At 40.0% G+C, this 144179-nt stretch overlaps 4 protein-coding genes across 7 annotated transcripts; 2 read left to right on the top strand and 2 right to left on the bottom strand.

Annotated features, from left to right (window-relative positions):
* Positions 1-42343: 42343 nt before the first annotated feature.
* On the bottom strand, positions 42344-62899 carry znfx1 (zinc finger, NFX1-type containing 1). 2 transcript variants are annotated; one of them, XM_058055110.2, is made up of 19 exons: positions 62828-62899; positions 58981-59067; positions 58266-58906; positions 56595-56823; positions 56176-56516; positions 55911-56090; positions 55070-55176; positions 54602-54840; positions 53384-53515; positions 53164-53312; positions 52953-53096; positions 52780-52885; positions 51656-51891; positions 51223-51362; positions 50210-50342; positions 49208-49375; positions 47599-47709; positions 46641-46736; positions 42344-45930 (listed from the first exon to the last, which is right to left on the bottom strand). In XM_058055110.2, the coding sequence occupies exons 2-19, from the start codon at positions 59006-59008 to the stop codon at positions 43483-43485; spliced, it is 5628 nt and encodes a 1875-aa protein (XP_057911093.2). In that variant the 5' UTR covers positions 59009-59067; positions 62828-62899; the 3' UTR covers positions 42344-43482. The 2 variants fall into 2 exon arrangements, with proteins under 2 accessions (XP_057911093.2, XP_057911094.2); XM_058055111.2 differs by lacking the exon at positions 62828-62899 and adding an exon at positions 59219-59346.
* Positions 62900-64541: 1642 nt separating this feature from the next.
* Positions 64542-70069, top strand: tbc1d20 (TBC1 domain family, member 20). Of its 2 annotated transcripts, none has more exons than XM_058055122.2 (8): positions 64542-64958; positions 67004-67189; positions 67433-67513; positions 67585-67771; positions 67877-67978; positions 68662-68803; positions 69129-69307; positions 69386-70069. In XM_058055122.2, the coding sequence occupies exons 1-8, from the start codon at positions 64907-64909 to the stop codon at positions 69642-69644; spliced, it is 1188 nt and encodes a 395-aa protein (XP_057911105.2). In that variant the 5' UTR covers positions 64542-64906; the 3' UTR covers positions 69645-70069. The 2 variants fall into 2 exon arrangements, with proteins under 2 accessions (XP_057911105.2, XP_057911104.2); XM_058055121.2 differs by having other exon boundaries at positions 64542-64964.
* A 1228-nt stretch (positions 70070-71297) lies between these two features.
* On the top strand, positions 71298-91263 carry necab3 (N-terminal EF-hand calcium binding protein 3). The gene is made up of 13 exons (XM_078798450.1): positions 71298-71628; positions 74230-74254; positions 79118-79226; positions 79957-79982; positions 80542-80639; positions 82887-83023; positions 84278-84363; positions 85517-85578; positions 85700-85753; positions 87535-87647; positions 88492-88569; positions 88646-88737; positions 90149-91263. The coding sequence occupies exons 1-13, from the start codon at positions 71515-71517 to the stop codon at positions 90175-90177; spliced, it is 1023 nt and encodes a 340-aa protein (XP_078654576.1). The 5' UTR covers positions 71298-71514; the 3' UTR covers positions 90178-91263.
* A 2325-nt stretch (positions 91264-93588) lies between these two features.
* Positions 93589-130723, bottom strand: cbfa2t2 (CBFA2/RUNX1 partner transcriptional co-repressor 2). 2 transcript variants are annotated; one of them, XM_058055112.2, is made up of 11 exons: positions 130551-130723; positions 105279-105434; positions 103684-103925; positions 103513-103602; positions 100688-100872; positions 100358-100611; positions 98074-98159; positions 97452-97638; positions 95930-95998; positions 95656-95846; positions 93589-95399 (listed from the first exon to the last, which is right to left on the bottom strand). In XM_058055112.2, the coding sequence occupies exons 1-11, from the start codon at positions 130618-130620 to the stop codon at positions 95082-95084; spliced, it is 1848 nt and encodes a 615-aa protein (XP_057911095.2). In that variant the 5' UTR covers positions 130621-130723; the 3' UTR covers positions 93589-95081. The 2 variants fall into 2 exon arrangements, with proteins under 2 accessions (XP_057911095.2, XP_057911097.1); XM_058055114.2 differs by lacking the exon at positions 130551-130723 and adding an exon at positions 117667-118003.
* Between the last annotated feature and the right edge of the window lie 13456 nt (positions 130724-144179).

Here is a 144179-nt window from a genome sequence, read left to right as displayed (position 1 = left end):
CTAATGGAAACGGGTTCTTAATTTATGTTAACCATACACCCTGGACTGGTCGCCAGCCAATCACAGGGCACATATAGACAAACAACCATTCACACTCACATTCATACCGATGGACAATTTGGAGTCGCCAATTAACCTAGCATGTTTTTTTGAAGAAAGTATTAATTTTTTATATTACTATTTCAAAAAGTTGTAGCTTGAAAATGGTAATAGATAAAGGATAGAAAAAATAGAATAAAAAAAAAGATAAATGAGAAAAATTATCAGTATGACTCAAAGTTTAACGGGAGTAAATTCACTCATCTACTTTGCTTTGTGACATCACCAGGCTCAGAAATTGATCCTTGTCTCCACCATACCCAACAACCTCATCAAAATGTCTGATCCACTTGTAGGCATCACCCCCCCCCCCCTCACCATAGTGGTGTTTTAACCACCTGTGCTACACGCAATGCAAGTCGTGAATCCTCCGAAGTGTCTTTTCCTGCGACCCACAACAAAATGTGCTGCTTTGTTGACTGTCACAATGTGCAGATGATCACTCAAATATTATGAACATCCGGCAGCAACACGTACCTACTTTTTTTTTTAATGAAAAATATATTCAACTAAGTCAGTGATCTACCTCAAATTAGGCTCAATTGCAATCTAGTTTATCATGGCTGACACCATGAACTACAAATGTAATGTTTGTGACTTTACCTTTTGTTTTCAAAACTACAAACAATGTGGAATTACAATTAATATTTAATACATTTAAGCAAAGTAAACAAATCATGTCAGGGACCGTTCAATGCAAGCACAGGCTGTTTTTTTTTTGTTTGTTTTTTAAATAAGGCACACACAGCATCTTTAGGCATGGTGAGGCTGCAAGTGCAAACAAATGTGCTTCCAAAGTCCTCCATCCCTCCTCTTTCTAGTTGTTGTTTGCCAAAGTCGTTGTTTGTGGTATTGTTTTTCGAATATAAAACTGTGCATGTTAAAACTCACGAATAGACATCTCTGCAAAGATTTTTTTGTGCCACAGGAGTGCAGTAACAGTTAAAAAAGTGATTTGCATTGTTTTCTTCATGTAAAACTATAATTGCTGTCTGGAAAATGTGCTTTCTGTTACAATCTTTGAGTGGAATAATTGGAATTACTTTATTTTCTGCCTTGGTTGGACTCAATTTTGTTTGCAGTCAGACCTGGAATGAATTAATAACCACGGCACCACAGTATGTATTTCGACTTCCTTCATGTGAAGGTACTGCTGTTTTTTAACTTGTTACTGTTTTCTAGTTTAATTGTAGTTTTAGTTGGTTGAATTAGTCAATTAAAAATAGCTGTGGGTCGCACTTAGAGAAGTGGATGCGGTGCACAGTAGCACTTCTATGAGATACACACTTGTCAACAAACACAGCTCATTTGCATTAAAGCTACACGCACACACAGGATGCCGTGTTCCCAGTCTGGCATACTAGAAGCATTTTTTAACTGCCTAAACACCAGCATCAAGGTTTGATTTTTTGGACAGCACATTTCCATACATAAGTGTGCGACTTCCGAGGCTTATGTAAAAGTGGTGAAAAATACTATAAAATGGATCTTAACCTTAAAAAAAAACTTCTAGCATCCTTTCTCTGAGGAATCCAACCATCATAAGTCAGCATTATTGCACAAACTGCTGAACCCCAGCCTGTAATTCCAATTGATTTCACAGTAAGTGTAATCCCCTTTTTTCCAGGTGACATTCCAGAGCTTGGTCCCAACAGTGTGAGAGCGACAGAGGTTGTAATCCAACACATACTGTGATTGGAACCTCCACAATCACAAGGGGGTCTTGCATCCTGTTCTAGGGCAATCCCTGTCTATCAGAGCCCACAAGGGGTTGCACAGAGACGGCCAAAAGGTCAAACCATGACATTGGAATCTCCTCTTATCACACGAAAAAAGGAAAGTGGTATCATTATGTAATTGCCATTTGTCATGCTTGGCTTTTAAGTCAGGATGAGCGAGTACACCACGATCTGCATCTGCATCAGTTCGCCCATCTAAATTAAGTGTATCCCTATCTGTATTCAAAATGGGCGTGGTATGAACCGGAAGTGGGCGTGGTGATCCAGGGCTTAAGTCTGAAATTAACATGGCATGAAGTACCTATATTTATTATTAAATTCTTGTATTATTATTCAGCAATATGTGTACTGTGTAGTAAGTGATATGTCAGACTTAATGTCTTCATGTTCTTTTTGTTCAGCATCGGTTGTGGTCTTGTGGTTTTTGCCCAGTGTCTTTCTCTTGGTGGTTCTTTCGATGTTGTTTTGAGATGTTTTGTGACCTCCTAGATAAGTCGTTGTTGCACTCTTCGGGTAATTTTGGTTGGCCAGTCACTCCTGGGAAGGTTCACCATTGTTCTGTGTTTTTGCCATTTGTAAATAATGGCTCTCACTGTGGTTCACTGGAGTCCCAAAGGTTTAAAAATGGTCATGGTAATGGTTTTATTTCATTTGAACATGCATCAGATTACAATTGAATGCATCACATAATCAGTTCACAGTTCCACATGTCCAAAAGGAGTAGGAAGAAGCAAAGCTTATTAAATCCTACCCCTCCATCTGGTACTTTTACAATCACTAACTGTTACATTTGTTCACTTCCTGCTTTCCATAATACAGTGTACTTTTACAATCAGTAACTGTTTCATTTGTTCACTTCCTGCTTTCCATAATACAGTTTACTTTTACAATCAGTAACTGTTTCATTTGTTCACTTCCTGCTTTCCATAATACAGTTTAAGGTTTTTGTTTTTTGTTTTTGTTGGGTTTTTTTTAATAATGTACCTCGTACAGAGGACAATCACTTTTCCACACACCCCCAGATGGTCCCTAGCCCACACTTTGGGCACCCTTTCTTCTTCACCCTTTGTCCTTGTGGCTCTTCATCGGTACTTCGTCCGTGTGCAAACCACATCTCTAGATGGCTTGATGGCTTAGTGTTTCGGGTGAGCGATGGTGGTTGAGAGAAGGGGAGTGTTGTTACGGCTGGAGCTGGTCAATGTAGTGCAACAGTCAGCCTTCACGATCCGCAAGGCCGCGGCTTGAAGATATTTTTGGAAATGCATGTCACGCTCCGCTTGTTGTTTGTGGGGTGAGGCATGCCGGTGTGGCAGCCGCTACAACTTCTGGCCCGGGATGTGGAGACTGAGCACAGGTTTGGAGCTGGCAGACCAGGTCTGTTGAGCAGCGAGGCGTATGGGGCGTGTTCACTGGTCAAAATGCGTGGCTATTTCCTCTGGGAAGGGAAAGCACTCATGTGAAAATGCATTTGTCTTTCCTAATATTTTGGCCATCAACTGGCAAAGTCCCAAAGATCAACCAGTTACCAATAACCTGTTTACAAGGCTAAATTGGATCCAGACTGTGATAAGTGAATTTCCGCAAAGTAGGATTGATTATTAGTAAATGGAATATTTTTGTAGTTTGAGCATAGGAAACCTGTTTAACGCATTTGCTACCAAAGACATATTTATACGTTTTTTCAACCCGACCGCTCACTCCCAAAGACGTATTCATACGTTTTTTACATTCATTGCACAAGGCATACAGAGGTGATTATGCAACTACACAATAGAGAACTAATATTTTGCTGAAACATACCTACAGTATGTTCTACTGCTGATTACTAAAGACTGAAAAAGGGTAGAACGATTCTAATCTTTCTTTTGGTATATATCATGTTTACATAACCCTGGGACACAATATTCTGTGTGCCTTCAAAAGTCAGTCGAAATCATCAAAAATGGCTGTTAGGTAAAAAGGGACGGCTATTGAAAAATGTCTGTGATTGAATGAGTTAAGACCTTTTAAATATGTTTTTTTACCATTATTAGAGAATTTCATTATAAATGAAATTCGAGACTTTATAGTCTCTTGTATTCTCCTGCTTTCATAATATAGTTCAAGTTTTTTTTTTTTTTACGTACCGAAGTACGAGGTGATATGACCATCCAATGACATAATGAGTACCATAGTCAGTGTCAATATAGTCGTATATGTATAGCATCATGACAGGTTCAAGACTATTCATCCTTGTATTTGGTTATTTTTAGCCCCATTCATTATTTTATCTGTTTTTGTTCTGGTTTAGAAGGATTTTAGTAATTTTTTGAGCGATGGTCTAAAACTTTGGATCCGCTGATAAACAGCCTATTTCAGTGTAATTGGTGTTTTCAATAAATTACTTTTTTAAAAGTGATTTTTGTCACATGTTACGGGTACCAGCTGGCACCATTAGACAAGCTTATATGCTCTCACTGAAAAGCAGAGATATTAATGAGACACAGCCAACCTCACGTCTGTCCTTCATGTTGCTTAGCAGAAAGAGGACATTTATTAAACATTTGCACATTAAATCCAATCCACTCATTAACCTATATTTAACTTAATTCAGCATAAATACTGAGTTCACCATGAGAACCCTTTGGAATGGCTTCATTACCAAAACCGAGCTTCCACTCTTGTTCACTTTGAGATTCTGCTTTGTGAGCAGTCTGTCTGTTATTATATAAGATAAGATAAGATAAGATATGCCTTTATTCGTCCCTCAGTGGGGAAATTTGCATTGCACAGCAGCAAGAGTACAGAATCAGTTAAGCAGTACAAAATACATAATATAGAAAAATAAACAATATAAACAACCCAAGTATTAACAAAATCAACAGTTTTCCCCAAAGTTATATGGAGCTAAATAATAGATAATAAATAATAGATAATAAATAATAAATAATAAATAATAAATAATAAATAATAAATAATAAATAATAAATAATAAATAATAAATAATAAATAATAAATAATAAATAATAAACGAGATGAGATATATGACCAGTCTATACACTGAGATCTTGCTAATGAGTTAATATGAGGCATTATGGAAATACTTCACATAGAACTGTGTCAACCAACATATGTCAACCAATCTTACAATGATTATTTAGTCTTCATATCCCGGTATTAGTATTATTGTGATTCAACACAAGATTAACTGGTGTGATGTTTCAATAAAAAAAAAAAAAATCTGTCAATTTTTGTGTGTTGTTCTCTCACAAAACAAAAGCCCTATTGATTTTGAAAGCCTTCAGTGAGTTACAGGTCATATCAGCTCCTTTGTCAGCGTTTGACCTGTTTCCTCACCGTTCGTTAAAAAAAAAAAAAACGGTGGAGCAGTCACGGGAGCCATTGTCCTAATCCTCACTGTTCCCACTGGAGACTCTACTGGACGGGAGTTTAACAACATGAGAGAGCACATCTGAGTGTATGCACACACACATACAGGCAGGCCCTCAGGGGCGTGGGGGGTGAGGGGGGGGCATTGCACATTGACTACAAAGTAATTTCTACACTGTGACAGAGCGTTGTGCCATACGGTGCTTGCATGCGAGGCCACTGATGGCCCTGGCCGTGTGTAGCCATGCCAGTCACCACACACCATGCAGAGCTGCTTCCTGCCTGATAGTCTGGTGGCTCTACTGAGCCCGGACCTTCGTCTTGTTTGCTCTTATAAGAGAGCAAGCCACAGGGATCCTGGAGAGAAGTCTAGTATCAATATTTTTCGCTCTTACACATTTGTCATGGCAGGAAGCATCCTTTGCTTTGTCCAAGTTTCAAACTTCTTCTACAGTTTAATCTTTTTTTTTTTTTTTTTGCCCACAGACAGTAAAGTTATACACATTGGTGGAATTTAGAAAAATTCTAAATTCTAAATTCTAAAAAGCAAAAAGTTGCTGCTTCTCTTCACAACAATAGCACGACACTTCCTCATTATCCACCAATCACACTTACAGTATTTAAAATACTATTCTGATCAACTTGTCACAAAGTTTTGTAAAAATTAAAAGGCTTTGTTTTTGGACAAAGTACCAGTTTGGGTAACACTGAAGCACCGGCACTATTTCAAAAGTACTGATTTGGCAGGGGTATCAGGTAATACCAAACCCTTTTTACAGCATGTTTTGACTTGAGAGAGGACTCACAGTTATGTAGTGTATTGTTAAACTAATGTAAGGAGTGAAATTTGAGGTACTACATTTTATGACAGTAGTATAATGGAAAAGTCTGAAATGACAAGTAGTATTATATTGGAGATTGAATTGCAGGTTTACAGACAAAACAAAAAATGGCACCGAAAGATTTTTTCTCAAGTGATTCGGAGCTTTTCTTCCCATCACTCAATTAGTAAAACAGCAGGAGAAAAATTCATTCATTCATTTTCTACTGCTTATCCTCACGTGGGTTGCAGTGGGTGCTGGAGCCTATCCCAGCTGTCTTTGGGCGAGAGGCGGGGTACTGGTCGCCAGCCAATCACAGGGTACATATAGACAAACAACCATTCACACTCACATTCATACCTATGGACAATTTGGAGTCGCCAATTAACCTAGCATGTTTTTGGAATGTGGGAGGAAACCGGAGTACCCGGAGAAAACCCACGCATGCACAGGGAGAACATTCAAACTCCACACAGAGATGGCCGAGGGTGGAATTGAACCCTGGTCTTCTAGCTGTGAGGTCTGCGCGCTAACCACACGACCACCGTGCAGCCCGTGAGTAATTCAATTGCTATAAAAAAAACAACACTTTTGAAATCCAATGTCCTATATGTCCAGCTTTCATTGAACCTGCAGGGAAACAAAGATGAAGTGTTCATTAGCTGTCCTTGAGGGATTCAAGTAGATGCTGCATCAGGCACACAACTGAGGGGAATATTAGGAGAGATTAAGTTCAAGAACTGATGCATCCTATGAAGCGCCAAAATTCCCAGACACTAAGAATCCAATTGAATGACAAGTGAAATATGATGCTGAGGAGATTTCTTTCATTTTCTCCCCCCCTCCCCCTCATTGGGATTCAGCGAGCACAAGTGGAGCAGTAAGCAGGTGCGTCTGCTGCCTGAGGATACGGCTTACATACAGTCAACTTCTGACGTGATCACGGTGTCTCTGTGGGACATTTTGCACACTTTAATTGTAATGTAAACAGGGCACATAATGCAGTCGTCAGGAGAGAGAGAAGAAGCAGCAGTTGATTAACAAAGCCAACTGATGGAAGTGCTTTGCCATCATACAGCAGATTTAGTTCAATTCAATGTATTTATATAACGACAAATCATAACAGCAGTTATCCCATGGTACTTTACACATGATGGTCACATTCATAAATGAAAACAGAAACCCAACTGAAACTCCACATGAGCAAGCATATATGACTATGGACTATAGCTATGGACCGTATGGGCAATTGCCCAGAGCGGCAAAATCCTCACCACACACCCTCACCAAATCCTTATCGAGTCAGCACATGGCAGACGGGCGCCCTTTTAGGGGTCGTAGACTTACTTCAGTTTTCAGCATCAAGTTTACAAACACGTTCAAAATAACAATACAAGGCTCACACAAACACACAGAGCTTGTTTATGAGCTTTTCCAACTTTATTTCTGCACAAGGGTGGCATCAAGCATTCTGCATGTATGGCTAAATTACTAAAATTACTAAAATATTACACTCTTCTCGCTATGTTGCAGTATACACCTAAACTTGTTGAATAAAAAACATGCTGTTTTTAACGGGACAGCGGGCACGATCGTGCATCAGTCACTGGCAGTGTTTTTTTTTCTATCTGCTTGCTTGCTGGTGATATAAAGTCTGCTTGTAGTACTTAATGCAGTGCTTTTGAGAAAAATACAGTCAACAAGGCTGACAGATTTCCTTTTTTTGCCATGTTTGCATGAATCACCAATGGATACAGATCATTTAGATGGGTGAACAGATGCAGATACAGATAGTGGTGTACTCACTCATCCTTAGTGCAGACCTCATTATCGGAAAATAAAACAGTGTAACAACACTTATAGGTCAGAAAAGTGGAAAAAGCATCAGAGGTCTCCTTTAAAACCTCTGCGCAATGCCCTCGTAGGTGACCTTTTGTCAGTAGTTCCGGAATTGTGTACTGTATGTTAATGATGATAGTATAGACTTCATTCCGATCCGAGTGTGTGTTCAGCATTTGATTTATTTTTGTCATAAGAAGATAAGATAAGATAAGATAAGCCTTTATTCGTCCCTCAGTGGGGAAATTTGCATTGCACAGCAGCAAGAGTACAGAATCAGTTAAGCAGTACAAAGTACAAAATACACAATATAAAAAATAAACAATACAAACAACCCAAACAACCCAGGTATTAACAAATCAAATTAAAAATTTTACCCAGAGTTATATTCAAATATAGTTAATAAATAAATATATATAAAAAATAAAAAATAAAAAATAAAAAATAAAAAATAAAAAATAAAAAATAAAAAATAAAAAATAAAAAATAAAAAATAAAAAATAAAGACAAAATGGAATATATGACAACCCTTCTTTTCCAAGGCTCAGACTGTTTTTCAATGGGAAAAAACAGCTTAAATTCAGAAAAATGGAGGCAATCATCAGCACATCCGGAATTATACACATGGAAGACAGAGGCTTTGACCAGTCCGATCTTATGGTATGTTCACCCATTGCTTTATTCTGGTTCGAAGAAATATTGACTCAAACATATAGACAAAATTGAATATACGACAACCCTTCTTTTTCAGTCCAGATCGTTTTTTTCAAGAGAAAATGTCTCCTATTCAAAAAAATAAAGGTGACCCACGGCGGCCTCATAGACGACCTTCAAGTTCGACATTGTATAGGGTGTATATGAAAAGTGGTTAGCCTCAGTTTGTTTACATACCATGCTGTTGGAATTGAAGGTTCAGCCAAGGGGGATGAAATGAGCAAAGTGAACTTTAGACCCGCTTCTGGCTGTCTGTGAATGTGAGATGATAAAGAATATTTTGTCACATTTGTCAAATCTGCTTTATCTGCACCACAGGCCACAAATACTTACACTCAAACTATTTTTTTTGTGTGTATGTGTGCACTTGTCAGTTTTCCTTTTCAGTAAGAAAGCTCTGCTTGTCTTTATGAATTTCTGGAGCGGATCTTGGCACCTTCACAGATCATTTCATGTTATAAAACAAAGAAAGAGAGTTTAAATCATTAATGCAGCAGCCCAGACTGCCTTGTTTTCCCGATTGTTTCGCTGCTTCATATTGACATCTGAGCGCGGGAATAAGGTGTCCTACTTGGAGCGATGTCAGACGTAAAAAACAATCATCTCCACTGCACCCAATCACTTAACAAAAGAGCCTACATCATCTTGTTCTTGGACGGCTCCATGTCAGCTGGAGTTTAAGTGTCCCAAAGCAGGCTGCAGCCAGACACAAGCAACAGGGACAAATGTCACACTTTAGTCTGATCACTGGCAGATCTGGAACTCTTTTTTTTTATATATATATTTTGCCTTCTGTGCTGTTGCTTCCCTCTCGCTGCTTCTCTCCGGCTGGCTGGCGGCAGCTTCGCCTGTTTGCTCTTGCATTATTTAGGAACCGGAGGCTGGAGATTTATACGTGGTAGACAGCAGATATTAGCCTTAGTCTCCAGAAGACCAGATGGCCAATCAATATATCTCAAGCCATTAATGGCCCAGCGAAGGAGGGAGATCTGTTATTTAAAAATGAGGGAGCAATACGATTGCATATAAAAATAGCAGACAGGAAAGTGGAGCTCTCATGGTCATTTTTTTGATGCCTTCATCTTAACCCTCTGCTCACTCCTCGACTCTATCTTCCATTTCTGACTCTTTTTCATTCTTTTGGTTGCCTCGTGGATATAATCTACAATAGATAAACTTCAGTTCCTCAGCCGGAGTAACCTTGCGAACCCACAGAATACTAACCTTCCAACCCTCCAACCTCGTCCCCACATAAACCAACGCAAGACCAACCTGGGATGGGGACTTGCATCTGCCTGGAAACTACTTTGGCTTTGGGGAATTTTATGTCTGCTGAACCCGTAGAGAAATTTTGAAAAATCAATATAACTTTTTAAATTCTTGTAAATAATGTTGTCAAATTTTATGGAAATCAATTATTCATTCATTCATTCATTTTCTACCGCTTTTTCCTCACGAGGGTCGCGGGGGGTGCTGGAGCCTATCCCAGCTGTCTTCGGGCGAGAAGCGGGGTACACCTTGGACTGGTCGCCAACCAATCACAGGGAAATCAATTACTTTTATTTAAATTTTATAATAATATACATACAAACAAACCCTTGCTAGGGCTGCTGGAAAAACTTTCCATGCCAATAGGGATAATTCTGGCTTATGTGAGCTAATTCTAAAAGACACAGATGAAATGACCATATTAAAAAGATGGTTTGATAAAAAATTGATGAAGTAAAACTACAATAATGGTACTTGGTAATAGCAGAAAGTACATGTACGAGCAAATGCAAATAGACAGAGTGGACAGTGAACGCGTGGATGAAAATAAACTTACTAAATATACTGCAAAAAAGATCGGTGAGGATAATCCATAATGCCTTATAGAGAACATATAAATACCTTATTTCTAAAATCACAAATATTCAAATTCACTGATTTAGCAAATTTTCAAACAGTTAAAATAAAGCCAACAATAACCTTTCGAACATGTGCACGTTTATATATCCATGTGTATTTTTATTTGTATTGATTTTGGTGAAACTGCACCAAGATGAGCGAATTCAAAAAACAAGCAGTTGATGTTTGCAATACTCCATACTGGCCCATGCTCACAAAACAGTCCAGTGGGAAATGCTGTTAAATGCAGATTAAAATGCATTTGTTTTGCTGGTAGGGAATCAGCAACTCCAACCACTTGTGCCTGATGATTGCCGTCATTAGGAATTGTAAACAAATGTGGCTTTGCTAGTAAACCGAAGACGAACGCTTGGGGGAGGGCAGAGCGCTTATATGCATACAGACACACCCATATAAGGAAGTCCCCCCTCTGTGACATCACAAAGGGGCAGTTTTACCACGCCTTTTGAAACCGAGCATTTTGAGTCGTCCCAAATTTATTTCAGGGCACACTTCCAAATGAACAAACCTCATTATATGAAACTTTGGCATCATTTAACATGGGAATATAAAATCCTAACTACATTTAGAGGTCAGAAAAGTGGAAAAAAGCATAATAAACTGCATGGAAAAAGTCACCTCTTTAATTATGCACATGCATCATTACCTTTTTTTGCCTAGTAAAAATTTATAAATATATCTCTGGAAGCGGGTGTTCGGGATTTCAAAAATGTATAAATATGATATGGTATTAAATGACTTAAGAGTAATGTCAATTAATGTGTTATAATAGTTTTATACATTGTTGTATGGACAAAGATTAGATTAAACTATGGGGTCTGGAGTACATGGGCCTGAGCTTTGACAGAACAAGCCGGTCCATGTGCTCAAAAAGGTTGGGGACGACTGTGTTAGAGGGCTACAAGCCAATACGAGTATAATTTATGGGACTAAAGAGCAACACTGCTGAAGGGGAAGCAGGGCTGGATAGGGAATATTAACGGCCCGACGAGGCAATGGATCTATTAAGGCGGTGCAGATTTGTGATGTTTTCATTTACTTTGGTGTTTTTCGTCTCTTGATTAGATTTGGATGGCCTTTGGGCAAACAATATTGGTGGATCTCATTTGCTGACTCTTTGCAGCAAAATGTGAGGGCGGGCAAATATATCGCCACTTACTGCAACATGGGAGACGCTGTAATAGGTTCGACATCTTAGCAGTCTAAATACTCCAACTTAGTGTGCAGAATTCACTGACTAGCAATTGTAACCTCTGATGAAACACCACTTAGTCCTATTATAAAAAGGTTGAAGTTTACCTCAAGTTAATCTGGAATTGAGATGATAAAGTGTTCTCAGTCTTCTCAGCCTTTTCAAATGCAGTCTGGCTTAAGTCCAAAATAACTTGATAATAACTTGAATTGCATAGATTGCCTCAGGCTGGCCATAATAAAAGGCCAATCCAAAAAGTGCAGTTTTACCATCAAATGTGAGCATTTGCCCACTCGGGTCAGTTAAGTCAACTAACTAAAGAAGTCAGGTTGAGACCCTAATGAGGACAACAATTTCTGTTTCTGGAAATCTGTGCAAAAAGTCTTTGGTTATGCAAATCAATTGTTCTGGTGTTCTAGTTGGATGTACTTCCAAATTCTCTGAAACAACTTTACAGACAAATTGTGGTAGACCAAAGAGCATTCAGTTCATGGGCAATGATAAAACTGCACATTTTGATAGGCCTTTTATTGTGACCAGCCAAAGTAAAGCACACCTGTGCAATAATGTAACAGTAATTGGAACCAACAAGCAAAAAAACTATAATAATGATAATCTGTAAAATGGCAGGCAGCTTAGTACTTTACATGTTTTTTCCCCCCTCTGTAACCAATTAGTGTTAATGTGTGCTCTCTAACAAGCTTTGAGAAAATAAGTTTAGTTTCCCGCAGATGAAGACAGGTCTCGAGGCTGTGCAAATACATAAACAAATAGGACATTTTTTGTTCTTTTCCTAGGCTCCATGGTAACCTGTTTTTTTTTGTGCTGTATTTGGCATTGAAGGTTTGAGTGGAAAACACTGTGAATACCAGCGAACGTAAAGATGACGGCAGTCACAAAGAGCACAATGACATGTGGGAGCTACTTCACTTTGTAAAGTGTGGGAGCATAGTTGTTGAACTATAAGTATTCATGCAACAATTATGAAGTGCAAAGCATTTCAAGGACAATTCTACCGCGTAGGTACGACACAAGGCGACATTTATTTTAGATGTGGTCTTCATGCAAACTGAGGCTACTTGTATGATTACCAACATCCTTCTTTTTTTTTACACTGCACAAAGATTTAAATGAATTAGATTAGGTTAAATTACAACATCAGTCCAGTTAGTCCTGATCCTGATATCCCAGTTGGGAAAGTGTATTTACTCAACTGGATAGAGTACCATGTAGGTCGGGGTCAAGCCTTATATGTGTCAGGCATATAGTACTTCTTAACAACTAACATTTAATATCTCTTCAATACAAGAGGCCTCATATCATTTAGCGTACCGCATTAAATAAATCTTTGTGACGATGACAGCGGATTGATGTAAATTTTTTTGTTAAAGCGTCAAAAGCAACTGAATGTGCTAAGACGTCTAATGGTGAAAGTACTATCATCTAAAAAGAACACATAAAAGCTGTGATGGTGTAAACATGTTACTCCATTACTAGTGGAGGCAGGAAAGAGGTATCCAACATGCTAAAAGGTTTTTATATACGTGCGTATACTCTGAGGTAACTTAGGTTCAGAATTCCCAATCCTGGGGTCCATCAGAAAGGTGCTGGAGGGCAACCCAGTTGGTAACCCAGCGTTGTTCTGCTGGGAGACTTCAACGCCGATGGGGACAATGACATTGTGACCTGGAGTGGCATGATTGGAAGGAACGGTCGTGTTCGAACATAGAGATGCAGTCAACAAGTGAACTAGGCACCATGATACCGCCGTAGGACGCAGATCTATGATCGTCTTTGTAGTCATATCATCATACCTGCATCCGCATGTTTTTTTCTCAGCACGCATTTGAAAAGAGGGGCTGAGTTGTCAACTGATCTGTCCAACTGATGAATTTGATTAGATGGTAGGGGAGGATACCAGACAGACCTGGGACACCCAAACATGTAGTCAGTGTGAGCTGGGAACATCTGGCAGAGTCTCCTGTTTGTTGATGTTCATTCAACTTTTTCTTCTGGCAGAGCTTCACGTGCATCCCTTGGGAGGACAAAGATATCAAGTCCGAATGGGCAATATTCCACGCCTCCATAGCTGAGGTAGCCGATTGGTGCTGCAGCTGCAAGGTGGTCAGTGCCAGTCGGCACAGAGCCCCGAACTCGATGGTGGACACTGGAGATCAAGGCTGCGATTGGTGCTGCAGCTGCAAGGTGGTCAGTGCCAGTCGGCACAGAGCCCCGAACTTGATGGTGGACACTGGAGATCAAGGCTGCGATCAAGCTGAAGATCCATGCGCCATTCGACCATGGATAGATTGTGGGTCTGTTGAAGCAGCTGAAAGGTATTTGCAGGCCAAGTGGCATGCGGTTTCCACTGTGGTCGAGGCAAAAACTCAGATGTGGGAGAAGTTTGGTGAGGTCAGTCGGCATTGAAGAGGTTCTGGCAAACCGTCCCAATGCCTCAGAAAAGGTGTGCCCAGTCCACTGTTAACATCCTGTTAGCAGTGGGGGTCAGGGGCCTGCTAACCTCAAATGAGGGTAATGTCAGATGGTGGGAAGAATACTTTGCCCTTTTCAGACCATAGAGGACACGAACATGGACATTTCCATCACTGTGGTTGAGATAGTCAAAATGCTCCCCAGTGGCAAAGATCGGGGTGTGGATGAGTTTAGCCATGAATTCCTCAAACCTCTGGATGTTGAGGAACTTTCCTGGCTCACACGTTTCTTCAACATAGCGTGATAGTTGGGAAAAGTCTCTCCGGATTGGCAGACCGGGGTGGTGGTCCCCCTTTTCAAGAAGGGTGACCGGAGGGTGTGTTCCAAATATAGGGCGAGCACACTCCTCAGCCTCCCTGGGAATGTCTATTCCAGGGTGCTGGAGAGAAGGGTTTGACCATTAGTCGAAACTTGGCTATGGGATGTGCAATGTGGTTTTCTTCCCGGTCATGGAACACTGGTCCAACTATCCACTCTTGCAAGAATACTGGGGGGTACATGGGAGTTTTCCCTACCACACTACATGAGCTTTGTGGACTTGGAAAAGGCACTTGACAGTGTCCTGCAGGGGGTATTCTGGGAGTATGGGCTTGGTGGCAACTACTACATGGGCATTTGGTCCTTTAGAAACAGAGCGGGAGCCTGGTTTGCACGACCAGCAGTATGTTGAGCCTGTTTCCAGTGAACATTGACCTCCGCCAAGGCTGGCCTTTGTCACCGATTCTGTTTGTAGTTTCTATGGAAATAATTTCTCACCGCATATCTCGCCTCTGCTATTTGCAGATGATGTGGTCCTGATGGCCTCATCGAGCTGTGACCTTCAGGGTTTACTCGGGCAGTATGCCTCTGAGTGTGAAGCTTCTGGGATGAGACTCAGCACGTCCAAATCCGAGGCCATGGTTCTCAGTCTGAAAAGAGATTTCAGACTGAACTCCCAAGCGGTGGAGTTGTTCATGGGTGAGGGAAGGTTGGCGCGTGAGGTCGACCGGCATTTTGGGTGTGTTTGGGTATTTATTCAAATACAAGATGTATTGAAGTGGCGGTTAATTTGTGAACAGCATCCATTTAAGAAGAGGATGTGAGCCAATGTGAGGATATATTATATAAATTATAATTTTCCAGAAGTCTCATATAAAAAAATAAATAAAATACACCAACTGTAGTAATGCTGTTGCCCTGCCTTAACCTGTTCCCCTTGCTGTCATTGACACGTGCATAATTCTCCATAATTTACATTTTAACCATTCCTGGAAGACACAGATCCATTTAGAGAACTGCAGGAAGCGCCGCCTGCAGTTAATATGTGGTTTTTACGAATCTTCCAGAAGGGGTTTTATTCGCTCTGCATGGCTGCATGCGCTAGATAGCCCCTGTGGGAGCAGTTCAGTATGTTAAAAAAAACATAGAAAGGTAATTAACGAAACCAAACAACGTCTTACCAAGGGATGCAGGCATGAAATTAAACTTTATCTCACCGAAAGAAAAATATATGTAGAAGAGCAGGAATGAATATTAGGGTTCCGAAATACAGTCTTGGTGACACAATAGCCACCGCGGGAAGTATGCTGTCAAGCAAAAAAATACTAACATGTTCTTATTTATCTTGAATATTATTTAGATATAATAATAATAATATTCAAAAATAATATAATAAATATATATAATAATATAATGAAAACAATATTTTTTCAGATTTTATAATACCGCGAGAGGCGGGGTACACCATGGACTGGTCGTCAGCCAATCACAGGGCACGTATAGACAAACAACCATTCACACTCACATTCATACCTATGGACAATTTGGAGTCGCCAATTAACCTAGCATGTTTTTGGAATGTGGGAGGAAACCGGAATACCCGGAGAAAACCCACGCATGCATGGGGAGAACATGCAAACTCCACACAGAGGTGGGGTGGAATTGAACCCTGGTCTCCTAGCTGTGAGGTCTGCGCGCTAACCACTCAACCGCCGTGCTGCCCGGCTTTAATAATGTTAAAACAATTATTTAGAAGATCAGAAATTGGTTTTCTTTGCCACAACTATGAAATTATTCTATTTATTCATATTGAATCCTACTTCATGAAAATGTACTTTTGTACGTTTGGGTGTGGAACCAGTTAACCACAATAAATAAGGGACGACTTTAATGACATTTGTTGTGGCCTGTATGGAGGCGGAAGAGTAACCAATTCATGCTTTACAGCTTCATAAGGCTGGAAAACATGATAACTGAGTACATGTCTCTCATTATCATAACCTTACTCCAGAACAGCATGCAGTACTTGTACTACCTTTGACACAACCAGTCCTTTTATCTGCTGTGCTCTGAAATCAATGTTGTTGTTGCTTGGACCGTGTTCGAAAAAGGAACATATCTCTATTTTCAGGGCATGGAATTGATCGAAGCTGGACTGTTTAGATGTTTACAAGATGTTCCGCTTCTCATCCAAACACGCCTCATCAGCTCATGCTTGTGACTTGATTGGCTAGTTCTGGTCTAAAGAGATGATAGAGGATCCAAGTACTGTATTCTTTAAGATAACGGCATGACCCAACTCTTTGACAGTGATCAAAGTAGAATGAAATGAGGCCTCTGCCAGCCAATGACTCTTGTTTTGGGTGGAATCTAGCATCTCTGATGCTGCCCTTGTGCGGCATCAAGTGTACCTAATGTTGTGGCCAGTCAATGCAGGTCTGCACAGCTACCAAGTAACTTTAGATATAACCCAAAATAAAGGTGAGCTGAAGAAAACCTAATAAAGTGGAGGCATTGTGACAAACATCAACATCAAGCCATTTTAAATGCACATGAATGAGGCAACGCTGAGATCTTGGGAGAGCGGGCCCTGTGTTTAACTGGCCAATCACAGAGCGTGAAGAATGAATACATAATGAGCATTTTCTTTAAACACAAATACCAATAATGATGAAATGTACTCGTTTCATACACATATAAACGAGTATGTGATCCAGGTGTGTTATTGTAGGTATATTTACTGCTCATATTAATATTAAATGCGATGCAATCAGCTCGAGGAGCAAAAAAAAAAAAAAGTTGAGCATGTGTAAATCAGCCAACAACATCCAAGGACACCTCACCCTATCAGCAGAACATTAAAAGTTGCTGCCTCTGTTTTGGACTGATGTCCATACAGTATATTTTCCTATGGCGCTTGGTGACAGATTCGGGGATGGGATGCCAACATCATCTCCCGGTTTACAAAAGGGGAAGGATACTGAATGGAAAGTATATCATATCAATGATTATGTACTACCATATCAAACCTGGGCCACCTTGAAAGATTAGGTAATTGGGGACAAGTTGTCAGTAAACACCATACCGTACTCATCTGTCATGGGGTATCCAATGTTTAACGCCAAAAATGTTTTCCCATGTTGCCTTGACAATGACAACAAATGACTTTGCACTGCAGTGCATAAAAATATCTGCAGCAGGTCACAAAGAAATCCAGAAAAGTCAGTGAATACGTGAACACCATATCCATATAGAAAAGTAGATAAAAGGAAGAAAAAGTCTTTGTCTCGTCAGCAGAGCGTTAGCAGAGCGCTATGAATCGCTGTGTCAATAGAAGTGACTCTGTTTTATAGCTACAACAGCTCAGAATCCATCTACGGTTTACAGGTTATTGACTCAACATTATGTGCATTATTCTGTCTGCTTCTGTGACCGTGATGCACGCTGTGTTGAAAGGATATTGGTTAAATTTGCCAGAGGATATCAGTTCTCCTTAATTTAGCCTACATGAGCAAAGAAAGCTACACAAAAAATGGCACATTTATGTGATAAAAAAATAACCTTAAACTTGCCCGAGGTGTATATATTTTATTTTGGACAACTTTTTTAATGTATTTCTATTGTTACACCAGAGAGCGCTACTTTTTCCCATTCAAAGTAAACATGAACATACTAGCCTTGAAAGAGTATATTTAATGTATATTTGGTTTTAAATGGGAAACAATGTTTTCATTCATTCATTTTCTACCGCTTATCCTCACAAGGGTCAAAGAGGGTGCTGGAGCCTATCCCAGCTGTCTTCGGGCGAGAGGCGGGGTACACCCTGGACTGGTCGCCAGCCAATCACATGGCACATATAGACAAACAACCATTCACACTCACATTCATACCTACTATGGACAAATTGGAGTCGCCAATTAACCTAGCATGTTTTTGGAATGTGGGAGGAAACCGGAGTACCCGGAGAAAACCCACTCATGCACAGGGAGAACATGCAAACTCCACACAGTGATGGCCGAGGGTGGGATTGAACTCGGGTTTCCTAGTGCAGCCCCCCACCTATATAAATATAAATAAAAAAAGTTTCTGGCTGCACGGTAGTCGAGTGGTTAGGACGCAGACCTCACAGCTAGGAGACCAGGATTCAATGCTAACTCACAAACTAGAGAGCTAGCGACCTAAACGGTAGCCTTCAAGTTATTTCCATTAAACTTAAATAGCCAAAAACTTACCACTTCCACACGGATAGGGAGGATAACTATTAACAGTTATTTAACCTTTAACATGAACATTAATCAAACGTAATATTTTTTTCTGGGTACATGATACCATACAGCATCCATATCAAACTTGCGCGGGCCGCACTAACATTAAACTTTCATATCAAGTCGGGGGCCTCAAACTAGTGTGGCCCGCAGGCCGCGTGTTTGAGACCCCTGGTCTATAGCGTTAATAATTTAGTCAGTAATTTCGAATGTTAGCTCTGTATCCATTTTGACTGTCCACGAGTAATTTGTTCTCATTAATAAATTTCTCCACTCTGACATTGAATTGCTTGTTAATGATTTTGGACAATTCTGGTCATTCTGGTAATTCCAACCCTTAAGCATGCGACTAATACTACTATTAGTACTACTACTACCAATAAGACCAATTTGGGTTGAATTGGCACCGTCCATACCAACAACCTTCAAACCAGCATCCCTAACTAGTACTAGTTATAGTCACCTCCCCCAGAACCAGCTGTACACACTACGTTGGTACATTCCATTAACATCTGACAGTTTGTCATCCTTACATGGCCAACAACCTGCCGACAGATTTCCCCTACAGCTGTGTGCATCATCAGAATGTCATACCATGTCATGCTCTGCAGATGGTGGCGGGAGATAGCTGAACAGAACGGGGGTTTATGGAATTGACTTCCTCGCAGGCTCACATTAACAGAGAAAAGCCCTCACAGACAGACAGGCTTTGCAGGAGGTGAAGAGCTTACGACTAGCTTTATGCATTTCGTGCAATACAGACAGAGGAGGAATGCAACAAACAAAACAAAACAAAAAAACAAGGCAATTACCTTTTTCGCTTGTTTATGCAGAGGACAAGACGAGTGATTTTAAATGGCTTTTTACACATGCATGTTTTTTGGTAGTTCTCCAGAGGTACACACACGGGGGATGTCAACTACTTTAAGAAGTTCCGCATAAATTCAGCAAACCAGAAAGCGTTTGATGTCAAGTCCAAAGAGAGTTTGGGTGGTTTATAATGTCGAGGCTTGTAATGTCAAGTGTGCAGGAGGAATTTCATGGGATTAAAAAATGTTATTTGGCACCAGACGCTCACGTGAACGCTTCATTAAAGTGCATCCGTCCTCCCAAATGTAATGGTAACCGTTTATTTCAAACATGCTTAACAAAGTCACATTGAAGTACACCACAAGTCCAAAAAGGAGTAGGAAGAAGAAAAGCTTTCTTAATCCTTCTCCATGTCTCAGCAATTAGTGATACATGAACTTGAATGGAACAAAATGCTTATCAAGAGACCAGTGAAGTGTACTCAAGGGTCAAGTACGATAGTCGCAGTACGATAAATGCTTACATGTTGTTGAATAATACATGAATTCAGGATAAATGGTATCTGACATTGCATTTTTCACTTTTCACAGACCTTCACTTTTCGTTATACTTTCCTTCCATTGTAAATACTATATGCCAGGCGTCTCAAACACGCGGCCCGCGGGCCAAATGTGGCCCGCAGGACACTAGTTTGAGGCCCCTGCCTCGATATGAAAGTTTAATGTTAGTGCGGCCCACATAAGTTTGATATGGATGCTGTATGGTATCATGTACCCAGAAAAAAATATTACGTTTGATTAATGTTCATGTTAAAGGTTAAATAACTGTTAATAATTATCCACCCTATCCGTGTGGAAGTGGTAAGTTTTTGGCTATTTAAGTTTAACGGAAATAACTTGAAGGCTACCGTTTAGGTCGCTAGCTCTCTAGTTTGCGAGTTAGCATGTGTCTCAAGACCCTGCAGTTGCGCAATATGTTGTAAATAAAAAAAGGATAAATGTGACTATAGTTGTGTTTTGTCATGTCTACAAGGCTCTAATAATGCTTTGCTAATTTTAGTCTGAAAAAAATAATTTGTCTACCCACCTTTATTCTTGATTTGTTTATTTATTTTTCATCTTATTTTGTGTAGAAAAATAAAAAGTAAGATATTTGAGAACAGTGGAATGTTTTATCAGACCTTTTCTTGTAGAAAATTGGAACCAAAGCAAAGTTTTTTTAATTTATTTGTTTTTAATAAATGCTTTTTTTTTTTTTTTTTTTGGAGAACCTGATGCAGCCCAGTCTCACCCAGACCCGAGCTCCAGTGGCCCCCAAGTAAATTGAGTTTGAGACCCCTGCTATATGCCAATAAGATTTATTACAGTGGTTGAGTGGTTAGCGTGTTGGCTACACAGTCAAGAGATCGGGAAGACCTGGGTTCCATTCTCCGCTTTGGCATCTCTGTGTGGAATTTGCATGTTTCCTCAGGTTTCCTTCCACATTGGATTAATTGGCAACTCCAAATTGTCCATAGGTATGAATGTGAGTGTGAATGGTTGTTTGTCTATATGTGCCCTGTGATTGGCTGACGACCAGTCCAGGGTGTACCGCACCTCTTGCCCAAAGACAGCTGGGATAGGCTCCAACGTACACCCGAGCATGAAACGGCATGGGAAATGGATGGCTCGGAGTTCCTAAATATGAATCAATCTCACATGACGCTCAATGGAATGCCGTGGTAGCATCACAAGGATAAGATGGAGAGCCTCTGGTGGGGATCAGAGAGACGACACTACGTCGGTCGTCGCTGGCTTCTGGTCAAACGTTCTCTTTTGCCTTTTTTTTCGGGTGCTTAAAAATGTGCAGATTAGGCCTCTCTGCAAATGTAAATCAGCCGGTGGGAAGATCAAGCAGTTTTAGTTCATTTAGCCCTTCGGTCTACTTTGCTTGCAATCAGAATAGAAATTGCCACAGTTCTCCCTGGGTAAAAGCCCTCAGAGGATAAGAAGTACTGTAGACTTGTGCAGAGCCCAGGAGCTCTGAAGGCTCTGTGCTCAACTTTCTTCCTCTCATCTTCAGATAAACTGTATCCTCAGCTTCAGAGCAATATATTGAGTTTACGCGGCCAAAGATATCAAACCTGTCGTGACTGAATATCTTATTTTCACATTAAACCATTTCCCCACCCGCTTCCTTGCCAGTGAATTAATACCACGGCCGAAGTGAGCTTGAATTGAAAGGCATACCTAAGTCTGCTTAGAAACTGACAAATTGGGTGACCTTTGCACAAAATGCAAAGCGTATGAAGAGCAGAAATTGCAAATTCCAATTCAGAAAGCGTGCACGTGATTACTGAGAAAGGCCTTTGCGGAACTGAAATGCCACTAAAATAAATAAAGTGACACTGGTGAATGCACGGCTGCACGGTGAAGGAGTGGTTAGCGCGCAGGCCACACAGCGAGGAGACTTATTTCGATTTCCTGCTGTGGCATCTCTGTGTGGAGTTTGCATGTTCTCCCCGTGCATGCGTGGGTTTTCTCCAAGTACTCCAGTTTCCTCCCACATTCCAAAAACATGCTAGGTTAATTGGTGAATCCAAATTGTCAGAATAGTCCAGCCTGTGACCACCCTGGCGACCAGTACAGGGTGTACTACACCACCTCTCACACTCTCGCTCCAGCATGCCCGCGACCCGGGTGAAGATAAGCAATATAGAAAATGAATGGACCGCAGCCTACACACTTTGGAAATTACAGAACAGGCCACAGAACAAAGGGAAGGACTGAATCACCAGACATCATCCTATTTGCTGCTGCTTTGGATGTTGCCTGCTTATGAAGTAGTCACTTGCTCAGTCACTTGTAAACAGCAAGGCAGGTAGCCCACAGTAAGTGACCATGGAGCATACAGCACATCACAGGACACCCCACCGGGAGCACATGCCAACAGGGCTACATCATTCCTTGACTCTACAAGTGATGAAGAACAAGATGAGAAGCTACAGTTAAACACATCTAAAGTCAGTAATATTTTTTATTTTGGCGATGAAGCAATTATTTCTAATATATCGTAGGATCGTATCCTATTGTAGGACTGGCTATTACAATTTTTGAAGAGCAGATAAAGAGTGTGCAATAAGACATTACACTTGACAGAAAAATCATGCAGATACAGATAATGACTAATACGACAGCCATGCTAAATGTATGTCACAGTGAGGCATGGTGTGTTGTTGTTGACGACCCCAAGGTACAGGTAAAAATATTTATTTTTCTTGGCAGCAGAGCAGAAAAAAGGAATCTTGCCCACACTACGCAAAACAGATTGCAAAGCAAGCAACTGTCGTTATTACATTTACATATTACATTTACAATTACAAAACCGGAGCAAAGGCATGAAAGGGGGGAAATACGCTGACACATAAAACATGACAATTCGCACAAGGCCAAAAATGCATAAATAGGTAGAAAAAAAACATACCTAAGCACTGGAGTAAAGTCGCATTTTTGTGCGTAATTTATTTTATAAACTACTTGACCAAAACAGACATTACATCATCTTGGAAGGCAAGTTCTAACAATAATAAAATAATACAGAACAAGGCAAGAGGCGGGGTACACCCTGGACTGGTCGCCAGCCAATCACAGGGCACATATAGACAAACAACCATTCACACTCACATTCATACCTATGGACAATTTGGAGTCGCCAATTAACCTAGCATGTTTTTGGAATGTGGGAGGAAACCGGAGTACCCGGAGGAAACCCACGCATGCGTTCCACACAGAGATGGCCGAGGGTGGAATTGAACCCTGGTCTCCTAGCTGTGACATCTGCATGCTAGCCACTCGACCGCCGTGCAGCCCATCATTAAAACAGAATTAAATAATAACTTACATACATACACACTACACATATAGCATAATGATAATAAATATAGCAACTTCTGATCAATCCATGGCAATTTCAAACTTAGAATAATGTACAGATGTAAGACCCACACATTTTTGTTTAAACCACGCCTACTTCCAGTATATGCACCGCCCACTCAAGTACAGATATGAATACAGATCATTTAGATGGGTGAACAGATACAGATACAGATAGTGGTATATTCGATCATCCCTAGTTATTAGTATTCCTTGTTGTCACTATTGTCACCAGGTTGTCACTCTGTCCAAGGATGAGAATCCACAGATAGCAGCACAATATACGACACTGGCAGTACTGGCTAGGTTTCTGCTGTGTATTCCACACCTGCAGAGTGTCTGTTTTGAGCTGCAGGTAACATTGATTCAAAGAAGAGGGCAAGCCATGCTCACCTTCCAACAGTTCCTTTCAAAAAGTACACACACACTTGTCATGAGAGAGACAAATAAGGTGGTTTGGAGTTTGCCTTGAATATTTTGAATAAATAGGTTTGAAGCACTCACAGCAAGAATTTGTGAAACTTCATCCATGGACTCGCTCCAAGGTTGTGTTCAAATGTTCTTGCTTCTTATGTACCAGAAAGTATTCCTGTTATGACTGAACTGTAAATTCATAAACTAGTAGCTGCAACATTTAGGTTGTGGGACATATTTTTTTGTTTTGTTTTTAATTATTCATTCATTCATTTTCTACCGCTTTTCCTCACGAGGGTCGCGGGGGGTGCTGGAGCCTATCCCAGCTGTCTTCGGGCGAGAAGCAGGGTACACCCTGGACTGGTCGCCAGCCAATCACAGGGCACATATAGACAAACAACCATTCACACTCACATTCATACCTATGGACAATTTGGAGTCGCCAATTAACCTAGGATGTTTTTGGAATGTGGGAGGAAACTGGAGTACCCGGAGAAAACCCAAGCATGCACAGGGAGAACATGCAAACTCCACACAGAGATAGCAGAAGGTAGAATTGAACCCTGGTCTCCTCGCTGTGAGGTCTACGCGCTAACCACTTGATTGCCGTGCCGCCTGTTTTTAATTCATTTTTGATTACTAAGTTGAAATTCATGTTTTTTCCTCTGTGCTTGAAATTTCCATTGGAAATGTTTCTTGTACAAAAAAATATAAAAATTAATACAGATGGTTCCTAGTCCAACCCTCTGTGACATCACAAAGGGACAGTTTTACCACACCTTTTGAAACCAAGCGTTTTGAGCCATCTCAAATTTCTTTCAGGGCTCACTTGCAAATGTGCAAACCTCATTATCTGAAACTTTGGCAAAGTCAACTGTATTGTCAAATATGCTATATATGCTTGACATACAGCATACATATAATTTCAGTCCTCTCAGACCCCTGGTGTAATAAAATTACAAAAAATGTGCAATAAAATTACAAAAACTAAACAAAATAAAGACTACCTTCAATACTACAATTAAAAATGAACAATGAAACAGTAGTGCAAATTAGCATGGGTAAAGTGAAGTGTGCAGTCCTGAGATAGGTGTGTGAGTCAGGGGACCAGAGTCAATGGTGGGGGCCAGTGGGGGGAAGTGGTGACAAAGCAGGGAGGGAGTTAAGCATCCTGACTGCCTTGTGACAACCACGTAATACAACATTCTAACTACATTTATAGGTGAAAAGTGGGAAAAGGTCCCGTTTAACATTATTAGACATGAAATAACACCCCTGTTGTCACATTTTGAATGCCTTATTTTTCTATTTTAAATCATTTAGCCATTTTCATGCTTGAAATGTGCATAATTGACTAATAATTGGCCATATTCAACCCCAAAACAACGTGATTTATTAATTAATGTACTGTATTTTCAAAAAAAGGAGGAGACGCAAAATTTGAAACTTCAAATGAGAGCTGCACTGTATTAGCTATTATATTTACTTAGTCATCTTTTTTCTTTCAGCTATATCGTCATATATTGATCTACTTTGGATTGGTTTTACATCTTTAATATATTTCTGTATTTAATGTGTCAAACTTCAATTTTGCAAGACGCCGCTCATGTAAAGTGGTTTTGCTGTTGGTTTAACCAAATCCTAACCAGTCTGAGATGCAACTCGACCATGAAGCAACTAAACAAGAAGCAGAATTCACCGAAAAATATATTCTGTACGCATGTACCAAAACCTCTTCGCATATTAGACATATCCTTTAATCCTGTACCAGTAATGGAGTAATATGTTTTTTTACAGGTTTTATGTGTTCTTCTTAAATGGTAGTGATTTGACCATTAGATGTTTTATCACATTTACAGTAGTTGTTTTGACACTTTAAGAAAAGGAGAATTCATATAAATCCGCTGACATCGTCACAACACGTTAATGCAGTACGTTAAATCATAGGAAGTATTGTATTCAACAAAATACCGTGTGTTGATATTAACAGTTTCTGGTATTTGTCAAAGCAGTGGAGCGTGAAGATGTGTACTAGAGTAGTGGATGTAGCACAACATCTGCCCCAAAGTGGATACTGTAATTGAAAATGCCCCACAACATCCATTTTTCAGCAGGAATTGCCCCCATTAGGGCTGGAATCCAGCTTACATTGGCAGAGGTGCCATCGTGATTTATACACTGAGGCACAGTAGACATCAGCCGCTGGACCACCGACAACTGGAGACAACCATAAAACCCCAAATGCGTCCATGTTTATGTCCAGTCTGCCTCCAGTTCACTTGCATTTCCATCTGCAGTCTTTCTGTGTTCGGCATGGAATGGAGCGTTTAATCTAGCGTATTTAACAATAGTTTTTTTTTTTTCCTCCCCCCATTTCTTTAGCTTTTTGGTTGTTCATAAAAAGATTATTATTGTCACTCTACCTTTTGTAATTTATATGTTTAGGTATTTCGGTCAGTTAAATATTATTATTACACCTTTAGATTCAGTCTATGAGCTCAGTTTAACAGCTTCTCATTCAAAGACCTTCTTGACACACACACTGCATAACAGTCACAGAACGGAACCTTCGTTAGCATCATTAATTTGTTCCAGAAGGTCTCTAATAACGTGAATCCATTTTTCCCATAAGACATAATGTAAATCCAATTAATCTGTTCCAGAACAATTTAAAATGTCGTCCCTAGCAATGCCATGGTTTGCTTCACTATATCACTGTTATTTAAAAATTAATACATTTATACATATTAATTAATTATACTATTTAAACTGTATTATGGAAAGCAGGAAGTGAACAAATGAAGCAGTTACTGATTGTAAAAGTAAACTGTATTATGGAAAGCAGGAAGTGAACAAATGTAACAGTTACTGATTGTAAAAGTACCAGATGGAGGGATAGGATTTAATAAGCTTTGCTTCTTCCTACTCCTTTTGGACATGTGGAACTATGAACTGATTATGTGATGCATTCAATTGTAATCTGATGCATGTTCAAATGAAATAAAACCATTACCAGTTCTATTTTGTGGTATATTATGGTCTATGATGGGTCAAAGCATATTTAACTACAAGTGATGTGTAACATTGAGACATTATCTTACATTACATTACCTTAACACAGCATAAAGTTAGCCATGGTATGTCCATCATGACAGAATGAAAAATTAAATTCTACGTGGAAATGGCAATGTTTTGGTTTCTTAATTTTGGAAGAAATACATTTGAGGCTAACTACTACAGAAACTGATAATATCCATTCATTTATTTGTACTGTACAAACGGGACTTGAAACTGACCATAGGAAATTGCATCAAAGTGGAGAGTATACAAGAGTAAAATTGCATGTTCAGTACTCTGAATTTGTACATGTTGGCAGGGCTGCACTGAAATGAAAGGCTCTCACAGCCACCCTGACCGCCCCTCAATGGGGCCTGCCCCACTATTTGAGAAGCACTGCTTTAAGCAGACAACATTTCCGGAGTCACTAGGCCCTGCTGTTTTTCAATACCATTGGATTATAAATGAATAAATAGGCCTGGCAATCTTCCAAGGCACGCACCTGCTGGTTTCCAAACCCCATAAACTAGCTTAGAAACTAGAAACTATAGATTTGTTCGTTCAGATATCAAGACAAAGCTGAACTATCTAAAGCCAGAAACTGGACGCGTAGGATAGTTTTTGCATGGGTGCAGGCCAGGAGTGAATGTTCTTTATTGTGGGGATGTAAGTGGTTAAGGTGGTACTGTTAGTATGATTTATTGTTCTGGACTCTGGAGAGCTAAGTGGTCTGAAGGTTCCTTTTAATATGTTAACTAGAGAATAGATTAGGCGAGCCAGACAGTATTATGTGACCTCAGTGGAATTCATCACATAATTAGGAATCATTTGCATCACCTGCATGTATCTGTAGATGGGCCTGGTGCAAATGATTGGAGTCCATATATATATGTGCTGGGAGACAGACAAGCGTCACACCCCCAAACCTTGGCTTGCAGGTGGCACCCAAAGAACACAACTCTGTGGATTAGATGATGAGTCCATTCAAATGGAAATTTTCTGCTATCAAACAGGCAAACCCCAAGCAAACCTTCCTTGGTACTTCAATGTGGGGGTGAGAACTGGAATATCTGGTATTCTATGTAAATCCTGGGTCTGCCATTCAGTTTTTTATTTGCTTAATAAATTATTAATCATCAACATATGTGATTATTATTAATAATATTTACTAGGGATGAGCTGGATACTCGTTACAAAACAAGTATCCATTACAGATACAGAAGTATGAAATGAGTACATCTCTAAATTCAGGTTTAAAGAAAATGCTCTTTATGTATTCACTCTTCACGCTCTGTGATTGGCCAGTCACACACAGCCTCAGTCCTCACAAAGCATCAGTCACAGAGGAGCTCAGTCTTGCCGTTTGTCACAATGCTTCGACTTAATTAGGTTTTCTTCATCTCGCCTCTATTTTAATTTATATCTAAAGTTACTTGGTAAACTTGTTACTTAACATGCATGATGCACGGTGCTGTGCAGGCACTCAAAAACTCAATTGGGGTAGCATTTTTTCCTTGAAATGTGTTTTTATCCAGTCATCAGGAAACAGGCATGCTACCCACAATGTATTTTGTTCATTTTCAATTAGGAGTACACAGACAGTGGTAACAGTAACCTGCATTGACTGACCACATTAGGTAGACTTGCAGAGAAGCACAAGAGTGGCATCAAGCATTCTGAATGTATAGCTGACATAAGCGGGCTAAAATATTACACTCCCTGCAATACATTCCAGTATCTTAAACTTGTTTCATAACGGACATGGTGCATTTCACGAGAAAGAGGGCACGACTGTGCATCAGTCATTGACGTTATTTTTTTTTTTGACTGCTTTTTTCAGCTGATTTTAGGTGATATAAAGTCAGTTGGAAAAACTGCTTGTAGGACTGAACGTGGTGCTGTTGAGAAAAATACTGTCAACAAAGGTGACAGATTATTTGCCATGTTTGCATGAATCACCAACTTCACACAGATCATTAAAAATAATTCAAGTAATTAAAGAATAAAATCTCCATTATAGCAACTTCTGATCAATACATGACAATTTCAGACTTAAAACTGTACGGATTTAAGCCCCGCCAAGTTAAACTACACCCACTTTCCGGTTTATGCCCCGTTCACTCCAAGTACAGATATAAACAATATAGATGAGTGAACTCTTCAATTTCTGCAGAGGCCTACTTTTTATTATTTTATTCAATTTATTTTTGCATTCTTTACGTTTTGAAATTTCATTTCCATTTTCTCGGGCTCCACGGTTTAGCTTGTTGTGCTTTGTATCTTAGGATGCATGATTGTAAATAATACTAAAGAAATAAGTTTGATTTCTGCCCTGCAGGATATTCTGCGTCGTCGGCCTACAGAGTAGATTTATGCAGATAATAACAACGTCTTGCTTTACCTTGAAAAGTAGCCAATGTACGTATACTGGCATTGTAAAATGCAAATAGGCTGCCACTGCGAATCACAACCCTCGTTTATTTACATTTCTGCAGTAAAATAGCAAGTTTCATTGGATTTGCAACTAGCATGTTAACCAAAACAGTCTGACTCACTTGAAGAAAAATAAGCCTTATGTTAATACACTGCAGGCCACCCCTTTCGAGGCATCAATAATGAATGAGCCTTTGCTTCTGAACCTCACTCACGGGTCAAGGGTTGATGTATGGGAGCCCAGAGGAGACATATAGGACACATTAGGCTCAGTTTGGGGCTTTACAAGTGGGGAGGGTGAATGATGGCTGAGACTGTTGACAAAGACTGTGAGAAATTCTCAACCACAGATGCTGTAAATTCATATAAAAAAAAACATATTAAGGTATTTGCTCTTGAAATTATTTCATGCAGTGTTTGACGTAATAACTTATCAAGCTCTTTTGTATGGATTTCCTGTTAAATAGTGGTGGCTTTGCATAGCATAGACCAATTAATCCAACTTGACTTGCTTCCCCCTTAGAGTGCCAATGCAATTAATGGGATTGTGGCTAAAGCTAGTGGGATACCACTGGGAGAGTGTCTGAAATACATTTGTTTACACTTCAAATCCCAAAGAACCAGAGGGATGTTAAAAATCACTTTGAGGTGGACAAAAGGGAAACTTTGTTCTTTTCTTGTTGATATTAGAAATTGGGAGCTGTAGTATTTCACTAAAGCGAGTACAGTAATCCCTCGTCACATTGTGGTTTTAATTTCGTGATTTCACGATTATTCCAAAATATATTAATGGATAATTTGTTTTATTGCCCATTATTAGTGAAAAAAAAATCTAAACTATTGAAACTTATATGCCTAAGTGAATCCTCCTATCAATAGTAGTTGACTTTATATTTGACTTTTCCCAATTTGTATAAAATGAATATAAAATAATCATATTTTGAACAATATATTACATGCATTGGTGTTCCTCTGGGATCAGTTTGACGCAACGCTGTTTTAGCTGTTTTTGACCAAGGATTTTCATTGTTAAATCTGATTTTTTAAGATTTTGTCTCTGTCTGGGGCACCGCTAATGGCGATCCTTACAAATAAACAGATTTCATTTGCAACTTTTGCCACCTCAGCTAAATCAGAATCAGAGTGGCTTTTACTCGTCACTTACACGAGAAAAAAACTGCAACATAGGCAAAAATAAGCACACTTTAAAACATAAGAATTTGAAGAAGAAATATTATTATTGTTTTTAAAAAAAATCTTACTAAAGTCATGACTTGGCGAATGTAGTACAAGTATTTCAGTGAAGATACGATTAATTATAGCAAGTCACACAAAGGCTTTTATACGCCACATGCTGTTTTATCCTTTAACTGGATGATATCCTAATTCTACAGCAACAAAACATGATCTCCTCTAAACTCCATCCCACAAAAGGCCACTGCCCTTAGAATTGCAAAGCAGCTCCAAAGTGCTTCACAAATCCACAGACAAAAAGCCAAAAAAGAACTGAGTGGACAATTTAGAGCCAGTTGCTTTTAAAAGGTCTTGCAGCCCACACGGCATCAGTTGGCAATGACACGCGGGTCGGAATTGCGCACCAGTTTGGTCACCCGGAGCAATCACTGCAGTGGTCCATGTGCTCTTGTGAGGATAATAGTACAAAACAGAACATCACTTCAAAAAAGAAGCTGGTACAATTTAGTCATGGAAATCTGTCAACAACACACGCCATTGCAGAAGCAGGAGCTGGTGTTCCAGTTGGTTACACAAAATAATGTGTTGACTTTCAACACATTGGTGGGAACAGGTGTAAACCCAGGAAAGGATAAATGTTATACAGGGTCAGGCAAAATGTAGGTTAAATAAAAGACAAATAAAGTAAAGAAACAAAAAAAGTGTTTTTATTTCCGAAAAGTACATATAATGCCATTCTGTTTTATTATGTTTTCAAAATTAAATCAATTCTGGCATTGCAAGGTTGGCCAGTTGATTTTCATTTCATGCAGCAGCATTTAGCCTCACATGACCACTAAGAATCCCAAGAAGCAACGATACACTCTGAAGGCCCAACACATCAGTTAAGAGCAGCACATAACAACCGTGTTGTGTTGCACTCCAGTGTTCCTCCTTCACTCCTGTGATTCAGCTCATCTAATTAAACACAACATTAAGATATGACTACAGGACTTCAAGCTCCTCAATTATGTGATGCAAAGTGCAGAGAATAATAATTAAACCTACAATCAGCGGTGTCTACGTCTCGTTGTAAATTAGAGGCTGATTGCCAAGTTCAAGCCTGTCATGGCCGAACTTAATTATTGTCAAGGAGGTGTTGTGTTAAATATGGCCTCACAAATTACACGAAGAAACTCGAATGACAAATAGAGAGCAGTAAAGGCTTTTGAAAAAGCTTCAAATTTGTATTTAACAATTTTGAGACTTGCAATCTTCACCAAAATGCTAGGGGGCAATGTTTTCCCGAGAGTGGGTAACCAAAAGTCTTGTTGATTAGCTATTTAGCTTCCTGTGTAATAGCAGCAGAGGTGTGGTCTCGAATTGAGACTCAAATCAGACTCAATTTTGATGACTTTGGACTCTAATTCATAATATCATCAAAGACTTGCACCTCAACTTGGACTTTGACATCAGTGACTCGAGAGAATTGACTCAAACTTTATTGTGATGACTTAAAATTACTTGAGATTTAGAGTGTTTGTGCTGTAGGGTTAGGCGATTTCACCGATCTTGGGATATATATATATATCTTTATTTTGTTTCCAAATAAAGTATTGCAGCTACTGTCGGTATTGTAAGCACTCCTTCCATTTTTGATGACCAATACCGGCCAATGACTAAATGACAGATTTCCCAGAGCAACTTGGTATTGATCCTCCTGTGATCATGTGGAAGGGAAGATAGCGAACCGCCCAGTTGGTCCTGATGCTGCATCATCATCAGTAGCTAAATGTGCTAACAGTGTCAAAGTGCTTTGAGTGCCTTGGAGGTGGAAAAGCACTATACTAGTGAAAGACCATTCATCATCTTATCAAATGAGCACTTCTGCCTGTGATTTTAATGAGTTATGAGTTAAATATTTTATTCTGAAGTATTTCCATCTTAAAGGTCCTGCTTATTTTTAGGTATAGAAATCTTAATTTAGGAAATCTTAAATTTCTTACCACGTAAAATTCACTTGCTGCACGGACAGATAATTTTTCTCAAAATCTAGTCTTTTTATCTCATAGTTGGCCAGCCCTTTTTTGCAGTGTGGGCACGCGGGTGTATCGGTGGACCTTTGTATGGGTCACAAAGGCAGTGAGAGGCTATCTGGGTGCAGGGAAACCAGCCTTGGCGTAGGTCATGCTTTGAGAATACCATTTTAACACAACAGCTCCTCTGTTGTGCTCATCTGCGGTGAGATCATACGGTATAAATAATAAATACAATTGCTGTTATAACAAGTAGCGGCTGTGTGTTGGTTGATTAAGTGTTAAGTTTATTAAGAAGGTAAGAAAATACATTTTGTTATTCCATTCATTCATTCATTTTCTACCGCTTTTTCCTCACAAGGGTCGCGGGGGTGCTGGAGCCTATCCCAGATGTCTTCGGGCGAGAGGCGGGGTCCACCCGGGACTGGTCGCCAGCCAATCACAGGGCACATATAGACAAACAACCATTCACACTCACATTCATACCTATCGACAATTTGGAGTCGCCAATTAACCTAGCATGTTTTTGGAATGTGGGAGGAAACCGGAGTACCCGGAGAAAACCCACGCATGCACGGGTAGAACATGCAAACTCCACACAGAGATGGCCGAGGGTGGAATTGAACCCTGGTCTCCTAGCTGTGAAGTCTGCGTGCTAACCACGAGACCGCCGTGCCGCCCTTTTGATATTCCAGGTTTTAGTAAATATTACGAAAGATATGCATAACGGTCTGACACAGTAAGAAAACTACATCTTGTTCTTGTAATGAGGTTGCTGTAGTGTGTGAGTGACGGGAAAAAAAGCTCTGATTTGCTAGGGGAGAAATCCTTTGTCACCCTGTGTTCTGACATTCCAGAGTCTCATTGGAAAAACAAAATCGCCCAACACAACACAAGCTCTCCACATTGTACATGTAGGGGTTATATGAGCCATTCTTCATCGCCGTCACTGCTCCAACATGGCTAACTATTCCTGCTGTGTGGACAGCAGCAGAATACTAAAAACAAAGCCAGTCAGGCAGCCAAGCGGTGACAGCCTCCTTCACTCCTCTACCCTCCCGGGGGGGGGGGGGGGACGCCGCACACCACCTCGGCAAACATGCAGGAAGAAGGAGCTCAGACTTGGACTGTATTCATTGATACCGCTTCAAATGGGTGGAATTACAAGATCAATAGTGTGATTTGCAAAGGCCTTGGAGCTGCAGCCTGTTGTTGGCAAGCCTTTGAATCAAACTAAACCCAGGAGACACAGGAGGTAGATATTATTAGATAGATATGATTTCCTTAGAAAGAAAAGTCTGATAAAGACAGGTCATCTTATATTGGCTAGGTAAACATTTATACAACGCAAGCTCCATCTTCTGCCCAAGTGAGTCACCTATTTTCTTCCTGTCACACACACCACCCACGTGAAAAGGAATTATGATGCTAAAATGCCAATTTGTTTATTATATACAGAAAACATGGCCTTCTGTGACCACAGTCATTTGTTAACAAGCATATAGTATTAACCACAGCACTGACAGAACCAATGTTGTAATAGCTTCAAGAAGAATCACTCTGCCAGCATGAAAACCATGGACAATTGAATTGTTAACAACAGTATGTCTAACATAAAAAATAAAAAAAACTGATTTTTTTTATTTTGCTCATCATTCACAATCCTTATCTGAAACATGAACACATATTTATTTCCGTTTTCTGTGCATTATAACATGAGAAAATTAGTTAATTTGAGTTAGCTTACAATGCTGTCATTGGGATACACCTATTTCGACTATGAAGCCCTCTAAAAAAAAACTCAAACAACATTGCATTGTTTGATATACCTGCTCTAACCATGCATTAACACGTACAGTGATTATAACATGTAATGGTGTATTTTAATGATTTAAAACACTACCGCCGCACATTGATACACATACTTATGCTAGTTCTGTCAACAACAACAGCAGTGACAACACTTACAATGTCCGCTCTCCTTCGGATGGCTGTGTCTTCCAGCAAAAGACGTGTGCTCCAGTCCTCATGTAAAAAATGTTGATGGCAAACGAGCATTTTGTTGAGTCTTTGTAGCGAAATTGAGAGCTAAGTATCCACTCTTCCATCTGTGAGTGGTCAGCAAGATGTTAGCTAGCTAGTATCAATATGCAGAGGAAAGAATTTTCGGTAGTGTTCTAAATCATCTAAATACGGCAAGATATTGCAACTATTACATGTTATCATCACTGTATGTGTGATCACAGCATAGCAGAGTTTTAGTTTTAAAGTTAGAGTTGTAATTTTAGAGGGCTTCATAGTCTAAATAGGTGTATCCCAATGGCAGCATTGTAAGATAGCAGAAATTAACTCATATTCTCGAGTTATAATGCACGGAAAAAAGGGAAAGAAATATGTGTTCATGTTTCACATAAGGACTGTGAATGAGGGGCAAAAACTTGCAATTCCCCTTTTAAGGGGATTCTTCTTATAGTGTTAATTAAAAAACATCAGTAGATTGCCTCCAGCCACAGCTGGTAATGCCAGTGTTTTTTAACATGGAGCTAATTACGACTCCTACCGTTATTAGCTTTCTAAACCATACACCTGGCAACTTAATGTAGTAAATTCTATAGTTAATTGGATTCATGGTAGAATGCTAAATTAATTATTTTTAATGTTGACTTCACACATTTAATCTTATTATTAATTTTTTGTTTTTTTGTTTTTTCAGTTTTAATGCTATCCACAACCCAGTTAAGTTCTGGTACCTTCTACAAATGGCGAGTAATTGATGAAAAAAACATGCTTGGTTAATTGGCGACTCCAAATTGTCCATAGGTATGAATGTGAGTGTGAATGGTTGTTTGTCTATATGTGCCCTGTGATTGGCTGGCGACCAGTCCAGGGTGTACCCCGTCTCTTGCCTGAAGACAGCTGGGATAGGCTCCAGAACCCCCATAAAAATGAATGATTGCTGTATGGATTATTATTGTGCTGTATGTGTACTGTGTATGTATGTAAGTGGTTAGTAAGACTTATTTTAATTTTTTTTCTTACGTTACATAACGTGCATACTGCAATATATTGAGAGGGCTGTACTGAAAGGGGTGAAACTGATCATATCTATTTATTTATCTCTACTGTACAGGCTGAACTCAAAACTGAAAACGGCTAAATGAAACAATATGGAGAGCAGTGAAGGATTCAAGCGTATTCAAACTCAGGTTCCTTTGCTGTGAAATGAATTGCATAAACGGACCTCACTTAATTTCATTTAAAGACCTTTATAGATTTTGCAGTGCAACCTACCTCCGTGTTCTCAGTGTGTGGCTGTCGTCAAGCAGATGCTGTAATAATTGTACATTTGATCAAAGGTACTTAAGAATTGTCAGATCAAAACACATAGATGTTCAGACTAGTCTGCACCCTTAATCACCGAGTAGTTGTATTTCTGTATGTTACATTTGGGTGAGCGCCAACATTACAAGCACTAGTGACCACCACTTCTGCTTCATAACACACCTTATACATTGTTGAGATCCGTTTTGACAATTTAGCGACATTGTCATCAACGCCTCGCCTTCCTGGGGAAAACGCTGAACGTGCATGGGTATCCAAAAGGTGACTCAGAGGCCATCTGTGCAATGTGGCTAATTGCAGAAATAAAATAAACAAACAAACAAAAGCGTAAAAATACAGTGAATGGGCATGATTTCAAAAGAAATTTGATATATAATAAATATTGCATTATAATGATATTATCTACTGACAGAACAAAGCTCTACACACATCAAAGGCTACAAGCGCAAGCATTTTGGTGACAGAGGCGAGGAAATACTGCCTCTGAGCGGGACCCCTCAAACAGAACATTAATGTAGTTTTAATGTCTTCTTGTTTGAAATACTCCTTTCCATGTTTCCATGTCCTTAGGGAAGTGAAGAGGGGATACTAAAATCCACGTTAGCATGCATTTAAAGGCAAGGTCCACTAGTTGAATACGGTCAGGCCCCCGCAGCACGACGTGAACAATCAATGTCTCCAGTATCTCGGCCATCCTAATCTCTGTCGTCCGGGTCAGCTCTGGTATCTGTAATAGATCTTAAGGGATTAAGGGCTCCCTTCTGGGGGCACTTCCCTTCTCTGAAGACCAGCGTGGCGCCGCTAGTCATGCTGATCCAGGTCGCCTGGACATTAGCACGACGGGACGAAGCAACAATGCGACTGAGGAGTAGAGTTGGGGATCAAGAAATGATAAAAAAATAGGTGAAGAGCTGCAAAGGACACGACAGAGCAAAGAGATGATGGACAAATATGGCGGGTGAAGAGCACACGTCAGAGAAGGTAGGATGCAGGAGGAGAGATGAACCGAGGAGAGGATAAGCGGCCGGCCGGGGGAAAGCCGAGAGCCCATGTAATTTCTGATTTCTCTAATCCTTCTGGCATTTATACTTTCAGCTGACAGATAATGAAAATGAAAAATGAAATGAAAAAGTTGCACTCACTCACTGACTGGTCACAGGATTTTCTTTGTATTTTCTTTTTTTTTTTCTCGATGCTTTATTGGAAATGTCAGCAAAAAGATAGATACTGTCGATAGATAGATCTTACAGAGCGGTAACAGAGGCGGAACAGCTCCTGTGTGTAAGGGAATGTCATAACACTGGGTCAGGCATGTTTAAAGGAAACTTTATTCATTAACGCGTTAACTTTGACAGCCCTGGTTAAAATGTATCGTAAAACTGGTTAAAAAGCGATGGTTAAAAAGTGAGACATCTTCACCAAAATCGTTTCGGTGAGTGAGTACTCACTAGAAGAGTGAGTACTCCTCTGATTATTAGACAATCTCTGTGAGACAATCTCACAAGCTAGCACGAGCTAGCTCATAAACAAGCTGCGTTTGTTCAAAAATGTTTAAGAATTGTGAAACTTTGTGAGTATACTTTGTGAGTAACTTTGTAAAAAAGCACGTTAAAAGGGCTCTTATGAAAGGTTCCTGTCAAATTAAGTGTTGAATGCTAAGGGACACTCAAAGTAATTTGTTGTGGGAACACAATTAAAAACAATAAAAAATGACACAATGTACTTGTTTCATACTCATATTTAAAAAAAAAAATGCATTATCCGTAATGGACAGTCATTTATAATGAGTCCCTCATCACTAGTAAATATGCTGTTTTGCCTAAAACACATTATTTTTACATATTTACATTATTAAAAAACTCAATCGAAGAGTGAGTACTCCTCTAGTTATTACACGATCTTTGACAGTTTTTCTTCTCTCTGTGAAGCACAAGCTAGCACAAGCTAGCTCATAAACAAGCTGCATTTTTTGAAAAATTTTTAAGAATTGTGAAACTTTGTGAGTATCTTTGTAAGAAAAGCACTTTAAAAGGGCTCTTATGAAAGGCTCCTGTCAAATTAAGTGTCGAATGCTACGGGATACTCAAAGTAATTTGTTGTGGGAACACAATTAAAAACAATAAAAAATGACAAAATGTACTTGTTTCATACTCATATTTGAAAAAAAATGCATTATGGATTGACAGTAACGAGTCCCCTGTCACTAGTAAATATTCTGTTTTGCCTAAAACACATTGTTTTTACATATTTACATTATTTAAAAAATCAATTGAAGAGTGAGTACTCCTCTGGTTATTACACAATCTTTGACGTTTTTTTCTTCTCTCTGTGAAGCACAAGCTAGCACATGCTAGCTCATAAACAAGCTGCGTTTGTTCAAAAATGTTTAAGAATTGTGAAACTTTGTGAGTATCTTTGTAAAAAAGCACTTTAAAAGGGCTCTTATGAAAGGTTCCTGTCAAATTAAGTGTTGAATGCTACGGGATACTCAAAGTAATTTGTTGTGGGAACACAATAAAAGATATGACTATCAAATGAAGGGCAATTATCTACCCATCAGACATCACCCTACCTTATAGGATGTCATTTGATTAAGGCCGCTGAAACTCAACATTCAGCAAAAACTGGTGGCTACTTCTTGAATTAGTGATTTTAGCGGCACACAGATGAAAAAAATGGCCGACATAGACAAATGACTAGCTAGTGTTTAGCTGTTTGTTTTTCAGGTGCCACAGTCCACTCAGTCTTTGTTGTATGGAGAGACGCCATTGTACTTTTTTTTTTTTAAATAGCAATCATACACTGATGCTAACAGGAATAAAGCACGTTTGTCACAGAATCCAGGCAGGGGAGAGTGAAATGGATTAGTCTGAGTCTTATTTTCCCCTTTGCTGGCCATATTTCACTGCAGCTCTCGTGTGAACTTTCAAGGCAAAGCTTTGCACATCACGCATAAAAACACATATGGTGTCGTACTAAAGTTACAAAGCAGGAGGCGGAAAAAACAACTTAGTGTCAGATGCTAATCTAGTTCAGGTGTTCATAGGAGTGGGGTGGTACCAACAAACATTTACATATTTATTCTAATTAGCCCAAAGTCAAGCACCCAAAATGCAAAAAATGGGATCACATTAACACATCGACGGAAGGTGAAAGCTAAAAAATATCAATGGAAAGTATAATGTAAATGTGATTATTATTTTAAGTATTACTAATAGTTCTTACACATTACAACAAAGTACTAGAATAGATTACCATATTGAGCACACACTAACATCAAACTAATCATACTAAAAGTATGATTTAAAGCTGCAACAATTATTGAATTGATAATTAATCAACTATCCAATTAATCAGCAACAAGTTTGTATCCCATTGATTGAATTTTTAATAATGTAAATATGTAAAAATAATGTGTTTTAGGCAAACCAGCATATTCACTAGTGATGAGGGACTCGTTATAAACGACTGTCCATTACGGATAATGCATTTTTGTCAAATATGAGTATGAAACAAGTACATTTCGTCATTATCATTATTCAAAGAAAATGCTCATTATGTGTTCACTCTTTATGTACGTGATGAGCCAGTCACACACAGCGACCGCCTCTCTCGAGACGGCGGCACTCCCCAAGAATTCACCCAGACCACTTTACCGAGTGAGAGCCCAACCATAAATCCTCAATGAGAGGGTGAGTCAATTTCTATTAAAAAATGTACCATATTTACATTTTCAAAACCCTTACTTTATGTTACAAAAGCATTTCAACATTTGTTTTCATTTACAAAGATAAACTACACTGTTAATCCCCCCTCTCATCCAGGTGAAACTTGGGAGAGTCCAATCAAGGTGATGACATGCATCTGGCCTCAAAGAAAGAACGTGATGACAAATTAGAAACAAAACCAATAAACTCTATATGAAAAAACAACTAACTAAAGTGGCAGTTAACAACTTAATTGGAAAACAAATGTAATATAACTAAAGTACTAACCAGAATGTGTGTGTGTAAATAACTATTTACGAAAAAAACTATTTAGAAAAAATGACATGGGTGAAATGGGTGAAGGCGGGACATACACATGATCAGTGAGGGAGGATTGACAGCTCCCTCACAAGTGGACTGCAACGGCTTTATCTAACTTTGCATGTACTTTAAAATGTCAGCCGCATGGTTCAGGTGTCGGTGTGGAACTTGTACATGTAACACTGTATGTACATGTATTTGTGGAAACGTGATTTGAAAATATTATTGAAATATCCCTGTTATCCTATATTATTTTTTTAAATGTATTAGGACGCATAGAGGACCCCAGTAAATAAAAAAAAAAATACTTGGTACTCTGTGCAGTTGAGAAATAAATGAGGAAATGGTGAGGTTTGTTGTAGTTTTTCAAACAATTCAGAGAGACTGGTAGAACAAAAGAGAACAAAAAAATATAAGGCCTTGACAAAATGTCCATAAGATCTTTCCTCCTAATGTGAATTCCTGCCTCATTCCTGAGCTTGATCTATCCAGCACTGCTTAAAATTCCCCCATGCTGTCAAAAAGCCTGCATTCACCCTTGCCAAGTTTTAGCCATTTTCAATGCTGCCTTTAAGTAGTAAGGTGCTTTTGCTGTATCAACCAGACATCTTGACCTACTTTTCACAAAATTAGGTACCCCTGTACGATCTGTAAATATTCAACTTGTCTTTTTTGGAACAAAGATGACCACAATGTATCTCTTCTGGCTTTACCTAGTGGATAGGCTGTGAAATAATACACTTGGATCAGTAGCAGATACCTGCCACCCGTTCAAGTATTGTTAAATAGACAGTCCAGTTCCTTGCCTGTAACATGGACTATGCCTCCCTCTTGTGGCCTAATTTAAAACATCTCCATTAAAGCGCTCTATTAAAAAGACAAGAAAAATAAATACAATTGTGAAAAATATTTCATTTTATTGTTATTTTTTAAATATATATTTTTAGAGTTATCTTTATTGCTGAATTTAAAATAGCTTATCGGAACACTTTTTCTGTGTCTAACTTACACTAATGAGCTGTGTTAGTGTCTCCGGAGAAGCACTATTATGCAATTTTTACACACACGCCGTAACTCTGTACTTGTTCAATGTAATAGATGTCATATATCACAGCAAAGTAACATTAAAGGTGCTGTCTGCCTTGGTTAGGTACTGCGTGGGGGGGCGCTCATGTTCGAGAGATGAATTTCACCCACTTTTTATTCAACACGCAGCCATTGTTTGCTGTCAGCTAACAATAACAATTTAGCTAGTTTTAGCTAGCACGAACATTAGCTATCATTGAGTTCGTCACAGGGTTAGGGAACTCTCTGACAATCTTTAACATGATAAAAACTGTTTTTTCCACTGCCATTTTAAATTAAAACATTACAGAAATCGCTGTGTTAAAAATAATAACTCAAAGTTATTAGTTAGTCCATCTGTTTTCTACTAGTAATACACCCAGTAACGCAAATATTACTGAATAATATGGTAGCCTACCTGGGTCAATTGAGAAGTAAGTAGAAGAAGTAAACTTCCTATCTTTAATCAAATATCTATCAAGTGCAGAGCCAACCCTTTTTAATGATGAATATGGTGAAAAGAAAGGAAGGCAATAAAGTACAAAACCATGCAGCACCAGAAGTTGCATTCATGGTAAGAAGCATTTGATGCATTATTGGTTCAAGTCAGCATAACAAAGTTATTAAACAGTTATTATAATAATAAATTCAGAGATGTATTATATTCTCAAATTGTTGGCTTTACTTAAAAAATGTATTTGTATAGTATGGTTCTCATGGATATACATTTTAAAATATGTGACATTCAGGGTTCTCTTAGCCAAAAAGGTCCCTGATCCCTGGTCATATACAGTAGACATGTATTTGTCCAATCTATGGCAATACTATAATAGCTAGGTGCGCTAAAGTGATAACATGGCACTATTCGCTGAAGAATAACTAAATGATTAAACTTATAGCAGTGTACTGAAACCATCTTTTTTTTTATTCTTTACAAAGCTGTCCTCCCTGAAGTAATGGCTGTATTTTATACTCTATTCAATTTGACCTATATTGCTGTTTATATGTATAATTTATTTTTTTGTCTCTCTGCTCTTCAGTTCTGTTGACACTAAATCAGTGTGCATGTGTGTGTTGCTGCAAGTCCAGCAATAATATACTTTATGGCCATCCGGCATGATCGATGAGACCATCCACCTTGCAGGATATTGCCATTATTCCAGGGTGGCTCCAATGGCGCCACCTCTGCTTAAAGCTTATAAATAGCAAGAGTGTGACATGCACCCCCCTTTTAACATTTGCTCAATTTGAACACTTGTCCTAACAGCACATTCTGTTGCCCTCACTCTTCCTGCAAATACCACATTTTGCATTCAAGCAGTTTTTTTTATGACAGGAGCACATCCATCACATGCTGAAAAAATGGAAAAATGCAACTCGGTGAGGGGAAGCGTTTATTTTGTCATGCTATAACACACATTAGTAACATACATTAATAGGTCATGCTTGTAAATATTTATCATTTATGATAATATTTATTCATACATTTTCTATCCTTTCGGTTCTTTTAACACTTTTGCACTGTAAGTCTAAAATACACTCAGCTATACTCACTGTAAAACACAAAAAAAGTGTGACATTGGAATCCATTTCAACTGCAATTTTTGAGCTCACTACTGTGAAAACAGGCATTACATTTTATTAGGATATATTTGTCATATCCTCAGGTTATAATAATACAAAACAAAACAAAAAAAAATAAGTTTGCATGCAGTATATAGGAAATAAGTGCTGATTGGCTGCCGACCATTCTTGTCAGACGTCAGCTGGGAGAGGCCCCAGCTTACCTATGACCCTAATGGGGACGGTATAGAAAATATTTTTGAAAAATTAACAAATATTTATTATCAATAATTAGCTAGCAAAACAGGTAATTGCAAGTACAATGTAATTTATAATATTTTTCTCTATATTTTTGTGCTTAGCGGTACGAGTGACTGGTACCAAGTGTGATGTTTAAATTATGTAATGAACATGTCTTCAGAAACTAATTTTCATATGGTGTTTTTGGAGTTATCACTGTGTATCTTTCTCTAGCACAGTCGTTCCTCAATTTTCTGTCAAATACGGACAAATATTTTCACGTCCCCCGAGAAACTGATAATATCTATTTATTTATCTGTATTGTACAGGCAGAACCGAAACAGAAACTGAAACCAGGAAAGTACAACAAAATGGAGAGCTGAAGCATGCAAGTGTATTCAAGAGTCAAAATTACATGTTGAGTACAATAAATGTGTACATGTTGACGGGTTGCATGGTATCATCAGCCTTTAGTTTGTCATTCAGGCTGGCATTTGTCATTTTATTTGGTAATGGTAATGGTTTTATTTCACTTGACCATGCATCAGATTACAATTGAATGCATCACATAATCAGTTCACAGAGCAAAAAGTGACCAAGCGAGCTATTCACTTGATGTGTTGTTGCAGTGTATGTTAGCTTGACAAGCTTCTCATTTACAATGAATAACACACATTCAAAGACACTAAATTGTGCCTGCTATCTAGTCTGGCCTACAGGTGAAGATTTTCAAAGTTAAGGAGGTTGTTGGCCTCAGACCATGCAGCGTGCTGTGCCCCATCCATCTCCGACGCCACCTGGTTGCCGGTGGCCAGCCTGTGGTTGCCCCCGCCGATGGTGGCACTGCAATCAGGGCATTTTCGAGCCTCCATAGCGCCCCCACATTCAGTGATCGCGTAGACATGCCCGTTGGGGCATTTGTACCAATGTCCCGACGGGAGCTTCATTGCCGAGACAATCATTTTTTTCTCCTCGTCACTGATCCCCAATCCTGTGACAGGCACCTTTTGCTTCATCTTCTCCAAGACAACTTTGAGTCTTAGCTCATCCTGCTCGGCGAACTGACCATGTTTTTCCAGCTCCTTCTCCATTATTTGTTTCTCGCTTTGGATGACGTCATGTTTCCCTATTTTCACCGCCTTGCTGCAAAGGACAATGAGTTCGGTCCACAGCGTGAGCCTCTGGAATTCCCTTTGCAAGTCAAACAATTGCTGCTCAGTGAATTTCTGCTGAAAGTTGTTGATCCAGAGCAGGAAGTCGCTGGTCTTCTTTTCAAACTCACCAACATCGATGCACGTGGCATTATTCAAGACTGCCGTCAAGAGTTTATTAATCCTCTCCACGAAGTTCAGCTTCTTCTCTATCACCCATATATCGTTGGCCGTGAGGTGCTTGCTCTTCAGAATTCTTGTCATATGCATGTATTGTACTTCCTCGATTATGCCTTGGCAATGTAGCCTCTTCAATAGACATGTAAGCTCCATACTGCACTTCTGCATGTTGTCCCGAACTCCAATGATCTTTTTCTTCACCATCTCTATCGCTACTAGACTTTTGTTGATGTGAGATCTATACCGTAAGTTCTTACGGATCGGAGTCCGACACTTCGGACATTCCTTTAGCTTTATAGCCAGTTGCCCGTCATTGGCTTGGGATGCATCATCCATTGCCATGTATGTATCCATGGACACATGTTCGATGATGTGGCCGCAGTCTTCCAGTTGGATGAAGCGAGCTTCTGGATCATCTTCCATGCCAAAGAAAATCTCAGTGACCTCCTCTTTATCGCAGACACGGCATTTTTTTGGACATGTGTCCCCGCACAACCCGATGCACGGGTGGCCGCAAGTCAGGGTGAGGGCGCAGGGTTGGTCACATGGCGGGTAATCACACGGCTCATGGCACAGCTTGCTGCAGCTTTGGTGGACGCACTGCAAAGCGCAGGGCTCATTGCACGGAGCACAGAGCTGTCCACACTTTTTCATGCACTTGTTGTGAACGCAGCAGTTCTCACACGGCTTATCACAGGGTGGACAGCTGCGGGTGCAGGGTTCGGCACACTTGTGGGAACAAATCAGAAGACGCTCACACTGATGTAAACACGGTGAGTGGAACCGGCCGTTGTAACACTGGCCACAGGTTCCTTGACAGGCGTGGTCGCATTTGAGTTGCTGCCCGCATGGGTTCCGACACGGGGGATCATATTCACGGGTTTTGTAGTAACAAGCTCCTTGCTGGCTGTGACCACACTTCAGTTGTAGCTCGACGTCAACCTTGCACATGTCGGTGCAGGGCAGGCCACACCATGAATCACATGTATGCCCACACAGGAGTGTTTTCTGGCAAGAGATCTTGCAGACAAAGTCCCCGGGGTCCTGGTAACAGGGAACCATCTGCTTGTGCTGGCACTTAGGTATGATCTTTTCAATCCTGATTTCACATTTTTCTGGACAAGTTGCATGGCAGTCAAGTGGGCACTTGTGTCCCAAATGACACAAGGTTCTCTCACAGTTCTTGACGCACTTGTATTTCTGGTGCTCTTTGTCATAAGGGTGGCAGACACTTGCGCACGTGTGACCGCAGTCCAAACGGAACTCACAAGGTTTGGTGCAGCCTCCCTCAGGGGCTTGGCTAAAATCCTCAGCACAAGCCGCAACGACCTTGGTTTCTGGGTGATTCTGACAGCAGAGAGTCAGCGCCTTCCCAACCTGATCTTTCTCCTTCAAGGTTTGTAAGATGTTGCTCCACAGCTTCACCTTGCCCAGCATTTCAGCATTGCCGATGCAGTAGAGACCTTTCTTGGCCCGGGACAAAGCTACGCAAACGCGATTGGAAACGTTCAAGAAACCAACTCTCCCCTGTATGTTGCTACGCACCAAAGACAACAGAACAATGTCATTTTCTTCTCCTTGGTACTTGTCCACCACATGGACTCTGACACCTGTGAACTCTTTGGCAGGCATAAGGCTGTGCAGACAGTAGAGCTGGGCTGTGTAGGTTGTTAGAATGGTAATTTGCTCTGGTTTGTACTCTTGAAGGAGAAGATAACGACAAAGAGCAACTACAAACTTGGCCTCGTGGAGGTTCTGGTGGCTTTTACCCTCCTTGGACTCTTTTTCCAGGTTGTTGTGCTCCACAAAGAACATATTGGTATTGAGGCCCTGCAAGAGAGAATTTAAATGAAATGAATGTTATTATCATGTACTAGCATCAAATCAAATCAAACTGCTCAAATTATTTTTAAATACAGTAATACATAAGAAACCATTGCGTTCTTTCCTGCCAGCTTATACTGTATGTCACAGGTAATCCTTTGTATCAATTAAACTGATATTTGCTATTATCACATACTACAGTATTAATTGTCCCTGTACCCTAGAAACCGCCCATGAATGATACGGGAAAAGGCCGAAATGATACTGTGTCAAAGCCCAGGGCAGTGATACTGATAAAATATAGAGTTTAACCATGTCCAGTATCAGCCCCCGTAGCTGTCCACTCAGAGCGCGCTGCTCTGGTATCGTGCCCGTGAAACAACCAATCAGAGAACAGCACACGAGTGCTTAGTGCCTAGTGCTTCTCCAGTCACCAAAAAAACCAAACTAGATTAATGGAACTTTAATTGTCAGACATTGATAAGACTGTTGATAAAAATATTATTGTTGAAATATTTTTGCAATTGTTGTGTTTACACTGTTTAGATATAATACAAGAAATAAACTGAACATTTTCTGGAAACAAAATGGTCTTTTGATTAAATAGTACGTGATAATAAGCTCATGATTAAATAGTATGTGATAATAAGATCATCACATGGTTTGTCTGGTATCAGGCCCAGTATCATGCCCCCGCGTAACCTATAAGTACCAACCTTGATATTGTCATAGTTCAAGACAGACGGATGGTTTTCCAGCTGCGCATAAATGTGTGGAGTCAGCAGGCGGGCAATCTCTGGTCTCATGCGATGCTGAAAGGCCAAGAAAAGGCACCACTCAACGATGCATACTGCAGACATGGAGTACATATCTCCCAAAAGTCATTCATTTATTCTCTATGCCGCTTGTCCTCCTAGTATCAAGGGAGTATGCTGGAGCCTATCCCAGCTGACTTTGGGCAAGAGGCGGGGTACACAGTGGACTGGTCACCAGCCAATAGCAGGGTACATACAGACAAAAAAAAATTTCACACTCACATGCATACCCATAGACAATGTAGAGTCTCCAATTAACCTGATATGCATATTTTTGGAATGTGGGAGGAAGCCGGAATGCATGAGGACAACATGCAAACTCCAAACGGAGATACAACCTCACAAAAGTGAGCAATCATACTATCATGGCTTGCCAAGAGACAATACCATGGAAATTCTACTTGGACAACCTCCCGAGACACAGGAATATTTTTAAATTGAATTGCATTAAATTAATGTCCTGAGTTAAAAGTGTGAGGTAATGTCCCACTTTGTTTGACTGTCCTAGAACGCACCGTCTAACATACTCATACTATACTGTATTTTTCCACTTTTTCTTTCAATAATAATCTGTGGGAATGCATAAAAGTAAGATTGGATGACCTTAACGCGTGCTAATGTGCACATTTGTTCAGTACAAAATCTCTCTAAAACAAAGTCCAGGCTTGTACTGGTGGATCATGTGTCTGTATTCATTTTGTGCTTTAAATTTGATGTTTTGGCTGTCATAATTTTACACAAACTACACCCAATGAATTTTATAAATTATAATTACAATGTACGTGTGTTTTAGTGATGTGTTGATGTGCTAATGCGAGCGCATTGCACTTTAACTATCGAAAGTGCAACTATTGCCAACCTGTTGGTTGAGTTGGACAAAAGGAAGTCCCATTCCCACCAGCCTCTCAAACATGGACACCCCCATTTTGTAGTTCTTCTCCAGGTCATATTCTGTGGAACTGGGGCGCAGCTGTGGAAAGAATAATCACACATTTGTTACTATGCTAGTTTCTTATACCTACGACTTGTTTGCCTTCAACGGCAATGAATCCTGAATTATTTTAGACTAAGAAAAAATGTGTGGCATATCTTTTTAGAGATTTGACTTAATTTGCTTTCTAGAATTTGGTCACAACTGTTGAGAGAGTTTTAGGGTATCGGGCACCAAAGGTGTAATGAGTCATGTGACATCAAAATGCTTAATTTAACTGCAACGTGTGACCCAATCCAATTAACTCACTCAGAGTGATTCAGTACAATTATATATACTTTTTATATTTGAAAATATTATGGTTGGTTTGCTTGTTATCACAAAACAAATACAACTATGGACATACCACAATTACTACTAATAATAACGCTAGTTATACAACTAATTGATACTATTTTTTTGTAATAACCATTTCACTTGAAAAACTAGTGCTACAGAAAATAATCTATAAAAATAGCTATTAAAGTATACATTTTAAGGAAAACAGAATAAAAGTATGCATAAAAATGCATAATTTTATGGAAATGGCTATACTTTTTACACAGTATTTTTCATTGTAATTTTATTTTCTTTTTAAATTAAATACATTTAAATTAAAAAAATAAATTTAGATTAAATAATTTTTTATTCTCTTTTTATCTCCTTTTTTATTTTTTTTCATTTTACTTTTTTATCATTACACCACCAGGGACAATAATAAAATATGACATTAATGTCAAGCTGGTTCCGTCCATGTTTTTCCTGCGTGCACGCAGAATTTGAATCCTAATTTTTTCTTCCTACATGCTTTGCGTGCTCTCTACGCATTTGAAAATCTGTGCGGGATTGAACTCCCCCTTAAATTTCTTTATAGAAAGGCATTCAATGAAAGTAAATGCATTTGTTTGTATTCACTTACAGGGCAGCCTTGCCACATCCAATATGGCAGCAACATCAACGTATGACGCACATAGTCCATTCTCTGACATTTCCTATCTTAAAGGAAAACCGCACTTTTGGGGGAATTTTGCCAAACATCCTCAATCCTTATGTGACATACATATGACCACACATCTCTCTTTTCTGTGCGTTCTCAATATTGACCAACTGCTAGCACGAAGGAGCTAATAATGTGATATGATTCATCTAGTCCACCTATTAAAACAAAAACATTTTATCGTTTTATATACATGTTGTGGCCATGTAGTAACTGGCACATTCATGATGACATATAATACAGTATTTACAGTATTGTAGCGTCATTTGAAGCATTTCTGGAACTTTCCAATTCCAAAAAATTTTCCTTCAACTGTAAGAAAGCAGTGTTTTTTTGGATCATGCATGGACAGATTCCAAGAGGCAAACAATTTTATGCGCACTTCTTGTGATGTGATGAGCTGCTATTGGATTGTTTCACTGTCATGTCATTAATATTCCACTCGCTCAAACACTTAATGAGATGGTGACTATCTCATTTGTTGGCTGCGTGACCTCTTACCTGCTGGTGGTCTCCAATGAGGATGAGGTGCTGGCATGCTTGACTGAGTGTGGTGATGATGTGGGCTTCCAGAACCTCTGCAGCCTCTTCGACAATCACCACACATGGGCGCACTTTCTGAAGAACATGGCGGAACTTGGAAGCCCCTGTTGTGGTCATGCCGATAACCTGGCGGAGAGGTTATGGGTGTTTGTTGATAAATACTTCGCCAATTCATCAAACATTATAATGCACAACACAGCAATGTTAAGGAGCAAACTGCGCAAACCGACAATTTAAAGCACATGTAAAGGTAGATAAAGCTACTTGATACTGACCATTCATTATAATTCAGATACAGCTACTGCCATCTTGAGGAGTTAATAAAAAAAATGCCTACAGCATAGTTAGTACAGTAAATCTCGGATATATCGGATTCAATTGTTCCCACTGGTTTTGTCCGATATAAGCGAAATCCGTTATATGCGTATAAAAATGTCCGTTTTACGCACATATCGGATTTATATCCGGTATGCGTAAATCGGATTTTATCCGTTATAAAAAGGCACTTCCTTGACTATGTTTCCAATGTACCTGGACGCGCAGGCAACGCTGCAAATGACGTCGTATAGCGGCCTGTCACGATTCGGCGAATCGGAGCGCCACGATGCGGCCATCCGATATATGCGAGGGACATTTAATGGAAATGCATTGGAACGGGACTGGAGATTTTGTCCGAAATAGGCGAAATCCGTGATAAAAAATCTGATATACGTAGTATGCAATGAATTTTTATTGGAAATGCATTACAGAAAAATTGGTTCTTTTTTATCTGTCCGTTGTGAGCGAATTTCCGATATATCCGAGTCCGATATATCCGGGGTTTACCAATTCTTGGGCTCTTGGGCAACAAATGATTGTATTCTCAAATTGACAACAATGGTCATTAAGCCTCGCTTTTTACTGAGCATATAATTCTCACTCTTATTAATGGAAATACTTAGAAGAACCGGCCGCATGTACCTTGGCCATCTGGAGGATGAAAAGGGTCTCGTCACGTTTGATTTCTGTGTATCTCTCTGCCGCCTGCTGGTATTGCACCTCGTACTCTGCACTTGCGGTACGGATATCAGCTCTGTAGCGTGCCAGCCATAACCTGCAGACACATAAACAAACTGTTTTAAGCTCTGAAACTGAGCGTTTTGAGCCAACCCAAATTACTTTCAGGGCTCACTTCCAAATGTGCAAACCTCATTATCTGAAACTTTGGTATCATTGTAACTACATTTATGGGTCAGACCAGTTGAAAAATTATAATAGGTCCTCTTTGAGGATGAACGTGAAAAAATAAATGATATTACATAGAGTGCGTTTAATGTGCAAACATCCACTTTGACCCTCCCTCGGTCCACACCAAAACGCAGCGGAGTTGCAGTTAAAGATGAGCCACAGGCGGGAACAAACATTGAGCGGAAATGGACAAATAAAAGGGGTTTGAATGGTAAGTTTAGCGTCAAAGCCCCACGAGTGTGAGTTCATGTTGAACAAGAAAATAAAGTTTGCTCGCTGCATTCCACAATCAACTGATAATGAACGTTTAAATAAGACTGGGATAAAAGGTATTTGTCTCAGCTCGATACACTTTTTCGAACTACTTTGTTGACTAAATTGGACATATTGGAAATACTAGTCTTTCTCTCATGGTCTCACAGAATGTGTTGGAGAAGTGATGGGGTAAAAGCTTCACCCATAACAAAAGGGGCGGGGGTGCTGGAGCCTATCCCAGCTGTCTTCGGGCGAGAGGCTGGGTATACCCTGGACTGGTCGCCAGCCAATCACAGGGCACATATAGACAAACAACCATTCACACTCACATTCATACTTATGGACAATTTGGAGTCGCCGTGCCGCCCTCACACCTACATATGTCGATCTAATGAGATGCCATTGAAAAATCATCAATAATTAGTGATCTCATTAGATTGCATCTGGTCCCATCGAAATGGCCAGAGGGTGTACAGTACATGCAGACTGACCGATAGAGTCTCCATCGGTCTGGCATAGAGAGGGCCCAAATATCCTGAACGTTCTCTTCCTCCTCTGCGCTCATGGCCGTTGTCATAGCCAGCTCTGTCTTGATTTTGTTCTTCATCTTCCGAATCTGTTTCCGTTGAAACTGTGGAGATAAGGACCCAGGACACACACCAACTTTTTAATCTCAGAGTCTCAATTCGGTTACTAAGACAGTGGAATGTTCAGAGACAAACCCCACAAAAGTGCTATCATATCATCAGGGATCATCCAAGATTGAGGAGTTTTAATTTTAGCTCATTTTTACACATGCATGAGCATTAAGAATGTTAAAATGTTACTTAAAGCATTTTAAATGGCAATGATTTAGGATTAGAACAACAGATTGTGCTTGACTTTGGAGGTTCCACTATTGTGCAACATAAATCAATACTTTACCATCCATTCTTCCTCAGATTGCTCAGGGTTTTTGTTGTCCATATCCAGGTTCATCGCCAGCATCGATTCCTGTAATATTCTGATGGCGTTGGCCTCCATTCTGTCATCTTTTGTGGGTTTGGTGTCAGTGTTGTCGTCGATGAAGCGGTCAGCCTGAATCATTTCGGCCTCTTCTGTGATTTGGATGAGGTCCACCTGCTGAGGTTCCATTACTTCCACTGTTGCCGCACCTAAGACTGGATTCACAAAGCTTTATAATGATGTTGTAACAGTACCAGCTTCAAAAGTGAGCAAAATCTCCCCCACTTCTTTGGTCCACTTTTGAGAAAGAGGCGCTCTAATGGTTGCTTTTGATGGAAAAACCAACTTACTTATTGACATGAGTCAGCTTCTGAGCTTAGCTACAAGGGCCATGAATATGCTTTTTGACTTTCCACACATCCTAAAATATCGCCTAGAGCTAGAACTCTTCAGCAAACCGTAGAAGCCCTCACTACACATATGGTCTGATTTTGGAGGTAATATATTGAAATGTCTGTGCTATGCTTACAAATTTCCCCACTGAGGGACGAATAAAGGCATATCTTAATGAATAGAAATAGATTTTAAATAGAAATTGTTCCAAAGACTGACTGTATTGCAACAAACCGGAATATTAGCAATAACCCGGTTGCACACGGCCATGTAAACGGCAATAACCCTATTGAAGCACCCGAATATGCTCATATTCTGGTCTTTAAAAGCCTGAATATTACCCCTGGGTTACTTCTTTTCTAACCGGAATATCGGGTCATGTACACGCCTATCAGGATATCCCCATCGAAAGGAATATTCATTTTTGTTAAACAGCTAAAGTAGATCCAATTTTTTAAATGGAGACAAGCATCTCCTTTTGGACATGTGGAACTTGAATTAAATTGTGTGATGCATTCCATTGTTCAAATAAAATTAAACCACTAACATTACCATTCTGTGCATGTTCTATTCGAAAGGAATGTGGGTGTTTGACAGGAAGTATTGTACTATTGTACATCAACTGCCAATGAATGAATGAATGAATGAATGAATGAATGAATGAATCAACGAATGAATGAATGAATGTTGTGAGGCATTTAAGAACTCACATCCATCTCCAACTGTGTCCTGTATCTCCCCCTGCAGGATGCCGGTGGCACACCAACCCAACCACTCCATTATCAAAATGGACTTGGGATTCCATATGCCAAGGTCCTGCATAGACACAAATACATATCAATATTTCATCTCATCACGTTATAAATTTCAACAATATACTCACAATGGGTTTGTGCAGACTGGCCCAGTGCTTTTGGGAAATGACATTCTCAAGGATGGATTCACGCAGGATACCGTTCAGACAACACTCTAGTCTGCGGTTGTGGTCTTCGATCACGATCTCTAGCTCACGCAGCTCTGAGTAAATCTGTTGCCATGAATGAAGTGATGAGATGGTGATCCAAGAGGAATTTACTCTGACAATCCATGCTTACATCTTGAAATGCTTTCCGCAAGTATGCCGGCTGACGCTGTCTGAGCACGGGCGAATTAGCCAGCTCTCTCAGATTGAATTTCTTCAGGGACTCGCTGTTACTGCGACCCCCGACTCGTACGATGCCCTTTGGAAGAAACTCCAGGATCCCTTTGGTGCAGAGGTAAAGAAAGATCTAATAAACATACACAATACTGTTGTATTATAACAGGATTGCTTACCCTCGAGGAACTGGTCCAACGCGTGGTTAGTGTAACACACCACCAGCATCTGGGACTGGTTCCCTTGTTCTCTCCAAAGTATTTGATTGTCCAAAAGAGCGTGGGCTATCTTTAAACCAACATGAGTTTTTCCTTGAAAAACAAAAATAAATATGAGGAAAGAAAAGATAACCATTACTCCCAAAGACATTTTTTAGTGGGTATTCTGTTTCGATTTGTTTTATTTTGAACATGCATACATGTCACATTGAGCAACATGATACATTCCAATTCACAATTCCACATGTTCGAAAAGGAGGAGGAAGAAGCAAAGCTTATCGAATCCTAGCCGCTTCGGACATCAACTGCCAATACAACGTGTTCCTTAAATGTTCCAAAAAAGGCAAAGTACCACAAAAACGGGCATATTTATTCCTTTAATCCCATTTTGAAGCCTGATTTGTACTGCAGTGAATCCCCCACCAACTCCAAATTGTCCATAGGTATGAATGTGAGTGTGAATGGTTGTTTGTCTATAAGTGCCCTGTGATTGGCTGGCGACCAGTCCAGGGTGTACCGCGCCTCTCGCCCGAAGTCAAGTGGGATAGGCTCCAGCATACCCCCGCTACCCCAGTGAGGATAAGTGGCATAGAAAATAAATGGATGAATCTCCCACATATACAGTACATGTAAGTATGATATGCTTATACACTAAAATACATACATACTATACTAGTTATTGTAACCCACAAGCCATGCTGGGAAGCTATCAAGATTTTGGGTTATAAAAGCTAGTATTGTTTTGCATGTCTATTTAGGCTAAATTAAGCTACAGTGACGTCACTATGCTGTCTCTGCTGACGGCGTCTTGATTCAGTTATAGATCTCGCTTGACGTGCAATTATCCAAAAAACGCTAGCGGTTGCATTTACTTGGCAATATCCCCATAAAAATATTATTAATTATATTGTAAAAAATTGTGTTGATGTTCATAATTATGGTATCTGTGAACGCACATTGCTGTGAATACTTGTCATGTGACTATCAGGATGTTACAGCAGTGATGTTCTTCATTGTTGCTCCGATGCGCCTCAATTTGCTCACTTTCTTTTGTTATTACAAACTTGGTGGCGCAGTTTTTGGGAAGCTGAGGGTTTTTAGCATTAGATTGAAATGTGTGAATTTTAAGGAACTTCATTTTTGATGTGCACAGTCCATGGCTTGTCAATTTGTTGTTACCAGTGCCGGGGGGTCCTTGTATGATGGCCAGCTCCTTGGTGAGGGCCAATTGGAAGGCTTGCATCTGAGACTCATCCAAGTCGAGCACCTCCTTCTTCGGCCAGGCGTCTTCCTGCAGACTGTGAAAGGGTCGCAGAGACTTCTTGTGCTTGCAGTTGGCGATGGAAGATAGGTCATAAAGGTCGTTTCTTTGCAAATACGCTGGCCGTTGCACATCTGTGTCACAGTCCACGATATACCTGAAAGTATCAGTATGACATCATTGAGCACCCCAAGCCAGTGGTCGCTGGTGATGTCTTACACTGATCATCATAAATCATAAACATGTAAAAGCTATATGGTTGTTAAGCATAGAATTCAAACTTGTTAAAATGCAGTGTTATTGTCCATTTGTGGCCAATCCAACTAATACATACTGTAGTGAATAACGGGAAACAAATCAGAACACACAAAAGCAATGTTGTATACCTCTGAAAGGGCATGTCCGCCTCATCTTGTTGTTGCAGACCCTCAAGAACATACCGGTAGGCTTCAAAGAAGGCGGGGGTCTCAACCATCACAAACACCTGCTCTGTCTGAGACATCACATATCACATCACTTTTTGGTCTGTTTCACTAGACATTCTTTGCCACATACTTTTTTAAGCGCTGTAAATATTACAGTTATAGCTGGGGCGTATAACAACTTGAGTTTTTTTTTTTTTTACTTTAACAATTAGTACGCATGAGAAAGTGGAAAGGAAAACATATCTTTTTTTTGATTACACATTGGTGATTGGTCACATATCAGTAGCGGAACCGATATTGTAATACTGGTACGTGTGATGTTTAGGCATGGTCGTGACTACAGGATGCAGACACAGGAGTGACTTATGTGATGTCTGTGAATACAACCCCAATTGCTCATAATAACACAGTTTAAAGTGTGATTCAAGTGCTCTACTACTAGTGTTAGACAAATATATTTTATACTCTCTGATTATAGTGGATTTTAGCTTGATTGACATATTCAGTGTATCTACACATTCATTTGTAGCTGTTAATAAATACAAATATATCCTGTTATCATCATTTATCTTTCCATTATACAGCATAAATGGGCATATTTCAGGCATAATTGTCAATTGTGATTAATCATGATTAATTAGTTACAACTGTGATGAATCTATTTAGTTTTTTAAATAATTTAATTTAATTAATTAATTTTATTAATTTAATTTAATGTAATAATTAAATAAAATATTTTTTTTTTTTTATAATTTGACATCCCCAGGTAGTGTATATTGATATCACCAATATGTTCTCCTACCTCCACTCTTGCCATGTTCAATCTGCTCTCCTCAGTGAAAGTAATCTGGATCTTTCCTTTCTTAAGATTTTTGGTGTCCCGATCTGCTACTGTGGCATACAGGAAGGTCTCGAAATTATCACAGGACAGGCAGACCAGAGACCCGTACAGCAATCTCTTTGAGTTCTCCCAGCGCACAAACTGACAAGAGAAGAGCAATGATTAAATACGCTTTGACATTGAAAACAATTCAGTGATCTCATTGGATGGCATGGGTGGGGCTAACCTTAAATGGCTGGATATCAAACTGGGCGGTGTAGGCAAGACTGGTTCGCATGCACTTCGGCAACCCCAGTTTGACATCAAAATACACAAGGATGTTGTCAAACTGCTTTTTCTTTAGCGCTGCATTGTCCAATTCCATCTGAAACTGCTGGATCCCTTCACGGAGGCCCCGCACCAAGTCCTCTCTCATGAGCCTGAAGTGTGTGTCCATGTAGATAAGAGTGTTGGTGTACCGCTGCGAGGTGATGTTGGGTCTGAGATGGGGCCTGTAGTCCGGCTGGAACTCCTCAGGAGTTGGGTAGATAGACATGGTCCTGAAAACTGGCTGCTCGTCCTCTTCATCTAGGATCGTAGCAGAGGGGAATTTCAGCCGCAAGATCCGACAAAAGGCTCAGAAAATAAAAGATAAATATCCGTTACCTGGAAAATCAAAGGGTAAGAGACCATACGTGTCCCTGCTCGGGTGGAGAGTTCCTTCCCAAGACCTTTCCTGGATGTGCTTCACCAGGAAGTCAAGCCTTTCCACGCCCTGTAGCACCTGAGGCGAGGCTTCAATTCCCGCTGTCTTCAGCCTGTCTATGGAGGCTTGGAGCAGCGTCAGGAGCAAACTCACCGCTTCCACAGAGCTTCCTGGGAAGATGGTGACGACCTACAGATAATGCAAGGGAGGCAGTGAGCAGGAAAATCTGGTAATTTGGCTGCAGAGTCTAAATGATATAATGGCAGGAACTACTTTTTCTATGTAAAATCAATGTGACCAGGAAAGAAGCTCTGGGAATTTTTACAGTGATCAAAATACCATAGAAGTATTACATATCACCGTAAATGTACCTGTTACTGCATTGTCATATAAATCATACAAAAAACATAAAACCCAATTTTTTAGAGGACTTTAGAGTCGAAATAGGTGTGTCCCAGGATGTCCATTGTTAGCTACCTTAATGTTTTCTCTTTACAGTAATGCAGCAGCCTGAGTATATTTTTTCAATATCACAATATACATTTTTCAATTATAAATAGTAATTTTTACTGTAAATAGTAAAGATGTAAGTGTATTTAATTACTATGAAAGCATGAGGTTACGATTAGCAAATGATATAGGCCAGATACATTTAAAATGAGTAAAATGTATCTTTGTGGAACGAATGTACCTGCATAACTGAATTTTTAGCGACAGTAATAAGTATTTGTATCGGTATTCATATTTGTAATACCAAGTATGGTTTAACTTGGCATTGCACTGTTGAAAACATTTGCCATCAGCTATAACTACTGAAAACAACTTATATACACAACTTATATAAACAACTTATATACTAATATACATTAAACCCTCACAATAATAACTCCACTACTACTTGTGTTGCCTATGATATTGCTTTTCTGATAAATACACTACATGGTGACGCTGCTATTAAACACCAATGTTGGACTGACTTGAAATTTCTCACACAGCTCAACAAGCTCCACAAAAATACCCACCCTAACTATACAATTTTATTTTGAAATTTGGTGCAGACTTTTAGAGGACAGAGAAGGATACGTGTGTCAAATTTGAGCATTATTGGTTGAAGAACATGAATGGGGATGGGCAGGGACTTGCCAACTAATTGTCTACAAGTCACTGAGCATTTGTCACATTATGAAAAAACTTCTGAGGATATCTGTATTACATGTATAGTACTATGTCTCTACTATGTCTTGATCCTTAAACTATATCACTATATTGACAGTTACTATGGTACACATAATGTCATTGTATGGTCATATGTACATTATTAAAAAAAAAGAAAAATAAAAAAACCTTAAACTGTATTATGGAAAGCAGGAAGTGAACAAATGTAACAGTTACTGATTGTAAAAGTACCAGATGGAGGGGTAGGATTTAATAAGCTTTGCTTCTTCCTACTCCTTTTGGACATGTGGAACTGTGAACTGATTATGTGATGCATTCAATTGTAATCTGATGCATGTTCAAATGAAAAAAAAACATTACCATTACCATTACATTATTATTTATTATTATACTGGAGCCAGGCAGTGTTATTGTGCAATGACAATAAAGAAAGTCTATCTTTAAACTGAATTTACCTGTGTGAGAATCAGCACAATGTTTTCCAGCTGCTGCGGGTACTGTTGTCTGCGGGCCGGTTTGAACTCTGACCTCATGCCGGCCAAGTAATGGGGCAGCGTGGTGCGAAAGAAGCCTGTATCTTTTAAGAGTTGGGCCAGGCGCTGCAGTGTGGCTTTGTTGTTTTTAGACTTGAAGGCTTTACTGAGCACCAAGCACAGGAGCTCCACCAGGTCCTGCTTCATGTCGGTCTCCTGCAGCATATTAGGCAGGGCAGGGTGCGAGGAGAGGGTGATGGCCACCACCGATGGATCTTTTTCAGAAAGCTCCTGCAAGTATCTGAAGCCCAGTTGAGGACCCGATTGTGCTCCCTCTCTGCTTGAGACCCTATCCCTGCTCTTACTTTGCCTTTCACCCGTGCCGTGTTTTCTCTCACCTGATGTATGTTCTCTCCAACCCCTCCCTCTCCTCCCTCCCCAATTCCACCCACGTTCCCCTCGAACTGCTCCGTTTCTCCAAGAATCCCCTGCTGCTCCACCACTTGCTCTTCCATCTGCCTCTTGTCTCCTCTCATTGATTGTTGATTGTCTCCCATCCTCTGTTGCTCTACACCTCTGGTCACGCCAACCTTCTCTGCCTCTGTGAGTGTTGTCTCCCATAGCTGAACATGTGGAAGAACACAACATGAGAGAAAACCTTAAAAATCGACACTATAATATATTTGTTATGTCTTACTTGTGGTTTTTGGTCTTCTCTTCTCCATTTCCAAGGTCTTGCATGCGTTGTTTGTTCAGTTTTGGACCACTGAAAATTCCCAGATCACTAAAAATGAAATTAAAATACACTCGTGATCAAAATCTTCCAGCTGAAAAACTGCAACAATTTACATTTTCCACTGTTGGATCTTACGGATGGTCTAAGTAGAGCTTCAAAATGCAAAAAGAAGAAGAAATGGGTAAGCAATCGAACGCACACATAAACAAGAAGGCCGTGGTGCTCCGTCCCGGAAGAAGAGCAAGCGTCTTTATGTCATCAAGAATGGAGAGGGGACACCCAAGCCACCTCATCTGGCTCCTCTCAATGCGGAGGAGTAGCAGTCTACTCCAAGTCTCTCCCGGATGACAGTGCTTCTCACCTTATCCCTAAGTCAGAGCCCAGCCACCCTGCGGAGAAAACTATTTCGGCTGCTTGTACCCTCGATCTTGTCCTTTCGGTCACAACCCAAAAGCTCATGACCATAGGTAAGGGTAGGAACGTAGATCGAGTGGTAAATTGAGAGCTTTGCCTTTTGGCTTAGCTCTTTTCTTCACCACAAAGGCCACGGCTCCATGAAGCCAGCAGGACCACAAAAAAAAACTTAAACTGTATTATGGAAAGCAGGAAGTGAACAAATGTAACAGTTACTAATTTTAAAGTACCAGATGGAGGAGTAGGATTTAATATGCTTTGCTTCTTCCTACTCCTTTTGGACATGTGGAACTGGGAACTGATTATGTGATGCATTCAATTGTAATCTGATGCATGTTCAAATGAAATAAAACCATTACCATTCCCATTACCATTACATAATTTGCGAAAGCAGAGACCCAATCCAGCAGCCACCAAACCAAAACCCCTCAACACCCTCGCTGCGCCTAGATATTCTGTCCATAAAAGTAAAGAACAGAATGGGTGACAGGGCAGCCCTGGCGGAGTCCGACCCTCACTGGAAACCGGTCTGACTTATTGCTGGGAATGCTCACCAAACTCTGACACCGGTCAGGGACCGAACAGCATGAATTAGCTGGTCCGATACCCCATACTCCCAGAGTACTCCCCACAGAATTCCATGAGAAACAATCTCTAATGCTTTCTCCAAGTCCACAAAACATATGTAGACTGGTTGGGCAAACTTCCATGCACCCTCAAATGCATCACGACTGTGTTACCAACATGCTAACCACTCGACCCAGGAGACTTTCTTGGATTTTATTTCACATTTTTTAAAAACTATTTACCGGAACTAATAAGGTTAGCTTGATAACCTTGAATCAAAGAGCTTGAAAGTACTACTCAAGACTATAAACACAGTTGGAACATATTACAACAATAGTTGTAATATACCAATGGTCTCTCTGGCCTTCTCGCATTACAATCATTTCAGTGTCTCTTTATTGTCCATCAAATTGATCAATTATTTACTCAGTAAAACCAACTAGTATCAAATAATGCATGTCTTAAACATATCAGACAGGCGTCAAAGAAGTCAGTCTTGCATCACATCGACTCCTGCAACCTGCAAGAACAAAACGCAACACCACAGTGCAGACAGGCAGTGAATTAGATTCACTTTTGATGTTGGATATTTGGCTCCATAGTTCTTCTAAGCTACCTTAGCTTAATTTTGTAGCGCAGCTGTATGTGCGTGTGTGTGACTGTGTATGTGTGTGAATCAGGCTGCATCAGTATACAGTATTTTTACCGCTGAAATAAAAGAACCATGTAACAATACACACTGACGACGTCCAGGTTCTGAGTCAGGAAATCCTGTCTGTTTTTAATCTTGTGACACCTCTGCTCATGTTTTTATAGAGCAATGCTTGATTTTACATTTGAATATACAGTATGGCCTTCACTGAAGTCATAAAATATCCAAATCTTCGAAGAATACTCAATTGTATTGGACTGGATTCATTAAATTCAAGTCAGTAAAATGCATTAAATATTGGAAGGCATCTCCTATATTTTGCTTACAACTTGTTTTACAAATGCAACATGGCACAGTTGAGTGAATGTGGTTCAGTTAAAGCCAATTACTATGGTAGCCCTGTTTGAGCCCTGTCCCAAAGAAGCATTTCACAAAGAGTGACTGTCCTGTTATCCTTGGACATTTCCTGTTTTCCTGTCCTGGCAGTCTTTTTGTGGTGTTTTTTTTTAACTTTGGATTTTCAGTAACCCTGTGCAGAGGGAAAGCATGAAACTGTAGCTACAGTCCTGACACACAAACAGAATGCCGGGAAAAAAACGCTGCCTATGCCCCAGCGAGCCTGTCCAGGGAGGGGCGTTTGCTGCCAGTGGATGAGTGTGATGTCATCACGAGTGCGGATAATGAAGACGTTTCATGTTCGTACTTCAGTCACAAATGCCGTGACGGATACTCGTTTATAAAGAGCATCTAGCCCATCCCTAATTTTCAATACAAATGTAATGAACATAAGTTTTCTTCCCTGTATCTTGGGATGTTCTACTGTAGGTGTTAAATTGAATTAACTGAATCCTGCACTGTTGCCTGCTCCAAAACCTATTTATAGACTGTTTGGTGAACTTTCAAGCTCTACGAGGACAGGTCTGAACAAAAAAGTAAGCGTAGGTCGCTGCAGCAAAAAAACAAGGGAAGAAAAGTATAAGTGATTTTCTCCTACTCCCCATATGTGCTTTTGCAGTTGTACAAAGCGAAAGGTGGCGGTGTTCTTCGCACTCAAAAGGCTTCTTGGAAAACTGCTTCCAGTAACCTCATGTCACAGGAAGAGGGTGCCGTCAAATGGGAAGCCTTTGTGAATCGTCAGACCTCAGCATGTTATGTATTTGCCTTGATAGTATGTAATAGTAGTATGTAATATGTAATCTTTATATGTGATGTTGAAAATAATGATACCAATTACAATATTATAGATATTCATTCATTCATTTTCTACTGCTTATCCTCACAAGTGTGGTGGGGGGTGCTGGACCCTATCCCAGCTGTCTTCAGGCGAGAGGCGGGGTACACCCTGGACTGGTCGCCAGCCAATCACAGGGCACATATAGACAAACAACCATTCACACTCACATTCATACCTATGGACAATTTGGAGTCACCAATTAACCTAGCATGTTTTTGGAATGTGGGAGGAAACCCGAGTCCCCGGAGAAAACCCACGCATGCACGGGGAGAACATGCAAACAGGTCTCATACAAGTCTCATACGGGTCTCCTAACTGTGAGAATATTATAGATATATTGGAAATATTTCACAGTAAAGTACATTAAATGATATACGGCATAAATTAAAGTTATAACAAGTTTAAAATATGCATATAAAACAAGCACCTGGGATAGGCTCCAGCACCCCCGCGACCCTGGTGAGGATGTACATATATGCTATGAAGCCATTGTAGTAGGACTATACCACATAAACAAAGCGCCCTCTGCTGGCTGATCGAGAGAACTGCAATGTGGCCAGCAGTTTCCTTTCATCAGAAACGCTACAGCAACAACAGGGCGTAAGTACAATTTCGCATATAAAACCCTTTTTTTTTGCTTAAGTAACAAAAGCACTCCTCAATGACTAACACAAAAGCACAACTACTATCTTTTTGACAGTATTCTCTACTATGTGTATATATATATATTGACATTTTCAAGGCGATTTCCGCATCCACAACAGTGTAATGTGTAATGTGTGTTAGATGAATATTTAAGCATCGACAAAGCGTGCATTAAAAAAAAAATACTGGTATAAAAATGTATTTTTTAAATGACCAGAATACTGAAATTACATTTTGTTTATAACAGAAGGCGTTATCCATCTAACAATACAATGGTTAATGATAAAAGGACTTACATGGGGTGACATCCATCTTCATGAAGCTCTGCTGGTATCACTGAGTCAGGGTTGTCTCCCTGGTCTTTTATAGGAGAGCGTTGAGTTTCATTTTCCTCTTTACTTTCGTTTTCTTTTCTTCATTAGGGAGTTTAATTTTCTTGTTTATTTTAAATGAAACTGACTGGGGGTGGATGAACCACATACATTTTTAAAATATTGTTAAAAAGTACAAAAATAAATAAATCTAAAAATATATATATACGTGTATATATATATATATTTATATATTTATAATTTTTTATTTATTTTTTTACTTTTTATTTTTTACTTATATATATATATATGTATATAAAATATTTATTGAAATAAATGAAATTAACAAAATATTATTTTAATATACAGATGTATTTATGGATGTTGGCATAATAGAGATAAGCAATTTAGTTCACAGTTTCCAGTTCTACCTTGACATGTTACGGACGTGGGACTCCGTGGCTTTATATGAACAGGAACAAAGAAACAATTTCCAACTCTTGAGAGTAGAAATTTCTGTTTCAGTAATATTTTTTTATTATGTGTTGTCTGGGTTGTGGGCTTACAATGCTGTATTGTAATAAATATTATGTTTATAATTGGAAATTTGTCGGCGGCACAGCGGTTGAGTGGTTAGCGCGCAGACCTCACAGCTAGGAGACCAGAGTTCAATTCCACCCTCGGCCATCTCTATGTGGAGTTTGCATGTTCTCCCCGCGCATGCGTGGGTTTTCTCCGGGTACTCCGGTTTCCTCACACATTCCAAAAACATGCTAGGTTAATTGGCGACTCCAAAATTGTCCATAGGTATGAATGGTTGTTTGTCTATATGTGCCCTGCTGGCGACCAGTCCAGGGTGTACCCCGCCTCTTGCCCGAAGACAGCTGGTATAGGCTCCAGCACCCCCGACCCTCATGAGGAAAAAGCGGTAGAAAATGAATGAATGGAAATTTGTCATAATTCCATGTAATACCAATAGCAGGAAAGACTGAAACTTGTGTAGGTTGCATTACTGGTAGTCCATCCATTTCCTATGCTGCTTGTCCTCACAAGGGTCACGGGGGTTATGCTAGAGCGTATCCCAGCTGAATTTGAACTAGTCACCAGCCAGTCACAGGGCACATATATACAAACAACCATTATCACTCACATTCATAGTATGGGCGATTTAGAATCTCCAGTTATAGAGTCTACATTATATATAATATTAGAGGAAACGAGACGACACAGAGGAAACACATGCACAGGGAGAACATGCAAACTCCACACAGGAATGCCCAACATGCTAACCACTCGCCCACCATGCGGCCCCATTACTGGTAGTGTAATGGAAAACATGTATGAAGCCCTTGTCCAGTTATGAAGTCCTTGGCATACTATGAATAATTCCTCTAATACTGTAGTTGGTCCAACAGGACAGAGGCCAAGTCAATGGTGATGATGTAGGCTGCAGTAGTCTCTCAGATGCCATTAACAATGCCTTTACTGAAATAAATCCAGTACTTTTAAATCAAATTTCTGTTATGTTTATGAAAAAAAGATCTAAATATATGTTTATTCTGTTCAGTCAAGGCTCCATGTATTCATTCAGTCCGTGGATTCTACTGCTGACTCACACGTCACGTCAGGTCAATCTTGTTGTTCATTGCGGACACGCCCTCTGATGGACGTGACATCATTTGACCATACGTCATCACACATTCGACGCTGCGCATGCGCAAATGCCAAATTGAAGTGACGTCGAGCATCGGTCGCCCGAGCCCAAACAAACATTCAAACAAACATGTAAACACTTCCTTCAGCACTGCAGTAGTTTCGTTGTCCGAGTCGTGAGTACCGCGTTGGGATCAGAGAAGTATTAATATGGGAGCCGGATGCACAGTAGAGTTAGCTTGAGCGAACCTAGCGGCGAAGCTAACAAACTAGCCGGGCCATGTTACCCTAATAGGCTTGCCGAGTTAACTAAGCAGATGGCAGCCACGAAAGATTAATCTGCGGCAAAAGTCAACAGTATGTACGACTGAAAAGGTGGAGAGAGGGCCACCACAAACAAGAGGAGGAAACATGAAGACGTCCAATGCGGTCACTGCCTCGGCACCGGTGAATGGACAGCAAGGTAACGGTAAGCAGGACGCTGGTGAGCCCGGTTAGCTGGGGCCAGTCGTGGAGTTTGCGGTTAATGTTATTATTGGGGATTTTTCTCAATTATATATTTTGCATTTATAGATGTGCATGATACTGATTGCCATAAGCTGCACACTGCATGGCAACTATCAACAGTCATCTGCTCTGGGCGCAATAATGTTCAATTAGTTTGTAGCATAACTGTAATATTATGTCAATATTTGGATCTGAAAATATGAGGACATTTTCGTGAAACTTTCGTGGAATTCCCATTTATTAACAATACAGACAATTGTAACTGTCGTTCAAGCATAAAATGAAATTAACCACTGTTATTGGCGAGACAAAGAAGATGCATCATCTTCAGAGCCCTTCACAGTTCAGAATCAGTTTTGTTGGCTTACATAAGAAAGGAATTTGAGTTCAGTTAAAATTAGCTCTCACTGTACACCTCGGTTTTAAGGTCACAGTTTGGTTCATTTTTGTAACTGCTTGGCTTTTGTGTTAAGAGTTTTAAAATGAAACAAAAAAATATAAACTTCTGGTAGGTAATTCTTCACAAAAAAAATTCTCCACGATTCATTAATTCAATACATTTACATGAGAAATTTTTCGTCTTTCCGATGGAATCTTTCTGAATGACTTTTCTGAAAACAATGGGATACATGGAAAGGAATATTCCAATCTCTTGTCTACATGTGCTGCTATAATCAAACAGAATAGTCAATGGGGCATGCAAGGTAAAACAACATGAACATCATGTGACACCGGGTTCCCAGAGTTTTTCTTTCACTTGTTGGAATAACTCCGTATTACGAGTTTTTCGTCCGTCCAGTCTTGATATTTAGTTTGGATCAAAAAAAAACTTTCCACAGCAGTCCAGTGCGGATTACGCTCCTCCATTTTCAAACCTGAGGAACGTCTTCAGTTGCATGTTATGTTATATTTGAGCATGCATTGAAAGATTGGATTGGCACTTTTCTTTTGGAATAAGGTGTATACATTTTGGTGGTATTCAGTTTGAGCAAATAAACCGAATGCAAGCGGAATATTTGGGTCCATGGATACGTGGGTCATGGGTGAGCTAAAGCCTATCACAGCTGATTTTAGTTGACAGTCGCGAGTCAATCACAGGGCACAAATAGAGAAACAATGTCATTGTCTAATTTGCATACATGACCATATGATTAAACTCATTTTGGTACATGTTTCTATATTTCTGACGCATAACGTTTGAGTGTTGAGTTGCAGTGTGATGAGTTTAATGATGTTTGTAAGATTAAATTGTGAGTCAGACTATTATATTGAGTAAAGTCCTTTTTTCCAATGGGTTGATAAGCTCATCTTGAGTTTTTTCATAGCTCATGATTAGCTCTTCTCACATAAAGAGCTGACTGGTCCATGCGGCTTATGTATGTTATTTTTGACATCCCTAATTTTAATTTGGATTGATTAGCTTAAGTGTAGCAACATTACTAAAAAGACTGTAGTCAGTGACTTGGTATATTCCAAAGTTGTTGCTCTTGTCTAGAAATGCAAACATTTAGATGTATTCAGGTTGAAAAAAAAATATGGCTCTCACGGTAATACATTTTAAAATATGTGGCTTTCTTGGCCAAAAAGGTCCCTGACCTCTACTTTCCGATCTATTTTACCATTTTTTGAGGTTTTTTTTGTTTGGTTATTTTATTTTTACAATGTGCTACAAGCTCACAAACAAACCATGGTCAGCAAATAGTCCCCGAGCGACACTTTGGACATCCAGGAGACCCGACTTCGATTCCACCCTCGGGCATCTCTGTGCGGAGTTTGCATGTTCTCCCCGTGCATGCGTGGATTCTCTCCGGGGACTCCGGTTTCCTCCCACATTCCAAAAAAACAAGCACAATTTTGTGCGGTGGCAAAAAAATCCCAGCTTTGGCGGTGTTAATCTTTACAAAGCACATTGACCTCATCACATTCAAGGGTCTGCAGATGTGAAACGTTCCACAGTAGATGATGATGATGATGATGTTGAATGCACATGTTGTCTATCAGACTGGGACAGCAGGTGGCAGAAGAAGATGTCCGATATTGCTCAGGCCCTGCAAGCAAGTCCAGTGGATGTGGCGGCTCTCAGGAGGATGGCCATCAGCGAGGGTGGCCTGCTGACGGATGAAATCCGCTGTCAAGTGTGGCCTCGCCTTCTGAACGTCCCACAGCACATTTTGGATCAAGATCCGGGTGAGTGTACATGAAAAAGTGCTTGCCCCCTTCCAGTAGGTTTGGATTTTTTCTCCCTTCACAATAAAGTTCAATTTAAAAACTGCATTTTGTCAATGGTTGTGTTGTCACTGACTAATATTTAAATGAGATCTGACAGATATCAGTGTGGAAAACATGCATTAAAAAAAGAGAAATCACACCACTATATGTAATGGCCAATAATTGCATATCACTTCTGTATATCTCATGTTTCCTCTGCAGAAACAGTAGAGCGGGATAATAACAAGGACTATAACCAGGTGCTACTGGATGTTCAACGTTCTCTACGAAGGTTCCCACCTGGCAAGTACTGATGAAATATTTCTGGATTTTATCATGTTGAGAGTAACATGGTTTTGGGTTCTCTCGCCCAGGTATGCCAGATGAGCAGAGGGAGGGTCTCCAGGAAGAGCTCATTGACATTATCCTGAGAGTTCTGAAAAATAATCCTCAGCTGCACTATTACCAAGGATACCACGATATAGTCGTCACCTTCCTACTGGTAGTGGGCGAGCGTCTGGCGACTGCTCTTGTGGAAAAGCTCTCCACGCATCACCTCAGGTACATTTTCTCTCGACTTTTTTTTATCCTTCTTGCCTCACTGCATTTTCAAGTTCAGATTAAGGTTAAGGTTCTTTTTAAGGTGCTCTGAATTTTCTTTGTCAGGGACTTCATGGATCCCACCATGGACAACACAAAACACATTCTCAACTACCTGATGCCCATTATTGAGAGGGTCAACCCTGAGGTGCATGATTTCATGCAACAGTAAGAGCAACCTAAAATTTTTGCAAACCTCACCCACACGAACCACAAAATGCGTGTGACAGATGTTTGCCAAAGCCGGAGTAATTCTAGTATGGATCTAGTACCTACCTCTTGCGTTTGTTTAACACCTGCACATACACATGAAAATCAAACTTTGATATTTTTATCTAGTTTTTAATTTCGTAAAAAAAATACACCACCACCAAATGTTATATATTAAAGACAGGGCTTTGTTTTATTATTAACTAGCATCAAAATGTCAGTTTCTTCTCTTCACATTTTGCCTTTTCTGCTTTATTTTTCTAATTTTTGGTTTAATTTTATTCCTACAATATTCCGTTGATTCCTAATCATATTCCTATGATTAATGATATCATTCTACCTGCCACTGGCATTATTATGGCTCATAATAATGCGATAAACGTGTGGTTCAAATGTTCAAACGCTCCTATTAGAGACTAGCGTTAGGCAAATGGCCTTGGTATCTTTTAGATTGATTTTAATTTTCACTTAATTTGGAGCAGTTTCATTACAAATATGTTTAATTGTGTCCTGTTATTTATCTTTCTGTTCATAAAATACAGCAAAAATTGGTGATTTGATTTCAATGTGATTTATTCATGATTCATTTTAAAACTGATTAATTTGATTGAATATTATATATATATATATTTGATTACCAGGGCAGAGGTTGGCACCGTTTTCGCTCTCAGTTGGTTGATCACCTGGTTTGGCCATGTTCTGTCAGACTTCCGCCACGTCGTACGGTTGTATGACTTCTTCCTTGCCTGCCATCCACTGATGCCCATCTATTTTGCAGCTGTGGTGAGTTCCCTTTTCTGCCACCGTGAGCCCAACCCAACCCAAAGAGCTGCAGAATCGATGTGTGCTGCTCTTTTATTCATGAGGCGTAACTAATAAGCCCTGGTGCATTAGGAGGTTTGTGTTTGTTTGAAGCGGCGTTTTCTGGCGATTTCCATGATCAATTCAATGTAGCTGGCTCCACAGATGAAACTTCATCCCCTCATATATAGTTGTTTGACGGGTGACAGTAGCTTATATCATAAGTAAAACAGAAGGAATACGTTGGAACTAGTAAAAGATCATCTATAAATCCTCTGAAGTTGTTATTTTGTTTGTGCTGCTGCAGATCGTACTTTACAGAGAAGACGAGGTGCTGGAGTGTGAGTGCGACATGGCGATGGTCCATCACCTACTGTCTCAGATTCCTCAGGATCTGCCCTACGAGACTCTCATAAGCCGAGCGGGAGACCTTTTTGTCCAATTCCCCCCCTCGGAGCTGGCAAGAGAGGCCGCCTCACATGACTGGTACTTAACTGTTTTGTATGTTCATGTTATCTGCAGCCTGTTATCTCCCGGTTTATCCGCCTCTCTCTGCCTCCCCAGCATGGCCACCACCACCTTTAAGGACTTCGACCTCGCCTCGACCCAGCAGCGGCCCGACTCAGTTCTTCTCCGCCGGCGTAAACAGAAACAGGCGGCGCTGGAACGCTCGGTGGCAGGTTCTACAGTGACCCAACCGTCCGTAGCGCGGCGTTTTGTTCGTTTAGCCGTTATGGGCCTGACGGTGGCTTTAGGGGCAGCGGCGCTCGCTGTGGTCAACAGTGCGCTGGAGTGGGCCCCTAAACTGGACCTCTTTCCTTGAACAGAAGTAGTACACTCCAGTGACACAGTTCTTGACTGAGCGTGGCTCCTTCACAACACCGGTTACCTCGCCTCTAAGCCACCGCTATGAAGATTACTCTAAAATGAGAAGACTTTCTTACTCCGTTTCCTGTTATTGCTGTCATTTCTACTTGGTAATAGCAACAACTGTTATTCTTATAGGAATTTATGGGAGAAAAAAAACATTACTTAGATGCGTGTTTTCAGTGTGCGTATATATTAATGAGGTATTTCATATCTGAGACCAAATGGAGGATTTGTAGAATCCTCTCCTATTCACTAGAGTTAATCATTTTCTACATGTAATAAGATGTAAACAAATGGCACACAGACACATGTAATGCAAATTTAAAGCCCCTGTTCGCGCTTGGCACCTTTGACATTCCTATGATTTTTTTTTTTTTTCAGCACAAACACCTTATAGGTTTTATGTCCCTGTGTTCCTGAAGATACCAATGTGGGTGTTGACACAATTTATACACAATATTTACAATAATTCACAGTTCTAAGGTCAACCTTTGTATTTATTTATAAGCACTTTTAGCTGAAAAGAGCACGCTAGTACAGCAGTCGATGCTGAAGTTCACTTGATTGTGGTTTCCCCAATGTGGAAGTGAGGGGTTTTACTGCTCTTAGTCATTTTTTTGCAGGATTGTGCAGCTTTTTTGGAAGTCAGCCAGGGACATTTTCATTTAAGGCTGACATTTGATTGCAAATTGAAAGTCACTAACACTGGTTGAGCTGCTAAATGATAAATACAAATGCTTAAATGGTTGATTGGAGAGTAAAATAAACGTTTTTAACTGGTTTCTCTGTTGCTCCCATTGCACTAGTTTTTCAGCCTTTTTTTCTGTTTCGTTTTAAGGAAAAAAATGTAAAGTTGTACAAGAGAATGCTATATTAAAACCTTTAAGCGGAAATGGGTGTTTATTGTTTGACTCCGATGTTCCATCCAGGTGACATTAGACGTTTGCAGGGTAGTCACTTGTTGAATTTATTAATTAATCCAATTATTCGCCTCATTAAATTAGAGTAAAATGGTTTCGATTCAAGAAAGTGAGCCTTTTGAGGGAGGTTTGTCCTTGAAGTGAACGCCCGCAATGAACACCGAACTAGAAGCGAGCAAACCAGATAAGCTAACATCGACGACGTTGTTTTATAATAGCCGTGTCTATCGTTGCGAACATTTTTACTCGGTCTTAACTCAGTAAAATCCTAATTATATTTGATTATGATAATGTCATGTGGTGACTGTTGAGGTCAAAATGTGTATTTTATGGAGGCCACGTACAAAAATTCTGTTCGGTTCACACAGCTCACGTGTATGTACGTATTCGGCATGTGTCGACATAGAAAATTAAGAGTAATTTTAAGAGTAATTACTAAAAGTTAACTTGTTGATATAGTTACATGAAGGCAAATAAATTGTTAAGGAATCGCTGACGCTGTTACTAAGTCCGACCAGCCGGTGGCAGTGTTTCACAAAGGTTGGTCAAGTGGGTTTAGCAGTTCATGTTAACGCACACTGTATAGTACATTTGTTTTTTTGGTGTTTTTAGCCTTTATTATTAGATATTAACAGATGTTATGGGTGTGATGTTCAGTTTTTTTTAAACTCAGAAGAACTTCTATGAGTTAATATATCAAATCAGCCAGTTTCACTTGGCTCCAGCAGGGGGCGCTCCTGTTACCACCGAATCGCCATAAAAGTTGGTCTCAGCTTGCGAGTGCAGTGCACCAGGCATTTTGTGAACACACACCCCAAATACCGAGCTCTCTGCGCTTCACGTCGACAGTCCTAAAAGAGGTGCCTATTTTAAAGGGAGGCAGTGACGGGAAGAAAAAAAAACATGTTTTGCACGGAGATGATCACCATGTGTCTGCAATCGGCCAAGCACAAGCAGCAGCAACAGCTGCAGCAGCAGAAGCAAAGCAGTGGACGGGAGCTCAGTATCCTTCATGATGTGAGTACATCTAAACTAGCAACATCCCAATTCTTACTTCTTACATTGCAGTTTTTTCTTCTACAAGGATGCAGAGACGTGCCTCAATACTATGACTACATGACTTGCTGTAATGGCTTGAATAAATAGGGTGACTAAAATGATGTGTCCACAGCGGTTCTTGCATGAATAAAATGATGCTTAACTATCTTGGGCACTGTCAGGAGAGATATTGATTTAAAAATATGATGATGATTGTGATTTGTAGCTTGCAGTGGTATAAAACTGCACTCCTTTCTATGGAGAGCTGTTTCTGATATTGTGTCCCTCTTAATAAGGTAACAAAAAATATGCATCCTCTGCAAATTGCTACCATAAAAATTTACTTTTTTTAATTATGACCATATTTAATTATTAAAATTTTTGTTAGCTACTAATCAAGTGTAAAAAGTTGAGCTCAGGATAATAAAATTAAAATGAAACTGCCCATTCTTTGGAGTGCATTCTTCTAGGTTCTCAGATTCTGGGAAGAGTGCCAATCGTGGTACCCATTAAAAAATAATAAAATTATATTAGAGTTGTATACAGGTTGACCGTGATAATTTAATTTCTGTGAGGTTATTTGTAAAGAGAATATATTCATAGTTAAGCATAGAAAACCAATTTACGATCTCATAAATACAGGTTCTAACATTATTAGAGCGCTCAAGACATGTTATAACACCCCTATAGTCACCTTTACACCCGTGTTACCCAATAAAGTAGACATAATAAGAGTAAATAAGCAATTTAAGACATAAATAAGTGTGTGTGTTGCTATAAACGTATGGTGGCGGGTGAGTTGTAGTTTGGTAAGGGTTAGGTCACAACAGTAGCCCGTGTTTTTAGTCGGTATTTTTTAGATATTATTGTGCCTGTTGTCAGATAATTCAAACCTGCAATAAAAGCCTGTTGTTCTGGTGATCACGTACAAAACTGTGGTGAGACCAGCCATGTTGTTTGGCCTAGAGACAGTGCCACTGAGGAAACGACAGGAAGCAGAACTGGGGGGTAGCAGAGATGAGGATGCTGAGGTTCTCATTGGGAGTGACCAGGATGGATAGGATCAGGAAGGAGGCCGTGGAGATAAAGTCAGAGAGGCCAGACATGTCCAGAGGAGAGATAGTGAATATATTGGTAGAAGGATGCTGCGTTTAGAGCTGCTAGGTAGGAGGCGTAGAGGAAGACCAAAGAGGAGGTTTATGGATGGAGTGAAGGAGGACATGAGGGAAGTTGGTGTGACAGTGACAGATGCAGAAGACAGCATGTTAAATATACAGTAGTATTCTAAAAGATAACAGGAGAAGCCTGGTGGAGAAACGTGAGCGGCCACTAACAAACATCTGCTGTCGTGACATGAGGGCGTGCAACTTTCTCTCGGGAAGCGGCTCTGACCTTTTCAGGGCTCGCTGTATAAGAAAGACAGAATGCAATGTCATCCTCCGACTCAGGAGAGCCTGTAGAAGCTGTGGTGTGAAAAACTGTTTGCCCCATTCCTGATTTTTTTTTTTTTTTGCATGTTTGTTTTGTTGCAATCACTTTTTCACACAGAGCCATGTTTGTTTAGATTCTTTTCTCCGTTACAATACAATTTTTAATTTAAAAACTGCCAATCAAAAATATTTCACTGCAACAGCATCCAATATTGTAGCTCGCGTGTGAAGCTGTCAGCAAGCTAGAGGGCAAAGGGCAGACCTTGGCATGGCTGACATATAGAAATATAGCTAACAGATCAATAACTTGGCAGTCCTTACATTTCCCAAAGAGACAAGACTGATACAATAACCAGTAAATATGTGATATTGTTGCATGTGTATATTCTCTTTGTACGCTAACAGTGACAATAGGATACTGAATCTGAAATGGACTCAAATATAAGACGACTGCTTAACTGATAACCATTCTTTTAAAATTAGCTGCATAACTCTTCCTTGGTCAATGGTGTGTTTGAGTGACAGGAAAAAAAGCTCTGACTCGCATAGAAGTGCCTTGATGATGGAAAGCAATCATGTTTGTGTATCACATTTACTATACAAGTACTGCATTCAAGTAAGCTTGGAAGCCTGAAATAATGTTTAGACAATATTCAGATAGGAAAAGTGCATTCACGCAGCCCTCTCCACACACACACACACACACATACATTTTACGTACATCAACTTTAACACAACAGTACACACTGACAGATCACTGATTCTCCAAACAGTAATAACCACACAGTGTAGTGGTCTTTTTACTGATGTGGAAAAGTTGCAAGTGCATTGACTTTTATATTTTATTGCTGTGTCATTGAATTATTTTGAGTGTTATTTCTGTATTGTGTGTCCTTCATGTGTTCTGTGTACAGCATGAGTTAATTTATCTGTAATTTCGGTATAAGAGCTGACTTTTGCCAAAACTCAATTAACATCACAGTCTCGGAACAAAACGCCTATGTAACCCGAGGACCACCTGTACCTTTGTAATTGGAAAGAAGACCATGTGATACTTCTGTGTTTGCCATCTTGGCTCAGAAATATGTTCAAAATGCTCAAAAAATTCATTCATTAATGTCTCACTGTATCCTCTCTTGCTCTCTTTCAGATATTCCGCCGAGCAGATAAAAACGGTAAGTTGTTTTTTAAATCCATCCATCCATCCATCCATCCATCCATCTAATTCAGTAGTTAATTCATCCAAATAACCTCTTTTTAATGGCACCTAAAAAAATTATGTATTTTCATTTGCTTTTTCTCAGTGCCCCACCGATACAACATACTGATGACGATGGTCTAAAAATAGCGGTAGTAAAACTACTAGACCCCAGTACTGGGTGTCCGAGCTGTGTGGCCAGCACACTAACCCCTTGATCACCGTGCAGCCTCAAAATATTCTTATATAGCAAAAATGGGTTTTGTGTAGTCATTTATTGTTTTTGAACAGATGCAGTCTTAGCCATTTACACTAGTCCAGTGGTTCCCAAAATTTTCGCACTTGTATACCCCTTCAGACATCTGACTTGAAGTCCAAGACACTTAAAAAATATAATCACACAATTTAAAATCTTTGATAAGTCATGGCAGGGTTGTCTTCTGTTTGGTAAATGTACTTATATTATTAATTATATACTATATCATATTGAACATACAATGCAACTAATGTTACATTTAAATGTCATAATTATGAAAACAAAGGCACATAACGTACAAAAATCAATAAGGAAATTAATTCAATGTGAGGCTTATTACCAATCCAAATGGACATATGAACAGCATAAGGTTATACACTAAGCAAAAATGCACTGCAGCACAGCGTTAATATTATTGAAGCTCACTTCTGTGCATTTTCACACAACATTAACATCTGCGAACAAGGACGAGGTGAAAGGAAGAATAGAATATAGACGTCTGTCTATGCAGAGTTGGAGAAAGTCATACACATAAGTGTTCAAGGACTGCCGAACAAAGTGGTCGGAATGCTCGAAGAAGACACATTATTGGTGAAAGCATACATTTACAGATGTGTAAAATTGGTTGCTTTGTAACGTAGTCAGTGCATCCAATGAACAAACTAATGCTCAGAAAACACACTAATGAGAGACCAGCTCTCATTTAGCATAAAATAGAAATGATCTTGAAAAATGTTCAAGATTCAAGATTAATACACAACGTCATCATCAACTTACTTTTACTTCCTTTGCTTCAAACGCACTTAAAACAATGAACAACTTCATGCTGTCACCTTTCTTCTGCGCTGCAGTCGGTGCTCTGTGGCTGTTCACACGCATTACGTAAATCGCAGTGTTTGCCACTGAGTAGTCAAGCTGTTTTGGTTGCTTTCTTCATATTGACCCCTTTGTTGACCCTACTTCCATCCTCAGCACCGGTACCATAACAATCCATTGCTATTCAACCCTCTAATTTAACCCGGCTTGGTATTAGCGCCGGTCATCTCCAATGACTGGTTGTTGGGGCCCTGGCCGGGAATCAAACCTAGGCTGTGACCACCAGGGCGCTCTTTATGTACAATATGACAACTTAAAATAGTAATTGTAGCCTGCTCAGGCTCTAATTTCCCTAAGGAGTTTGACTCTGCACTTGCTTAAAGTCTGTTCTAAAAGGCTTTAGGAAACATCTACACACTATAAAGGAACATGGGAATTAACTGCAAAGGAACAATTCAGGGAAAGCTGCGAGGGGAATAACCTTTTACAGAGACAAAGAGTGTGGCCTACATTATGTCCTATTTTTAAGCGTAATCATTGGCTCCTGGTTATTATGTTGCTTCTCTGCAAACTTTGGGGACTATTTTTAACTTTTTCTTTGAGCTTAATGGAGAAGACTTATGGAGCTATGGTCTTCATCATCCAGCCATTGTTATTTGCACACTTTTTCTGGTTATTGCAAGGATCGTTTGTGGCAGAAGCTTGCCCTCTATGTTTTAAATAAACTCAGGTTATCATTTATTCCCAAGGAGTAAAAGAAGGAAAATAATAACCCTGCCTTGAACTGGAACAAAAGCATTGTATACATTTTTCCATGCATGTTGCCCCAAAGAGCCGTATAGCATATCGCAAATGCAATAAAATGAAGAGACGTGTGAGTCAATCGCTAACAAACAGCTAATCCTCCACCTGGCTGGGGATTTGAATGTTGCTTCTGCTTACTTTGCCATCTTTTCATGCCATCTGGCAGCGTCAGTCAAAGGATCCAGCAGGATTAAAAACGTCATTGCTGCATGTGGAAAACATTTTGTTTTATTCCACACAAGTCCTTATGTTAAACAAAAGTTTGGACACACTTTCTCATGCTACCAAAAGAGCACATTTTGGTCATACACACATAATAATGATCATTAAAGGGGACATGTTATGCTCATTATTGTATTGAGTTGTGGACTACACGTGGGCTACAGGACTAGTTGAGACTTCCAGACTTCAGTATGTAAGTTTAATAACAATAGGAGGACAATTTTCTGGAGACAAACCTTCTGCCTGGGCCAATAGATCGATTTGGGCAATAAAACAGTACCGTCACACTCCAGCATACCTGCATATAAAATGGATAGATAGAAACACAACTGTTGTATTGGATCTTAATAAAATGTACATGTTTCTGCATCTTTTGTCCAAAGTCCTTCACAGTCAGTGTTATTCGCCCTCAAGCAATCAGTTTCTCGCTGCATTGAAGAGTCTCAGAATGTTGATTTGAAAAAAAAAAAAAATGAATAAGAATAAGTAAACTAAAATAATGGAAATTGAATTAATCTCTTCCAGGGTAAAATTGTGGCCTGTATGTCAGGAAATGTTGTCATACAAATGAACTTAACTAAAATAAAGTAAAAATACAGGTGGCTCTTCAGGTCATGTATGAGAAGGTTCTAGTTTTAGTGTGTGTCTCAACTTATTCTTTTTCTTTGGTGCAGTGCCACTTAGGATACTAGTTCTCGACTAAGTCTTATGTTAACGGACCAAAATATGTTTTGAATTTATGGGAGCTTGTTCGTAACTAGGAAATGTAACAAGGAATATGTTTATTTAATGTCTATTTAATTAACAGCTAGACCCTTCCCATGTGACATTTCTAGTTAAATGGTTATCATTGCATTTTCTTTTTACTGATGGTAGTTTTGTATGACATATTGAAGTCCTAATTGTGTCACGTTTTAGTCTTTGGGGAGCACACAGTATGACATTTTTGCAGCGCATGTTTGTGACTGACAATACTAGCAGAGGGATGCTGTTTTTTTGTGCGTCACATACTAAACTGAAGAGCATCTGAGTCAAGTGCACACTGCTGGTTGGCGACCTGTACAGGTCACTTGGCTAGCACATAATTGTCAAGTGTCTGTTCCTGTGGAACACTCGACTTCCTCCATATGCTTGATGCTGGAATTGTACAGTAGGAAGTCTGCTATTATTACTTCAGTAGGAGAGACAGTACTAAATGAGATGTAGTGATTTAGAGGAAAGAAAAGGGCCAAAACTGGTGCGAGTTGTCCAGGCATGGCCTCTGGGTTGAGGTAATTACGCGTTGTCAGTATGGCTATGGCTGAACAGATGGCACTTGTGCTTGCCCTTGAGTCTTCTGCCTCGTTGAATCAAGTCGAGTGGAAATTCATGACAAGGTTGTTATTAGAGCTGACAGCCAGTGGTACTGTAGATATTCCCTATATAACAGGGGTCGGGAACCTTTTTGGCGAAGAGAGCCATGAAGGCCAGATATTTTAAAATGTGTATCTGTGAGAGCCATATACATTTTTTTAAACATTGAATGCAATAAAATGTGTGCATTTTTATGTAAGACCAACAGTTTTAGATAATGGGCTCTAATTACGTAGACCAGGCACACTACCCCACGCCAATGGGGTGTGGCCAGCACACTTTCGTGAGCAGCGCAGTGTCTAATAATAAATCAAATACTTGTTGCCATTAATACAACTTCTCCTGCTGCATAATTTTGCACCATACTCAGTATATTTCATTCTTTTGGCCATCTTTGCCAGAAGGCTTGGTTCTGCAGCTTTAGCTAGCTATTTGACTAAAGGAGAAAAGTTTATATTTACATGTTGACATCTCAATGACCGAGGTAGACTACCGCATTACCCAGTAATAATCGAGTTTTGGTGTTTGACCTGGAAAATATCAGGAAAGATGGATATGGTTGGCCGTATTGCAGCAGAATATAGATGGACAAATTAAAATGCATAAAAAAGTTGTTGATTTATATATAATATTATAATATTATAATATTATTTTTAACAGTCATTTCTGTGATGTTTACTTTAAAATGTTAGCAAAAATACATTTTTATTGTGGTAAGAAATGCTTGAGAGCCAGATACAGTCATCAAAAGAGCCCTACCTGGCTCCCGAGCCATAGGTTCCCTACCTCTGCTATATAATGTGCTTTCGGTTGTTAGTTTGCATGTTTGATTTATATAAATAATGCTTTGGCTCGTTTGCTTTTACACCCAGGCTGAACGGCTAACGGCTAATGACATCGTCTCAAATATTTTCAAGATCCAAGCTGGTGGTTTCATCTGCAGACCAATATTTGTGCCAGATTAATGGGTTCTGAACGCTTCTTTGCAGATGACAACATGAGATATTTATCTTTTACTGCTGATGTTTCAGCTCTTCTGTCACAGTTGAGTCCGTTGAGTGGCTAATGAGGAAATTTCCTGCTGCAAAACAAAAACACCTCGTCATTTGTTGCAAACGTTTGGGAAAATATTAGACAAAACATTCTGCACACAAAGCTGACAGGGGAGACTGCGGAAATAAAAGCAATGAATCATGTGGCAGTTGTATAATGGCATGGTCAGAACATCATAGTACTTATTGAGCATTCAATCTCTATATTTGGATGGTCTTCAAGTAGGCTGATAACAGCCACAAGCAGCAGTCAGGGCCAGCAAAGCCTTCTCTGCTGGCTTAACCACAACCACAACACAATGTATTGACCGACACTTGCGTTGCTTTGTGTTGTCAGATGATGGTAAGCTGTCGTTCGAAGAGTTCAACACTTACTTTGCCGATGGTATCCTGACGACGGTGCAGCTGCAGGAGCTTTTCTACTCCATTGACGGGAGACAGAATAAGTGAGTTTAACTTAACTTCCATTAAGTTGAAAAAAAAAAGTTCCATGGTTTATTACATATAGTGGTGCCTTGGTTAACGTTATTAATCTTGTTCCAGAAGGTTTGACTCAAGCCAAAAGGGACTCTAACCAAATAAAAATTTCCCAGCAGCTGTTAGCTTTGAGCATCAGTTTGTTATGCGGAAACATCGTAGATATATCGCAGAGATATGAAGAAGAGGCTACATAGTGGGAGTAAACAGCAGAAAAGACGGTATAAAGGTTCCTGTATAAATTTACTAACTTTTTGCAAAAATTCAACCGGGGTAACCGAGGTAACACTGTATTTTACCACAAGTGACAGAGAACCAGTGGGGGAAAAAAGTATTTCAAAGGTTATTATCATGCTAGCAAACAACCGAAGGTGGAGTTATGATGCTAATTTTAAGAGAACGGGTCGTCTTATATTCAGGTCAACATGGCAATAGGTCTGGCTCCTGCTGGATTTTCTTATGCATTCCCCTTAAGTGTGTACTTGTACTACCTAGTGAATAAGTTGGCTTAATCAAACCAATGACCAAAAAGTTATATAAGCTATCATTGATACCATTTTTGGTCCATGTTGAGATCCCAGTAACAGTTACAAACACACAAAATCTACATTAGCCATGCTGAATAGTGAGTACTTAATTTACATTGATGCCGTTGTATCATTTGTTTCGGTACATGAGCCCCTCTGTTTATCCCTGCAGCAATCTGGACACTGACAAGCTATCAGGTAAGTGCGAAGCTCGTCCATCATCACCATTTGCAGCACATATTTTTGGCCTACTTCCTCGTGTGTACCTCCAATGCCCTGGATAAAACAAGATAAAATAGGACAGAGGGTTGTAAATATTTGTCGTGGAAAGAATTGAAACGGCTGCATTATATATTGAGGGGGACTGACAAAGCCTTGCATTTGTGGACTGTTTATTGTCTGTCTTTGTGTTCAACTTGATGTCAGTGTTAAACAGAGCCATTAAACATGTCATTTAAATGTGTACAAAGTTATTTTGTTATCTATTAACTTTGGATACAGACTTGTAGCTTACTACAGCCAATACAACATTAACTACACCACCACAATTGCAAAAATTCTGCCTTCACAAAAAACAATTATACACTATTCAGTATTAATTAAACAATGGTTGGATAATTTTTCCTGAAATGATGTAGTTGGCACTGTTGTGTCCGGTAAGTGTAATTCTAACCTGTTAGAAGCCCCCACTGACTTGGAAGCAAACTGATGTAAAAAGACATTGTGACATTGACAGCTCGTTTTTCCTGTTCCGCAGATTATTTTTCTCAGCACCTTGGGGAATATCTGAATGTCCTCTCGGCCCTTGAGAAGCTCAATGTGGCCATTTTAAAGGCAATGTATAAAACTAAAGAGGTAAGATTTCCTTTCCTTCTGGGTCCGGCTCACTTCATCGCCAACTGTCTCGTGCTGATTCATGATGATGAAACACAGCCTCCGCTGCACCAAAACCTGCAGCAGCACAAATTGTTGTTATTTAGCATTGCATTGTATTTCCTCAACTAGAGGCCTCCGTTCTAATAGACACCACGGGGGGCTTAATGCAATATAGAGTAATACAGTATGTAGTATTTAGTTTAGTTGCAGTCACAAGTTTACTCATCATGGGCTTGAATGTCGTACTAATTTTGGACGCTTTGTTTTTTTTTTTCCAAGGTGAAATGGTTATTTAATGTAAATTTTAAAAGTTTAAATTCATTGGATATTTCCTTTCATCAAAATAATATAGACTGAAATATGTACATACTGTTACCTAAATTGTAATAGTGCTGACATTTCTAGAATGTCTTTTAACTTGACAAGGTCAAGTCATATTAACTTTTCCATAGTGATAAGGACTCACTGGAGGTGATATTTTGTATTTGCCAGCATACAATTATTTCAGTTAATTTTTCTTTTTGTAGAGGGAAAAATCATTAAAAATGTGTTTTATATAAAATAAATAAATAAAATAACAATAAAAAAGTAAAATAAATATATAAAAGTAAAATAAATATATAAAATAATAATAATGATTTAATGATTTAATTATATGTTACATATTAGACTTAACAAAAATATAAACGCAGCACTTTTTGCTCACATTTTTCACGAGATGGACTCAATTATGTAAAAATGAGTGAGCACTTCTGCTTTACTGAGATAATCCATCCCACCTCACAGGTGTGTCACATCAAGATGCTCATCAAACAACCATGATTAGTGCGCAGGTGTACCTTATACTGCCCACAATAAAAGGCCACTCTGAAATGTGCAGTTTTATCTCACAGCAAAATGCCACAGATGGGCAAGCATTGAGGGAACATACAATTGGCATGCTGACAAGCAGGAATGTTAACCAGATCTGTTGCTCGTGCATTGAATGTTCATTTCTCCACCATAAGCCGTCTCCAAAGGCCAAGCACAAGTGCTCAATATCACACATTTAGACAGATTTGTGGACAATGTTAGAGAAATAGTAGTATTGTGTATCGGGAATGAATTTTAGATCTTTAAGTCCATTTCATTAAAAATGGGAGAAAAAACAAAAGTGTTGCATTTATATTTTTGTTGAGTGTATATTTAAGGAAACAAATATTCTTCCTCTCCATTAAAAAACAATTTTTGCAAAAAAAATTACTAAATAGATAAACACCTTAAAACGTGGTGAACCCATTAGAGAAGGGACTCCCAAACTTGCTCACCTTTGTTCTATAACCAGTAAATAGACGAAATGCTGCGTTCTCAGAGCACTTAACTCATTATTTTTATTATTATAATTAATAAAGATAATAATATTAATAGGATTGAAATGAAAGGAGTATATATATATATATAATAAAATATAATATATAAAATATATAAAAATAAAATATAATATAAATATATATATAAATATAAAGGAATATATATATATATAAAGGAAGCCCAAACTTTTAATCTATGGTGTACACACAAAACAAAATTAATTCTCAACTTTTTTTTTCTCAACTGCGCTCCATTTTTCCCGCCACTACAAACTACGTGCTCCTCATTAATGACCCCCTGGCATGATGACCAGAGAGCTACGTTCCAATCATAAACTGTATAAGGTTCCTAAAATATTGTTACAGGTCAATAACACTCAATTGGTTATTATTTAGACCTATAATTATATTTTTTTAATCGTGCAATAAATGTTTTACAATAAAAAATATTTTACAAATATTTGCAAAAATTAATCATTTTTAATGACTTCGGCCCACCACAGGAATCACTGCATTAGAGGAAAGAAGCACGGTGAAAATATATGCAAAACTGTCTTAATTAGCTCCAGTTTCCTCGTCTAAAAAGCAGCCTGAAATTCTTCCGAGGGTTGCGAATATGGCTCGCTAGCTGCTGCGCTCTGCTGCCAACCGCTCAAGTATTGAGTTTTGACAACTAGTAGCCGGGCTGTTGCTCCATTAGCAGAACGTGTCACAAGGACTCCTTGGAGAGGGTGCAATCACGACAGGAGCAGCAATTACGACTGCTGTTAAAAAATCATTCAGTTATGAATTATTTATGTGCACGGAGATTTCAATGTTTGTGCTATTCATGATGTTCCTATTGCTGATTGCCCCCGTCACTGTTTGTTCCTGGCAGGAGTACCAGGACTCCAGTGTTCTAGGCCAGTTCGTGACCCGCCTTCTGCTGCGAGAGACATCTAGTCAGCTCCTGTCCCTGCAGAGGTCGCTGCAGTGCGCCATGGAGGCTGTGGACCAGGAGAGCAGCCCCTTTCAGTCAGTACCAGAACTGATACAATATACCTATAAACAATTATAACAAGTGATTCTATGAATGTACTTACATAGTATTTAGTTTTTCAGAATTTTTTTTTGGCCTGGATACTACTGGTATTTCCTGGAAAACGTACCCAATCTAAAAAAACAAAACAAAAATCCACATTCATTCATTCATTTTCTACCGCTTATCCTCACGAGGCGGGGTACACCCTGGACTGGTCGCCAGCCAATCACAGGGCACATATAGACAAACAACCATTCACACTCAAATTCATACCTATGGACAATTTGGAGTCGCCAATTAACCTAGCATGTTTTTGGAATGTGGGAGGAAACCGGAGTACCTGGAGAAAACCCACGCATGCACGGGGAGAACATGCAAACTCCACACAGAGATGGCCGAGGGTGGAATTGAACCCTGGTCTCCTAGCTGTGAGGTCTGCGACAAAAATCCACATGCATAATTAAAAACTTTAAACTGTGGAGAACAAATACAACTACTCCTCAGCCAAGATATTCATTCACCACAATGTCAACAGTTGAAGACAACCATTTAAAATACCATTAAGCAGTATAAAATATTTAAAAATGCGCCTACGGTATATTCTACTGCACCATCACGGCAAACGCAAAGAAAAAAGACATCCACCTCTTCTATTATAGCACAAGACATCAGTGAATGTGATGGTGCAGAAGCCTGTGAGGGACCTCAGCTAATGAGCTCCACCTCCGACTGCTTTTCTTTCAAGCTATGTTGCCCGGTATCGCCCAATGTGCAGCATTCTAGTTCAAACAGCTATCTGACTAATAGGCCGGGCGACTATAGCCTGGATTTTCTTATAAGCTGCTTTTCATCAAATGTAAATATAGCATAAAGATCTCTGCTATGATTCATTTCTTGCTGCAGTTTAAATTTGAACAGCCTTTTAAAAAGCTCGGCGCACTTTTAGAACTCGTTTCTCTAGGGTATTCATCTCTTCTAACACATACAACACTGTCAGCGAGGGTTGTTTTTTTCGCTTGGTGTTTTTGTAAAGTATGCATAGATAAGACCTTTGACTCCACACAGTTGACAGGTTGGTCCTGCTAAAAACTGCGGTTTTGTTGTGTTTCTTTCATATACAGTACTTAAACCAGCTTCTCAATTTCAGTCCTGTCTTATTGATACATCTTCTCATTTGCCTCATTTTCCTGTAAGGACAACCAGTGTTTATGTTCCTGTATTATTACCTTTTTCTTTCTATCTATCAGGGAGGACAAAACAACAGTGCTGCCGAGTGGGCGCCACTGTGGTCGCAGAGTCCTTGACAACGTCCCTTCAAACTGCCAAAACACAAGTAAGAGGCACTTGACAGTGGCAAAATGTAACAATTTGGACTTGAACCAAAATTGTATGAAAAAAAAAATGCCTCAACTGCAAAACATATTCCTTAGTGACAGTGACCGTATTGCTCTATAGTCTCTATAGCTAAGATATCTGGTAATGGTGATGGTTTTATTTCATTAAGATTAAGATTAAGATTAAGATATGCCTTTATTCGTCCCTCAGTGGGGAAATTTGTATTGCACAGCAGCAAGAGTACAGAGTCAGTTAGCAGTACAAAATACACAATATAGAAAAATAAACAATATAAACAGCCCAAGTATTAACAGAAATCAACAGTTTTTCCCAGAGTTATATACAATACAGTATGTAGATAATATGAAACCAGATGAGATATATGGCCAGTCTATACACTGAGATCCTGTTAGAGAGTTAATATGAGGCATTATGGAAATACTTCACATAGAACTTAGTATATTGCATTAGAGCCCATAATATTGCACATGGAGGTTTATCAGATATTGCACAGTGAATGGGGTCTGGAGTAACTATACTGACTAAAAGCAAGTCAGTCATTTGAACATGCATCAGATTACAATTGAATGCATCACATAATCAGTTCACAGTTCCACATGTCCAAAAGGAGTAGGAAGAAGCAAAGCTTATTAAATCCTACCCCTCCATCTGGTACTTTTACAATCAGTAACTGTTACATTTGTTCACTTCCTGCTTTCCATAATAGAGTTTAAGCTTTTTTATTTATTTATTTATTTTATTTTTATTTTTTTATCCCGTACCGAAGTACAAGGTGATATGACCATCCAATGACATAATGGTATTAAATGTAAGTGTCACTATAGTGATATGTATACACTCTTAAAGTGTGTTAACATGGTGCCTAATGGGGAAGAAGGGAAGAAGTCGCAGTCAAGGTTCAGGAACTTGCACGAGGACACAGCAGAATCCCGGCATCAGGGTTCATAGGTCAAACTTGTAAAACCAGACATAAAAGGACGGCCGACATTTGCAGCAATGACGCAAAGATTTCATTGCAAATATGGTAGCTGAACATAAATAAAGCAGCTACCAGCTAAATCAAAATGGCGGCTAGATGAATGATATATACTATTGCATCGTCATTTTACCTGGGTGCTGTTTATCTCCAGATGAGAATGGAGGGGAGTGGAGCTCTCAAATTGCAAGGCTGCAGCAGCTGCTGGATAAACTGGACAGTCCGGTATGAGGCATTTACATTAGCGGATAAATTGTACGCTACATCTCGTTTGACAAGAAGTGTTCACTTCCTGTTTATGATAAGCGTGATATCCAGTAAATGTATTCTTTTTTAGAGTCCAATGTTGGAGCCGCTGAAGGAGGACGCGCCTAACATCACGTGCACATCCGTAAGTCGACCTAAATAGTGAGCGACTTATATACCGCAACAACAATTAGGACCACATTGATAAATTGAATATTTTCACACTTAGAGCATAGAATACCTGTTTATGACTTTCTAAATAAGTTATTTAACATTATTGGAGCCCTCTAGGCATTCGCTAACTCCCCAACAGTCACCTTACGCAATATAGTACACAAAATAAGAATAAGTAAACCATTTAAGACATACAGTAAATCAAACACTTGCAGGCCGACATTAACCAATAATACAAGGAAATTATTTAATGTTATACATGCAGTTTGTACTCTTGATGCACAGAAGGCATCTGACTGCATAAATTGATCAATTTTGGAGCTAATTTTATCAAATGGATTAATATTAGGGATGAGCGAGTACACCATTATCTGTATCTGTTCATCCATCTAAATTATCTGTATCGTATCTGTACTTGGAGTGGGCTGGGCATGAACCAGAAGTGGGTGTAGTTTAACCTGAAATGGGCGGGGCTTAAATCTGTACATTATTTGAAGTCTGAAATTGACACGGATTAATCAGAAGTTGCTATATTTATTGTTTATTGTTCAGCTTTATGTATGGTACGTATGAATGTATGCAAGTGATGCTTGAGACTTTATTCTTTCATTCTTTTTAAGTAGCTGTTGGAAGTTGGTGATTCATGCAAACGTGGCAAACAGGGAAATAATCTGGTAATTTTCAGGTTCAGTACTACAAGCGGTTTTCCAACTGACTTTATATCAACAGCCAAAGCAAGCAAACAAAGGAAAAAAAACAACAATACCTCAGTGACTGATGCACGATCGTGCCCACTGTGTTGTGAAATGCACCGTGTAATTATGAAACAAGGTAGAGATTGCAACGTGCACACTGCAACGTATTGAGGGGCGTGTCATAGCACGTAAAATCACCCATACACGCAGGACGCTTGATGCCACTCTTGTGCTACCGTGCAACTGTACCTAATGTTGTGGCCAGTCAAAGCAGGTTACCATTACCACTGTCTGTGTACTGCAAACTGAAAATTCATATATTGTAGGTGGAACGCCTGTTTTATGATGACTTCATGGAATAAGACAAAAACACATTTCCAGGAAAAAATACAGTTATGCTACCCTAATTGAGTTGTTGAGTGTCTGCACAGCGCTGTGCAGATGTTACGGAACAAGTTTACCAAGTCGCTTTAGATACAAACCAAAATAGAGGCCAGCTGGGGGCATTGTGACGAAATGTACTCGTTTCATACTTGTATCTGGAAAAAAATACTTCATCCATAACGGATACTTGTTTAGAATGATTATCCGACTCATCCCTAATTAAGATGCTCTATGCAAAGTCAATGGCATCAGTTAAAACTAATAATCTCATCAAAAAAACATTTATTTTAAAAAGAGGAACAAAACCGGACTGTACTATATGTGTGGATTATTATTTAATTTGACTACAAAGCCTTTAGCTGCAAAAATATTACTATTTTCAACAAATTAATAGGCTCCAGTCTGTTTTAGAAAAGAGCCACAGATCAGAAGTGAAGTCACTCTCAGAGGTAACCATGGAAACATTTACATTCAAGTAATCAAAGGAGAAATGGACAAGTGCTTTTTTTTTTTTTTTACTTTGTTTCATGCTGGCTGGGGGATTCAAATGTTCGGAATGTTACAGTTGTGACTCAGTTTGCGTCGGCTTGGATTCTCAGGAACATTAACACAAAAGGATGTTTGTTCAAGGCCACAAACTTAACTTCATGTCCTTTCCTCTTGATGATAACAGAATATCCTGCTGGTCCAGAGGCAGTTGGCTGTGAGGGATGATGACACGGACGACTTCAGCAAAGTTCTTAAGCGCTATGTCAGTGCGACGTCCGGCCACTCGGACAACCTGCAGTCAGTATTTTGCTTTTTCATTAAGCCAATAGTGTTCCTATTGTTTCATTTTACAGTGCTTTTATTGTTTAATACTGGTAATATCTTACAGTGTGAAAATCTTAAAATGCCTGCTTGTTGTTTGCCATTATATGGCATTTTAATTGCTGTAAATATATTTTTGATTGACAGTTAAGAAGCATCTTTTAAAAAATAGATCATTTAATTTGATTTTTTAAAAAACCTTAAGAAAACTCCACTTCCTGTAACTCCAATTCAACTTCCTGTGGGGTGTACCCAATTGAATTCATTCATTCATTTTCTACCGCTTATCCTCACGAGGGTCGCGGGGGTGCTGGAGCCTATCCCAGCTGTCTTTGGGCAAGAGGCGGGGTACACCCTGGACTGGTGGCCAGCCAATCACAGGGCACATATAGACAAACAACCATTCACACTCACATTCATACCTATGGACAATTTGGAATCGCCAATTAACCTAGCATGTTTTTGGAATGTGGGAGGAAACCGGAGTACCCGGAGAAAATCCACGTATGCACGGGAAGAACATGCAAACTACAGGGTGGAATTGAACTCTGGTCTCTTAGCTGTGAGGTCTGCGTGCTAACCACTCGCCCACCGTGCAGCCCAGTGTATTTTGCTTTTTTTTATTTTAAATAAATTATGTATGGTCAATGAAATCTGTTTTCTGCTGTAAAAAAAACCTTCAAAAACAAAAATAAATATTAAAAATAATATTTTGTGCACAAATCAGTGAATGCTGAATCACAAATCTCTATCTCTGTTTATATTTTTATTTTCAAGTGTGAATGTAGCCTACAATCCTGCATCTCTTTCTTGCTATCAGCATCTCCACTCAGAAGCTGCCGGAAAAGTCCTCCTACGTGATTTACGAGTTCTGGCCAGACCGTGTCTCCTGGATGAGGTCAGCGTTGGAGCTGTAAATATTAAATTCCCCACATCAATTCATCACCTAACTGTCTTTTGTTTGCAATTTTCAGCTACTTGCAGTCCACCGACAGCAAAGACTTCCAGCGCTGCATCATCGACATGCTGGAGGATTCGGAGGTGGTATCAACTATGTTTCTACCAGGTGAGGACTTGGACAGATCCACTTACTGACTGCAACATTTCACTGTAGCACAAGCTACAGTAATGAGAGCTAATACAAGAGCTGTGCCGAAAATGTTAGGCTTTAATGGGAATCTTCAACCCCTGGGTGATGTGGCATTGACTACATTTCTTGCCATGATATCATTCCCTCCTCCCACGTAAAGTAAAAATAGGAAAATGGAAGAAAAACTCAAGTAAAGAACAGAAAGGTCAAATCGAGCATTATAACAATGAGAATGGTGTTTGTTTGCTCTTTACAGCAATAAATCATTTATTCACATATTATTCTGTACTGAAAACTGTGTCTTGAAATATTAAATATGTATGTAATATATGTAATAGAATATATTATATGTATAATATTATATTAATATATTATAATACATTGTCATAATTATATATTACATAAATATTTTGTGTAATATATATTTATGTAATATAATAAATAATATTTATTATAAGAATACATTTATTATAATGTATTATTATACATTATTAATTTATTAAAATGTATTTATTATATGTGCATTATAATAATAATTTAATGAATATTTCTGTAATATATGTAATATAATATATTGTATGTATAATATTATATTAATATATTATAATATAGCAATTATATAATTATATATTACATAAATATTTTGTCTTGAAATAATAAATATTTTTGTAATATATAATTATAATATATTAATATAATATTAATATCATATCTTGAAACAATACATATTTTGTAATATATAATTATAATATATTATAATATATTAATATAATATTATATATATTATAATATATAATATTGTATATATATTACAAAAATATTTATTATTTCAAGACACAGTTTTCAATACAGAACATGTGATTAAAATATAATTAATTATAATTATAATATACAATAATTCCATTTTTTTATTAAAATTTAAATTAAAAGACTAGCTCAAAAATTATTTACATTACATTTTGCACTGTCTTAAGGAGGTTTCAAGTTGAGCTAAGTTTTTAACTTTTATTTTTGATGAGGTATGTACACTGTATATATTATAACGTAAATCATATACAGTAGTCACATAAAATGAATCAGGTTATGTGGCTGATATGTAGCATTGGGTTGCATATTGTTATGGTTATTTTCTGACATTTTTCTTGCCTGGTGGCATTTCTGCAATTCTAAATAAACTCAGACGAGGCTGCAGTGTGCTGATTGCAAGGAATTGGCAATGATGAGATGCACAGTCTGTAGCAAATAATAAAAACGTCCATCTCATTGTTTGTCTGCAATGTCGTAAAATTCCACCGCATACTGAAGGACGTGTCAAACATCCTCAAATAATAAACTCTACAAACGCCTGTCGTTAAAATACTTACATTGATGTGTGTTTTCCTTGCAGCTTCTTGGTGGATGATGACTAACAATTGAATCCGGAATGTCACATCCACTGCCTACACTGTCACATGGATGCTGGCAGCCCACCCACCTGCATGGACACACACACACACACACACACACACACAGGAGGAGGCGAATTCAAAAGGGTTTGAAGGCTGTGTCGTCATCCTGCCTGCTCCAGCAGCTGCTCATTACTGTGTTATTAGAGCGTACACAATGACACTATATATATACATACAATATAATGCAAGCTAGTGTTTGTAAACTGCATAGTTACTTCGAGCCAGTAAAACCTACCGCCTCCAAACAAGCATGCATGATGATAATAATAGTGTTTCCATGCGTAAAAGCATTCATCCTAATGTCGTTCTAAAATAATTCCCATCCAATCACATATCTGCTGACCAGCCAATGGAGGCCGTAGGTCCATAGGTGCATGTTCAGTATTCTGTACTATGGCTAAAGTAAAACAAAGGCCTTTAACCTCTGTTTTGTTTGCGTTTCAGGTCAATGCATTCCCCGTAGGAAATAGTGTTTATAGGGGATATAAATAATCTGTTCCACCCTTAAGCCTTTATTAATAAGTGTACCATCAATGCTTTAACCTTCTTGAGGATCATGGAAGTGTAAACATGAGTTAATATTATGACATATAAAGACTCCGAAGACTTAACTTCAATGATAGATGTATACCATGACGGTCAATTGCCTTTTTAATATTAAGAATGTAATGTTCTCATTGTCATACAAGTGTAAAAAGAAGTTAACAAGCCATAAACTGTCAAAATAACACTACTGTCATGACTTCCTGTGTATGTTTTGGTTCTACTCTTTTTACCTTCTTCTTCTCCTTCTACAAAAAATGGAAAAAATAGACTAAAGACAGCAAATAATGCTGATTAATCTGAGAAAAGAGTCTAAAGTGTTGAGGGGTGCACTCTAAAATATATCAGAATTGCACACAAATAGAGTTGGCAACTTCACTTATTGGAGGCTATTTTGGGAACCTATCCTCCGTGATAAACGAGGGAACACTGTATAACACATAAACAAAACTCTTAACTTTTACAGTCAAGTGTAAAAAGAAGTTAACTAAAATAAAGTGACTTCCTGTGTATATCCGGTTTCTATTTCTATTTCTTTTCTCTTTAACACCCGTTGATGGAAAACAGGAAAAGAAAAAGAAAGTTCTATGGTACAAAGAAATAAATATGTTTACATTTTTTAATTAAAAAACGATTATTGAATAGCCAAAAAGTTGATTAATTCGACAATCGATTAATCATTATTCATCTATTAATTGTTGCCATTCATTAGAATCTACAACATATAAATGCGTTTATATATATATATACCATATATTGTGACCTATATTTAAATATTTGCACTGTATCATAATACTAACAATCATAAATTAAGTTTAATCTAATTCATTTGAATTATTCATTGTATTTTTACAGCCATCCAAAGTACACTCATACAATACCTTCAGAAGTAAAGTCATAGTATTTGTATTTTATCCAAATATTTCATATTGAGGATGCATGAGTCCATATTTTTTGAGTTATATTATAAAATAAGCTAGGTATTCCTGTAAATACACTGTTGCAATTCGCCATTTAATCTTATTTTCGTGTTTATATCCTCATTAGACACTTCATTTATGCTTTAAAATAAAAACAAATTACATTGTATTGTTATACAATATAATGTAATATTTTTGATAGGACTCTCTTATTACATTTTCTCACTAAAGTTTCTTTTCAGTTATAAGTTTTTCATTTTTGGTCACTTCCTGCTTGTTTTTCGGCTTTCTTGCTGTTATGGCAGCATGAAGCTGTGTTGGTATACTGCCACCCTGTGGTTATTTTTCGAACTACAGCTCACCTCGGGCATTTTGGAGAAATGACTAAAATGGGCTGAACCAACCAACCCAAAGTCAGAACATCTCGGCTTAATTAGTTGCACAAAACCCAAGCCAGGATGAGTAGACGCTGATTAATCAAGCCAGGTGAAACCAATTCCGAATCAGCGCGCTTCCCTCCTTAAATAGAGTATCGACTTTCCCCCCAACGGAAGCGGAAATAGCAAAATAGCAAAAGAAGTGCAGTGTATTTTCGTCTTAACATAGACATTTATTTATAATGTGGCGTCGCTTTTCCCAGAGTTTATGTAAAAAGCAAGGACTTGGCTTGTAGAGTGGTCGTCTCCGAATCTGCATGTTTGGAGTTCGAACCTCCGTCCTGCCGTGATCATGTCAAAGTGTGTAGTACTTGGGGAACATACTGAAGCGCCTTGCAGATGGAAAAGTCAAGTGAAAGACCTTTTATCAAAAGTTTACCAAGTCTGTGAAAGCACATATTTAGATAAGATATAATATAGATATAATGTTCTGCATTATATGCTGGTGTGTATTTTATGTCTTTACCCACTTATTATGTTACTGTGTGTGTAGTTATTTTGGAGTGCATGTGATGTGGTGACGCTCCGTGTATGATGTCCTACAAAGGATACTTGAGCACCATCTAGTGGCTCAAATCTGATATGACACAAAGTGAAATTGGAGGTGAAATCTGACAGCAGATGTAAGTGAAACATTGAAGTTGATGTTTGAAAGTTGATGTTTGCTAAATACAAGGATGAAGAGTCTTACTATGGTACCCATTGTGTCATTGTATGGTCATATCACCTCATACTTTGGTACATGAATAAAAAACAAAAAAATAAAAATTCTTTTTTGAAAATAAACAAATAAATAAATATTTAAAATTAAAATTTAAAAATATACAAATAAAACAATACAAAAATACAATAAAAACAAAAAATACAATACAAAAAAATACAAAAAAAAACCCTTGAACTATATTAGGAAAGCAGGAAGTGAACAAATGTGACAGTTACTGATTGTAAAAGTACCAGATGGAGGGGTAGGATTTAATAAGCTTTGCTTCTTCCTACTCCTTTTGGACGTGTGGAACTGTGAACTGATTATGTGATGCATTCAATTGTAATCTGATGCATGTTCAAATGAAATAAAACCATTACCATTACCAAAAATTGTAAATATAACTCCATTAGATGTATAACTCTTTAATCTTGTATTTAGATTTATATGGGATGTGTACTTTACATGTAATATGTATAAATGATCTGATTGCAACATCATCTAAAGCCCTTTATGTACAATAATTGACATGAATATTGACAAATGGTGAAATAATGACAGTGGGTGTAGTTGAATGTAACAACAATGTGTAATGGGCCCTGGGTTAATTATTGGTTCCCACTGAGCTAGGATAACCAAGATATCCTGGATTAATCCCTTATCCTAGCCTAATTTAATAACTTTTTCCACCATATAACAACATTCACTATTTAGCAAGTGTATTTGTCTGTTTTGGTAATAAGTAGAATCAAAAACAAAAACACAGAAAAAAAATAGCTTCCAGTAACTCTATTAGTTTTATTTTGTACGTCATGAAAACTTGTCATGTGACTCGTACCAAAAATGTGTTGAAATGACAAACAGTGGCAAAAGTAAATAGACTTTCTTACAACAGAAGACGACAAGTGTGTGTGTGTGTGTGTGTGTGTGTAGCTCATAGTAAAAGCTCACTCAAGCTGCAAAGAAAAAGAAAACCTCTCCTGAGGTTCCTCGCCGCCTTTTGACATCCATTTGCTACCGTGGTGATCAAGTGCTAAAATAAACCAAAAATGAAAGAAAAACAACCATTTGCCATTATTTTCCATAAGCCGTGTTTCCACCAAAGTGGTAGAGTTCGATTCAACGTGGTGCAAAATGAGGACTGAGACCACCTGAATGTATCCCACCAGGCATTGTACATGGTAGCTAAAGGGCAACGCTTTAGTTTGTTTGGTCTGAATAACATAAAATAGTCCATTTCTACTGTGATGAGCGCAACACTTTTTGGCACTTTCTGCCGGAGCACAGTACCAAAAAGATTGGTGCTTTTCTGCACTGTTTGGTATCCATAAATAAAATGAAAGATTACAAAGTAAACTAGTCTATTTCCCAACTGCGATAGATCCAATTTATACTATAACTGATTGGTAGTACAGTTATAGTACACTTTTTTGGCACTTTCTGCCGGAGCACTGTACCAAAAAGAATGGTGCTTTTCTGCACTGTTTGGTCTTCATAAATAAAATGAAAGATTACAAAAAGTAAACTAGTCTATTTCCCAACTGCGATAGATCCAATTTATACTATAACTGATTGGTAGTAGTTATAGTACACTTTTTGGCACTTTCTGCCGGAGCACAGTACCAAAAAGAGTGGTACTTTTCTGCATTGTTTGGTCTCCAAAAATAAAATGAAAGATTACAAAAAGTATACTAGTTTATTTCCCAACTGCGACAGATCCAATGTATACTATAACTGATTGGTAGTACACACTACAACAAGGGTACCAAAAGGCTTGTAGTACACTTTTTGGCACTTTCTGCTGGAGCACAGTACCAAAAAAGAGTGGTGCCTTTCTGCACTGGTTGGTCTTCATAAATAAAAGAAAAGATCACAGTCAGATGAGGGTGTAGCGTTCAAAACCGAACCGTACCATTTGGTGGAAACGTCTCGTGGAAATACTCGTACTTTGGTGACGTAATACCTGAATGCTTTGTGTTGATATTGCCTTGCGAAAAAAAAACATTTGGAGACGTTGTTTGACATCTTCACACACACAACCTGACTGGAATTTGGCGAAACGTGTTTTGTCATTAAATCTACAAAATAAAACATGACGCCCTCCTTCTCATCTACATTTATACACAAACAGAAATGGAAAGAAAAGCTGCTTCATAGGAAGGCGTCTTTGTACATCTTTTTAATCTCTATAATCTGAGATGGGTCGTCAGATGTTGGTCCGTTCTGTCCTGACGTGACCCACAAATAGTTCTGCAAGAGGGAAAACTCCTCAATGTCCGTTGGTCTCAGGTGCCGAGGCCGGGGTGGAAGGGGTGGACGAGCGAGATGCCGCCTTCTCTCCGCCAGGACTGGACACCGAGGGGACACTGTCGGGGGCTTTGATGCCGGCCAAGCCCGCAGGGGACACCCCGGCGGCCACCCTGGCGGCAGAGATGGCGGAAACGGGTTTGGGTTGAGCCTGAAGTCCCGGACTGCAGATGAGGTGGTGCCTCTCCCAGTCTTTGTGCTGGCAGAAGGAGCCGCAGTAGCGCGCCGCGTTGCAGCCGCTGCATGTTTCGCTGGCTTTGCGGCCACAATTCCAACAACACTGATGAGGAGAAGAAGAAGAAGAGGAGGAAATTTTATAATGTGTACTACTTGGCTGCGGCCAGCAGAGGCGCTGTTGAGTCAGTCTCATCTAGTTTTTATGGAAAGTATGACAAGTTGAGCTACAGCCACATTATGACTTCTCCAGCCACCTTTATTCTAATCAATAGTATGGAAACAGGAGCTCAGAACATTCAGAGAGATGCAGATGCAGAAAATGTATTTTTAAATTATTTATATTTTAGTCATACGCTCACCTCACTGGAATCCTCTTGCTCATTGATAACCATGATGGCGTCTTCTTGAGCCTTCCTCTTGGCTTCGGCTAGCGTCTTCTCCATCTTGGCCCTCTCCACGGCGATCATCTCGAAGGCCTTCTGCTCGGCTTCGGCCACTGCCTTCTGTACCTCATCCATGGCTTGACGCTTCACCTCGTTTACTGCCTCCTCTGCACGTGGAAACGGACGCCGTTCGGTTAGGACACACGCAAATACAGGACGGTAAACGTGCGTTTGCCGTGTGACTTCTTACCGGCTTTTCTCCAGATCTCGTCTGTGACATACGCTGAGCCGGGTCGTGGGGCAAAGTCACGCTGGGACTCTATAAGGGAAACATGGTTGCCATGTGAGGACTCACTGTTACAACTATGGGAGTGACAATATTATTGCTATAGTAATAATATTTACTAATATTACTTAAATTCTATAATTCATAATAAATGTTATAATTTCAATTATTTATTTTTTTCTGAATTAATTATCATACATTGTACATACATATTTTGTATTTTTCTTATGGTATTATTTAACTCTTAAAATATTATTAATGTATAAACTGACCAGGATAACAATGGTAATACTATATTGTTATTTATTTATTTTTATTATTTTTTATTATTTTTATTTTATTTATTTTTTATTATTTGTTTTTTATTTTTCATTATTAATTGAATTTTAAAAAGTCATTTTTTAATTGTAAAAGTTTTTTTTTTAACAACATAGCACCACTGCTAAAACCACAAGTCCCACAATGCTATGCAACCCCAGGTCGCTAGCTAGCATTTCTGCTCCTCTGTTAGCAGCCCAGTTGTTTGTTAGAGCTCATTTCAATCCATGTGTTTTTATTTTTTAATAAAACATAAAAAATTTAGATGTGAAACCACCACTTATTATGTTATTTGTAATGTACAATGTAGAAGAAAAAAAAAGAATGCAAAGTAGCAACAGCTTTAGCCCTTTGGGGCCTTCTCATCCAGGAAGTAAGGGAGCCTTTAAGGGACAAAAGTCAAAGTTATTTTGTAGCAAGTACTAATTTTGCCCAAAGAATTTCCATTATTATGGATGTTTTATGTAGAAAGTGTAACGTAAAGCACGCTAACCCAGGTTTGTGACAATGTTTGCGTGTGCAGGCGTTCGTATCTGGGCCAGGAAAGCAACAGAATTGTTGTTTGTCGCCGTCTGATGTGAGATCTGACAGCCTCCGTGAGAGGAATGTGTGTTTGGCTTGGATGAGAAGGAGGGCCCTCAAGCTGTGTCAACATTCTGTCCCCCTCCTAAATGTGATTTGTACCAGGTCGCTGCCTCGTTCCCGTCATATACACTCACAGGCCACAATATTAGGTACACCTGTGTTGTGTAATGATGAAAACAATAATTTATAACAATAATAATGCTCATTTTTCACGATGAGAGAGGTCTCTAAAATAAGTCTAACAATCTCTTCCCTGCCGTGGACAGGCGGGCTTCCCAGCAGGTGGGGAGAGACCCAGATGGTACTCATGGCGCATGTTGGCTAGCTCTGCTTCTCTGAGCCTGCAGGACAGCCCTTCTGTGGCCGATATGGCCCAGGCCAGTCCTGGCACCTGTCTGTGACAATAGGACGGACCAGCAGGGGACATCAGATGTAGTTCTATTAGCTTCCACTAGAGGGTACTGTCAGTCTTAAACTGTCTTTTTGGACCCTTTTTTTAAGAGTGTGCTTGCAAAACTAATATACTGAAATGAATAGTGGTATTATATGAAGTAAAAGACAAGCGTGTGTACTGTGTACCCACCTGATTCTGCAGAGTGGGGGCTGTGAGTTTTGGAGAAGGGTGCAGAGCCTCCTTTGCGAGCGTCCTCCTGCTCACTGGACCGCCTCCTCCAGTAATTGAGCTCCTCGCGGTCTGACTCCTGGCACCGCCGCAGGACGCTCACCGACCTCCGTGTCTTTTCCACCATGTCCACGATGGAGTTCAAAACCTGGTGCAGGGGCACACAGAGACGTCGACCTTAGCAATGATGTTCGTTTCTATGATTTTGGATTGTTTGATTTGCAGGAAATGGGCGTGGCGGAAATACATTCACAGTCTTCTCTTCTTCTACCCATTAAAAAATATATATATTTATATATATATATATATTCACAAGGCTCAATCCGAACTGCCCATAGGTCAATGAAAAACATGTGGTGTACCTTAGCCACACCCACTCGGCTGTTTTCAATAACAGGATGGAAATTATGATTAAAAACTGTACCGATTATGAGCTGTGCGTGGTTTTAAACATAACACTGGAAAAAAAAACGTCGCTTCTTATCTCCTCGATTGTGACGGCCTCTCCTAGCCAATCAGAGAAGACGTAAACAGCCTCCATCAAGGCTTGCCAGAAGGTGAAACTAGGACTTTGGTGACTTACGTGGTCCAGATGCCTCCATTCATCAGCCCACTCCCTATCTGTCAGCCTATGGTCCACCGGCTCTTCGCGGTAGCCTCCGTTAGTGCCTGATTAAAAACACATGAAAAGAAGACCAATGATTAGCACCAACAAGCCACAAGAGTGAAAAGCATCATTTGGTAGCACAATTATTATTGTACACAAGCATTTATTGGAGGTATAAAAAAGAGAGAGAGAGGAAAAACACGAGCAAATGAAGGGTGGCGTGAAAAAAAAAAGGAAAAGCCAAGAACGTGATGCAAAACAGACTTGAGGCACCCGGAGCCTGAACACATCTGGAAGTCAGCTGTCAACCACACACACACACACACACACACACACATACACTCCAAATGTCTCCTTTATTTGCACCCTCCCCTTCTGCAGCTCCCAGCATTCCAGTAGGGAGACACTCAGGCTGAATGCAGTGGCTCCCATTTTTAAACACAACCAGCCGCTCTCTGCAGTCACCGCGGACTGTTGCCATCATAAAAACGCACACACACACACACACACACACATTACATACACAACAAAGACAATCTTCTTAAATTGAGAAACAAACAGCCAACAAGAAGCCGCATGCACATTAAGGCTGTTGAAGGACTTTTAAGAAAGACTTCTGCTTCTCATCAGCACTCATCAGTTCAAAGCCGTGCATGTGAGTGTGTGTGTGTGTGTGTGTGTGTGTCCAGTGGCGGCAGGCGGGCGGGAGGCAGCGACACAAGGGACGAGGAGCTCATAAACACAGCACCTCCACAAGAACATATCAAGGTGTATGTGTGTGTTATAGAGAGAGTTGACAAGCTTGAAATGGAAGACAGATAGATATACACCAGAGTAGATCCAACAGCACGGCTCTGTTTACAAACACACACACACACACACACACACACAGTCGCAATTCATAAGGCAGCCGCTACACAAACACAAGAGACCGGTTTTAATTGCTACAGGCGTCAAAGATCCTCCGAACGGCACCATGAGGAAGAATGGTAGGTGGAATGTTAACCCGCCTGCGATTTCAATTAAATTGGTCATTATGAGCTCTGAATTTGTGTTGTACATCGGTTATCATGATGGGAAGATCTGGATACAGTTATCAACCATTTTTTAGGCTGATATCGGGCCGATTATTATCATTGGCCGATATTATCGGATATTATGTACTATTATTCTTTGTTTACGCCACATTGCTAATGTGTAGGCTATGGGATAACAGGGACACAAGAAACAACTACGTGTTTAAGCATAGCATGCTAGGCTGATATCGGGCCGATTATTATCATTGGCCGATATTGTTGGACATTTCTACTATTATTCTTTGTTTACGCCACATTGCTAACGTGTAGGCTATGGGATAACAGGGATACAAGAAACAACTACGTGTTTAAGCATAGCATGCTAGGCTGATATCGAGCCGATTATTATCACTGGCCGATATTATCGGACATTATTATTCTTTGTTTACGCCACATTGCTAACGTGTAGGCTATGGGATAACAGGGACAAAAGAAACAACTACGTCCTTAAGTATAGCATGTTAGGCTGATATTGGGCCGATTATTATCATTGGCCGATATTATCGGACATTTCTACTATTATTTTTTGTTTATGCCACATTGCTAAAGTGTAGGCTATGGGATAACAGGGATACAAGAAACTACGTGTTTAAGCATAGCATGCTAGGCTGATATCGGGCCGATTATTATCATTGGCTGATATTATCGGACATTTCTACTATTATTTTTTGTTTACGCCACATTGCTAACGTGTAGGCTATGGGATAACAGGGACACAAGAAACAACTACGTGTTTAAGCATAGCATGTTAGGCTGATATCGGGCCGATTATTATCATTGGCCGATATTATCGGACATTTCTACTATTATTTTTTGTTTACGCCACATTGCTAACGTGTATGCTATGGGATAACAGGGACACAAGAAACAACTACGTGTTTAAGCATAGCATGCTAGGCTGATATCGGGCCGATTATTATCATTGGCCGATATTATCGGACATTTCTACTATTATTCTTTGTTTACGCCACATTGCTAATGCATAGGCTATGCGATAACCGGGACACAGGAAACAACTACGTCTTTATGCATAGCATGTTAGCGAACTCACTAGATGGCCTCCAATTTATTTATTCTAATCTTAGCAATGCCATTTTGTAAGGAAACACTACTCAATCGTGTCTTTTGACTTCCTGTCATTGTATACATCATGTCATGTGACAATTAAGGATAATGTCAATTACCAGGCAGCCGCGGTCTGTCTTTGAGTTCTCTGATTTCCAGCATCCGTTGGCTATGTTCGCGGTGCAGGATATGCGGCGCCGCGATGTCATCCAGGGCGTAGTGTTGCAGAGGTGGCGGGGTCGGGTGCAGCTGTGCGTTGAGTGGCAACGGGTGGGCGGGGCTGTGGCGGGGAGCGGGGCTGATGGTGCAAATGCGCTTGGCGGCGGGCTCCAAAGCCACAGGCGGGCGCTCGTGGAAGCCGTTCTCTTTGACCCTGAGGACGGTTCTTCCAGTGAGATTCATGTTTCTTCGGGTGGCTAGTAGACATCATCATCATCACGTGAACTCACCTGCTCGGGCTGGGCCTCTTGGTCACGGCTTCGGTGGGTTCCATCAGCAGTTCAGAGGAGTCGGGCGAGGAGGCCATGGTGGTGCTGAGCAGGAGGTGCTCATGCTGGGACAGGTACTGGGCGGGGGTCTGCTTGGCTGCACGTGCACAGTGGAGCAGCTCTCTCTGCAGCAGGGGGAGGTTCGCCTAGCAACAAAGGGCCCACTTTTAAAACAACAGTGGAAAAACCATCACCGTCATTTCATACCCAAAGACCAAGCAGCACTGTGGCAAGACAAGTTTCTTCCATTATTGGTTAAGTCCTTGCACACATACCGTTTTAAGCGCTGAGTCACAGAAAAGACACGCACGTTGACACACAATCTTGGAAACATTTTACAACAAACTCTTTTCCCTCTACCATTTTTTTTTCTTTTTCTCTGTCTCCATCCTGTCCTCACATTTCTCTTTTTTTTTCCTTCCCTGTGTGTCCTTAATTAGGAGCAGACCCGATGTGTGCTTCCAATTAGACCACTTCCTCTCTCTGGAGCTCTTCTTCAGTCAATAACCCAATCTTTTTTTTTTTTTCATTTTTTCGTGAAGCATTTTTAAGCCAACCAATCCTTTGACTTCTGCTTGACTATATGCATGCAAGTACAGTAGCACCTCCATAGCTTAATGGCAACAAAAGTAATGGTTTTATTTCATTTGAACATGCATCAGATTACAATTGAATGCATCACATAATCAGTTCACAGTTCCACGTGTCCAAAAGGAGTAGGAAGAAGCAAAGCTTATTAAATCCTACCCCTCCATCTGGTACTTTTACAATCACTAACATTTGTTCACTTCCTGCTTTCCTAATATAATTTAAGTTTTTTTGAATTTATCTTTTAATTTAATTTAATTTTAAATATTTATATATATATTTTTTTAAATTTAATTTAATTTTAAATATTTATTTATTTGTTTGTTTATTTAAAAAAAAATATATATATTGTATTTTTTTGTTGTTTTTTTGTCACGTACTGAAGTATGAGGTGATATGACCATCCAATGACATAATGGGTACCATAGTAAGTGTCAATATAGTGATATGTATAGCACATCATGACTGGTTCAAGACTCTTCATCCTTGTATTTAGCAAACATCAACTGCTTGTATTGTTTCTTGAATTGGCTCATCGTTGTGCATTGTTTGAGGGTCTTTCTCAATCCATTCCATAGTTTGATTCCACATACTGAAATGCTATAGCTAAAGTAAGCAAATAGGAAGATGTGTGCCCTGGAAAACAAGTTTGGAGAAGAGATAGATACTATCAAGTTCTTCATGTGATGGCGGCTCCACATGGGAGCACTGGCGCCCGTAAAAAAAAGGGGAAGGCAACACTTTATAGGCATGTTTCACACTTCCGACTTTCCAGCCCCCCTCCCCACTCCACTCCTGCCCCATCTGCCGACCAGCCTCCCTTTACTCTCTCTCTTGTGAGCGCCGCACACATACTTTGAAATAAATTAGAAAAAAACAGAGGTTTCTTGTCTCAAGACAGACAGATGGAGGTGAGTGAGAGGTAAATGCAGAGAGAAAAAGAGAGCGCCGACTGGAAGATTTACGGGCTACTTTCTTTCCTTTTTGTTTTTTTTACTAAGAGGAGCTCCTAAAAAGAAAAGTATACACTCTGCAGTCTTCTCCTGGTTACAAAGGATGCTCGAGGGGGCCGTTAAACACGCACCCTCATCTGTTGCACATCAGGCAAGTGCTGATGGTTAAACCATTTGCTCAATTAAACTCGTCATGGGATCCACTACATTTGCTTCACTGCTGTTGAAATTTGGCTAAAGTGCTGTCACTAATGACAGCGGACACTTCATTAGGTACACCTGAGATATACAGTATGATGGATGAAGTGGAGGTCGCTGGTTTAGGGACCCAAAATATTAGAAGCAGCTGTAAGTTACTGTTACTTATTAAATTACTATTTATTCTTTAGGTCTAATTCATACATAATGTTGGACTAGCAAGCACAGAGAAGGTCCAGATGACCCTGGTGGCCTGCACTTGTGTTTTAAAATGACCATTAGACCACTTCCTCTCTCTGGAGCTCTTCTTCAGTCAATAACCCAATCTTTTTTTCTTTTTTTTTCTTTTTTTCGTGAAGCATTTTTAAGCCAACCAATCCTTTGACTTCTGCTTGACTATATGCATGCAAGTACAGTAGCACCTCCATAGCTTAATAGCACCAAAAGTAATGGTAATGGTTTTATTTCATTTGAACATGCATCAGATTACAAGTGAATGCATCACATAATCAGTTCACAGTTCCACATGTCCAAAAGGAGTAGGAAGAAGCAAAGCTTATTAAATCCTACCCCTCCATCTGGTACTTTTACAGTCAGTAACTGTTACATTTGTTCACTTCCTGCTTTCCTAATATAATTTATGTTTTTTTAATTTAATTTAATTTTTACTATTTATATAAGTTTAATTTAATTTAATTTAAAATATTTATTTATTTACTTGTTTATTTTTTCACAATTTTTTAATTTAATTTTTTTTTTGTCACATACTGAAGTACGAGGTGATATGACCATACAATGACATAATGGGTACCTGGTCTAGGGACCCAAAATATTAGAAGCAGCTGTAAGTTACTGTTACTTATTAAATTACTATTTATTCTAATTCATACATAATGTTGGACTACCAAGCACAGAGAAGGTCCAGATGACCCTGGTGGCCCGCACTTGTGTTTTAAAATGCCCCAAAATGGCAAGGAAGTAAAAATAGAGCTGCAAAAATAAGAAGGAAGGCGACTTGTGCGTGAGACAGATGAACGGAATGTTTACCTTAAGAAAGGGAATAACAAACGGCCTTAAGGGGAAGTTGGTTGCCTCCTGAAGCCGTGAGTGAAACTCCTCGATGGTCACTGTTGAATTCTAGAGACAGAAAAAGAGATATGTAATTTCTTCTGGAGGTGGCAGAGGAGTTCATCTTTATGAGCGTAATAAAAGGCGTACCACAAGAGCCAGCACTAAGCTTCTGACGCTGTCTCCGATCTCCGGGGAGATGTCGTTGCCGAACTGCTGCAGTGTGGTCAGGAAACGCTTGAGCTTGCTCAGCTGACGCGCGCCGCAGGTGGCCGGCAGCTGCTGGTTGGCCAGTGATGATGACGACGAAGACGAGGGCCCGTTGCTGTAGCGCTGCGGTGGTGACGGCACTGCGTTGAGGGTGGGTGGGGAATGATGGTTCCCGTTGGTCACTGCAGAGAGAGGGGAATTGATACAGAAATGTTTATCTTACATGTTATGAGCATGTGTGTAGATGTTTTGGGGTCACTTCAGTAGATATTGCAAAGCATCCCAAAATATCTGTCCCGGGTTTTAGTACCACTTTGTTGGTTCATCGGACTGTGAAACCTTTTGGTTTAGTCGCACTAATTGGACTTCTGCTGAATAGGGTGAAGCCACACACCATTGATGGTAATGTGCAGGTTTATAGCCTCTTCGGCCTTGTTTCAACTAAGCTGTGCACATTTTATGATGTTTCCACATAAATTCATCCCACAATTTTCACTTTGTTGGGGTGCCAGTTAAAGTGGTACTCTGCTAGTTAACTGGTCGGCAGAGATTTGTCCACATTTAAGAAAAAAACAAACTGCACAGGACGCAAACCAAACTGGTCACATGAATTGTTTTGTGTTGTGTTAATGGACAAATTACGAGTTTTCTCACTTGTATTCCATGATGTCACAATATCGCAGCAATCCCACCTACTCACCCCACAGTGAAAATTAATCATGAACGGGTGGAACAAGGCTTAGTATAAAATATGTAAAACAGTTAGCAGAAAATAACTAGCATGATAAACAGACATTTGGGCAGTCCCACAGCTATGCAGAGGTAGGCCTGGGCGCGACATGATTGGACATGCACGAGCGCAAGCATGAACACCCTGGACATGGTGCTTCCCACAGGACTGATATCTATTTGTGGTGGTGCATTGTCGTCTTATTATGGGCGTGCCAGCAAAAGCGCAGCAGCCCATTTATTCTTTATTATTTATGTTATTCCCACCCAGAAGAATTCAGGCCGAACTGCACACCGAAGCCCTGCATATGGCACATCGTCGGAAAAATCAGTTTCATGGAGTATTTCACGAAAAAAGCAAAAAAAGCAAAAAAAAAAAAAAAACAGCAAGGACATCAAGGCCAGGCTCATTGAAATTTTCCCAAAATTTTCTAGTTACGTCATATAATCATCCATGATGAATGTGCATGAAATTGTATTAGATACTGTAGGAGACAGTAACAATGTGGGAAAGACAAAAAGTCAGTAAAAAAAAACATCAAAAGCGAAATAAATATGTTTCAAATTACTAATGACTGTTTTTATTTTTGATATCACAAACTGGATGGGGCTGCTGTGCATGCTTCGAGATGCTCATTAAGAATAGCGATATGTGCTTTTTTAAAAACAGTTAATAGAAGGCTCTGAAGTCTTGATTTTCCATTTTCCAAGACAGGATTTTCCATGTGTCCAGTTAAAAAGTTTGGTTCCCGTCATGCAAACCCAATAGTTTGACATAGTAAACATGCTGTAAAGATGTCACATACATGCTGTGGTGGAGAAGGAGGCCAGGCGTGGGCCACTGGGGTTGATGGAGGGCAGGGGAGGCATGGCGGAGATGCTGCTGCTGGGAGCTGATCTGGAATGAGTCTTAGCATCCACAGGAGAACCGGGCATGGCAGGGCTCTTCTTCTCTATACTGTCTGCAAAAGAAGGGGGGGTTAAGAATTGCTTTTAGTGGTTTGTGCAATAGTTATAAAACGTGTTTGAAAAGACAACATATTCACATTATACAGTCGAACACTCCCCCCCCCCACCCTCCAAACACCGTTTAAAGGGCCAGATGTCTAAAGTTTCCCAACTATTCAGATCACTCATAGAAGAAATGTTAAAGAATGCTATTGTGCACTAGAAGAATGCCCCCTCATTGATGAGATGGAGCAGCGGGGTGGGAGGAGAAGTGGTGGAGTGGGAGTGTGTGTGAGTGGGGTGGGGTGGGGGGGTTGTTTGCAAGAAAGAAAAGAGAGAAAGGCGCCGGGGCTATTTCACGCTTTACTAACAAGATCGTCAAAGCTTGTGAATGTTAAACGCAACTTTTCAATATGCTGTTGCTGCTGAATGAGACCACCAGATAAGGGGGCATGGCAATGACGGGGTAGTGTGGGGTGGGTGTGGGGGAGGGGGTGGGGGATGCTGGATAAGGAGACCCCTTTGTTTCCTGCAGCCTTATGAAGGCAGCCCACCCCTCTACACCCTCACCACCATCTCCATTTGGAGTGGATCAGACTTTTCTAAGTGCTCGAAGAAAAAGGACGATTAATAGATATGCACAGCCTCCAGGGTCAAAGGTTGGCCGGGAGAAACCCTTTTAAATGTGTTTTCATGGTTTTCCGCGCGGCCTTGCCTTCAATGGCGCCTTTTATGTCTCTTTCACAACGATGAACTCTGCACGGCCTCATGCAACAGGTTCCCAAGTATATAAAGAGCCCGCGATGGAAGCTTTAAGATGTGAATGGGAGACAAATAACAATGGTTGGATCACACTCGGAACAAAAAACAAGATTTAGGATCTCATGAGGGCATTTGTATTAAGGATGAGAAGCTAATGATAACACAATACTTTGCTCATGATAGGTTAAGTCCAATAAAAACACACTGCGAGCCACCTGGCCAATGACTGAAAAGTAGACAAAATTTTTAAAAAAAGTATTGGTTTGATTCTGATATCATTTCAAAATGGTATGATATGGTATAATGCAAAAAAATAATTCTACATTTATCATTATAAAAAACAAATGTGCTTTTCTATTATTTAATTTTTTCTAAATAACATTTCAGAAGAATTTAGTTAGGCTGTACAGCGGTCAGCGTGCAGACCTCACAGCTAGGAGACCGGGGTTCGGTTCCGCCCTCGGCCATCTCTGTGTGGAGTTTGCATGTTCTCCCCGTGCATGCGTGGGTTTTCTCCGGGTACTCGGGTTTCCTCCCACATTCCAAAAACATGCTAGGTTAATTGGCGACTCCAAATTGTCCATAGGTATGAATGTGAGTGTGAATGGTTGTTTGTCTATATATGCCCTGTGATTGGCTGGCGACCAGTCAGCAGGGTGTACCCCTCCTCTCGCCCGAAGACAGCTGGGATCGGCTCTATCCGTGAGGAAAAGCGGTAGAAAATGAATGAATGAATAATTTAGTTATGAATTGGGTTTTCTCCGGGTACTCCGGTTTCCTCCCACATTTCAAAAACATGCTAGGTTAATTGGTGACTCCAATTAAATGTGGATGGTTGTTTGTCTATATGTGCCCTGTGATTGGCTGGTGGCCAGTCGAGCAGGGTGTACCCTCCCCCCTCTCACCCAAAATCAGCTGGGATAGCCTCCAGCATACCCGTGATCCCAATGAAAATGGATGGATGTTAATACAATACTACTATAATTTATATTATAAATATATATTATATTTATATGTATTTATGCTTCTATACAAATACACACAAGCGTTTGGTATCCATATTCTACCCCGTGTAGCCCATCTGTCGTGTGAGCTACATCTTTGACTGAAGAGGGATGAACCTTCTTCTGCTACTGACACTGTGGCAGGCTGCCATCGCTCCACCTGTTCCCCAACATGGGGTGCAGGAAGGAGGGACCCCTGCTGACATTATTTGGACCATCATACCCGACACACATATACGGTGCCAACACACAGCGGGATAAAGCTTGCAGCACACACACACACACACAGACACACACACACGACTTTACCCGCATGGCCAGGAAATTAGACTGACATCTCAATAACACAATCAATGGAGCATATGGCCTTAATGTCAACACAGTTACCACATTTACACACACATGAGCTCAGGTTCTGGCATCCCCAAATGTGAAGAAGTAAGACAGCTGTGCTCATGCACTTCTTCAAGATGCTGCGTTGTTACTTTGCACTGGAGTGAATGGGCCTCAGGTGTGTTGTGTATTGCCTCTGCTTGTCAATTACACAAGCGTGCATCGCCGCATGACTTCATCTGGCCTGCGAGCACCTGACAGTTGGATGTGGCTGTCAAGGGAAGCCATTAATCTCAAAAACACACCACAATGTTGACTCGGGTGAATAGCTGGCGAGGCACACAAGGCTGCGGTCCTTTTTTTAAAAAAAAAAAAATTACAGTACAAGAGACACTGCCTATCTTCCTGTTGTCTTATATCAAGTTACTTCTATGTATTTCCTCTGGCCAATGACTGTTACCACGGAAACCTACAGGGAACATGCATTTGCACCCCTTGTTGCTAGCCAGGTGCGCCTTGTTTGTTCAGCTTCAGGTGACGCTCGATTGCATTAAAACATCCAATTGCCAACAGCTGATGATGATGATGACACTGACAACACTCCATTTTAGCAAAAGTCGAGAAAACATTTGAAAAAAGTGACGACTCTGGCTCATATCAAATGAATGACACACCATATGATGTGTAAATAAAAAGTGCATGGTTTAAGTCTAAAGTTGAAAGGTTGACAGCTGTGAGTCTTCAAGTGTGTCATTTGCTATCACCCTCCACTGTCTTGCAGATGAGGTGAGAAGAGACGCAACACAGGCCCGACTCATTTATCAGCTACAGCGCTACAATCCTGCAACTTAGTATCTTAGAAATAGATGTTATGTCCAGACAGTGTTAAATGCATTTTTTGTACATAATGCCTTCCATCCATCCATCTTCTTCCGCTTATTTGAGGTTGGCTTGCAGGGGCAGCAACCTAAGGCAGAGAAGCCCAGACTTCCCTCTCCGTCCTTAATTCGTCCAGCTCCTCCTGCAGCATATGCAAGTTGAAAAGCTAGCATCTCGGGAGGCATCCTGACCAGATGCCCAAGCCAATTCTATCCCAAGTTTCTCCCAAATGACAATGCTTCTCACCTTATCCCTAAAAGTTATTTGTGAATAAAATAATAAAAATAATAATAAAATGTAGTTTGACCCCTCCCTTTTAAACTCAGCAGTTTTAACCTACTAATGCATTCAAATAGAACCTTTCTAATAAACTTTTATTTGCATATCTGCATATATTATCTGAAAGCAGTGTTTACTGATCAATTCGATGGCCCAAACTTCTTTAAGATGTTATGCTCATGCATTCTATAATTGAAAAAAAAAAAACTGGAGATGTGGATTTTGAAGACAAAAATTTTTTAACAGCTGGGATAGGCTCCAGCATGCATGCGACCCTCGTGAGGATACGCAAATAAGTTTTGAAATCCATTATGTTCTATGTTATTTTGTATTCATTTAGTTGATTTCCTATTTTATTTGTATTACTTTATTTTGTTTATTTTTCAGTTGTATTTATTTTTTTAATTTTTTATATGTTATTTTATACTCATGTATATGATATATGTTATAAAATGCAAATGATAAAAGGTTTCTGCATGCTATTACTGTTTTAAGTAATTAATAATTAATAAATAATTAATTTAATAATAAACACTCATATGCTAAAAACAGATATAGCGGTATCAAACTCAGTTTCATTGAGCACCACATCAGTTATGGATATAGAGGTTTATATGTCAATATAATTGTATGACTATAAATGTATATTCTACAATTGCCAATGCATGTGATTATTTGTATTTTATTTTATTCTAATTTTGATTTTGCTTAGAGTGCATTTTTTCCTGTCAAAATTTGAGGTACGTTTTTCCCAGGCTTTCAAGGGCCACATAAAATGATGCGGCAGGCCAGATCTAGCCCTTGAGTTTGGCACATGTGAGCTAGATGGAGAGACAGCTAGATCAATAAAACAGTAAACCCTACTGCGTTAAATGTTGAGGCTCAGAGCTAAACTGGAACAAGAGGAATGAACCTGTCAATCATCACTGTTCCACTGCACAATTTGAATGTAATGGGCCAAAAGCTGAGGCCAGCTGGGACCTCCAACAGTCACCTGTGAGAGGAGGCTCCAACAAGCCAAAGCGCTCCCCACACCCTCCCCCTTACTGAGCGATTGTGAGCACATGGACGGGGGGGCGCGGAGTGTGGGGGTGGGGGGGGATTGTTTGTGAGGCACAAGGACGACTGAATGCGAGCGAGCGGACTTAAATGCCAAGCAGACAAAGGCTGCACCTGGTCCCCGTCCATCCGCACACACCACCACAATACAGAGCACATCTGTTCCTCTGTCGTGCGCTCCCTCTTGACCTCCACACACACACGTGTTGCCAACACAACAAGCACTTCCACTCAGCAGCGCGTGGTCTCTCTTCTGGGTGTCGGGTTGACGTTGTAACCTCCGCCACTACTCAACAGGTTCGCTGACCACGCTGTTTAAAAAGGCTTTTGGGTGTGTTTGGTGTCACATTTCTAAAAAGGAGACACGTGTCCCCTCTGCTTCTTTCAAGCAAATTAATTTAGATGATTGGCCTCCTGGGGGCCCGCAACTCATTACTTCACTGCAGGCTTTACACCTCTTTGCAACCCAAACACACCATTCAATGTCTACCAACAAAAACTATGGAACTTTTCAGCTGCAAATTAGCCTGCTTTACAATTTTGTCCAGAATGGTCATATGGAAAACATATGGATTTTTGAGATGTTGTGAATTTCTTGTACCGAGCCATAACATAAGATCCAGGCATCAGTCCCCCTTTTGCATTTTACACAGAAACCATTGAAGGTGCTATACCAGTGTTTCCAATATATTCATTTATTTGTGGTGGACTGCCACTAATAGATTTCACACTACCAGTTTGCCCTTCCTCATAAACACATTATAATGGGACTGTCTGTGAATGTATTGGATGGCAACCAGAACAGGGTCACCCAAAGTCAGCTTCAGCATACGCCCGCGACAGTAATGAGTATGACATTATGGTATAGAAAATGAATGAATGTAGCTTGTCTTTCCAATTCCATACAGTAGACTGCAAAGGTAACAGATTCCTAGCACACCTCACCCGCATCTGGTCTGACAGAGAATAAGAAGATGTAGCAGGAGGCATCAGTGTTGCATGCATGTATTTAGCAAGTATTCAGAACCATCTGGATTCTGCTTTCCAAAAAAGCAACTAGCGACAAATCTAGCAAATTTTTTCTGGTCTTTTTAGAAACCTTTGGAGACTCCAACATGAAAGCACGTATCGCTCTTCTCAAAGTCACCTCCTGCGTCCATAAAAATGACATACACATGGCCAATTATGCAAATGACATGCTCTGGTCAGGCGTGTGTTGGACAGCACATCTCAGAAATGCAGCAATATCGCTCTTTCATCATTAAATGCTTTTTTGCATTAACAAGCGGTAAAACTCACTCATGCAGCCCGAATCGCACACACACAGCTGTACTAGCATGCTCTGCTAAACTAAGCTAACCCCTCCGGCTTCCATTCAAGCGCCATAAGCCAACTTTTGCCGGTGTTTGAGGTCGCTGTTGTGACATTTGAGTTCAGGAGGGATGGTTCGTGACAAGACTCACAACTGGGCGGTCCGCCAAGGAAATACTTCTCAATAGAAACGTTACTTCACATCAGCAGCTCTTTTACATTACGTAAATTCCGCATTTAACAGTCGATTCCATTTTTATTCTCCAATTCCGCGATGACGTCTGCAATTCCATTAACGCTGAAATCATAGGGCGCCATAGTAGGATTTTTGGGCACTAAGGAAGCATGTTGTTTTGTTAGTAGCAATGTGAAAGTTTCTTCTTGACTTGTATGAGAATGTTTCAAATGTGTTCAGATCTGAACACACAGCATTAGCAGTCAAGTCATGAAGTTTTACTTCTAAAGTATTAGCTGGGGGCTGTAGGTCAGAAAGTTGTCATCATATCTATAAAGGCTGACCTTGTGTATGGGTTGCTAAAGAAGCACCGATTTAGACTCAGAAGTTTTCGGAATGAGAGGAGGCAGAGGGTGGCGAGCTGGGAGAGGCAGATGGAGGACATGGAGGGGTGGGGTAGTTGGTGGTGGTGGAGGGAGGAACAAGGCTAGAAAATACTGTTTTCATTTGGTTTCATCAGAAAGACAAGCATGGCTGTCAGACTCCACGCCAGGCTGTTTTTCTTGGCTCGAGCAACCACCTTCCTGCGCCATCGACTACATATTTGGCCTACCCCCAACGTCAACATGGCTTTCTTTGCTCGGACTGGGGTGGGGGAAAGGACGGACGGCAATGCGGTACAGCTGATGGAAAGCGATAGTTTAAGGTGAGGAAAGTTTACCGCAGGATGAAGAGTAGTGGGAGGATAGAGACAAATTGAGCTGAAGAAGGACAATGAGGAAAAGCTGATGCGACTTCCATGTGACAAAGCACAGATGTGTTCCTGGCGCGAGAAGCCCTCGCGTAACCTCCTCACTCAGTGGGATGATTAGAAAAACACAGCTGTAATGCAGCGTGCTGCGTATTGTGGAAAGAAAAGAAGGAACTGAGGGGATGGAATTGTACTTAGTGGCATCAGAGGGAGAGGGAGACAGACGCTCTCCATAAAAAAAAAGAAAACGAATGAGTAAAAAAGGCGCACTGATGTCGTTCTGGAAGCAGTTTGCACAGTGATGACAAGTTCAGAGCTGGTGGAGACCGGATTAGGCACGTTTTCACCAAGTGGTACAGTTCTGGTGCTAACATCAGCGTTTATGTTAGTGGAATCCAATGTAAACACTGGGAACATGGGTATCATATAGATCAGATATTGTCAACTGGTAGGTCGCGGATGCGTTTACAGTAGATTGCGGGTTTTTGTCCGTCGTGTTTATGGGTGACTTTGTCACTGTTGCAGCCCACTCGCTTTAAATATAAGATATTTCTCAAGTTTCTGTTGAAAAATGTCCACAATTTGGGTCTCCAGTTGTCATTGAGGAGTAATGGTGGGAACTGCAGCCAAAAAGTTGAGAAGTAGTACCTTGTACAATTTAAAACAGACATTGCATATCAAACTGGACAACTAGTAGATCGTCCAGAGCCAAGTTCCAGTTAATGAACACCAGTCTTAAATTTATTTACAGTTTTTGAAGGTCCAGTGATTCTTGTCTACCAGGTGATTTGGTTCTAAATTGATAAAGTCAAATCAACAGGAATGGTTTTTAAAAAGGTGGAAAAAATAAGTAAATAAAATAAATAATAAAAAATAATTATAAAATAATAAATGTATATAATAAATAATAAATATGTATAATAATAAATAATATAATAAATAAAAAAATAATAAAATAAGCTCACCTTTTTGAGTCATTTTTGCTATTTCTTAACATTGTTAACATTGGCCTTTAATCCTCTATTTTGGGACATTTGCGATAGTCAGCGCATCATCAATGGCTTAAGATTAAACCATTCGATAGAGCTAGCGCAATGTTTGTCATAATTTAAATAGTTCAAAACTGAATAATCACTCGACTTCCAGTTTTCAGTTGAGTTCTTTCAAAGTCTGTTTCTCCCATCTACCACGATTCCCAAACACCTGTGAAGTGGCAACAACTACCATAACAGGGACAATTCAAAGCTGTCAATCATTACACAGTCTGAGGTTAATGGATTAACTGCCTATCTGGTTACAACCCTTCTCACTTCTCCAAAACTGGTTATCCTGCCTATAAATTCTTCTTCTTTCTCTTTCGGCTTTTCCCTTCAGGGGTCGCCACAACCAATCAATCGCCTTGAATCCTGACTATAAATTACCATTTACCATTTCCAAGCCTCTATTAAGATTCCCAAGATGGAAAAATGAAGCTGATTCAAAGAGCTGTATCTGGAATCTGAAGACTGCAACGTGTTTTAAAACCAATCCAATTAAGCCAAAGCAAAGCAACATACTTTTTGAAGTCCAAGTCCAAGCGCACACATATAGGTAATTTACAGGAGTCCATAAAGGGGAACACAAGCACTAAACAGGAGAAAACTTTGCAAAGATTAGAACTGACCTAGTTCAAACCAGGTGTCAAGGGGACTACACAGTTCTATAGTATCAGGTCCAAGCAGATGTGGCTATCACGAGCACGGGTCATTCTGGAAATGTTTACCCAAACTTTTCTGACCCAGCTTCCAAGCTCACACAATCACACGACCTCCAACAACACTGGACTTCCTGCTTGGAGGACGCTGAGAATTAAAAGCTAAGCTTTCGGTTAACGTCGCCCGTGGACTCGAACAAATAGACGGGTGGGCGAGCTGAGCCCAGCTGTATGCCACTGGGAAAGACAGATAAGTAAAACAAAGAGGCCAGCTGTGCTCCGGAGGATGAGCGTGGGAGTGTGTTATCTATGCATTTTGCTGCACATTCTGTTTGAGAATACAGTATATTTCTTTCTTTTTACACCACTCATTCTTGAAAGGCAAACAAGGTGATTTTGAGACACGATTACTTTGACAGCCCTGCTACACACATTGCCAAGTTATACCCCTGCAAGATACATATATGAATTAGTGACAGTACAGGTGTGTATATCACACTAATCCAATCAAGATTATGGCTGGCATCTTTTGAGGCTAAGCCTTTGGATATTGCACAAATGAGAGGTGGTTGTATGAACAATGACGCCCTCACAGAAGATTAGCATGGTTTCTAAAAGAGCTGCGGTTTTATCAGTACTGTAAATCAAGTGTGAAGTGACCGACTTCCACCAAAAGCCTTACACAGCCTGTAAAAGACAAAATTTCTTCTGCTTGTCTCTGTGTCACTGTTCTGTATAAAAAGGCACAGATACATAACATGGGTGAAAAGGTCATCTTGGTAATATTCCAACACTGTTTATAGTATTTACAGTAACAGAGGCAGGACAGTGCCTGTGTGCTGATGCCATAATCCTGGTCAAAGTCATTACTCCCAACCTTTGTTGAAAACACTATTGCTGTCCGACAAGTGCTTTACATGTCACACAAGAAGCTTAAGTCTTATCACAGAATGCCATGTGGCTGTGTGAAAGTGCACATTAGCCCTTGGGATTTTTTTTCCCTTAAAAGCACAAAAACAGAATTTGCCAGCTACCAATGTAGTATCAGATGTACAACAGAGGCGGGACAGCCGCAATGCCGTGTAAAGAGTAGACTTGGAATGTCTGTTCATGGTGAAAAGACAAAAGGGAATAAATCTCGGATATACTGTTTACAGCATCTCTGTCTGTAAGCGGCTATAGCTGACAAATATGCCGTCTTCGCTGGGTTAAAGGCAAAGAGGGATACACAATTGCTGAAACTTCCGTTCAGACTGTGGGATCTCTGTGTAAAAGAACCTGGACTACTCCAGTCACCCGGTCACCTTCCATGGAATACTGTATTACAAAATGCCGGCTTTTTTCCAGACAGTTTCTGCCAGATTATACTGTTTTTTAATGAACATACAACCCCAAATGCATCAATTGCCTCAGATGAAAGTTGGATTTGCAACAAAAAAGGGTTAAAAGTTTAAATAAGACCCTTTTTGTTTAAATCCCTTTTTCTGGGCCAGAGCAAAGCTAATTATAGAAGTGTCTTTATTATGGTTGATTGTTGGCAGTCTTTTGAAGGGTCTGGAACTACTCTTGATAAAAGGCTGATATAAAAAGCAATCAGCAGACATGTCCAGATATGAAACTAAGGCCTTAAGCCAGACTGGGAAGTTTATGTGTGGATGTCATGATTGACCCCAAAAAAAGCTTGTAACAGCACAGTGAACAAATTCCTGGGTCATCAAGCGGTGGAAAAATATGACAGAGCCACTTGATTATGTTTTTAAAAGAAATCAAAGACATTTTGAAAAGTAATATTACCGTTATTATTTGACTCCTTTTTTTTGTGATGCAGACTTATTGATGCTCACTCAGAAAATGTGATGAAGCCATTTTTCGGAAGTATGTTTTCACGTCATGCACAACACAAGCAAGCGTACACCAAAGACCCCCACTACAGCCCACCTACCCCCGGGGTCAGATATCACAGTCCTTGCCACTGGAACTAATAGAGAACTTCCTGCATCCAGCTTTGAAAGCAGCTGCTGCTGCTACATGCTGCGTATGTATGTATGTATGTACATATGTACTTATGTATGTGTCTGTGTTAGCGAGGAAACAAGGATAGGGTGGGGAGTCGGGGTTCAATGCCTACTAGATCAATAATTTAGATAATGGCATGAATAAGTTTATGCTGGTTTGCTCTTTTTTATGAAGATGCACAATGCTGGTCCATGAAACAAGAGTTCAGAACATTCAGAGAATATACTGTAATGGAATGGGAGGGTGTACAGTTGACTGACCTGTAATTATTATTTTAACATGTCATATTGTATATAGTGTGATGTAGCCCTCCCTCCTTGAGCCCATGTTCCATCAGAGAATGGTGCTGTCAGGTGCGTGATGTTGGCCAGCAGACCAGACGGAGGTCTCTGGTTCAGCCGACAGTTCGTCGCTCCTATCTCCCTGATGAACAGACCCAGTGTGACACTAGCCAGGTGTCGGTTGTGTTTTCTCTCTCTACCCGCTCTGCTTACACACACCACCTCCAATCCGTGTGCAAAAATACAACCTCAAATCCTTTTTTAAAGATGCACAAATCATACATCATACAATATTTGCACGCTCTTCTTGAGCGTGTTGTTGTGTAACAGCATGAGAGACACACAAAAGCTGATTCCGTGCCCGCCTCGTGTCCATATGTCTGTACAACAGATGCACATGTCTTTTTTTTTCCCTTCACTACTTTCTTCTGCTGTCCTCCCCATGTGGGAAAATAAAAGTGATGTGCTATTGGAGGAAGTGACAGTTGAAGTGCTTTTCTTGGATGTTTGATGGTCACTTTGGAAAGAAAGGGAAAGTGGTCAAAGATGCAAAACAAAGCTGCAATTTGATTTTTTTTTAAATGACACCAGTGTGCAAGCAGTAAAGTTTAAAAAGGGAAAAAGCAGACTCTCGAAATTCCTTCGACCTAATCGTCATACATTTGGGAATTTTACTAAGGTTTTCTACAAAATTGCCTCGAATGTCACACTAAATGTAAGATGATGCATCCCTTTCAAGAATGCAGGACTTCAGTACAGTAAGCAGAGGATTAATTAAAGTGCTGCTTATATCCTTGGACTTGCATGTGTTGTATGATGTCACTGCAGAAGTTTCCCAGCGTTGGAAAAGAGAGCAAAAAATGAAACAAAAAATGACATTGCAACATACAAAACACAAATGAAGTTGCAGCATGTTATTTTCTATTTTTTTTTAAAACATTACATGCAAAATCCATTTCGACTTATGTTTGTTATTCATGTCCATTGCCATAGGAAGCATTTTTTCACATTTTGTTTTATTTACTTCTATTATTCTTAATTATAATATTACTAACAACCATGCAAGTATAAAACCAAGTTAAGAATGTTAAAAGAAACAATGCTACCTTTTCTACTTCCCTATAACTGAATGCGCCGTCTCATCATTAAAGGGTGAGTAGTTTTATTTTAGTTTAGTTTTATTTAGTTCTATTGTAAAGCTGTTAACCACAAGTGTAAAAATACATAGGAAATGTAAAAAATATATATCTCAATATTCAATGAATTTTACATTTTTTAAGTTGTATTTAGCTTTTTTGTAAAGTTGTTAAAAGCAAGAATGTTTTTTTAAATAATTCCCTTCATCCCCCTATATTCAACATGCCCATTTTATTTTATTTAGCTATTATTTTGACACTTGCATTAGAGTTAATGATGCTAAAATGATACCTTAAAAAATAAAAGACGGTTTTATGATGACCCTAGAACTAATATATTTCTATTTCTCTTACTTCCTTTGGATCCACGCAAATTCGAGCGTCCTTGAGCAGTTTGTGTCTTACACTGTACATTAATTCCTCATTAGTTCAGACGACAAGGATGGAGGGATAAAGAGGACAGGATGGGGCACCATCTGCACAGTGCAGGGGCACAGGGAATTAAACCATACACACACACAGACACACACACACACTTACATATATGCAAAGCTGTTTATGCCCTACCTCCACTCTAGTAGAGTCCACACGTCACAAGTCTTGTGAGAAAGTCAAGCTGCACTTCTTTAGCGCTCCTTATCCTCTCCGTTATGTCTCTCCCTCATATGTCACGCATGTGTCCGCATTCCCACAAACGTGAGTCCAGATGGCAGCCAGATGGAGATAACGACTTTAGATTGACACACGCACGCACGTAAAGCTGCGGCGTGGACACGTTGTCTCTCCTTTTCTTCTTCTCCTTGTGTCCAATGTGATTGTTATTATGTCCTCAATGTGTCTCCAGTCTCTCAGTCTGCGTCCTCTTTCGTGTGCGCGCTCGCAAACTCTGGAAGCAGTGCGACGTCTCAGAACTTGCCTCTCGCCTTAAGCCCCGCCCCGATTTTCCCACAAGCCCTAACTGTGCTTTATGATTGGACCCCCAGTTTGAGTGACGTCACCACAGTTCACAGTATGGCTCCCGGCCAAGCATCCAGTGGCGCTGCCCTGCCTTCCATTCACTTGCATTCAATGAGATGGGAGCCTGCAATTAACATAACTAATTGCTTTGGCACGTAAAGGCTAAACAAGAGGCCAAGCCAGAGGGTGACAAAAACTTGTTTGAATGTAAGGCAGGGGGGAAGGAGAGTACCCCGATTACTGCACCCCCATCCTCCCGCCACCTTTTTGTTTGTCATTGATATCCTATTGTCTCAGCTCCTTAATGCAGCATCATGGTATTAAAAGGGAGAGGGGGGCATAGTGGAGACACTTGAGGAGCCTCTTATCTCAAGTTAAACTTAAAGGGGACCTATTGTGCTCATTTTCTGCCCTTTGTATTGAGATGTGGACCGTTATAGAGTAGCTCCACATGATTGCCGGCACAGAAAGCTTTGTAGATCTTCCAGATCTTGGAGAATCAGCTGGATTTCCTTGGATTTCCAAAAAGTCTGTTTTAATATATTCCACCCACGGCCCGCCTCTGGGCACACCCACTCTGCAGTGATTGGTTACACTCCCAAGCGCTCCAGAGTACTTCCGGACTACTGCCGAAACCCAGTTTTTAATTTTGTTGGTAAGAAGTTGATTACTACTGTTTAAAAAGCCCTGATTTATCATGTACGTATGAACTCAAAGAGTGGTAATGTAGGCATCACTGGTATGGTGGAGCTCTGGAGAAGCTGGATTTAAGGGCCGCATTTGCTAAGTGCAGATAATCTTGGCACAACATCGGTAAAGGAAATATGGTCATTACTCATTTTTTGCGGGACTATCAGTGTTCCAGACAGACATGAGCTTTTCATTTTTTTTTCCATTTTTAATGTCTAACTTTTTATACCTGACTGCCGTGCCCCGCCCCGCCCCGTTTTTAGCCTTGTTTTAGCTCTGAGTGAATGTTTGGATATTGTATTTTAATGCAGTGTTTACTCTGTTTTTACTCTACTCTATTTTTATTTCTTTTTTCTCTACTGTAAAGTGTCTTTGAGTACTCTGAAAAGTGCTATACAAATGAAATGTATTATTATTATTGTATTATTAATTTGCAGGCATGCAGGTAAGACGCTCCCTGTATGCACACTCTATAATGCTACTCACACAACCGCTTACTTACACAGCGCTAACAAGGGGAAATATTATAATAAGAGTGGAGCACCTGGCACGCCTATATAAGGAAGTCCGGCTTATTGTGATGTCACAGGGAGACAGTGTTAGAAAAAACTAATTGAATTTGAGCGTTCAGAGTCAACTCAAACTTCTTGCAGGGTTCACTTCCAAATATGCAAACCTCATTATCTGAAACTTTAGCATCATTTCATACATTCATAGGTCAGAGGAGTGGAAAAAACAAACAAACAAACAAGACAATGCAGGTGGCGATAAATGTCAGCCTCTGAAGAGCCCACTTTATTTATAATCAATGTAATTGAGTGTCTGCAGCTGATAAAGCATGGGCGTGTTTTGATTGCACAAGTGGAGGGCTTCAGGCCATCCACTGTAAGAGACGTAGGAAGTAACTGCTCTATATTCTATTCTCGGGTTCCCCCCATAGGGGTGGGACTGCTCCCCTACGTGTATCAGTGGTGGGGCAATATGTCTGCTTCCAACTGGTTTCAGCTTGTGTCAGTCTTGGGAGTGTGTGTCTTCTAAGTGAAGAAAGCTGCAGATAAACAGATAAATTTGTCAAGAAACCTGTCTGTACAAAGTTAAGCCAATAGTGTTTCTATTGTTTAATTGTTGTACTAGTCTTAAAATGCCTGCTTGTTGTTTGCCATTATACGGCATTTTAACTACTGTAAATATTTTTGATTGACAGTTAAGAAGCATCTTTTAAAAAATAGATAATTTGATTTGATTTATAAAAACCTTAAGAAAACCCCACTTCCTGTAACTCCAAGTCAACTTCCTGTGGGGTGTACTCAATTGAATTCATTTATTCATTTTCTACCGCTTATCCTCACGAGGGTCGCCAGGGGTGCTGGAGCCTGGACTGGTTGCCAGCCAATCACAGGGCACATATAGACAAACAACCATTCACACTCACATTCATACCTATGGACACAGGGAGAACAGCCAATTGAATTCAAATTCTAATTCTTCAAATGAGTTGAATCAGTTGTGTCAAAGTAAAGTACCACTAAAGTACTTTGGAGTTTGACCCCATAAATGTGGCTGGTTTGAAATTTCTCACACACCTCAAAATCTGAAAAACACCAACTGTAACTTTAGGATGTTTAGCTGAATCAGCACAAAATTTGCCACACTTCTGCAGGGCACTGACAGGAACACACCCATAACATTTGAGTAAGATTGGAAAAAGCATGGCTGAGAAGATATCTTTCCTGGGGAATTGGTGGGATTTAACAACTATTTGTCTATCAGTCTTTGAGCATTTCTCTAATGATTATGAAAAGATATATGTATTACATGTATGCTTCCAGGGCATTTAGGGGGGGGGGGCAACACAAACTAGTATACTGATTTTTTTTCACATGACTGTATGTACTGTATTACACAGACACTATACAGATATGGCTGAATAAATTAGCCATAATAACAAGCTCTCTCTCCCCTCCTGTCTCCTCGCTGGCCGCCTCTATTCAGGGTGCATCTGGTCAGCCAGCAGGCTCAGAGGCAGTGCCAGGTGGCTACGAGAGGATGAGGAGGAGGGGGTAGGTGGCAAAGATACAGAAACGATGCAGGTCTTGTATGTGAGGCTAGTATACAACATAAAGCTACTGTTAGCTGTTGATGCACAAAGGAAAACTGCCATAATTTCTTCTTGTCTTAACATAAAGAAGTAATCTTGCATGTGATCATTATTTTAGCACTGCAGGTAAAAAATAGCAAGAAATCCGGAGTATATCATGCAAGTTGCACCACTCTGCCTTGCTGGCGTCGCACGGCTTTGAGCAGCTGTTTGCCATTGTGTGTACATGTGTGCGCGAGATGAAGACAGAACAAGAGTGTGCAGCATCTGTTTCAGTTCACACGCTCCCTCTCCAATTTTCCACTTTTAGAAAACGTAAACAGCATTTTTTGCGCCACAAAAAGGCAGAGCAAGCAGAGAGAGAAAAAGGAGGCGGTTTGGGATCTAAGGAACTCATCACTATAGAAATACAGTAGATGTAGGCAGTAAAATACTTTTTCTGTTCTTCTAAATAGAGAAAATTATTAAATCGCTTCAATCAATCACAACTGAACCAATCAGGTTGCTTTCCTATCTCGTCTCTAGTCTTTGAGCATGAACTGATAAAGCCTGCTCAGATGAAACGTCTTCTAAGACAACCTGAACAAACAAATATCTTTGTGTAAACATTAATTTTATTGTGTACATTTTGTATTTTGATACATTCCTTCTTATAAATATGGTTCTTGGTTGGCTTGAATGAGTTAGCCTGGAAAGTATGCTACTTTTACCTTCTTTATGTACTGTAAATGTGTCCCATTTGTTTTATTTTTTTTTCAATGACACCCCCTACCAACATGAGTGGTATACATACAAAAAAGCAGCCTCATGTATTCTCCTTTAACTCATTCTTTCTCACTCCTGAATCATTGGATTGTGCCTTGAATGTGTCAGAAGTTATTATCATGACAATGGAATGGCAGAGACGAGTGGTGAGAATGTAACCAAACTCTTTTTGTTTTGGAGGTACTATCAGAGCCATAACAAAGGTGGGAAGATGCCTGTGTAAAAGGGAACGAACGATGCAATGCATCATACATAGCAACTGGTATGGACCACCATTTTACAGTACTGCTGTTCTGTATAAAAGACACCTATGTATGGATGTTAAGAACAGATGACAACTAGGTATACTGTAGTAGTATTATAGCCGGTAATAACAAAGGTAGGACAGGAGGGAATTCCAGAAAGTGCGCATAGTTCCATATATTTTGCATTTAATAGGCATTTGTATGAAAGACACAAGAGGACAAATGCCAGATCATGGATGGCTACAATGCAGTACTTCAGTATTGCTACTTTCACACATAAATCACAAAAAAAATCAGAAAAGTTACAATAAATCCTGACTTTATTCCTCTGTACATTTTACACAGAACTCAGTGAAATGAGATATAGCCATCTGTATGATGATGTCGGTGCTTATCACACAGAACAGCAACAAGAAACCCAAACTGAAAAAGGCATCTTTTATGTGCAGTGTGACAGGGGCTTCTGTTTAGAGTGTTGAGGCACCACTCTAGAATCGGATGTCTATAATATTTTTTATCACAACTAGACTCTTTTCAAAACGACTCCTGTTCCCTCTTTTTAAAAATGTTATTCCCATTTTTATTCCCACGCACTGACGTCTCCATTAGCGGTTAGTAATTTAATCAACAGTGGAGCTGAGAAGCTGAGGAATGCAACATAACGTCTCATAAAAAGTCTCTCGCGGGCCTCGTCAGCTCGAATGGATGCTGAGAGAGAAAACACGTGTCATTTTGGCGGAACTTTCTGTTCGTGGATCACAATCTGACACACACGCACAAAAAAAAAAGCAAAAGTGCTGATGATTGGGTTGCCGAATTTCTATCCAGTAAACATATTAGTAAGCCATCCTTGCTGCCGCACTAAATGCAAACCTGATGTTTTTTAGTGAGTGACTCATGATGGATTGAAACAAAATCAGGACAATTTTAGGTATAAAATGCACATATAACCACACATAGAGATGATGTCAACATGTAGCAATAAAGATATCAGAAGAAGAGGTAATTTTATCTATTCACCCCCCCAACCCCTTCCCTGAGTGATCACCAGTGTTTGAGGAAGCTGAGGTCAAAGGCCGTATCAGTAGGCCCCATGTTCCTTGTCAGACCCCTACCAGGCTGAATTTCAACCTATCTTCTTCAAACTTTAAGCCGTGTCAAAGCAAGAGCCCTGCTGATTTTGAACGTCTGCCACATCATGATCATAGCAGCTAAGGTCAAAGGTTACATCCATCTTCAATTGCGGGCCACAAATAGATGAACGAAAGTACAATACTGTAGTGGAAAGTGTCTGCTTTTGCTTCCAGTACAAAAATATGAGGAGTGGATTTTCCTTCGAGAGCAGTCTGAGAAATAGGGTTTAACAGTTAAAGTCGCAGCCAAATCCCTTCAAAATAATGACAGAGATCTTTACACACTAAAGAAAAGCTGCGATGGTGCCACTTTTGATCCTTCTTCCAACCACTGTTTCCTGTAGTTTTCCCAAGCTTCCCACACAGTCTGGATCAATTTTTTTGTCTTTTTAATTCAGCGTTTCATATTATGAGAACGATATACTAACCAAACGCAGGGCGGCGTTACCAGCTGAAATCCCGCTTCCTTAATTCTAGTCACTTCTGTGTCCTTTGGGCAGAGACACATGACACATATTGCCCCCAGGGTCGCCCACAATATGGATGCTTCACTGACCAAGGTGCTGACCTCCAACCTAGATCCATATCGCAGCTACTGAATTAGTTTAGCCAGTTGCTTGCCACAAAACATGCAGCGTTTGCAAAAGCTAGCCTAACGCGAATAGAATTTGACATAGGTGAAAAATGGTTGGAAAATTCCTGAAAATATTTCATGGCATGCTTAGCTGAGAAATTTTGTAAATACCCTAATAATACATAATAAAAATACTTATGGGACTCAATGAGAATGAATGGTAATTTGATGGATTTTTTAGTTCATTTAAGCAAAAATATTTTTGCTATTGATATAAGTTGATATTATAAACAGAGCTGCATATAAACTAATATGGTTAATACATTGATGAAATACATAGGGGTGTCAAATTAAAGCATTATTTGCAATTAATTCATTGCTGTCATATTAAGTAAATCATGCATTTTAAAAAAATGTTTTGTAAATTGTATTTTAATGTCGTTTACTGCCCAAAATGTCATGTTTGGGAATTGCGGCATGGAGAGAGCAGGACCAGGTGCAGGTAAAAAGTCTTTTAAATAATTATGACTGATATACAGCAGCAGGAAGGCTGCACGGTGAGCAAGTGGTTAGCGTGCAGACTCGATTCCCCGCTCGGGCATCTCTGTGTGGAGTTTGCATGTTCTCCCCATGTGTGCGTGGGTTTTCTCCGGGTACTCCGGTTTCCTCCCACATTCCAAAAACATTCTAGGTTAATTGGTGACTCCAAATTGTCCATAGGTATGAATGTGAGTGTGAATGGTTGTTTGTCTATATGTGCCCTGTGATTGGCTGGCGACAACTGAAGACAGCTGGCATAGGCTCCAGCATTCCCGCAACCCTAGTGAGGATAAGCGGTATAGAAAAAGGATGGATGGAATAAAGCGCAGAACAAAACAAACGACAATGGTCCAATGCAGGACTGACGCCAAAGGCTGAAGTAAATAATCACCACAAAATCAGGAACAGGTGCGTTGGAGCAGGAAAGTAAAAGTGGATGGAAACAGAGCAAAACTAAACAGGTAGTCATTACAAAATAAGACATAGAAACAGGAAACGGTTACGCAGGCTATCGTGACACAAAACATAGTTTGCATAACTAAATAAACATATGACCTATTTTGTTTTTTCAAGAAAATATTCTTGTTAATTCCATTAGATTACCGTAATTCATAGTTAATACAGAGCGCCTTGATGAGGTACTCAAGGAGGCAACAAAACTGTCAAGTTAGAAGCTACTTTTTTAGGGTTCAGAGAGGAAGAAAGCTGGCACCCAATAGTGGTAGTTAAGTGAGGATCATAAAATATTCCCGGTCATCTCCTTTTCCCGTTCTTTTAGGCTATCAGGGTAAATTTTCTTTGATTGATCACATTGTTGCCATTTTCCCATCAAACCTTTTCATTATTTCCCTCCTTTGACTTTCTAACCCTCTTACCATCTGGACCGGTTCCCTTTACGCCCCATATTATCCCGATTCACGCTCCCAATATTGCCTAATCTGATGTAGCCATAGATTTCCCTGCCTGATCGTGCACATATTTATCCATTACATCCTTCACAGTGTCTTTATCTCACACGGCCACATCACTTTCAACCCATAATTGTCCACAGAAGGAGGTCCATTTACTGTAAAAGTCGAAAACCAGTAAGACATCAAATACGAGGATTTTTGAGGAGTTAATCATTAAGGATGAAGTGATGGCTGAATGATAGGTGGCATAAACAAAAAACAGACTTTATTGTACATGTCGGTGCCGGCACTGGAAGGAATGCACTTTTCAGAAATAAACACGCTCATTTAAATCTATTCTTCCTCCTGCACTTTTAGTTAAACAGCAGTTGAGAAGCCACAAAGTGGTTCTGGTAAGAACGGACTCACAAACATGCCTGATGACGTAGATGACTTTTCTTAGCTCGGCGGGCAAAAGCGTAGAAATTCTCTTCTCGTCTATTTTTAAAGATACATTGTGTTGGGTATTATTAAAAATTATGTCCATTCCATCCAATCCATTTTCTATGCCGCTTACCCTCATTAGGGTCGCTGAGGTATGCAGGGGCCAATCCCAGCTGACTTGGGCGATAAGCAGGGTACAACCTGGACTGATTCCCAGCCATTCATTCATTCATTCATTTTCTACCGCTTATCTTCACGAGGGTCGCGAGTGTGCTGGAGCCTATCCCAGCTGTCTTCGGGCAAGAAGTGGGGTGCACCCTGGACTGGTCGCCAGGCAATCACAGGGCACATATCGACAAACAACCATTCACACTCACATTCATACCTATGGACAATTTGGAGTCACCAAACTTCGCATGTTTTTGGAATGTGAGAGGAAATGGGAGTACCCGGAGAAAACCCACGCATGCACGGGGAGAACATGCAAACTCCACACAGATATGGGCAAGGGTGGAATCGAACTGGAGTCGTCTGGATGTGTGGCCTGCGTGTTAACCACTTGGCTTGACTCCCAGCCAATCTATGAAAGATTTATAATTCGTCAATTAACCTAATGCATGTTTTTGGAATATGGGAAGAAACTTGAGAAAACGCACGCATGCATGGGGAGAACATGCAAACTCCACACAGAGACACCCAAGTGGAGATTCGAACCCAGGTCTTTACGCTGAAGTTATTATTGTAAACGTGGTGAATTGTTCTAGACCTGATTGATTGGTTGCAGTGAAAATGTGTATAATTCAGTACAGTGTATGCAGGTACTTTAACTGTAGAACATAATACAAGAAACCTATGATGACTATTTTGTGAGCATGTGATGTAATAGTCCAGCTGATTCTGAAGTTAGTAATACAATGGAGGGAGGTTGGAGATGAGCTAATGTACCGCCCAGGCGTGTATATTCAAGTAAAAGTTAATGGTATGAAAAAGCACAACCTCACTGAATTATGTGAAGTGACATTGAACAATCAACATTGGTATGACAACTCTAAAAAAAAAACAAACAATGGCTATAAAAATCAGGATGAAACAGAGAAGGTTTTGATCCAACACTGAAAACAGGCCGATATTGTTTAGGAAATGTAATGAGGCCGTCATGTTTACTGTTGTATTTGAATAGACGATGCGCCAGCATTGCTTTTTGAAGTCTAATTCCCATCTCAGTGTTTAATGATGTGTCAAAGCAGTTGAGTCTGGTTCGCCTTTGCGCCTAATTCGATCATTACGATTGCTGCCAATTGTGTGACGTTGTGCTGGGAAACGGATCCTAAATTGAGTTGCCACGGACAGCATTGCTTCCGTGGAACACATTACCAGTCATGACCACATGATGTTGCCTTCAGAGGTCATGCACATTTAATGTCTTTAACACAAATTTAGGCTGCGTTTGTGAAGTTTTCCTTACTGCTGTCAGAAATGAAAAATTTTTTTTAATTGGATAATTGTCCTTTTTGTTGATGGTTGAGAAAATAGATTTAGAATCAAAAGCACTGAACTTGTATTTGTGGACACACTGAACAACCCAATCAATGTACACGCTAAACGTTAATGCTAGCACAAGCTCGTCTGTAGAAACGATTGGGCTGGCTGACCGCTATTATTACAATCCACAGATAAAATTTGCATTGTTTTTATTGTTCTTTTATTCAACAATGATAAAGTCAAAGTGAACATAGAGTGGAACTTTGGTTAATATCATTACTTCACTCCCGATGGTCTGACTCCAACTGGAATCCACACTAACCAAATCCACTTTCCCCTTAAGAAATAATATAAATCAAATTAATCTGTTCCAGAAAGTCAAAAAAATTAATACAAAACACGTTTTTATTGTTTTACAATCATAGTTTTACATGCATGAAGAAAACAAATTAAAATGTATATAATTACGTAAAAATAATGAAATAAAGGTTACTTTTACCATCGCTGAAGATCTCTACCACAATCATGTCTTCAATGAAGGTAAAAGTAACCTTAAACATTCATTTATCCCCCACATTGGTAATTTATATGCGTTTGCAATTGCTTTATTCTTGTAAAACTCTAATTGTAAAATTCTAAAATCGTGTTTTGTGTTAACATTTCTGAGAGTCAACCGCTGATGATGTCATAAACAGGCGACGTAACATAGATAGCTTGCTGTTCCGGTTGCCATTTTGTATCGCTAGCTAATAGAATGCTAACAGGAAAGGATGTTTTGTGATTAAAAAACAACATATTAAAAACACAGTTGGACTCACGCAGTGTATAACATCATAAGATGCGCACCATATTGTACGCTAACCAGAGAATAAACGCACAGTTTTTCGACATTGACACTAACGTAGGTGTCATTGTATTTATAGGTAGCATTTGTCTTTTTTGAATATGTACAACCTAGCATGCGTGTTAAGTTTAGCTTGGGCATAATGTCCCAACCAAAACAAAAGCGAACTACAATGCAGTTTTTGCTCATGAAGCCACTCCAAGTTACATTATTATATTCTAAACACATATATACATGCATGGGAGGTATATAAAAGAAGTATCGGCAATTATTGTGTTTCGTTACAAAGGATCACTGTCTTTTCTTTGAGAAGCTTTTATCGCACATTAATTCCAAGATGGCCTCCGTTTAAGGCTAAAATCCCTTGAGACTCATTCATCCCACAGACATTAAAAGCAAATGAGTGGCTGGTCATTGGGGGCTCTGTCACAAAACAACCACCGGTACTTACCCCCTCCTGACATGCTACTAGCCCTATCATGCCTCTCCCCTTCTGTATCTCTGCATCCCCCCCCTCCTCATTGTGCCCTGCTTTTCAGGCACACCCATATCACCCATAACAAATGGGTCCCGTATCCCCCCTCCGTCTTTTTTTTCTCTCTCGCTCTCTCTCATGCGCTTGCTTTGCTTTGCCGATGAAAGGCAGGCATTGAGCCGGCAGTGGCATTCCAAAACCTCAGGCCTCGGCTCCAGTGTGTCTGGCTATTCAACACTGCTGGGAGCCATTAGTTTAAGTAAGGCCTGACCCACCTACTCACCCACGGAAAACCCTCAGATCTCCTATTACACTCGAGGGGTGGGATAGGGGGGATGGAGACACGCGGCATACATGGCGGCTGCAACGTGCCCGTGCGTGAATGGCCAAGCCAGGCGCAGAGATGGGTTAATATATGGAGATACAGGTATTTTTTTGGGAGTGTGTATGTTTATTAGGGAGGGGGGGGGGGAGTGAGTGTGAAAGTGTTTGTGGGACAGACGGCGCGAGAGAGTGGCTGCATGTGTTCTTCAGTTTTATGAGCATCGGGGTCACACGCTCTCTTGGCCGTATCTTCCTGAAAGTTTCCAAACAGAGAGGCCAAGTGTGCAGCCAGACGCCAAACCCTTCCATCTCTCAATAACTCCCTTTAAACGATACACAACTCTTGCTTTCTTGCCCGAACTTCATGCACTGTTATGGATGTCCATCTGAGGCACTTGCTAATTGGGAAATGATACCAGAACGTGCTGCTGGCGTCATGGCCTACATCGGCACGTAAACATGGACACTTCTATAAACAAGTCCATGTTTGGGAGCGCTGTGGGTGCTAAACGAGCATGGGCTCTCAAACTTGGGGACGAGCCCACACACAGACATAACACATACAGTGAGTAAATCCAATCAACTCACCTCTGCATCTGAGGTTGTTCTCTTTATGTGACAGCTGCTTTGGGAAACTGTAATTTAGACTTTTGTGTAAGTTTGAGTTGGAATATTTTCCATTATGGGCTTAACAGCGAGCTTCCTTAGTCAACATCACATTTTATTGCCACGGCAAAACTTAAAAAAGTGTGCGATTGTCTGTGCCGATTCTCTGTGTGGAGTTATGTTATGTTATGGAGTATGTTCTCCCTGTGCATGCGTGGGTTTTATCCGGGTACTCCGGTTTCCTCCCACATTCCAAAAACATGCTAGGTTAATTAGCGACTCCAAATTGTCCATAGTTATGAATGTGAGTGTGAATGGTTGTTTGTCTATATGTGCCCCATGATTGGCTGGCGACCAGTCCAAGTTGTACCCCGCCTCTCGCCCGAAGACAGCTGGGATAAGCTCCAGCACCCCCATGACCCTCGTGAGGATAAGCGGCAGAAAATGAATGAATTAATGAAATTGTCCATAGGTATGAATGTGAGTGTGAATATTTATTTGTCTATATGTGCCCTGCGACTGGCTGGCGCCCAAAGACAGCTGGGATAGGCTCCATCACATAATCAGTTCACAGTTCCACATGTCCAAAAGGAGTAGCAAGAAGCAAAGCTTATTAAATCCTACCCCTCCATCTGGTACTTTTACAATCAGTAACTGTTACATTTGTTCACTTCCTGCTTTCCTAATATAGTTTTTTTGTCATGTACCAAAGTACGAGGTGATATGACCATACAATGACGTAATGGGTAAGTGTCAATATAGTGATATGTATGTTTGCCTATTTAGCAAACATCAACTGCTTGTATTGTTTCTTGAATTGGCTCATCATTGTGCATTGTTTGATGTCCTTACTCAATCCATTCCATTGTTTGATTCCACACACTAATTTTATGTACACTACATTATTGAAATGTATATGATCAAGTAAGCTAAGCTTACTCGGTGGTTATAGACTACCTGATATTTACTTATTTTCTTGAATGAGAGTGTTAATTGTGTAAATGTGGATTTAAGTCAAATGCAACTTAAGGGGAGCTTAAGTATGTGAAATCAGCACCTTTAAGTAGTTGGAAAAAGTTGAAGTTTGTTGAGGTGGGGAGAGGGGGGGGGCTGGGAAGTGTTGTACTTGAGGGACATTCGCACTGCAAAAACATATTTTTCCCTTCTATTAATATTTTTTACGTTATTTTTCAATATATTTTGTAAGCTATTGTGACAAGCTATTGTAAAATCCATGTCATCGCGCATTAAGCTGATACAATTACAGCAGGTCAAATAAATGATTGCATCAGCATCCCTTGAGGAGATAGATAAGGAATATTTCCCGTCAGATGATAACCACGTACAAAAAAGATCATCTAATAACAGTCATAAATGTACTTACATGCAGCATCAAGAGTCCTTACGGCCTCGTCATAACCACAACACACACACAGTTTCTGTGGTTTTGCCATGCAGCAAAAAGGGAAAGTTGTCTCGTGCTGAGGGGTAGGAAACACCACCTTCAAAAATGTGTGCTATCCTGACACATCCTGCTACCTTTCAATATAAAGTTTCCATGTTTGGTTTTGTCCCTGAGGCTACTGAAGCAGCTGTGTTCACTTCCCTGACGGCCGTCACACCTGTGATGTGCAGGTGGCTCATCTGGCAGCCAAGCAAGGAACACCTGGGCTGGCAAGAGATAGAGCCTTCAGGCTTTTGCTCTGTCAGGGTGTAGTAGTTTCGGGTGGTGGTAGTGGCGGTGGGGGGGTTTCTGAAGGGTTCAATTAAAGCTTCGGGAAGATAACGTCTGGCTTAGCCTTGTGCTCACACACACACACACACACACACACACACAGAAAGGTGCTGGTATTTCCCAAGGTTGAGCCTCAGGGATGTTTGGACTTGTCAGAGTTGCAATCCAATCCTCTTGTGTATGCAAGTGGAGAATCACAGGCTATATTTACTGTTTGACTTGCTATGTTTTCCCCTTGAGAACCCATAACATGACTTGGGTTTTGCACAGCAAAACTGCACAGATGTCTCCAGCAGCGCACTGTGGCAGCCCCCGCTGAGCTGTTGATGACATCTTGCTGCAGAAGTCGACAAGGCCCCCCCCCCAAAGCAAGGACAAAAAGCAGAGACACAAGCTGACAAGAGTCATAAACAATAGCGGCCAGAACGCATTCCACAGTGGAAGGAAGGATCACGCGGGGTCTGAGCCACAGAGCAACTTTGTGACAGGCCCACGATCCCAGCAGGAGCCAAGTCAGAGCCACGACAGATGAGGTGAACTTGACTAAAGTCATAAATCTAGCGGGCTCACAAGAGAAAGGGAGTGGGGGGGCGGCAATTTGGGAAGTAATATAATGTTGATAGAGCGTCTCTGTGGTTCATGGTTAAACATGTTTGATGAGCTTACGTGTCATCTTGGTTATTATCTCATCAAGATTTTCTTTGAGATGCCTACATGCATGTGCGTCCCAGTGCAAGATAGCAACAAGTCAAACACGTGTTTGTGTTGATAAATAGCTGCTTTGACAAGCAGTGAAGCCATAAAACACTGGCTGAAAGAGAGCAGCATGTTTCTGAGCCTCAGAGGTGAAAGACTCTGTCAAGTTATCATGCTGGACCTTTCAATCAGATAGCAAAGTCCCTGCTAGTGTTCATGACGGCCAAGGCTGAGAAGTGATGAGGACCGATAAAAATGATATCCACAAGACACTATAGGGTACCACTGCACAATATGAGTTCTAATATAAGAGCTCTGAGATATTCTGTCTTTATTCTGCATTACACCAGAAGCTGTTGGTATTCCGCCTTTTTAATGTAGCTAATATGCAATATGATAGTTTTGGTGTATTTGCTATTTTGAGACATGCAAAAGTTTGTCACAAAGACAATAAAAAAAAACGGTGCAAATTAAGTTTTAGATTTTGTGAATTCTGAAGGACCTCAGTGTGCAGTCTGCATCCACAACATGTACTTTCACTAAACCATTGGAAATATGCAATATGCAAATGATAGTTTTGGTGTATTTGCTATTTTGAGACATGCAAAATTATGTCACAAAGACAATGAAATAAAAAACACAAAACGGTGCAACTTAAGTTTTAGATTTTGTGAATTCTGAAGGACCTCAGTGTGCAGTCTGCATCCACAATATGTACTTTCACTAAACCATTGGGAATGGAAGCGCTTAAAAAAAAGACAAAAAAATGTTTTGAATCTTTAGCAAAATTTGCACTTAAATAAAAATCATAACCAAATAATAGAAACCTTGCCATGAACGACACAGACCGCGCACCAGTTTGCAGTGTTTTGTTTGTATATACTTACCTAATGCTTCAGTCAGGCCCTGCGATTGGCTGGCGACCAGTCCAGGTTTTATCCCGCCTCTCGCCTGAAGTTATCTTGGATAGTCTCCAGCATCCTCCGTGACCCCTGTGAGGATAAGTGGCATAGAAAATAGATGGATAATAATACCCAACACAATGTATCTTTAAGAACAGTCAGCGTTGACTGTTCGGAGGAAGACTCCATTGCACCTCGAGTGGCAGGTTTTTTTTTCTCAGTTGGGTCAAACTGGACAGGATGGTTGTGTTTGAGGTGTGCATGTTGTATTCCGTTTCTTCGTCACCACTGCTTTTCAGTGCTAGTCATTGGTGTCCAAGGCATGTTCCAACGACATTTGTTTTGGCCTAGTAGTTTGTTTCAATAGTGATTGTTAATCAACCACCTCTTTATCATTCTCCCAATGTCTGGGCAAAATGTACAGTATTTTAAATGAACAGGGAAACATTACAATCCGTGAGATGTGGAACCCGGAAGAATTTGCAGATCCTGTATGAAATGAGCAGATTATGTATTTCCCAGCATGCTTTGCTGTAGTTAAAATGATAAAATTTGGTCTGAATCTGGCACCCTTATTAAGAATGGTTGTGAATTTGTGCTGTATACGGGAGCAATATGTTTTATCAAGGGTACAAAAATGCTACAGAGGAGTGAAATACGTGGGACTCAATAATATATTATATCCAACCATTTTTTTAGTGTTTAAACAAGAGAGAAATGTGAGAACATGTTAATGCCTGTCTGAGAAAGTGTATGATGTACAAAATTCAAGTTGGCTACTTTGCAGAATTTACTTGATTTCACATTGTATACAGTAATATACACTGTATATAGTATTACGGGCTATATTACCATATCGTCCCACAATTTATATTAACAACAGCATCAAAAGAAAGAGGTTAAGATTTTCCTGTGAGAAGTTTGGAAGAACTAGGAGTCGAACCAAAAATACATAAAGCAAAGAAAGTCACAGGCACAAAGTGGGATTGATGAGGGGCATGAGGACGTTCTTTGTCTGGATCTTTGAAATGACAGACGGGGGTGAAAACCATGAGGACAGGGTACACGGGGGACGGGAGGGAAGTAAAGAAGCATAATGCGGCAATAAGTTCCTTTCACTTGACCGTTCTGGTTCACTCTGAAGTGCCTGGGACCCTTTTGTGCCTCCACTTCGCTGGAAGAGACCCTAAATCACACATACTACCATGTTCCCTATACCAAGACGTCCGATTGAGGGTACAAGTTTCTTTTTGTCCGTGACGATTTAAAAGAAACACTTTAAAACAGATGAGCACACAAAAGAAACACTTAATCTCATTTAAGGCTGAATGTTTCAAAGCCATGTGAAAATATGCTAAACGGCCCTCCAGTGCTGCACGCCACCTTTTGGGAACGGACAAATGTGTCAAGGCGATGTTTACACCACTTTGTGACAGTTGAATACCGGGGGTCATAGCGGTGACTGGCTCTATAACAAAATGACAGTGCTAACAGCACTCCAAGCAGAACTAGGAGCCACAATCAAGTACGGGGGGTTCTAGTCCGCAGGTGGGGGAAGGAGTCATGTTTTCTCAGCGCTATAGGCAAGCCCTAGATTTCTGTAAGGCTGGTATTTCTGAGGATAGTTGTTGGCGGGCCATCCTTGGCGCAGGACCACATCTGGATCCCATCCTCGCCGTCGCTCCATTGCAGTGCCGCACGGCAACAAGAAACAGCTGTGCAAAAACTGGCTTCAATTAGCTTCACATTCTCCCTGACAGCTAATCCCTTTCGACTCGTTTCTCTCACCGTTTTTTTTCTTCTTCTTCTTCTTCTTCTTCCCCCCCACCACTTTTAACTGCTCGGTCACTCCTCTCTTCCTCGCTTTTAAATGCTGCTTCAAGTCTGTAGTAATCGACAGGGGAAGACAGGGCGTTCAATTGGAAACAGACCTTGGCGGGGAGAGTGCAGAAGGTCTCACGAAACACAGAACTCGACATTTCCTATCAGGTTGACAAGGCCAACAATGTTTTGCGAACACCAGGGACTTCAACAATAGTCTGCAGAGAGAAAATCATTTTCTTTGCTGTTGTGCTTTTAAAAAAAAAACAATACAAGAGTGGTACCCAGAAAGTCGAACACCTTAAAGTTCATTTTAAGTGAGACCAACATTTCTTCATCATGAACAACTGTTTGATTAGTGGGTGCAACGTTTACTCTAATAATTCCAGTACCTTATATACAGAAAATAGCAGAGATTTTTTTTCTGCGCACCTTCAAAATATACCTAGTAATTATATACGGTAGATAAATATTCCCCGTGCATGCGTGGGTTTTCTCCGGGTACTCCGGTTTCCTCCCACATTCCAAAAACATGCTAGGTTAATTGGCGACTCCAAATTGTCCATAGGTATGAATGTGAGTGTGAATGGTTGTTTGTCTATATGTGCCCTGTGATTGGCTGGCGACCAGTCCAGGGTGTACCCCGACTCTCGCCCAAAGTCAGCTGGGGTAGGCTCCAGCATACGCCTGCGACCCTAGTGAGAATAAGCGACACAGAGGATGGCTAGATGGATGGATGGATGGATATAGATATATTACTCATTTAGTTGACAGTAATGTGTTCCACTACAGAGATATACTGCAAAATGTCAGTATAAGGCAAAGAATATTTGCGTTATTTTTCTGATCCTGAGGTGTTAGAGTTTCATTTAGTAGTGCTGTTTGACATGAGTGTAGACCAGGGGTGGGCAAACAAAATTGATGGGGGGCCAGACTATATATTTTACACATACAATAATTCCAGGTGGACTGTTAGAATTTGATCTGTAAACGTGTCATGCAACCTACTATATGTGCGTGTGTACCTTTTTTTCAGGTGCACTTCAGGAGCATTCATTCATTCATTCATTTTTTACCGCTTTTCGTCACGAGGGTCGCGGGGTTTGCTGGAGCCTATCCCAGCTGTCTTCGGGTGAGAGGCGGGGTACACCATGGACTGGTCGCCAGCCAATCACAGGGCACATATAGACAAACAACCATTCACACTCACATTCATGGACATGGACTATGGACTATGGACAATTTGGAGTCACCAATTAACCTAGGAGCAGACCACATCAAATAACCAAATTGATACAAATGCTACCTAAACCATCAAAAGGTTGGCTCAAGCCATGATGCTAGGTTCTATGTTAAGTTTTCAATGAAATACTGGGGCCGTATTTAAACACTTGGTGGACCGGATGTGGCCCCTGGTCTGTAGTTTGCCCACCTCTGGTGTAAACTATACTATACTAGTATGACACGTACCACGTAAAACATTGTCTGTACAGTAAATAAAGTTTTTTCGATGGTGACTCTGGAACGAATTATTCCAAAAATAACTGATCTCAGTGGGAAATTTAGTTTTGAAAGTCAACCAAATTGGAGGTCAACAAGCACCACAACCCAGATTGTGGTCAGCCTTCCAAGTAGTACTGTATTTGTATCATAGTCAAGTTCTGGCTAATTTGCTGTTCAGCCGCTTTATTGTTCAAACAGAACTCGCCAGATTCTTTGTTGTGGTGATCTCAACTGTGACCCCATAAATTCTCTCTCTGTTTTCACGAGAATCCAGGATCCAGCAGGACAAGCTTGCCCAAAACAAAATTGTTACCGGCGAGTCATTAATCAAACCTTGCGTTTTCTCGGATCCCCATCTTGACTCAGTCCATGTTCAAAATTCAACCCAGATTGGTCCTATGATGGTAAATGTGAGCCAGATTTGAGGTAAGGGAGCCAATCTGATGGTCCCGATGAGCAAATGTGGACGTTTCTGGAGCTGGTCTAGCCTCAGGGCCTGGAGTAAAACATTAACAGGTGGCGGTCCCAGTGGGGAGGACCCACGCAGCGACCAGAGGGAGTGAGAGTGATACTTCACGGGCTCACAAGCACAAATCCAGGCGCATGCAATTTCTACCAAAACACAAGCAACCACATGCATGACGCACACTGAAGTAAATACTGGCAACAAGCTGAAAAACACACAAATCTGCACAATACCAACACATTCTCATACAAAAACAACTGAGAGAGCTTGGAGGGATGACTTCAGGTATTGCTGTCTACCTCCAGCACATTCTTCCACATGGCAAAACACAAAAGGCCGACTTCTGGCAGCAAGCGCTGACTGCCCAGCTAAGCCAAAACCAATTAGAAATCTAATGGAAACCTGCAGGGCCTCTTTTCGTTTATTTCCCTTTTTAAATGTCAGAGGATTGGAATCCGACTCAGCCCAAAGAATAGACGGCAAAAGGGAAAAATTATGGGGGTGGCTTCCAAATGAGCCACATGTTTTCAAGAGGATCTAATTGAATCAAGCGGGTATATGTGGAAATGATTGACGAGTGTGAAAGATGGCATGCCTTCATGTTTTGCCCAATAGACTTTTCCCACGGGCCCGCTGTAGCGTCAAACTGGGGGGTTGTGTCAAGTCAATACTTACAGTCGATACAAGCGTGTACAGGACAAATTGTTGCCAAATTCTGATCATTTTAAACGCAACCGGAATTAAAAAGACATTTAAAGAATCTGAAAATGAGCACAACTGCAGGTTATGTTTAGCAGGGAACAGAAAACTGGGAAAATGCTTACATTGTTTTATAGTTAGGTCCCAAAGGCTAATGACAATAAAATGAAAATATTTAAAAAAAACCCATGTATGATTAATAATAATAGAAACTACTACATTTAAAGGGGAACTGCACTTTTTGATTCACAATCCTTACATGAAACATCAATACATATTTATTAAACTGAGTCAAATTTGTGGTGTAAAAACATGCTAACCGAGGCGGAAGTTAACCAATGCTCCACTGTATGTTACATTCATGTAAAATATGTTTTATATGTACATTGGTTTGCATGCCTGTCTGTATGTCCGTCCATCCATCCATTTTCTATGTTGCTCATTTGGGACACGGGGGTATGCTGGAGCCTATCCCAGCTGACTTCCGGCGAGAGGCGGGGTCGCCAGCCAATCACAGGGCACATATAGGCAATTATTCACACTCACATTCATACCTATGGATTATTTAGAGTCGCCAAACTGCATGTTTTTGGAATGTGGGAGGAAACTCCTGTCTGTATGTGACAATGCTAAATGTTTATTGTTTGTACATGATAAAATTTGCACCTAGTTTGCAGTTAATTCCTATTAATTATCACATGCTCAACTATGAATATGGTTCAGCAAAACATTCCATGGAATTGTTCCAGAAAGTGTACAGAAAGAAATGAATGCATTGATGACCCACTGTAAGAAACTTACAATTTCACTTCCAATTTTACTGCACTGCACTCTTTACTGCACCCTGCTGGTCACTGTATCTACATCGTCAACAGCACCACTATATTCATCATGTCTACTACTCAGCAAAGACTGACTGATGTCCTCGGTGGGGGTCACAGTGACACGAGGGGAGCCTTGGAGTCATGCCCTTGGGCTAAAGTGACCCAGCTGCCTTTGCAGGACCGTACTACCGATGCCTGATATGAAAGTATGCATAAACAAACCCCCTAGAGAATCGTCCTTGCATCAAGCACAAGCTCCAGCTTGGTGTCTCACTTCCTGCATGGTGTTTTTTCTCTTGAAAAGCTTTAAACTCCAGATGGTGGAAAGAAAAAAAAAACTTTGCTTGGTGGATTAAGGTTTCCAAATCCTGCTCTGAAAAGACACATAGACTGAAAGCTGCTACTCAAACAAATGGGAGCATAATAGTTGTCTTGGGGGTGGGGGCTACATACGGGATAATGCACTCGACTGAGTATGTGTTATGCATAGTTTATTGTCACTCTTTAATGGAGCTTAATGGGCGTCATTCAACACATAAAAGATGATGGTGTTTTTTTGTTTATGAGGCATTGAAGCATATAACAAGACTACTCGGGTTATTGATTTTTGTTTGCATCACATTAAAGGGTTTTCATTGCCCCTTCTGATGCTTGGTCTCTATGTAAAAACATATAATGGGACCAAGGACATGCAAGCTATTTGTTATGGGTCAGAGTGTACCGCTGTCGTCCTCACACCTGAAGAAACATGATTGTTGTGATTCATGATATCATATAAAGTACAACAAAGGGCAAAAAATCATGTCAAATGCTGTAACTGAATGAGGGTTGCAAATTTGACCCATCAATATACCATATTTGGAGGTATAGTATGAGATGCTGTCTGTCATCATTGGTTGTTCTACAATACTGGAATCGGGATGTCGCTGTGCAAAAGTGCAAACAGGACAATACTGTTATGACTGTTGTAGCTATTTTGTAAGATCACAATGTGGAGGGGGCTCTCTTTCTTCATACGAAGGTCTCTTTTACACAACACTGTCACATCAACGCTATTACAATAGGCTCCGCATTTACCTATTTTTGCCTTTTACACAGAACCCAGCAATGCAGGATATTACCACAACTGTGTGCTTTCACACAGCAACAAGATATTACACAGTGAGATGTCTAAAATTATTGTCGGAGATTAGCAACAATTGCTTTCAACATCACAGGGCGGGGAGAAGCGTTTCGGAAATTATAGGCTTCACATAATTATAACAGGCTTTCACATAATTCCTAAACATCACATATTTATTCAAAAATTGTGCCTCAGTTCACATACATTTCCCAGTTAGCGTACAACATGCCCCGCATCGTATCGTGGTATATTTATAACATTTTTTTTTAACATGAAAATGACATCCAAAGCACAACAAACCAACCAAAATCAACACAAATAAAAATACCTATATATATACACATGTTCGAAAAGGGAGTGGGAAGAAGTCATGACTTATCTTGTCCCACCCCCCTAAACACCCAAATTCCAACCTCATCCTAACAAAACATATATTATTCCTTGTCTACACAGAGTAAAAACCCCACATCCAACCACCCTCACCCAGCTTGAGGCACCCAACCACGTGGAAGAGCAACCAGTTCATTATTAGTCATTCTATCGTACATGGTCCAGTACAAAAGAAAGAAAGAAACCACTCAGTCACCACACCAGTCATCACAAGCTAACATGGATATAAAACAACAATGTTATGGTATTGTTTCAGTGAGATTGAAAAATAAAAGTATGTGAGAGAATATTCTTTAAAATACCTCAAATTAAATAATCACATGAGTCTTACTACTTCCCAATTGTCACTGCTATCCCAACTACAATGTTTTTCACTTCCACTTCCTTTATTCATTTATTTTTTGTTTATTTATTAATTAATTAATTAATTAAATTTTATCCCTTCTTCTTTCCCCTCCCTACATCATAAAACATCCATAAATATTTATCATAAAACATCCCTTTTAGCATTCACTGAACTGGAACCTGGAACCAGAAGTCATTGTCCCTCAGCTCCATCACCCATCTATGACATCATCAGTGGTTGACTCCGTTGTTCTGTGCTGACTGACACCGTTATGTCTTATAAGAAGAATGTATTCGGTCAGCATACGTTTTGGTTTGAGTTGGATCTTCTGGAACGTATTAATGGCACTAACCGAAAAAAAATGGCAGCTTTTACAGGTACTGCAGTAGTCAATATGTGGGTCGTTTAAGGTTCTTCCTTACTGCCAAATTCTGAAGCCTGGCACTACTGAAATTAACCAAAAGGAGATGAAACTAAGCGGCCTGACTCCTCTTGATAGTAATTGAACTATTTGTGTGGTAAATTAAAAAAAAGAACATTATAAACACACATGAAATCACAGCAAAAGGTTGAATATTCAATGCATCAACTGTTGAGCCACATTGACACAGAGCCAGAACTCTCCCGACACATTAAAAAAGTGTCTAACTGGACTCTATCCAGAATCTCTCGCATTAGTCCTCTTCACAGGCATAATATTTGGATGCTGGCTGACAGAGCTGTGAGTTATACCACCCCCATCTCAAGGACTCACACACCCTCACCATCATCATCCTCCCCCTTTTCCTACAGCCACCCACATATGCCACACGCTGTCGTCCTCCCCCATGCTCTCCTCGCCGTCCCTCCCTCCCTGCCTCCCCTCCTCCTGCCAGGCCGCCACCTGCTCTCGGCAGCATGCTGCACAGCTGCTCCGCTACAATAACAAATTAAGTTCCACCGAGCAGCAGGCAGGAGTCATTACCTACTGCTCCTGCTCTGGAGGAGCGCAGAGAGAATCAGCTACTGCCGGTGTGAGCTGGGAGTTGGATGTCCGTGATTCTATAGTAGAATTCTATAGTGCAGCCGCCCATGCAGTTATTGGCAGGCACATGCAGGAAATTGTAGACAGGGCACTATGGAGAATTAATTTGTATGGGTAGATGTACACAGTAATTATTTGTGTAATACCATATCTCAATGCACTTTTTATTTGTTTATTTAGAGGCTTTGCAGCATATTCATTAAAGTACTCTTATGTTAAACTGAATAATATCAAAAGTACCTATGGCCACATCTTATTCCATAACCCTTAAATATGTCCTCAAAAATTCACATATTTTCACAGGTTTTGGTCAAATGCAATTCTAATGTTTCACAGTAAGTGATAACACCCTATATTGTTGGGATGTGCAGCGCTTTAAGGCAACCCGGAAGGCAAAACTATCAACAGGAAATCATTATGGTAATGGTTTTATTTCATTTGAACATGCATCAGATTACAATTGAATGCATCACATAATCAGTTCACAGTTCCACATGTCCAAAAGGAGTAGGAAGAAGCAAAGCTTATTAAATGCTACCCCTCCATCTGGTACTCTTACAATCAGTAACTGTTACATTTGTTCACTTCCTGCTTTCATAATGGAGTTTATTTTTTTTCTTTTTTCACAAAATGAAGTATTAGATGAAATTTCTAAAGTGGTTATTTTTAGCTGTTTGAATTAATTTCTACAAAACAGGCCTCAGTCTCAATAGACAGCCTAAACATGCATGGAATTAGTTCTATTCAGCAGTCACCCACGTAGTCACTGGCAGGTGCACACAGTAAACAGTAGGACAAGGCAGTGGTGAAAATAAACACAACAATGACAAGTGTTGCAACAAATGGAGTAATAAATTTAGACACTGCATATCTCAGTGCAAGCTTTGTATAGTCTACTATCTGTCTATACATTTTTCAATTTGGAGAATTTGCAGACATTTTTATGGGCAAAAGCAGTCCGATACCACCATAGTAAGCCTGTCATAATGCAATATGTTGTTTGAATACCGCCTACCAAGTGAACCAGTACCCTGTGTAAAGCTTCATAGATTTACCATCATAACATATTTATCACAAAAACTTAAACTTGCTGATATAGTTAATCTTCACACAGCTAAAATAATGCATAAGGCTAAAAATAACCAATTACCTAAAAATGCCATTCCATACTTCTCTACAAGAGAGGAGAAATATGATCTCAGGGAAGAACTAAATTTGAAACACTTCTATGCTAGGACTACGTTAAAAAGCCATAGCATTTCAGTATGTGGGATCAAACTATGGAATGGATGAGTAAGGAACTCAAACAATGCACGACGATGAGCCAATTCAAGAAACAATACAAGCAGTTGATGTTTGCTAAATACAAGGATGAAGAGTCTTGAACCAGTCATGATGTGCTATACATATCACTATATTGACACTTACTATGGTACCCATTATGTCATTGGATGGTCATATCACCTTGTACTTCGGTATGAGGTACATTATAAAAAAAAAACCAAACTGTATTATGGAAAGCAGGAAGTGAACAAATGTAACAGTTACTGATTGTAAAAGTACCAGATGGAGGGGTAGGATTTAATAAGCTTTGCTTCTTCCTACTTCTTTTGGACATGTGGAACTGTGAACTGATTATGTGATGCATTCAATTGTAATCTGATGCATGTTCAAATGAAATAAAACCATTACCATTACATTACATTTATTATTTCCACTTAAAACTCATCAGTAGTTGCAACTTACAGCGAGCATGTATTCAGTGACCTACCCAAACAACGCATCAATCCAGACTAAACCTTTGATTGTGACAACAATGTGCTGTCTAACTCATCTTGTCAAGCAGCTCCTTGACAGCTTAACAAAAGGGATGACTGGTCTGTTAGCAGGAGGCCCGAGTCAAAGAAGAACTCGGGCTCAGACGGCGGTGGGATTTGCTGTGGTCATTATGGTCCCTCTGTGTGACAGCTGGCCACTGAGCCCCCACCACTACCACCAACCAAGCCCCCTTCATCGCCTTTGTCGCATCCCCTTTAATCACACCAGCAGGATTGTTACGGAGTAAATCAGCTGACATGACCTACTGGCCAACTGAACCAGTGTCTGGATGTAAAGCACAAAACGGAGCAATTTTTACAAGGTGGAACCTTCAGGCATCGAGCTGGGATTGTTGAACATCAGTCACACAATGCAACTGCCTATGCAAAACGGCGCAAAATTATACACATGTGCGACCTCCTGGCTCTCCATCATCTCCCCAGGTGACAGGCATGACACCCATCTGCTGATTGGTCAGGTTTTTACAACCAGCAAACGAATCTGTGAGCTCAGGATGATTACCGACTACTTGCAACAACATGTATCCAGAACAGACATTCTCCCTGTTATTTGCTAGTTTACTTTAGTGTACAGTAGTATATGTTCTTGCATCATGGGGGGGGGTCATTTGCAAGGACTGTTTACCTGACTTTCTCATTGCCATTGTCAAGTTGCATAAGACCTGAAGTCCACAAAAACTATTCATTTTTGTGGCTTGCTGTGTTAACCCTTAGATGCACGAGTGACTGGACCCTACACTCTTCCATAAGTGGGTCAAAAATTACCCATACTATAATCGTTTTTATGCCAATTTTGCCATTTTGGTTAGGAATAATCACTTGTATGATATTTAGTATTATATTTAGGACCACACAAGAATGATTTCATGTTAGAAAAATCTTAATTTGTCACTTTTTTCCATCTTTGAAAAAGAAAATGACCCCGTACAACAATAGAAAATGTGAGGATCCATTGTGTGTTGCATAAAGGTAAGTTAAAAATGTGAATGGCATGATATCAAAAATCTGTTTTTTGAGGAATACCTGGAATATGAAATGATACAAATTTTTCATTACAAAGATATTTCAAGAAAACAACCAGAACGGGTCATTTTTGACCCACTTATGGAAGGTTGGGGTAGTAACACAAAAACAAAAATTTCTTAAAATGTATAAAAGGTAAGTTAAAAATGTGAATGGCATGATATAAAAACATTTTTGAGGAATACCTTGAATATGAAATCATAAATTTTTTTCATTACGAAGATATTTCAAGAAAACAACCTGACCAGGTCATTTTTGACCCACTTATGCATCTAAGGGTTAAAGTTGGGTGATTTGATGTCAAGCGAGCTAACACTACTGTATTATCGAAATGTAATAAAGTTTCTCCAGCTCCCCGCAACCTAATCTAGTTCCCTCTGATATCCTACATATTTCCTCCCGTAATCTCCAACAGCTGACACGCCAGACTGTGTAAGTATTGACACTTTACCCACGCTAACCCACCCACCCAAGCCTCGTCTATGCGGGAGCCAGACCCCAGGCCAAGGGCAGGGCTTCTGCATTTGGAAAGCGGTGGGGGTTGGTTCCGAGAGGCTAGCAAGATGGCCCTCGTCATCATAATCATTAATTACCTGCTGGTCCTCCTGTCCTCCCACTCCTCC

Source organism: Doryrhamphus excisus, linkage group LG18 (genome assembly GCF_037039965.1).
Source record: "Doryrhamphus excisus strain RoL-2023G ecotype Guam linkage group LG18, RoL_Dexc_Guam_v1.1, whole genome shotgun sequence".
Lineage (NCBI taxonomy): Eukaryota > Metazoa > Chordata > Actinopteri > Syngnathiformes > Syngnathidae > Doryrhamphus > Doryrhamphus excisus.
Note: the sequence above shows the minus strand (reverse complement) of the source record. Positions and strands in the feature narration are given on the sequence as shown.

Coding starts and splice junctions, on each gene's coding strand:
- znfx1 (XM_058055110.2), bottom strand. CDS start 59,008: ATGGAGAAGAGAAGACCAAAAACCACAA. Junction 56,091..56,175: donor TTGATATCCAGCCATTTAAG/GTTAGCCCCACC, acceptor TTCTCTTGTCAG/TTTGTGCGCTGGGAGAACTC. Junction 51,892..52,779: donor GGACACAGTTGGAGATGGAT/GTGAGTTCTTAA, acceptor TTGTGAATCCAG/TCTTAGGTGCGGCAACAGTG.
- tbc1d20 (XM_058055121.2), top strand. CDS start 64,907: ATGAAGACGTCCAATGCGGTCACTGCCTCGGCACCGGTGAATGGACAG. Junction 64,965..67,003: donor GAATGGACAGCAAGGTAACG/GTAAGCAGGACG, acceptor GTTGTCTATCAG/ACTGGGACAGCAGGTGGCAG. Junction 67,772..67,876: donor CTCTCCACGCATCACCTCAG/GTACATTTTCTC, acceptor TTTCTTTGTCAG/GGACTTCATGGATCCCACCA.
- cbfa2t2 (XM_058055112.2), bottom strand. CDS start 130,620: ATGGCAAAACCACAGAAACTGTGTGTGTGTTGTGGTTATGACGAGGCC. Junction 103,603..103,683: donor GCTTAGTGCTGGCTCTTGTG/GTACGCCTTTTA, acceptor TTCTGTCTCTAG/AATTCAACAGTGACCATCGA. Junction 95,847..95,929: donor CGAGATCTGGAGAAAAGCCG/GTAAGAAGTCAC, acceptor TTCCACGTGCAG/AGGAGGCAGTAAACGAGGTG.
- necab3 (XM_078798450.1), top strand. CDS start 71,515: ATGTTTTGCACGGAGATGATCACCATGTGTCTGCAATCGGCCAAGCAC. Junction 85,579..85,699: donor AGCAGCTGCTGGATAAACTG/GACAGTCCGGTA, acceptor ATTCTTTTTTAG/AGTCCAATGTTGGAGCCGCT. Junction 87,648..88,491: donor GGCCACTCGGACAACCTGCA/GTCAGTATTTTG, acceptor TCTTGCTATCAG/CATCTCCACTCAGAAGCTGC.